This window comes from Argopecten irradians, chromosome 9 (assembly GCF_041381155.1).
Source record: "Argopecten irradians isolate NY chromosome 9, Ai_NY, whole genome shotgun sequence".
NCBI classification, from domain to species: domain Eukaryota; kingdom Metazoa; phylum Mollusca; class Bivalvia; order Pectinida; family Pectinidae; genus Argopecten; species Argopecten irradians.
In genome coordinates, this window is record NC_091142.1 from 8,350,339 (window position 1) to 8,494,517 (window position 144,179).

Here is a 144,179-nt window from a genome sequence, read left to right on the forward strand (position 1 = left end):
ATTTTTTTTAAATTGGCATATTTCATAAACAAATGTTATTTCAAGTTAGGAATGTAAAGTTAGTTGATGCAGTGTTAATTAAATGAGCCTTTTTCTTTTTTGTCAGATTTAAAATGCATAATGGGTCTAGAATAATGTTTGCTAATAAATACTCTAGGTATGTCACAGTGTCAAGGGACCCCTTGTGTCCTTCGATCTTTTGATCATATTTTCTTTTCTTTTTTAATTATTTTTGCTAATGAAAGGTACGTGTACTTCATTATTTATCTAATATCCATTTATAATGGTATTTACTCATTAGTTTGACTACAAATTATTATTTTTCGAGAAAAACAAATAGCAGGTTTTCTCCAAATATTTGGCATGTTATCGATTAAATTCTGTCGACAAAAGATTTTTAAAATATGCCATAGGTATAATCTTTAGGTAGATGCTTTGAAAAATGAATTCGGTGAAAAACGAATTCAAGAGCTAAACTTTAGCCGGTGAGAATTTAAAAAAAATCAACATTTGCCCTCTAGGTAAATTTGAATTTTATCATAGACATAATACAACAACAGTTATACCAAACTCAATGAACAAACGACCTTCTGAACGTGACCCCACAGGATACCCAACTCCAAGGACAAATGACCTACTGAAAGTGACCGCATGATACCCAACGACAAATGACCTTCTGAACGTGACCACAGGATACCCAAATCCAAGGACAAATGACCTTCTGAACATGACCGCAGGAAACCCAACGGCATATGACCTTCTGATCGTGACCGCAGGATACCCAACTCTAAAAACAAATGACCTTCTGAAGTTGATCACACGACAGCCAATTCCATGGACAAATGGCTCTTTATGATCTGAATGTGACCAAAGGAAACCCAACTTCAAGGACAAATCACCTTCTGAACGTGACCGCAGGATACCCAACTCCAAGGGCAAATTACCTTCTGAACATGACCACAGGACACCCCAACGGCATATGACCTTCTGAACGTGACCGCAGGATACCCATCTCTAAAAACAAATGACCTTCTGAAGTTGATCACAGGACAGCCAACTCCACGGACAAATGGCTCTTTATAATCTGAATGTGACTAAAGGAAACCCAACTTCAAGGACAAATCACCTTCTGAACGTGACCGCAGAATACCCAACTCCAAGGGCAAATGACCTTCTGAACATGACCACAGGACACCGAAATCCAAGGTCAAATGACCTTCTGAACGTGACCACAGGGCACCCAATATCAAGGACAAATGACCTTCTGAACACGATTGCAGGATACCCAACGACAAACGACCTTCTGAACGTGACCCCAAAGGGACACCCAACTCCAAGGACAAATGACCTTCTGAACATGATTCCAGGATACCCAACTCCAAGGACAAATGACCTCTTCTGAAAATGACCGCAGGATACCCCACTCCAAGGACAAATGACCTTCTGAACATGACTGCAGGATACCCAACGACAAATGGCCTTCTGAACCGCAACGTCATCTCAGGATACCCAACTCCAAGGACAAATGACCTTCTGAACGTGATCGCATGATACCCAACGACAAATGACCTTCTGAAAGTGACCGCAGGATAGAACCCAAAACGTACAAATGACATCTGACTACTGTGACCCACAGGAACCATACCCAATTATATCATAAGACAAAATGACCTTTCAGAAACATGATGCACCCGGGTTACGGAACTTAAATTTATTTTCAGTGTTGTATGAAATCATGAACGCAAAAATCTGTGTGTACATCTAATAACAAAACGCGAAAGTGAAAACACAAAACTACAATAAACGAAGGACACCGTCTCTCCAAATGAGCTGCTACTAGGACAGGCATCGACCCAGATACGCAATACGATCCTGCAGTGTGTAATGATTTTCAATCACAAGCCTCGTCATCGTTTCCACTCGATCCCTTACACTGTATTGCCAGCTTCATTCGCATCTACAAGACGCTTGGACAATTAGAGACTTAAATTAACGTATAGTGACTGATCTTCGTCTTGGTAACCAGCTATTATCTGGTAGAAAAAAATGCTTCACGGAACATTCACGCATCATGCCATAAACAGCCAAGACTGTACCGACTGTTAACAGCACTGCCAACATGTCCTCAATACTGCGCTTACTTTCCCCACTGTCTGTTAATACGGCCTTTACGATATTAATGAATTTTCAAAGTACGGCCTCCTTTGTCCCCCTCATTTGGTCTCTTTGTCCAGATGATCTATCGTGGCACGTCTTATGTAACTCTGTCGAAACAAAATGTGTAGACATCGTTTCTTCTATTTGGGGGCTTATCGCATATAGAGAATGCATGGTAAAGTGGATGCGGTCTGTATCAGTCAAAGTACATTGTGTCGAAGAAGTCATGCTCACACTTGATATCAATTCCTTAGTTAGATCGGACAGTCGGCGATTATGTAGTATGACTGATCTGCTGTTGTATTTGATGCTCTCTGAGGATATCCTAATTGTCATACGCATCGAGCTTCTGATGACGAGGACGTTCTACAAATTCCAGGCTAAATTTCATAGCTTTCTTAGCTGGACATGGTAGTTTGTCACATTTTGTAACACCATTCGTACATGTTTTTCCATTGTCCAACGCAAAACTTCCATCAAGACGTTGATTCTCTCAGGAACGAACTGTCATGAATTTCGTGTAGGCGCCTTTTGATGAGCATTTGCGTTCCTAATGTCATCCAACTACTTCCTCTGGACGTATGATCAAGAATCCACATGTTCCACAAAGCTACCCAATCCTTATTAGGATAAGCTTTGTAAGTACATACAGCTACATGTGTAGTGTAGTACCTTATACGCCTTCTCTTCTCTTAGTCGCTTCCAAGTACCTTTGTTTACGCCCAGATGTGATGTAAAGTGGGAGCCGGTGGCCATGCTGATTCAGTTATTTACACCACTGTTTTCAGTTGGGTTGCTTTCTTTATAAAGCTTTTCTTTAGACATTTCTCGGTGATGTTTCAGCGCCAGGTTCAGGACAACCCACAGGTGTTTTCTTTCTGTCAGAAGGGACAGTGTTCATTATATTGCGAGACATGTATCAGATTTGGACTCGAGCACAGTTATTCTCCCATGTTGTTGTTATACATTACTTGGTCTTTATATTCTACTTTGCACGCCTCAATCTGCTCGACTATTTTAGGATTTTGTAATTAGTTTTTTTGTTTGCACTAAAGATGCACCCACGGGCCTTCGTTCATGCGACTACAAAGTCAGAAGTTTGGGTCATGGATACAGTTCGCGTTGATGATGTTAAGTTTACACTTACGATCTGCCGGCCAGAAGATTTTCTATAACTGAGAATACGATTTAAGGATGTAACAACTTGATAGACCCTCTTTCCCCTCCATTGGACCCGGACCCTTCTGCCCCATGAGGCCTGAGTTAAATGTACAAAACTCGTTGCCTCTCCTTCCCAGTAATTTTCTGGCCTTGGGTTACGTTACAGTCCAGTCAAAACTTCATGACTAGTAGCAATTAAAGGAATAAATTGTCTCACCAAATTACTCTATTTCATTCACAGGGAGGTCAGAGCCAAGAATTGTACAATCTCTCCTTTTCCTGTTTTCTCAAGGGTGTTTCTGGCTGGAGTAGATATGATAGGACCCAGTTATTTGGCCTTAATCTTTTAGGCCGAAAAATATTAACTCTGATCCACATCAATAAAAACTCTCATACTTGCCAGATTCATCAAACATAATTTTTTGTAAAATATGTTGTTCTTTACTGGAGAATTAATTTTGCGGCCATATTCGAGTCTCAATGTACATTCTCCTTTGATATTTTTCGGAAACAAACCAGTTTTAATAGAAATTAGATTTAGTTAGTTTTACTGTGATATGCCAGAAAAGCACACTGTAGTGAAATGTATGTGAAATGTTGAAACTCGTTGTGTCGAATGTCTTGTATGCCGAACCCTAACCCTTGCCAGTGTAGTAAAGACTTCTTTGTCTAAGACTACTCAAATCGCCCTTTACAGTAGTGTGTTTACCTTATTAGATGCATGTTCTTCTCTAGAAATAATTTCATCAACTCCTCAGTGGTTATGTATTGAATTTGTTTAACGTGCGTTACTTTGGCTCGGGTATGGGTACAGCGTACATGTATGTTGTACCTGCTTAATCGTATATTGATCAACGATTTGGAATTTCAACGGTATCAAACAAAATCCTTAAGAATGTCGTGAAATTTGTCAATATTTCTTGTTATATGTTTCATAAGGAATATAGAACAAAACATTTATGTCAATTTGCTTTGTGGTTATGTAGCAGTTATAATTAGCCTCACTGAATTGTTCTTTTAAGGAATTACTAAAGTAACCCTATTTCTCCTATCTGGCTCCATCCCTCCTGCCCCACGGAAGTCGGTCAGAGTCAAGATTTATACAATATCCATTCTTAAACATCTTATCTTAATCGTCATAAAGCAATGGGGATGGGTTGTAATTCTCAAGAATTACAAAACCTTCATAAACAAACTTTCAATATTTTTTCATCATACAAAAAAGCAATAAATTGCATTTTTGAAACTTTTATTAATCTCACCCTCATAAAAGAACTTGTGAATCTTTTAATTATCTTACCCTCATAAAAGAAAATGTTAAGAAGAATTTGAACAATTTTGTTAAAAGTTCACAACATACAAAATGCATTTAACAACACTAGTTAAAATTCTTTGACATGGCCAGTTTTTAATTGCAATGTAAATTGTATAACACCCTGTTAACCTACATTAATACCAGGTAGTTAATATCCACTAAAGATTTGCTATAACAAGTGATAACAGACAGATTTTGACATGCGCCAAAGAACATTCTATATCAGTAAATATTGTAAGAGGGATCCTCTCTCCTTATTCTTTATGAAAAATATAAAGCTTTCCACAGATCAATTATGTTTTCATTCTTATCAATCACAAACTAAAAATTGCCGACCTACAATTAAAATTGAAGCCAAATAACGGTAACAAAGTTTAGATTTGCAAAATGTACATCCTTTATAAGAATTAATGGCAACAAACTTAATCTTATATTAATATTCACTTGGTCCCAAAATGCAATATGCATGACAATGGTATAAGGCCCTAGGTAGTCCACGCAAGAAATTTGAGACAGATCCTATCAATGCTTGAGAAATAAATGTACAAAATTTCAACATCAGAATTCAAAATGGCTGCTTGTCATGGGCAAAAGCCAAACTGAGTGATGAGGTGTTAAAATGATATGCAATAAAAATAGGAAATTTGTTTTTTTGAACTAAAAACATGCCTCTTGTAGATACAATTGTACATAAAAATTAATTATGATCTTTTTTACATTAAACATGTCTTGAAACATTTTAACATTGACCTGTAACAAGTCTAATAATACTATTCAAACTAATATATGTAAGCTGTCTTGAACAATGTTAACACATACTGATAAATATCTGTAAATACAACTAGAAAAAGTTGTTTGAGATAAAAATGCGAAAGTAAACGGGACGGGACTGAAGAGAATTGCCTTCCTCCATATTCTTGTCCGAAACATATGTTGGCAGAGTGGGAAAATAATCTTTGATCTTATTTCAGGTAAAAGTGATTTTGACATCTTGCATAGTTATACACGAGTATCTATTGTTCATATTAAGTAGACACACTATGTGAGTAAGAATGATGCAAAAGATTATTAAATATTCAACATAAGACTATCATTATTTAGACATGACATATCTGAAAAAATTGAAGATGCTCCACCGCCGACAGAGCATAAATAATGTTCATCATTTGAACAATAATTGGTGTTTAATTGTGTATTCATATGCCTAATTAACACAAAAGTAGTATAAAATAATTTATTTCATCTTTGGTGCATGCGCAATCAGTACTTCATTCCATATAGGATATAGTGCCACAGAATTTTTTCGGGATGCAATTAATTATTTTTAATATTTTTAACTTGAAGTAAAATTAGAAGCTCAAACTTTTCAATTGTGGTAATGGTGTTAAGTAAGTAAATTTTGTAACTGAAGAAAAATACCAAATTGTCTGCTCCTGTTTTTGTTAGTGAAAAAATACCATTTGTCAGTGGTGGAGCATCTTTAAATAAAATTAGGTGCTTATTGAAAATATAGTTAATGCTGAAGTCATCAAATTGCTTTAAGCTAAAAATTTTAATAATTACCATAAAAATGTAATTAATAAATATAATTATTAATAGATATCAATGAAGTTAGGTATGTCATTTTCTTCAGACATAAACAAGACATATCCTTATAGTGTATAAATCAGAGAGAAAGTACATGGGTACTTATTTGATTGAATATACTGTAATCATACTTATTTTAGTGGTAGTTTTATTTCAGCACTTTTCGTGCTGTCTTTGAAGTACTGATTCATGTATATGCTAAATTTTGTAAAAGAATTATTCTGGTAAAGAACCACAGAATCACACTAAATTATGTCTCTGCTAGTAAATCATAATTTTAGTTTTCTGCAAGCATGCTAAAATAAGTATTTTTATAGTAATAATTCATTATTGTATAATGCTGTTATAGTAATACATATACATTCATAAATACAAATACTTATGTACATAACTTTAAGGAATGTAGTCAATACTGATTGTATATTTGGTTATCGTCACAACACATGATAGAGTTATCTGCACTTGAAGAAAGCTTCTGATTATTATGTCACTACTTTCTCCTAGGAATATTACATTGCCCTAACAAAAACAAGATCACCATCGACCCACAGGGGAAGATAACTCTGTATAAATACAAAACACAAAAATACATCACAGTTTGACATCATAGACATTATTTGTGGATTTATAAACATATAACATTCATATGTATTTCACAGGACACTTATGAGTTCAAAAATATTTATAAATATCCATGATGAAACAAGAAGTTTGTAAATCATATTTACTCTGAATACCACATCACTAAATTTTCACTAATTGCATATTTACTTCACAGGTAAATATTAAAGTCAAAATTGCAAAATTGATTTACCTTTTAAATAATCAGCTATATAGTACATATTATAGAGCCAAAGGAAAAATACACCCTGCTAAAAAACAAGATTACAAATAGGTAGCCAATCAGAAGATTTGTTCAATTGTCTTCGGTATTTCTGTAGCTTCTGTAGTTAGCCAATCAGTGTTCAGTGTTCATTAGCCTATCAGAAGCTCTGATTTCACAGTCTTTAGAATCCTTGTAGCTCCTGTAAGTTGTAGTAGGCCTGTAAACAGTCTGGATTTGATAGCGCCCCCTGTTGAGGTACAGCCTGACCATGTATGGCTCTTCGTACTGCTACTTCAACCTTCTTACCACTGATAGTGTACTGTGAATACAAAGGGAGATAACTCAATACCACTGATAGTGTGCTGTGGTTACAAAGGGGGATAATTCATTACCACTACTAGTGTACTGTGAAAGCGAAGGGGGATAACTCATTACCACTGATGGTGTACTGTGAAAACAAAAGGGGATAATTCATTACACCTGATCTGATGGTGTATTGTGAAAACAAAGAGGGACAACTCATTTAACCTTAAACTCATTATATCAAAGTCTAGAGGACTGGAAAGAGCTTTATCCACGATATCATTAATAAATTTTGTGATTTCAGTTTCAAAGGTTTTTCGGGGAGATTAGATTTCATGGATTTAAAACTGAATGGAAATATCTTTCATTTCAATTGTGCAAGAATTAAAGATGTTGTTAATTTGCAGAAATAAACTTTCGAGCATTTCTTTTCACCACTATATTAGCGAGAACAAATTGTAAAAGTTGGTTTAAAGCATTTTAAACATGTTAATTGAGTGCCACATACCGGTATTGCAAGCGTTTCCAGGACAACAGACGGCACATGTCTCGCTGATAGTTCTGCTCGTATTCTGGTTTTTATGCTTTTCACAAGTTCCTGGTTGAAGACACCTTCCTTGGCCATCTTGACAAACAAAACCACCCTTTCCTCTGACAAGTCTGACTTCCTCTGTGCCACACATACACTGTCATCTATCTCCTTGAAGGACTCAACTATAACAAGACAACAATAGAATGTATTTTGGAGACTGTACAATTGATAATTTTGAAGATGTAAATTTTCATGATTTACGGGTTGGAACTTATTCACAGGGGTTTATTTTCACTAAACAACCTGTAGAAGTGTTAATTCCATATGACTTTTAAAAAATTCTGTAAGAAATTCCTGAATTTGGTGGAATTAAAGTAACTAAAATATCAATCAAATATAGCAGGTTTAATGCAGTTCTGTATGTTTGCGCTTAATGCAAATGTTGATAAACTAGATACAGTACCCGAAGGGTGATTTGGGAGTAAATAGCTCCGCGGGCGAAAAATCGCTCGAGCTTTCGCTTGGAATTTGAGCGGGATCGCGGCGAGGTTGGAGCGGGATCGCGGCGGGACGGGAGGATGATCCATCGCTCACAGAGCGGATCCGCCCGCTGTCCTCCCCGCTCTACGAGCGGGTTCGCCCGCTCGTAGAGCGAGTTCGGCTGCTCGTTCCTAGAGCGGATTCGCCCGCTCATGGAGCGAGACCGCTCGCCCTCAGAGCGGATTCGCCCGCCGATCATATCTGTCTCGGGAGCGGGAACAGTTACTAGTACGACATTTAAGCAGTTTCGAAAAGTCATGGCATGGTAAGTCTTATACAATGTATATCATTTTCTTTTTTCATATTCATAATCTATTTTAACAAAATGGAAAAGAATCGACAACAAGACTATATGTGCACATAAATGAATTGTTTACAGGAAGATGTTAGAATTACGCTGAATGTTCACGGTAAGTACCAATTCCTTTTGTAGTATCTTGTAGTTGAAAATGGTCATTGTGACATTTATTTGGAACAGACATATACAAGTACAGAGTGAAATATCGGGAAATCATATTATCTATTATACAAAATAACGATTCCGGAAGAATGAAAGAGCCTTTACTCTTACATCCATACCATGTACGTTTCAATTACGTAAGTGTAATTTAACAACGTGAAGTTAACGCGGAGACTTTCATGTACTTTGTATAGTTGCATTGCCAACCGTATACCGGGATCAAGGATTATGTTGTTTTAATTAAACATGTCCCTGTTGATAATGACATTTTTAAAAACAAGCTATAATTTTCAAATATATAGCAGAACAAAATACTCGGAAAACATATATAAATAGTCTTAAATCTGACATGGATTCCAAACGTACGTTGGTGAAATTACTCAATGATCAATAATCATGTGTACTACTTGGTACGCTTTATATTTTCTAATAAAACTAAATAGATCTAAGCACAACTATCTGCATCTAGATTTTAACCCTTTAACAATTTTGTCCCAAAATTTAGCAGATAAATACATGTGTCATTATGACATTCACACGCTGATGGTCTTGCTTTTTATATCTTTATAATGACACAAACACGAATAAGCAGTGATTCCATGATCAGAATTAATAAACTGACCTCGTTGACATCATTTGGTTACTTCTGTCTGGCTTACGAGGTCTAAATGATAAAACAAATATCTAGTTTCATTTGTATTTTAAATCTTTTGATAGTCTATCTATACCGGAAGACACGGGGTATATAGGATTGAACCAGAAATATATATTTCGAACGCAGTTATATTGAAATCATCGGGAAAGGAAGACATTGTGACCGACATTATTATCCAGATATACATTTATGTACATGACGTATACACAATATCGCATAGTTAATTGATATTGCGTCATTAGTTTTAACTGATGATATTTTCAGCGATCTACATGTAATTTCAAAGTTTCTCAGAAGCTCTTACCCTCTTTTGTCGTATAATTACTAACAGTTCTCCTATAGACGCAAGTATCACATTGTTCCAAACCTCTTACGATCGTGTTTCAGTGTTAGAATAAATAAACCATTTTGAGAATGTCGATATATGTTTATGGTCAGAAGAATAGAAGTTTTGACATTAGTTTGACAGCTGACAGAAACTGAGTTCAATAGGCCTTTGAACATATCATGTGTAGAAGTTTCTGAACATACATAAAATTTAAATATTCAAACGATTTTATTACAGCTTTATTACAAACCAGATTGGATGGATTATTAGGCAAATTTGTTTGAATTGTCTACGGTGTAGATATAGGTAAGTCATCACCAATATGTTGATGGTATCATAATGATAGGAAAGGACTTTTTCAGTAAATCACGAAAACATGCTTTTAAATTTAAAATATACGTATCATCTAAAGCCCACGGCGGCGTATTAGGGCCACTATGTCATTTTATTTATCTTATACATATAAGGTGTTATCTTGTACGTACATGTACAAGCCATAGATACTGAGTTGTACGTTCATGATACATGTACTTTCTTGTACGTATAATATATATATATATTAAGTTGTACGTACAAGATAAATAAAATGATATAATGGCCCTAATACAGATAGTATATATTTATACTATGCAAAAAGTATGCACAGAGCGGGCAATAAATTGATACTTTGATAATAAGGAAACAGACTATTCATGAATACGGGTTACTTTAATAATAACCGATACAAATCAATTCTAAGCAGAAATCAGTTTGGATTAAACAAAACAATGAGAAGTAGAAATGTTTCCTTACTATTGATTTCGCATGTTGTTCATAATACAAGCTTACTAAGCACCTTACGGTGTTCCAAGCGCACGGCAGCCATATGCATCATACAGTGTCTAAATCTCGAATTTCGTCCAGTTTTCAGAGTCAAAAAGTTAGTATTTTGAATATTTTTTTCGTCAGATGTTTTGAGATTCACTTTATGATATGCAAAATAGTCAATTGATAGTTACATTTCATCATATTTTAAGCAACACTTTTAAGTATTTTAGGATTCTCGATACCATATGTAATGTGTTCTGGTTGGCATTTTCAACGATAAATAACTATTCAAACATAACTTACATATGTATTCAGGCTCTTTAGAACGACATGCAAATATAAATGTTGAACAAGGAACTTGAGATATATGTTGTAACTATTAATATGTGGTCTGCACTAGCCTGCATACATATGTACGTATACGATTTTAAGTGCTTGGTTCATGTGAGGTCTCGAAATTGAATACGAAACTTACTATTCTAGTTTTATTCTAGCTTTGCTTTTTGCGTACAATAACCAAATAACTGGCCGCGTGCACGTGGTAGTCCTACCGCTCCAATGTTGCACTTTAAATTGTTCATCATTCACATCATATTCTCAGGTGTCCGGTGTAATTATGTAACATAGCCTTCACACCTGTACTACGCCCCAGGACAAGGCATGGGACAACCATTGACACGGGTGTGTATTTCACGGTTGGTTGATCAGACCTACCTGTGACATCCCTGTATGGACTCCCTTGTATACCTGTAGGTTGGTATCCCAGTGGAATTGATATCAATCAATCGACTCAATCAAATTGTTTTATTTCATATAGAGATTTAGATAGCTATTTATACCATTTATGTCTCAAGAAATAATATATGTTTCTTATGTCTCGGATATAAGTGACCTACCTTACCTGGCAGAAAACAGCGAGTGTTCACAGTTCTTATCATGTAATCATGAGTAAATAATCAATGGTCTATCCTTTCGCAGAGATTTAGATAGTATACTATGTATGTCTCTGTCGTGGTGTAATATACCGAATGTAAAATGTGATTAACCTTGATTAATAATAGAACTCGGCTTATCTGCTTATGGAATTAAGTTTCCATCACCAACTTCATTTGATTGAAAACATAGCTTTTTTAACGTAGACCGTGTGTGTGCACAGTGGTCACTGTCGTTACTAGCAGTACTTAAAACTAAACCTGGTACTCATTCTTGAAAATTATTTTCTTCGTGCGTGTTGACATATAAAACTGGATAATAGTCAAGGCCATGACAACAGAGTCACCGACTGATGAGCGGGCATTGTTTTGATTGGTCGTAGTATCAGTTTGAGTGACACTTTCCAGGTACTTTGTTTTCCAGGTACAACCAGAGGATCAGCTCGCGTGTCACTCTTACCTGTATGGATGGAGATGGACCCCCTGTGGTCAGCGAAAGCTACAGGATGTTTCCCACGACTTCCAATTACCCATAATTATGTTGTTAATAAGTCGGTTAAGTGTTGTGACACCTGCGGATTGTAGTGGTCTATACAGTAGGCTAAAATACACATGTATAAGCAGTCTAAAGGCATCACCTTGTGCAGAGATTTTAATAATGAAATTATCATTATCTCTGCCTTGCGTAAACTTTTAAACATGCACGGCTCGGTATCTTTTTACTAGAAATCTAATCTCTGTTTTAACAAATTACTTAATTATCAAACTTCGAGAATATTCAATTTTCACTATGTAATTTAAAAGGAGAAGAATTCGGAAAAAAATGGTCATATTTAATCATCCATTTGAACATGTTTCTGTATAATCAAGAACCAATTCAACATAACGAAAAGAAACAAAATATGTATATAATGTATTTCGTTGTTCAATACACGCAGATCATAGACAAAATTAGGGCGGGGGGGTTAAAAAAAACCTTGCGAGTTTGAATTATATAATACACAATTCATTTATAGTTGTAAACGTGTTTCTCTTCTTTTTAAACAATCTTCAACTGTTACAGTACATTTATTGGTCATATAGATTATCATTATTGGTTAAAGAATTGGATATCCGAAATCTAGCAACTATCAGAAATGTTAAATTCCTGACATTGTGCATTACATTTGCATTGTTCTTTCTCGACATGCCATTTGTAAATAATTTTGCAGTTTCTGGTATAAAAATACATATACATGTAACCAGAAACATATATCTTCATGTACAAATGCATACATGGGTGTTTCTAAAGTGCATACATGGGTGTTTCTGAAGTAAATTCATGTAGTGCTTTATACACTTGTTACATTTGTATATGTTATGTACGAACGGTATATATTTTACTGTAAACCAAGGACTTATAATTGTTTACGAATATAACATTATACGGCAATTACATGATGGTCCATCTATAACTTACCTGTGGACTGATATTTTGACACGTGACGTGTGCTAATCAACAAAGCGTGACAGGTCACTAAACACCCTTCTTACATAATCTGATTAGCCCCCTAATTAGCCAGGGTTGACCACGCGTTTTAGTTACAGCAGTATACAGGTATAGAGATTAACGCAGCACGACATTGGCTATATTCGGAAGTATTCTGATTTCAATACTTGATATCTGCTATTGGTATAAGACATTGACATTTTCAGCCTCATTTTTTTCGTCTGATCCGTGTATGTTTTATTTTCAAGTAAAGACATTAATGAATGAACTTGAGCGAAATATCAACAAGTCGTCGGATGTACTGTATTATATGAAAGCTGAATTTATTTCATCAAAACCAAATTGGTCGAAAAATACCACTCCTGATAAATTATAAATATTTGTGATATGACGGTTCTCAAAAAACTTGTTATATAGAATTAGAACCGCCAAATTACAGTAGAATTAAATGACAAAGATATATACTGGTGATTAGCAATATAATAATCGTGTACATGTATATGTAGTTCTAAACACCGCGGATATACTTATTATGTACATTTTTATTGTGTATAATTATGCAGAGATGGCAATTCATCTACGATAGGTACATCAATATATGTATGGTATAAATCCCTATTTCCAAGTGTATTCCGAACTATATCTGTGATTGAGAATATATTAAACATGTATCGGACATGTACACAGGTATTTGTGCCTTAGAAATCGATGTTCAGATTCAGATTCTTTATTTTGTTTAAGTGTTACAACTTATCGCAACATAATGCATAAGGTTCACACTTAGCCAACATTCTGAATATTTAGGTATACTGGTAAGGTATTTTGTTGGCCAATGGAGACTACGTGTGAAAGACAGAACAATAGGAGATAATTACAGGTGAGGCTATAGGCTGTTACATGAAACTTTCAAGTTTGATAGGTATGTACTTTATGTGATACCCCACTTTATGTAAAGGGAAAAAACCGCTTGATATTTTGTATTATATGTATTTTAAATAATAAACACACGTTGTATATCAGAATGCATACATCCAGTAGTAGATTTTGAATAGAGCTACTACTTTCAAATAATTTCATTTTTAATGAATATATATCATAATGGACACAAAAAGTTATTACATTTTGAACATAGCTACTACTTTACAGTCTGTAGAGTCCTCATGACGTCACAGGTCAGGGTTCAAAGCTTGGGGCTTCAGGTGTGTTCTAAGAAAAGTCGCATTATCTCTAATACCGTAATGGAAATCGTACTTTGTCCATTCTAAATTTTATCCAATGGTGCGTTTTGCAAGTTTTATACATCAAACCATTCCGTGTACACTAAAACGGAGAGAGAGAAGTACAGAAGTGAAAAAAAAAATTAAAAATCAGTAAGATGATTATAACAATTATGTGTTACTTATTCCAGCTGTCTTTAGAAATTGCAAAAGTAAGAAATCTAAACGAAAGTTGTATCCCCATTAAATATATATAATCCTCTATCTTCAGCCAGCCTCCGTATCCAGGTAAAATTGTACAGGTTTAGGTCGTTCATCGCAGTTGGTCCCTCATTGATTGACATTTTTAACTGAAAAGCATATAAGAAAACAGTAGTTCAAGACAAATTTATTTATAAGAAAAAAAACCGTTCCAGATAACAAATCGGCAAAACAACCATTGTTCTCCCTTAAATAATTTTTCCTGCTGGTCCTAAGGACCGGCTGACCCTAAAAGTTACTGGTCCTTACAAAGTTACAATTCATCTCTATAGCTTACATAATTACTAGCAAAGTAATAGTTTTACTAACAAAATATATCTGCATATCCGGATTAGTATCGTAGGCTCTTAACAAAATTGGCCGAAAACCAGAATATTACCAAAATTTGTTTTGTACAGTTTGACCTTCAACCTTTCTTCAATTCTACTGCCATTTATGTTTTTTATATCTTCTATCTGGACCAAAAGTTGCCTGTCAAAGGACCAGCTACATTATACAAATTGTCTACCTGACTATAAAATTGCCGGTCAAGGGCAGATGGACAGGCGTTAATTTTGAACGCTGAAAATAACGATCCCCGATGGCGTCTCCTCCGGCGTATCTGGATCCGTATCTGTACAAGGACATAAATGAGTAAAGTATCACCTTTTAATAATGAGAATTACAGAAAGAATGGTAATCGCATAACATGTAAAAAATTGAAATTATTTAATATTAAACGTTGCTACTCATCCTATATTTCCAAGGGGATATATATACATGTATATTTTAATCATCCTCATGATTAATTCTTATTATCTTACTTAGAACGACGAATTTCGTCGAACAAGTAGTTAAAACACCTTAAGATAAATGAACAAATAAATAAACAGTAATGATATTTTTTCTGGGTTTTGTCTTTTTCTTGCATAATGCATCCGAATGCGACATACATGTAGTGTGTATATCATGATATGTATATGAGTGTAAGTTGACCAATAATGGTTATGAAACGGGTTTTGAAAATCACAGGTAGGCGTGTCGGGCGCTGTATGCAAATATTGATAGTGATGAGCTGCGGGTCGATTACGTCACGCACCAAATAAGTCTCGTTACCACAATATATATTCTGATACCAAGAGGCGGATATCTTAGGAGTCCGACAACTGTTAACTAATAACTGATATTTTAGAAGCGATCTTTATAATTGTGCTTTTAATTTTAATCCCCATTTCTTTGAACTTGATGATAATCATAACTTACAGTCCGCCCATACAAAACATGCTAGGTAAATATTACATGTACCTTATAAAATATGTGTTTTAACTTCATATAATTGACAGATCGCCAGCTGTCAGTCAAGTCGCACATGACTTTGCATTTTGTATTGTGTGTGCTACGATGTATGCTCCGACATTGAAAAGAAACACGTGCGTTTGCGAGCACGAGACGTGTTTATATTACACATGGCGATCGGTCAATTCATTTTCAGTTTTACTTCTTTTACCCGTTTCGGTGTGACATAATTGTGTATGTGTGTGTTTTTTCCTTTTTTACTTCAAATTAGTGTCTCATAAGTCAGTTTGTGTGAATATCATTATCATAATATTTTCATATGTACTAGTACTCTGATGGAAACTCGGTTGTTTTTATGTGATTTTGATATGTGACACTCAAATAAAATAAAATGTACTGATACTCCAAGTGATCGCGTCTAGATCTTGAAAGGAGTACTCACTTCATTTTAGCGTGAACAATTGCAAAGTGAAAAATCGTTGCACTATTCTTTTGATAATTGAGAATATTTTTCCTTTACATGACATATCACTATGCCATTCTCCAATAAACAGGGTTCATGGTACATCGTTTTAGCTAGTGACAGCAAAGATGGCGGTCCTACACTCTGAAAAATGATTATCAGCACTAGTAAAGAAGGGATCGAAAAAAATGAATATAATGACAGGCACTTACCGTTTTGGCTGGAATATGCAAAGTTGGTATTTTTACATTGAACAGGCATATTCATCGTATTTTGTTTCCCCGCTGGTCGATTTCAGGTCTTTCCAGATAAATATATATTGCACAGTGAAGATATCGAGGACAAGTAACAACATCCAGTCAATTGTTTTATTTTTATCTTAGTGTCAAACAATTTGCATCGTATAAAACACTTCATACAAATAATATTTTCATCAAACGTTAGGTATGTCCAGCTAATGATGGCGTACTTAGACAATTTACATAATAAATAAACTACATACATATACATGTAATTACATGAAGCAAAGCATTCTATAACGTTGCATGGTAAAAGTAAATAAGGATTTTGAGAGGAATTATCTGACATTAATTTGAATTGGTTAAAAATATCTACTGTATATATTCTGAGTATAAACTAAAAGAGGCAATATCGTAAAAACATCATTCAGATGGTAAAAAAATACCAGTTAGTTAAAGACATTTGAATTATGCATATAATATGCATATTGTTTGAATTTGTCTTCACAACCATTTGTATGTCATCATGCCAAAAACGGGGTATTTTGATAAAAACGACGAAACTACACGACACATTCTAATAATAGATCAGTATATATCAAATCTTGAATTAGTGTCAAATTTTGGAAAGACAACACATGGACATATACTGTATATATTATCAATAGTATATTTTATTAAATACTGAATAGGATTGATTCACAAAGCACGTGTTAACACATCATTCTATTTTAAAACAATTTCTTCATAGTTTCCGATGAGCAAGTTGAAGAAGGTTAGTTCGTTAGCTAACTATACTCGTCCCTTTAGTTTTAGATTGTGTCATGCTAAGTAATCATCGCGGCATGTTTGTCAAAGCTGAAACGATGTCAATATCTACCAACAGATCGCTTGGTGACAAATCGATGCCGAAGTGTATCATATCGCTACCGAAGCAGATCATATCGCTGTCGGAGCGGGATCGCTGCCGGAGCGGATGATCTCGCTGCCGGAGCGGGATCGCTACCGGAGCGGATGATCTCGCTGCCAGCGGGATCGCTGCTGGAGCGAGCATTAAATCGCTTGCGGAGCGGGACCGCCGCGGGAGCGATCTCGCTTGCGCGGATCCGCAGCGAGTTCCGGGCGAGTTCGCTCGATTGTCGCTCGTCGCTCGCGGCGCGATTTAGTCCCGAATCACCCTTCGGGTAGTGTATATCTGTATTAAAGCTGAAAATAGCACAGGGACAGGGTAACACTTTATTCCCCTCTTCCTTCAAATTTCATGTAGGGGACATAACTATCGTCCCATTACACAACTATACTACAGTAGGAGAATGTAGTATAAAATTCATGTGAAAACCGATTAACTTTGAAAAAATATATAATCTTACCAACATTGTAGATTTCAGCACTACCAAATCGAACTCCATTAGGATTCAGCACACCATCACTAAAACAAAAACAATTCCAGTTTTAATAAACCTTTGTCATTCACTTTTTCATTTTTTTAGTCTCCATCTATAAGAAATATTATTGATATGTATGTTCAGATTGTGATTATTTGTATATTTCTTTTATAATTTTCTGAAAATTTATGAAATGACCAATTAAATTCCTTCCTTTTCTGGTTTACTTACCTCCGTCCCAGCATGATGATGCCACCAGTTTCTTTGTTTACACAACAGAAGTCTCCATGTGCCCAGGTATCTAGAATATTAAATGACAATTATTAAACAACACTTATCTTTCCAAAGTATAGCTACTAAGTCATGGTTTCAGTCAAACCTGCTGTAAAGGACAACTCTATATAAAGGACACCTATTTATAAAGGTCAGACCCATGCATCAACCCCATTCAGTGCACTTATCTTTCTAAAGTATAGATACTAAGCCACAGTTTCAGCCAAACCTGCTATAAAGGACACCATTATTTAAATGACACCTCTGTATAAAGGACACCTTTCTTTAGAGGACAGACTCGTCAACCCCATTAAGTGCAATTAACTAATTGACCTCTGTATAAAGGACACCTTTTTTTTTTAAATGACACCTCTATTTTTTAAATGACACCTCTATAACAAGGACACCTTTCTTTAGAGGACAGACTCGTCAACCCCATTAAGTGCAATTAACTATATAATTGACCTCTATAGAAAGGACACCTGTCTAAAGAGGACAGACTCATCAACCCCATTTAGTGCAATTAACTATATACTTGAACTCTGTATAAAGGACACCTGTCTATAAAGAATATCTTTGCTAGTCTGTTTGGTGTCCTTTATAAGACACATTTGACTGTAATTAAGTTATGACAAATAAAAGTGCATTTGAATTCCTACCATGTTTTGCTAAAACCAACGAAGTTACAAGATACTTTGGCTCAAAGTTACAAAAGTTTGAGATGATGTAGAAGCAAATGCATACAGACAAAGACGTACCTTTGTACATGCTGAAGTAGGCTTTCTGGTACTTTGTCCCATCAGGATCATTCCAAAAGAAAACAGGCATGGAAGGGAAGGGTGTACGGCACACTAACTCTCCACTCTCGTTGTACACAGGCTTACCTGGGGAATAACACATAATATATCATAATATATGCTTTATAAAAGTTAGTTGTGTTTACAATGTATAAAGTAATTAATATCTGCTGAAAAATCAAGAAGAACTTTTAATATTTTATTCAACACCAAATGTTATCAACATCTTGAGAATTACAATACTTACAATGCATAGGTTTTGATGTTACACAGATAAATACCGGTATTAAACCTGAATGATAATCTTAATTTTTTTTTCCAATCTAATTTAGTTAGTACAACATATAACTTACATATAAAGTCTGGATATGATATTATGTGACTGGTAAGGTTAGGTATTTAGCACTACATGAACTCTGGATACTGATAAAATGTTTACAGATACATAAACTCTCACTTCTGGAAGAGTATGTAATACTATGTGGAAATCCAGCATACAAACTGTTGATATATACTGTCAAAAAACGTGGTAACTACCCCATGTACACAAGGCTGTTTCAGCTCACTATAAACTAGCTCCTCAAGTTGACTTGATTTCGCATTTTCATACCTTATGACATTTTCAAGGAGATTTAATTTCACAATCTGAACTTCTTGAAGTATACTTTACCTGGAGTTTAAACATATTTCGAGGCAATTTATTTGCGCTTTCTTTCTGGCTGTGAAATCAAATCGCATGTTAAAATAAGCTAGTTTACAGAAATGGTAGCCAGACATCTTAACTAATCTGATACTATACAATGGCTCCTATCTATCAAACACTCACCCGAGTCGTCCCATGCCTCCATATCACAACCAAGTACGAATCCCTGGACCTCGCCACGATACACGGGTACGGTCCAATTCTGACCCATGAAGCAGGCGATGATGTCCGTACCTCCGGAGATGGAGGCCAGGAGAAGGTCCTCCTTGATCTTACTGTACACGTAGTCGTAGCTCTGAGGCTTCAGGGGAGAGCCTGTCGACAAGATAGCCTTCAAAGAGGTCAACTTGTGTGTGGAACCTATAAAATGATAAACAGGCAACTTAACCATACATCATTGTTTATCCCCTTTTGGCTAACCAACATTTTTCATTGACCCAATACAATATTTTTCATGGACCCAATATATTTCCATATTACCCCATCCATCAAAGCTTCAAGTAGTGCACTGCTTCAAGTAGTGCACTGTTTATATATGTTGATTTTATTAATACAACTTTTATTAAGATTTCTTAACAGTTGAGAAGAACGAGAGCAAAGAATGCTTATATGATAATTACCTCCCTTTATCGGAAGGGGACTTACCTGGTGTGAGACCCTTATCCTCCATAACAGACAACCACTTAGCACTGCTGCCAAGAAATGTTACCCTGTACAACACAAGATGTCAGAATTATTCCCTAAAGAAAGCCTTGAGATGAGAACTAGCCAGTGTTTGAACTACATGTACATGTAGGTATTAACCACTTCATCCTTGGTACTTTTGTTAAAAAAAATCACCTCGCACAATTTGTCATTATCTAGGAATTGACTGACAAATCTCTTACAGCTAAAACCGGTTATAAATCAATGAATGATAGGGGATATAAGAATAAATGTTAACCAGCTGTGACAAAAACCTACCCGAGTTTGTCGACAATATCCCAGAGAATGTTATCGTGAGGTACAAGTGGTGATCCATCGTACAGCACGATAGCGGCTCCTACCGCAAGGACAGACACCAGCCAGTTCCACATCATCCACCCCACCTGTACCAAATGTAAGTATAATCTTTAATAGGTAAAAGTAATGAGTCTGGTAATACATAGATAGGTATATCACAGGTAAATATAATAAATACTAATAACTATTTTAAGAAATCCAAAACCACTTCCCCCAAAAGATTTGACATGTTTTTTTATTAATAACAAAGAAAGATGCTAGATGTACAATTATAGACCTTTTTTCAGGTGGATATAGTGATTTATCAACCTAATGATATATAACTTTTGAGGGTTCACTGCATGATTACGCCTCTGGAAATAGACATGTCTAGGGAAACCAAAAACTTCTATATCCATCAACCCTAGACCATTTTTCAGGTGGATATAGTGATTTTTTACCCAAAGATATATAACTTGACGGTTCACTGCGATCACTGCATGATTACGCCTCAGGAAATAGACAAGTCTTGGGAAACCAGAAATTTGCTATATTGCTCCACCCCATACTCTAAATGTATAAAATAAACAAAGTAAGACAATATGATAACATAAATTAACACACATACCGTGGAGTAGTAGAGCATGACATCGTCGCGGGTCATATCACTTTGTATGACATGTTCCTCCATATGTTTTAGTAAAGTTCCCTGAAATGATAAAAAGAAACACACATTAATTTATTTTATATGTAATAAATGTTTTACCTGTATATATAAGCAGTGAACAAATCTATCATAAGTTATGCAATTCATATAACACATGTAATTTTTTAGAACTGAGAAAAAATTTCTGCACAATTAGAAACCAATCAGTCGGACTTCAGTTAAGGGACATGAAAAGTGGGTCAGGATGTTAAATAACTGCAAATACGTATTAAAGACAATTATAAAGCTGTTCAGAAAGTTTTAAGTCATATATCTTTATAGATAGATTACAGTAAGTATTAGCCATGGCTTATATTCCGATGCAGCACATACCTGTACAAAATCTTAAAAAATTGTAAAAAAAAAACACCTCTGCAACTTATACGGTGTGTGACTTATAGTCCCAAAAATAATCTACTTGAAAACTTTCCTTACCCCAACCGAGTGCACCATACACTTGGGAACTCCAGTGGTGCCGGATGAATACATGATGAATAATGGATGATTAAATGGGACTTGTTCAAAGGTGAGCTCTGGTACCTGGTCATCAGGCAAGTTAAGGAACTCGGACAAGACACAACTACAACAAAATCAGAAGTTTAGGGACCTGGATAAAACACAACAAAAACAAGAATTCAATATCAATAGCTAGTGTCTAATACATCAACCTTTAAAAGTAGGTGTCTAAACCAAAATGGCTTTCAATTTTTTCAAGCAAATTCATTTAATTCATATCCCCTGCTTTTAGGATCTGGGGACCGGAGTATCATTTGATCTGTTGTACCCGACAGGTATAATTATGCATACTGCTCATCTTAGACACTTTCAAATATGATTGGCCAATTTCTTCAGAAATCTGCATGCTTTAACCAATAATTGTTCAACGTATGTTATTGATTACTCGAGGTCAAGTTAGCTTACCATCATATTATACACTCACCCTTTAGAGAATTCAGAGATATCACAGTCAGCGTCGGGTACAAACGGAATGACGACCACTTTCTCCAGGTCCGGTAAACCCTGTACAACCTGATGTAGTTTGTCTATGTGCCGATGTACCTTTCCATTGTACCAGACGGCATTCACACTGAAAATGATCTTTGGACGGATCTGTGAAAATCTGTCGAGTACCCCCTATCACAGAGAGAAATAAAATGATCAGATATACATGTCCGTCATTATACCGACGGTGCAAATTCTAGGAGATAATTTCATGAATAAACCATGATTGCACAACATTTTTTTTTAATTCATGTCACAAAAATCTCCTTTCTCAAATTTTAATGAATTTTAGAGACTGTTTTCATATGGTCGTTTATATAATGGCTATGTGTGTGAGGACAGAATTGCTACTGTGACTCAGCTGTTGTCGGGAACTCTTTTCCGTATTTACACATTATAGAGTTATCTACCTTAGGGGGCAAGTATTGATTCTGACATTAACATCCTCTGAGAAAACCCAGAGTGTCTGGAGAAAAACTACCGACATACAGTCAGGACCTGGTAAGTACTCCACATCAAACTCATAACCTAGATGTGGAGGACAAGCGGTAATATCTTGGAACATCTAATTAACCCTCATGTATTAATTACTACTAGAGGAGTATCCTTAGTTAATTTAACAGTACATTAAACCTGTCTATAAAGACCATCCATGGTTCAAGGGAAAAGTAGTCTGTATAGGCAGATGGTCTTTATACACAGGTCATAATGTGTTATAAATGGACATTTTCTAAGATAGTGGTCTTTATAAGCAGGTGGTCTTTATACAGAGATGGTCATTAAGGAAGGTTTTACTGTAGTTACCTGGACACCGAAGTCTGGTGAAGTGGAGCTCCACACTGCTCCTATACTGGCCGTGGCTAACATGGCTTCCACAGCTTCTGTACAGTTAGGGATGTAACCTGGTAAAACAACACAGGTCATAGATCTGAGATCACAGGTCTTAATAGCAAGGTCATCTGGGTAAAAGTTCATCAACATGGAAACTCCTTATCTTAAAAATTACCCACATGAAAGGATTAAGTTAAATTAAGGAAAAATCCTTAAACTGTAATATTGCTTTCAAAACCAGCATATAAATGAAGAATTTTTTTTTTCCCCCAATAAATTTTACCATTATATAGACATATATTAACATGTACATTCACTCACTATTATTCGCCATTATTTTCATTGTCAGATGGTTTCATTTATCCATTTTTTACTAGACAATAAAAATATTCTGAAAACTTGTTATATGTTCATGTTGAATCACCATTAAAAAGAAGCATTACATGTACATGTATATATATATACAACAAGTATATCAGACTGACACAGAGGATAAAGAGAAATAAACCAATGTGCTATGTAATCATGACAATATGGCACGTAACATGTTGTTATATTTTATCAAATACAAAAACACCAGATCAGATATTACAACACAAACTCACATAGATATGATCTGTGATCATGTGCTGACGGACTACACACTTACCAACTACTCTGTCCCCCTTCTCTACACCAAGTCTCCTCAAAGCAGCAGCATAAACTGCTACAGAGTCCCTTAGTTCACGGAATGATTTCTTCTTCTCGGTTATCGACATTCCTTCCCCTGTACATTTAAAATGTCACCATGTTACATCTTACTTAGTATACAGTCAAACTTGTACATATGAAGACCGCTGGCACCATGATCAGTGTTATATGAAATTTAAAACACAATTGATATAAAGAAACAAGAGGCCCAGAGGGCCTGTATCGCTCACCTGGTTTTTTGTTAGTAATTATCACAAGACTCAGACAATTAGAAAAATAAGCAAAATTGACTCCCAAAGTTTAATTTTGAATCACAACCATACAATGATGCTATTGATACCATACAAATATGCTATCCAATACATAGGTTCAGAGACAAAAGTAATTTATATGAAAATAGTAGCCTAATTGACCTTTTGACCTCGCATCTATTGCCGTCTAAGGCCCCGGGGGTCAGCCCTATCATTTGTACAATTTCAAATCCCAACCCTATAAGGATGCTACCATTGCATTATAAGTGCTCTTCCATTCTTAGTTGCAGAGAAGAAGTCGTTTATATGGAAATAGCTAAATTGACCCCTTTTGACCCCACCCTTCAGGCCCCCGGGGGGTCAGCCCCATCATTTGCAAAATTTTGAATTCAAACCCTATAAGGATGTAACCATTGCATTATGAGCGTAATCCCATGTTAAGTTGCAGAGAAAAAGTTATTTATATGGAAATTGACCACTTTTGACCCCGCCCCTCAGGCCCCCGGGGGGTCAGCCCTATCATTTGCACAATTTTGAATTCCCACACTATAAGGATACTACCATTGTATTATGGGTGCTATAACGTGCTTAGTTTCAGAGAAGAAGTCGTTTATATGGAAATAGCCAAATTGGCCCCTTTTGACCCCGCCCCTCAGGCCCCCTGGGGGTCAGCCCCATCATTTGTACAATTTTGAATCCCCATCCTATAAGGATGCTACCATTGCATTATGGGTGCTATCCCATGCTTGGTTTCAGAGAAGAAGTCGTTTATATGGAAATAGCCAAATTGAACCCTTTTGACCCCGCCCCTCAGGCCCCCCGGGGGTCAGCCACATCATTTGTACAATTTTGAATCCCCAACCTATAAAGATACTACCATTGCATTATGAGTGCTATCTCATGCTTAGTTTCAGAGAAGAAGTCGTTTATATGGAAATAGCCAAATTGACCCCATTTGACCCCGCCCCTCAGGCCCCCGGGGGTCTGCCCCATCATTTGTACAATTTTGAATCCCCACCCTATAAGGATGCTACCATTGCATTATGGGTGCTATCCCATGCTTGGTTTCAGAGAAGAAGTCGTTTATATGGAAATAGCCAAATTGAACCCTTTTGACCCCGCCCCTCAGGCCCCCGGGGGGTCAGCCACATCATTTGTACAATTTTTAATCCCTACCCTATAACGATACTACCATTGCATTATGAGTGCTATCTCATGCTTAGTTTCAGAGAAGAAGTCGTTTATATGGAAATAGCCAAATTGACCCCATTTGACCCCGCCCCTCAGGCCCCCGGGGGGTCAGCCCCATCATTTGTACAATTTTGAATCCCCACCCTATAAGGATGCTACCATTGCATTATGGGTGATATCCCATGCTTGGTTTCAGAGAAGAAGTCGTTTATATGGAAATAGCCAAATTGACCCCTTTTGACCCCGCCCCTCAGGCCCCCGGGGGGTCAGCCCCATCATTTGTACAATTTTGAATCCCCACCCTATAAGGATGCTACCATTGCATTATGGGTGCTATCCCATGCTTGGTTTCAGAGAAGAAGTCGTTTATATGGAAATAGCCAAATGGACCCCATTTGACCCCGCCCCTCAGGCCCCCGGGGGGTCAGCCCCATCATTTGTACAATTTTGAATCCCCACCCTATAAGGATGCTACCATTGCATTATGGGTGCTATCCCATGCTTGGTTTCAGAGAAGAAGTCGTTTATATGGAAATAGCCAAATTGACCCCTTTTGGCCCCGCCCCTCAGGCCCCTGGGGGGTCAGCCCCATCATTTGTACAATTTTCAGTTAGTAGCCCATAAGGATGCTACCAGCCAAATTTTGTTGAAATCCGACCAGCGGTTATGGAGAAGAAGTCGATTGTTGACGGACGGACGGACGGACGGACGACGGACGACGGACGCCACGGTATGGCATAAGCTCACCTTGGTCCTTCGGACCAGGTGAGCTAAAAATGGTTTAAATTTCCAATGTCAGTACTCAATTCCCAGTGTATTAGTTTAAAATGCATTTGTTAAATGCTACATGAATCATGTTCATACATGCCATACCTCCTGGCGTGAGACAAAACCTCCCGTATTTTAAAGCCTTTTATTGTCTCCCGGCAGGAGAGTCTAAATTCCCCGATTTCTATAAACCCCTCCGTTTTATTTTCGTTGCCACATTTGTGTACATGCTAGGTTCGTTTTTAGCACGAGAGTAACCACTCCCTGACCCCCTGACCAACACCCAAGTGGCCCTAATTAGCAGCCTTGGGCTATTTCCACCTTGGCTTGTGGTGTCACTTTCACTCACGTCTGTGTATTACGTAAACTGAAGTCAAGCAGCCGATCGGCTGCCTAGAAAACAAGTAGCTGGCCTTTCAATAAATTTTATGACTACAGCTAGTGAGCATTACAACAAAACAAATACTGCTTACAACTGTGAATGCTTTACTCACGTTTTTAATGTTAAATAGGCCTATCTGTATTTGATGGATGTCACAAACTTTGCAATCGTAATGGCCGCCATTTTGGGTAATTGTAATAGATGATCCGGATTTTATAGAATTTCCGGATTTCCTAATAAGCACGTTTTTAAAAATGGAAAAAGTATTATTTTTTTAGAATTTCTGTGTGAATTTATTTTTAAAAAAAAATATATATATTAATTATAAAAAATTATCAGTAGTAACTGAATTTAAATGAATAAAATTAAAAAGAAATTTACTTTTTTTTCTCTCTCAGATTAAATTACATTTTGAATACTACTGTAACGATTCTGTTTTTTTTTTTAATTTAGTGCTTGTAAATGTAAGAACTTTATCTAAGTTAATTATCCGTTATTGTGAAAGATTATTAAAAAGCCCAGTCTAATATTTCGAACAATAAAAACTGCTCCAGAACTGGGTGTATATAGGGATGTGACTACTTTTGCAAAACCACACATTCCTTTATTTCATTAAAATTCAATATGAATGCAGAATTTCATCATAAAAAAGCAAATATTTAATTTATTCATTTATGTCGAGCGTATACCTCCCTCTTTTGAGACCAAAATCCCTCAAAATGGTTATCAATCTCCCTCACCACCCCTAGAAAAATATGGCATGTATGCATGTTGAAATACCTGTCCAACAAATGCAGTTTACACATCATTCCTTATATTTACAATTCCGAAGGACAATTTCTTAAAATTTAATGATCTGATAAATTAAAAATTTTGTCTTTACAACTTTATACATTTGATGTAACAGCCGGTCAATTGATGTAATACTGGAGCAGCTAGCTCCAATTTGGCGTGAAATGATGTCAAGTTCAGAAAGTACACAAAATATAGTTCCACAAAAACATTATCTTTTTCATTCCATTGATGCAATATTTCTCAAATATTATATTTTCTGAATTATAATTTAAGATACACATTACATTCAATTTTTTAAGTTGGAAAATTAAAAATACAGAAACAATATAGGCTAAATCTGATGCACATTAACACTACTGGCAGAAGTCAGTGTGTCAGTGTATGTATTTTTTGCGCGACAACCAACTGCGTTTACACAAGTGTGAATGATTTCCCAGTTGGTAAGGTTATATATCAAAGAAAAAATGTAAATGTAAATATATACATATATAATAATCAGACCTATCATTACCTGTACAATAAATTGCAGTTCTGTCATCATTGTAACGCAGCAGGTTTTCAGCAAAGTTTAACCGTGCTCCTTCAAACCATTCCGGATTTTCAGCAATGCCTTTATTGGTATCTACAACCTACAGCAAAATATCACCAATAGAAACCAGGAACTTGTTCATGCTACAGGCATTAACTCATTCACCCCTGAAAATACATTTAGGATCTACTAAATCAAAGACTAGACCAGTCCATTGTAACATTTTATGGAAGAATGATCATGAGTTATTCCATGATGGTCAAGATCATTCTTTTGATAAATATTGTATACTAATTATATACTAAAAAAATTGGTCCAATTTAAAACTGTTTAAAATAATGTCTTTAATTTGTTCCAATTGATCTTGAACATATCTATATGCCTTGCATGTGTTTAAACAAAAATCGTAAAACATCATTAGTTTCGTAGTTCATTAAAAGTATGGTTTAAATATTAAACAAATATTTTTCAAATACATGTACTGCTTCACGTAACATACCATATTGTATTATATAGTACAATATTTGAAAAAATTCCTGTATACCTGTACGTCCAACACAGACGTATACAGTCACAAATTCATAAACATATATATATATATATCACTTTCAGCTTTGTTATTATGTATACAGTTGACACCATTGTGTATACAGTCGGTAACCCATTAGTGTTTATCAGTCGGTATACAGTTCGTATTTTTTTTTTTATTTTTTTTTTGATTTTGTTTTTGTTTTACAGTCGCGACACCATTGATTATACAGTCGGTACAATTGGTTAACAAGTCGATACAATTGAGTATAGAGTCAGTACAAATCGAGTTATACAGTCGGTACCATAGGTATACAGTCGGTTACCATTGGTATACAGTCGGTACCATTGTGTATACAGTTGGTACCATTTGGTATATAAAGTAGCAAAACCAAAGATATACAGTCGGTACCATTGTATACAGTCGGTACCATTGGTTATTCAGTCGGTACCATTTGATTATACAGTCAGGTTACCATTGATGTATACAGGTCGGTACCCATTGTGTGCTTACCCAGTCACTACCAATGTGTATACAGTCGTGTAACTACCATTGTTTATACAGTCGGTACCATTGTGTTATACAGTCGGTACTCCCATTGGTATACAGTCACTACCATTGTGTATACAGTCGATACCATTGGTATACAGTCGGTACCATTGGTATACAGGTCAGGGTACCATTGGTATGCAGTTGGTACCATTGGTATAAAGTCGATACCATTGATATACAGTCGGTACCATTGGTATACAGTCGGTACCATTGGTATATAGTCGGTACCATTAGACATACAGTAGATACCATTGTGTATACAGTCGGCACCATTGGTATAAAGTCGATACCATTGAGTATACAGTCGATACCATTGAGTACAGTCGGTACCATTGCGGTATACAGTCGGTACCATTGTGTATAACAGTCGGTACCATTGGTAATATAGTCGGTACCATTAGGACATACAGTCGGTACCATTGGTTTTACGTCACATTCTGCTTCAAAAGCTCCACAATCCATATAGACTTTGTGTAACTGAGTTGTATCTCATTAAAGCTGATACTCAATTTGATTACTTAATATTAGAAAAACTTTATGCTGAGATGTGCGTATACATATTGGCACATTACCATCAATATGGCATAAATACTAATAAAATAAAGATCGTTACGAAGATAATGCAGGATATTGCGGCTGTAAATGCATGTTTACAGTACAAAGTTCACTGGCATACAAGCATAAAATAAATTTGGAACAAAGAAGGTTTTTCTTTGCTGTGCTAAATCACATGTGTTGTAAACACAATACTTGTCATGTATATATATAGCTGGCAATAGCCTGTTTCCAAATCTATCGTTCAGATACTATATATATAGGTTATTTAGAATGCCTCCTGCTTCAGCACAGGTGTCTGCGACTTGAAGTTAAGACATACATATAGTGGATGTGGGGAGGGTTCTTCGCCTTAGTTTTAGTCTAAACAATTCAAACGTCCAAATACAAACAGTAAACAGTTTTGAATAGTCGACACGAGATAAACAATGTCTTACAGAAGAAATTTGACTTCCGTAGACAAACTCTTGAGTTCAAACGAGTAAGAACATCGGTTGATAGTTTTATTCATTTATTTTTAATTTTCAATTATTAATTTATATAGCATTATAATGATATCGGATTTTGATTTTAAAAATCATCATGTCTTGTTGTTATATTAAAATGACTTTAAAAATCCATTTACGCTATTCTACGAAGCAAAATGTTCATAGACCCCAATGTTTATGAGGGGGGGGGGGGGGGTATATGATTATCTCTTAACTGACGCACAGGCGCCTGTCACATATCTGGACCTTGGTGAAATACAAGCATCATGCAAACCTTCTACTACTCAGATTGTCGTAGATTTAGTAGCTTATTTGTAATCTATATTGTAGAATTACCAGTCATCACATGTTGGAAGTTGCTGATTAAGCCGATTTCCTATATACGTTAACAATTTCCCTGACGTTAAGAATATATGTTGATCCATTTTCTAAGATGGTGCATACACATATATTACCGTATTTAACTATACGGTCATTTTGGACACAGGGACTTGGCACGAATTCCAACCAACTATGTATGTGACATGTATTATAGTACATAGTGTATTGACTTTTGGTTGGAAAGTCTTACCACGTCCCTGTCATTTCGGATACAAATTATAACTGGATCCCTTTAACGACGTACCATGTTTATGAGTGGAGAAGCCCGGAGTACTCAGAGAAAATTCCCAGCAACCAGTACTGGCAATAAATTTAACGTACGTATACCTCAAGTGATTCGAACTCGCGAACGAGAGGCGGTTGGAGAGATTGTGAACTTGACAACCGCGGAAGACCACAGATCTTAGGTTTATAACTTTTAAATTCCATCTGTATTTATTCAAATATAAAACAGCATCTATGATTTTATAATTGAAATAATACTTTTATCTATTTTCAAAACTGAATTTATAGCCATTTTCGGTACCAGATAACGACATCATATACATGTATGCAGGCACATGCACAGTAGAGCACTTTTTAAATTGTGAAGAAAATTACATCTCCATAAAAGGGTTACTGAGATCCTTGAAAACATTACTGGCAAAAAGTGTAAATTGGTGATTAAAGGGGACTGTGTTGAAAAATAATGCAATATATCAACAGAACTCAAATCTTTAATGAGACTTATTCTAATTAACCAATTAGCCTCTATTGATAGAGTCGACTCAATATTATAGGATCTACCTACATGCTCATCGTACAGGACTAAAATGCACATTTGCCGCAATGCGCAGTGTAACGCGAGGCATATTAGGACGATAGCGGAAACATAAGACGACCCGCGTTATTAAAATAAGCATTTCAATTATCTAAATTAAATGAACAATTTATATGTGCATTTTTTTTTATATGAGACACATATGTATAAATCATTTTGCATATATTTTAAAGTAAATGTTTAACATGCTTTAGTGGCAATTGATATTTTAGTTTATGATTCGAAAATGAATTTTTTCGGCAGAGCGAAACTAAAAAAAAATAGTCACGAATAAGGCGTACATATTCCAATGGTTGAAACAACGATAACAAAATGTTAGTCATACACGGCAAAATGATTTATTTCTGTCAATTACCAAATTTAACAAAAAAAGATTTTTGAAACACATACGATTTCACTTGACTATTCGGGTGTATGAAGGGGGATAACTCTGAAAACCTTGGCTCGGTTGTGTAGTACACACCTCCAGAATCAACCAATCATAATCGCCGTTACAAAAATATCGTCGTAACACATGGATTGAACCTTTGGCATGACTGCCAGGTAGGCAACATTGACAGGTGAACCGGCGAGATCATTCCTAATTACAGGTACACCTCACTCACCTGGGAAATTGACAACAACGTAATATAAGTAATTATAAGGTGAGCTGTCCGCACGATACATACATCTTAGCTTGAGGAAAACTGGCCATAAAAGTTAATTTACATATGACAGTACAACTTTTCACATTTTGATACAGCAATTGTCACGCACTATGTCATATATATATACATTAATGTACACCTGATGTTATTGTCATGCACATTGTTCTGTTACTAAATCGAAAGTAAATTTTCAAATTCAACATGCATTAAAGTGCTATGTCAACATGTACTGTATACAATGTAAATGCATTATATGTATGTTCTGTGAGTCGGACATGTATGTACAGTGTAACTAGCATCATTTTTGTCTGTTCTTTGTAGAGGCCAAGACATGTATATTGAAGTCATATAATCCACCACTGGCACATGTCAGAAACTCCAAATGTGACAATATAGATTTAACCGCACAAGTCTAGTGTTTTTCTTATGTAGGTCAAGGGTCAAAGTATAGGTTACAGTGACCTAATTTTGGTACAGGACACTGCTCATCCATGAATACATGTGACCCATGAAATGTATGTGTATACATCATCTACATATCAGCAGTACTGTATAAAATTCCATTAACAATTTTAGAAGTCTCAAGGAAAATATAAAAGCTTTGATGTAGGTCAAAGGTCGAAATGTAGGTCAGATTTAAGTTTTGAAATGGGATACACAACTATGCCTACATGTTCCAATGTAATGTAAGGAGACTAGCCTGATTAAGCCTTATATTGATTAATGTCAAAGGTCATATTGCAGGTCACAGTGACCTAATTTTTGTGTGAAACATACAGATCCTCTCAGGTATGTCTATAACTCCAATATTTAAGACTGCGTGAACAAAACAAACTATAAATGGATGAGCAGTTTGACTTAATTTTCTTGTTTTACATCATATATGTACAGCCAATGTCATTTAAGGATATGCAAGGAGGTGGAGAAAAGCTGGAATGCCCAGAGAAAAACCACCAACCTACTGGTGACTATCTTGTATGGCTTTTTGAACTAATGTAACATAGGTGGAGAGCTACGTAGTGATAATATGCTGGAACACCTTAACTACTTGGCCACCACAGCTCCGTATGTTGATGTATAGACAAAAAACATACACAGTACTCTGATCTCTCAAAGTTATACTTCCCTTCATTTCATCCATGAGACGGAGTAAAAGGAAGGGAAGTAACTCTAATACTTCTAGTTGAAGGACAGACTAAATGCAAAAATTAAGTTCCTCCTCACTCCACTGTTACTGAGGAATATTGCAATAAATAACTTGTTCACCCCTGAAATTTGATAATGGACTGGTCTAGTCTTTAATTTAGAAGAGTCTAAATGTGTCTCCAGGGGTGAATGAGTTAATTAGTAAAGATTAAATGTACATGAAGTTGACCATGTTCTCATTCTGTTTGTATTTTTTTAAGTTCTGAAACGTTTAGTACTTCTTCAACGTCATTGACAATTATTTCAGCAGAATTTCCAGTTGACCGAAAAACAAAATGGCAGACTCTGGAGATGGCAGCCCTGACCTTGTCATAAGGACACCCTGTATACACAGTATACCCATGTCCAAGGGACGCTACTCTGTTTATCTTAAACTTGAGAACCTTCAGATACCAGGATCTTTCAAACAGAGGGGAATCAGCCATTTCTGTAAAAAGGTAATAAAATACCATATTCCATAATTTTACCCAATAAGGGTCCTTTTCCTATTTGAGTACTGCCTCCAATTGGAGGCCAATAAGTTCACTAAGTAATGGTTTAATTTCAATATTTATTGAATTCACACTGAAAATATGAATACTATAATGTTGTTTTGTTTTATTCTTTTTCATATTCATTTTTGCTTTACTTTGTGCAGTAAACCTGTCTGGTCTGAATTGGTCCCGTTAACACCAAAATCAGAAAAATGTTTTTTAACACACAATTAAGATCCTATAAATGTAAAATTGTCATTTTCACGATTTTCTCTGTGATACAGGCAGTAAAGAATGGCGCCACCCGATTCGTTTGTGCCTCCGGAGGAAATGCAGGACTGGCCGTGGCATACTCTGCCCATTGTCTTAATGTACCAGCAACCATAGTACTACCAACAACAACTCCGGACTTAGTCGCTGATAAAGTCAGAGACATGGTAACCATTGTTTACAATTTCTGTTGTCATGGAAACTACCGCCATCATGTTTAATTGTTATAGAATGTTTTGTTATGAAATTGTTTTTTATGGTTTAGGAAATTATCGTTTTTTGGTTGATTGGAAGACAAGATGGACAACATATGTGACCATCTTGGATTTGTGGCCTTCTTGGATTTTGACACTTCGAGGAAAAAACAGAAAAGCAGAAAAAGGCCCCTATTTCCTTTGACCTAGATAGATAATACAGGAGTTTCGAGATCCCAAAACAATATGGGTAAAGTATTATTTCCCATCGATAAGTCCCGCCTTCCTATGATTTTGACGTCACGAAACTCACATCAAATAATGACGTCATAATCACCGGATGGTGGGACTAATCGATGGTAAATTATACTTTACCCACCCCATTTTGGGATCTCGAGACCCCCCTTCTATGGTGGCACTAAGATCCCTCGGAGGTGGCAAAGAAAATTTGGTCATTGTATTGAAGAGATAAAAATAAGAATAAAAAAAAATCACAAGTCATTCAATGCAGCTTAAGGGTAACTTATCTATAGCAGGGGTGTGGCCATTTCTGATGGATTTCAGTTTTCTATTTTCTTTTTTTTCCACTTCAGGGGGCGATTGTGGAAGTATATGGGAGTGTATGGAATGAAAGTAATGAATATGCCCAGAAACTGGCTACAGACCCTGGTAAGTAAGAGTTACCTCCCCTTGATAAATATTTATGAATTTAACTGGAGATAACTTCTTGTCAAGAGTATAATGCTAGCTGGCATACTGGTACATTTGGAGAAAATGAAACTAAATAATGAATCCAGTAATAAGGTCAGAATGATAAGAAGCAATACATTAAAAATTTAACATGCATCTATGAAGGCATTTACATAACAATTACATTTTTCACTATTCAGAAAACAAATATATTTCCATTTTTTTTCATTTTGTCATCATGATACTGCTTCAAATGAAGGAGTTTCTTTTTTTTATTCAGTGGTTTGGATTTAAAACATATTTCATTAATTTACAGGCTGTGTGTATGTACACCCGTTTGACCATCCAGATGTTTGGTGAGAATCCTGATTCCCTTACAAAAGTGCAAGTAGAAATAAAATCAACCATATCTTGGCTCATTCTTTGCTCATTAAACATTAATTCACAGTAAACATACCGTATTTCCTATGAGACACATTATCACGTCGTGATTCACATGTGAAAGACTGGCAAGTTCATGTCATATGGAATACAATACCAATGTTGTAAGCTTCAAAAAATTGCAAAAGTTTTTAACATTCAATTTAAATGGTTAAGTCCATTGAATGGGAGGAAATTTACATAACTTCAACTCCTTCTCGAGACAAGGGAAAGAGTGCTTATAGGGGGAGGGGTGCTTTTTAGGGGGAGGGGTGCTTTTAGGGGGAGAGGTGCTAATACACTACCAGCAAGGACTGATAACTCTTAAAATGCAAATACAGCGTATGGAGGTAGGGACATTCATTTCTTAGAGATTTCTATTTTTAATTTCAGGGAAGGACACAGCCCAATGATAACGGAAGCCAAAGAGCAGATGCCTTGCTGTCCTGATGTCGTGGTGACGTCGGTCGTCGGGGGCGGTGGACTGTTAACAGGAGTCGTACAGGGCATGTGGAGTGCAGGCTGGAAGGACATACCTGTGATTGCCATGGAAACCGAGGGGGCTGAAAGCTACAAAAAGGCGGTAGAAGCAGGAAAGCTAGTAACTTTACCTGCAATTACCAGGTACCTTCATACTAACTTTACATCTGAGGTGATTTGGTCTTCTTTGAAGATCTTTCTATTTGAAGTTTGTTTATAAAAGAAGATACATATTCTAGCTCTCTTGGCAACTTCTTCCTATTTGAAGGAAATTTATGTGAGAATATGTTTAAGTATTTTTTACTACTATTTTCAGTGTTGCTAAAAGTCTAGGATCGTTAACTGTATGTGCTGCATCCCTTGAAAAATCCACACAACATAAAATCTACCCGGCGTTAGTTACAGATGAACAGGCTGTTGGTGCATGTATTAAATTCTCAGGTGAGTAGAGAAGTGGTCAAATTCAGGCAAGGTATACAGTCAAAAGCTTTATCTCTGGGTCACATATACCAAACAGTTTAGGTGTCTGACATTCTACCACTAGCCTTCCACCCCTGGTTTACAGTGGCTGAGTGGTTAAGTTGTCTGACATTCCACCACTAGCTGTCTACCCCTGGTTCACAGTGGCTGAGTGGTTAAGGTGTCTGACATTCTACCAATAAACCTCCACCTCTGGGTCACAATTGCTGATTGGTTAAGGTGTCTGACATTCTACCACTAGCCGTCCACCCCTGGTTCACAGTGGCTGTGTGGTTAAGGTGTCTGACATTCTACCACTAGCCTTCCACCCCTGGTTTACAGTGGCTGAGTGGTTAAGTTGTCTGACATTCCACCACTAGTTGTCTACCCCTGGTTCACAGTGGCTGAGTGGTTAAGGTGTCTGACATTCTACCACTAGTCCTCCACCTGTTGGTCTTAGTGGCTGGAGTGTCTAAGGTAACAGATATTCTATGACTTGCCCCCCACCTCACAATATCAGAGATTTATAGAATTTTGATTGTCTATTTCATATCTGAGATATTGATATAATCTTTCAAGATTTAAATGATATTGATTTTTGCATTCTGAGGAAATGCATTACAGTTATTTTAATAGCAGTAAAATCTCATTTGCTCTTGAATTATTCATCTGAAGTCCTATTTCATTTGTGATCTTCTCAGAAGATCCAGAATAAGAAGGGCTACAAATTGAGGAATTGACAAAGGTCTTGTAGAAATAGAAGAGGGCATATAAAGTTAGGCTCGGGATATCCGTAAACATGTTGATGAGTGATAAATGATAAACAATTTATGATTTTAGAGGACCACAGGATGTTGGTGGAGCCCGCATGTGGTGCCAGTCTAGCGGCGGTGTACAGTGATGTCATTCCCCGCCTACAGAAGGAGGGTAAACTCGGCAACGTAGACTCGATCCTCGTTATAGTATGTGGTGGGAGTGCCGTCACCATTGATAAACTCCAAGAACGATACGGACTACAATCATAGTGTGATCATAGTGTGAAAAACTTTTAGCACTATTGAATGTTATATACATTTCTTCCTATATACATGTATATTTTTAATTGTTTGATTTTAAAATATCTTTACCATTTATCGTAACAATAGAATTGAATATACAGTTTTAGTCCCTCTAGACTATATATGACCAATCTTGTACACGACCACTCCTTTCAAATGACTGATTTTTTAGGCATGGACGTTATTCAACCGTAAACTATCTCCTGTCAACGACCACCCTTCATAAACAATAAAAATAAAATTTCATGAAATGTACATAAGAGAAAATTTCACTAATGACGCCAAGGTCACTTGATCACAAAAATTTCCCCCGCAAAAATATTTTGTGATTATACGAACTGTGTATGAAGAAATATCAATCATGAAAATAACTCCACCATGAAAGTTTAATGCTTGTAATTGGCACTCACAAAGATATCCACTTTTATATTACATGTAACTGTTTCTATGTACAAGTATATTGTTTGATTTCACGAACATAATCATCTTTATTGTTAATTTTAACAACAAGGATACTGTGTAGTAGCTAGTTTTTATTTCTGGGGATCAAATTTCGATATATTCAACTAGTCAAGTTCATTTCCATAAATATATTAAATACTCGCAAATCAATTAAAAGAATGAAAAGTACAATAATCTATTTAGATGATTAATTTTAGAAATTAAAAAAACAGATGAATATATCTCCCTGGGTGTAAGTATGAAAAGTAACTTGTGAAATTGTCTTCCCACAAAGTTGAATAAGTATACAGTATGTCCATATAATGTATCACAGCTAAGTAACAAACGCTGCTTGAAAAATATTGATACAACAACCATTCACTTTGTTCCAAGACCGATGAAGATTGTGTTATGTAATTTGATTGTAATTTAATTTTGTATTCGATATATTTTGATGTTTCGTTTGGAATTTGTTTTGAGAATTATTACAATGTTTGTATCATCACACAGTGTATTATTTATAATTTTGCTTGTTGTATTTACTGGATGGAAGAATGAAGAAGGCTGGAGTCATGGATAGAAGTTACAATGTACTACTGCCATGACATTTGTGTGTGTGCGTGTTCGCAGATAACCAATTATGCTGTCAAGCATTTTTGTGTTAATAGACATTAACTGCAGGATAAAATTAATCCCGCCCTATATCTGGTTGTATGTAGACAATTTCTGTGATGAATCACTAATATCAGTCCCAGATAATATCATTTGTGTTAAATTATCGCTAATTCAAATAGTTTAATATAAGGTATGAATTAATGTAACAAAATTCAATGATGTATTTTAATATATTTTAAAACTACCTCTTTAACTCGACCTGCAGGAGACCAGTTAAAAGTTGAAGGAATACGGAATATATTTGAGTGATTCGCAGTGGCATGGTCTTCCAGTCAAAAACTATAATCTCGATCGAATTATGATTGGTTTGTTTAGTATGTCCTATTAATAGCCAGGGTCATGTAAGGACGTGCCAGGCTTGATTATGGAGGAAAACCGGAGTACCCGGAGTAAAACCACCGACCAGTGATCAATACCTGGCAACTGTCCCACATGGGATTCAACACTAGACATTATTTGTCTATGATATTTGATAGTAATATACACATACTGTTTAAGTGAATTATGTATTACTACATGTATGTATACACACATCACGTTTCTATCTGAATTGTACTTTTCACCAAATGATGACAATGTACATTTAATTTTTAAATAATTTTAAACTTATTGTAAACTCTGCTTATAAATTACATTATTGATATTGATTTTATTTCAACTTGTGTTTCTATTTTATATTAACATATCCGGTGTTAAAAATACCGAAAAAGAAAGTATCCTAAATAAATGATTTATAAAATATTTTGTTTCTTTTTAGCTTACCTGGTTTTACTGTGACGTCTGTCAATAATCAGGAATCATGACCGCTGGTCAGAATTTAACCCAATTTGACTACACAATTGATTTCTAACCAACAGTATATATTTAAACATTATAAACTAAAATGTATATGTTTTGTAGGTTAGAAATTCGTGCCAGGTCCCAGAGAATTTGACTGGTAGCTAGAATCCTTGTGAGGTATGAAATTGTAACAAGGGCCCAATGGGCCCGAATCGCTCAACTGCTATCTGGTAATCATGCATGGTTCATAATAGGAGAGTGAAAAAGAATTTATATCATGGCCAAGCACGTTAGAGGCCCCTTTGCCTTTTGGTTATTAAGAAGAAGTCGTTTAAAGATTTTAGCCTATTTGACTCCTGTGACTTGAATAAAAGTCAAGGTCATTCATTTGAACAAACTTTGTAGCCCTTGATCCCAGCATGTCACAGGCCCAATATCAGGTCTCTAGGCCTCTTGGTTATTAAGAAGTCATTCAAATATTTTAGCCTATTTGACCCCAGTGACATTGAACGCAAGTCAAGGTCATTCATTTGAACAAACTTTGTAGACCTTCATTCCAACATGCCATATGCCCAATATCAGGTCAGTTGTTTTAAAATTGAAGCCTATTTAACCCCTGTGACCTTGAATCAAGGTCAAAGTCATTCATTTGAACAAACTTTGTAGCCCTTCATCCCAGCATGCCACAGGCCTAATATCGGGTCCCTAGGCCTCTTGGTTATGAAGCAGAAATCTTATCAAAATATTTCAGCCTAGTTGACCCCTGTGACCTTGAATGAAGGTCAAGGTCATTCATTTGTACAAACTTAGTAGCTCTTCATCCCAGCATGTCACAGGCCCAATTTCAGGTCTCTAGGACTTTTTTATCAAGAAGAAGTCTGTTTAAGACCTATTTGACTCCTGTGACCTTGAATGAAGGTCAAGGTCATTCATTTGAACAAACTTTGTTGCCCTTTATCCCAGCATGTCACATGCCAAATTTCAGGACTCTAGGTCTCCAGGTTTTTGTTTAAATGGAAAAGTTGACGCCGGATGGCTCACATTATTGAGCATCCACACAACTGTAAACCTGATTATTTTAGCGGTACTTTTATTTTAGAGCTGTCTTTAAAGCACTTATTCATGTACAATGCTGTAAAATGGTATTTCTGGTATGAAACCACCGAATTGCATTAAATTATATCCACACTAATTAATACTAATTTATAGTATTTTTTTTTTGTGCATTAGCACTAAAATAAGTATGTTTACAGCATTTGGATTTGACTTTGAGCATCATGATATTAAACCTTGAGCACCATATTGTGTATTTGACCTTGAGCACCATGATACTTGGATTTGACCTTCAGCATCATATTTGGATTTAATCTAGAGCATAATGGTATTTAACCTTGAGCACCATATTTGTATTTGATCTTGAGCATCATGATATTTGGATTTGACCTTGATCACCATATTTGGAGTTGACCTTGAGCACCATATTTGTGTTTGACCTTGAGCACCATATTTGTATTTGACCTTCAGCTTCATATTTGGATTTGACCTTGATCACCATATTTGGAGTTGACCTTGAGTTTCATATTTAGATTTAACCTTGACACCATTTTATTTGGATTTGGCTTTGAGCATCACAATATTTGGAGTTGACCTTAAGCACCATGATACATGTATCTTGATTTGACCTTGAGCACCATATTTAGATTTGACCTCGAGTACCATATTATTTTGATATTTGTATTTAATATGAAATTGATATTTTGACTTTCACCACACACATCACCAATATTTGGATTTTGAGGAAAAAACTTTCAAGAACATTTAGCTTTTTAAATTAATATACATTTGATCTTACTTTAATATCAATATTTCATCTTTACATTTAACACATCATTTGTATATAATTTTCATGAGTTAATGACCCTGAACACAACATTGATAAAGTGTTGACGAGACCTTCAAACAAACAACCTAGGTACTGGCATTCTGTTGGTAGTAGCACATGATATAGGAAAGTCGGACACAAAATTATGAGATTTGCTTAGAACTCTTTTTAGATACGTTGATTAGATATCTACAATTGTGTAAAAAAAACCACAACAGACATTTTAGATAGTCACACAAACAACACATTGCCAAATGATAATGGTTTATTATTTTTTCATAAATAGATGTGACATGAACCGTATCAATCCCTAGCTTATATTGTGTAGCATGCACACAAATGATCATTTAAAATTCCCAATGTTTATTTCACACCAGCACTTATTCCAAGTTAGCACATTAAGTCAAATGCGTCAAGGACACATATTAATCAATCGTTATCTTGAGAAGACCATTTATTTTAGTCCAGCAATCTCCTCTAAGTTATCAAAACTAATTCCATGTTATTTCTACATGATCACTTCACTTAAATAGGAATACACAGTCCATTCCTAACAATCTGATGCAAACTTATATTTGCAATATATACACTATCAATTCCCAATCCAAATGCTTCAATTTGAACTGACAAGGTACAAATCATGAGTTTGCTGAAAATTTTTGAGAATAACAAAAATTCTTCAAGAAAAGCACTCTCCTTGAAATTAGACAGGATGTCAAATATAGAAAAATGTTGACGATTTCTCACAAAATATCTTGGAATTCCAACAGTTACTTAAACAATCTTTGAACACTTGACGAGGCAGATCTAATACCTTTGTTGTTGTCGCTGATTTCGACGACCTGAAAATAGCAAAACAAGAAATAAATAAGACATATGACTATTTGTATCTTGTAGAACATATGAAAAGTTACATTTATTTAATAGTAGGTATTACTGTATTCAGCCCAATGAGGGGCCCTAGTCTTTAAAGGCCCACTACCTTTCCGGAGAAAAAAATTAAAGGTTTCTTAAAAACATTAATATCATGAGAAAATACATATCGATGGCCTTAGATGAGGTAACAACACCAAACATATGCTAGATTTCCTGCGTAATATAAGATAACTGTGGAGATTCATGTCGCTGTTTTGCCGTCTGGTGCAGTGACAGTCAACTACCGCGCGGTATTTGGGTCAACGGCGGGAATCATAAGACGACCCGCATTAAAAAAAATTAACATACTATTTACTTTAATTAAATTGTTCAGAAGATGATGATAAGTGTAGTATTAACGGTAAGTTTATAATAACTTTTGCGACTCTACAAAATTATCAATCTCGTTTTACATTCCCATTTTAAAAATTAAAAGCCGTTTCGGAAAGGAAGTGGGCCTTTAAGTTCATATAGAGTTAAAACTGTCTATAAAGACCAACCAATGGGGAAAATGATCACTAATTATAAAAGACAAAATGTCTTAATACACAAGTCAAATTGTGATATTAATGGTCTTCATAAGCAGGTGGTCTTTATACAGAGGTTTGGTCTCAAGAAGCCCTCTCAATATTCTTACAATTTCAAGGCATTCAAACATATTAACATGTTTGTAATGAATTACCGTTTTGTAACTTTTATAAAAAAAATTTATATGATAATCTGTTAGGATCAAGATGACTACAAACCTTCCCAGCTATTCTGGTTCTGATTATTGTAGCCTCCATATTGTTTCCAGCCCGGCTTGTTATCGTTATTACGGTTGTCGTTATAACGGTTTTTGTTTTGCCATCCCCCCTTATCGCCGTCGTTGTAACGGTTCTTGTTTTGCCATCCTTTGTTATCTCCGCCGCCGTCGTAGCGTTTCTGATTTCCTTTTCCCTGCCAGCCACCTTGGTTCTGGTTGTTATTTTGATAGTTGAACTGTTGGTCTGAAACACAAATGCATCAAAGTAAGGAACTGTGTAAATTCTACAATAGTTGTTTTCCGAATTTTACAAATATTTCAGATATTTAAAAAAAATCTTTCTTACGAATTACAAAAAAATAAACCACAAAAAGTTTTAATATCAGATACTAATATAAAATCAATTCTGAAGTAACTGAGAGGTTAATTTGTTGGCATATGTACAAGCTTTGTTTGAATTTAGATCTATTGAAATGTAAAATTTGACATTTTACCCTTTTAAGATTTCCACTGAATTAAGATATTGTTCACAAACTTGGAAGTCAATATTCCTTAATTAGAAGCCAAAATTAACATGTTTAATTATTTCAATCTTCATAACCTTGAGAATAATAAGGTCATTTGATTTAATTAACTGAGTATCATGTGATTCATGCAGACCTGAAATACAAAACTTTTGACCTGGTTTGACCCCTGTGACTAATCAAATCAGGTCAAGGTCATTCATTTAAACCAACATGAGAGCTCCTCCTCCCAGAATGTCACTGGCTCTACTATAGGACCCCTATATTACGGAACTGTAATAATTAATGGAATATTTGGATACAGAGAAATAAATTTAATATCATATTTACATTTAATAAATTATTTATCAAGTGATACTATCCAGAGGAAAGAAAGGAAAAAAACATTTCTTGAATACGGAAACCGAAACTCAATTATAGATTATTATATATCTTTAATTTTGTGACATCACAATACATGATGCACATCTTTATAGTGACATCATATCATTATTCGAGAATATGCTGTTACTAGGTATGTAGTTTAAAAGCATTTAATGATTGATATGTGAAAGGTGCTAAATGAAGAATGTGTTTTCCGATTTTAATTTTAAAAATGATTTAATCTAATTATGTTTGTGCATACATGTATTATCAGTATTTATCAACAAAACACTTGATAAAAACCAAGCCACATCAAAGTTCAGTGGAAGTTTATAATCTGGACACTTGATTTATTCTACAACACATTATTGTACCAAGGTATTCATTCTGAAACATTACAATTTGTCATTTCAATTTTTCCGTTTTAAAAGTGTTCCCACTTACTAGGGTCCACTGTGCATATACTAGCAATAAAAGGGTTTCCCAAACCAAAACCAGGGTGAAAATAAAGGGAGACAACCCGCAATCTCGCACACCAATAACCTCCCAACATCCACGCAGCTGTTGGAATAGCCTTGGACATAACCAATCAAACGACAGAGGAACGGGAAAGGGCAGATAACTCACACCGAGTGAAGGAACTCACCACTCCAAGTGATATTGCGAGTCAAATCATCACTGTATTGAGAGAGTGTCAAACGTTATACTGCTTAAATAAAAGACTAATGAGGCTCATCACCTGAGTTGTTTTTCTTCCATCTTTCTGATGTTCCTTTTACTCATTTATCCCTGAAAATTTGTAATGGACTAGTCTAGTCTTTGGTTTAGAAGAGTCTAAATGTGTCTTCTGGGGTGAATAAGTTAAGAAATCTTATTCATATAACAGAAATTAATTAATTCATTCCCAATAGACAACAGATGAAAGGCAATCAAATAATATGTCAAACAAGACGACATCTCAGTGGACCTAAAAAGCTCATTAAAGCACTGTATCTAGTTAAAGAAAGTTTAAATATTAATAGATACACACTTCAGGATCCAATGGAAATACAAAGTCTTGTTAAACATGCAGTAGAGGAAAGAAAAGGGGAATTTCTAGAAAACTCGCCTGTATCAGAAGCTACATTGCCGGTTTTGACTGCTGCAATATCGAGAGGCACATACACTGTACTGTAGCTGTGTGAGCACAACTTTGAAGTAATCTAATTTATAAGACTGTTAATATGAAGTTATTAAGGTAAAAGAATATTTTACCCTCAAAGTCACTTTGTTAGGTAACCAAGGTGTTACTAAAGATTTCACCTAGTTTAGTGAGGTCGGAGGTCGGAACATCTATCTTTCATACCAAGCATATGAAAGAGTATTTTTCTCTCATATCACATCATTTATGAGAACTTATTTGCTGAAAAGTGAAAATATTACAATTTTTGCTCCAATGTTTGGCATTTCAGTGCAGTGTTTTGATGACTCTATAATGCATAACATATAAATTTTAGCAATTATCATATTTTCTTTTCCTAATTTCCAGACTTTGATAGAACAATTATTGAGAATTTATCAATTCATCATTGCATTTTTTCCTCTAATCAATTTTGATTTTTTTAAATGGTGCTGAAATAAGTATGATATTTATAGTATATCCTTCCTTGTCACTTGCTTCTAAGTTATGCAACATTGTGCATACTTATGCAACCTAGACGCCAACAGGATGTTACCACAAAGTACATAGGAATACTATCCTTTATATGAAAACTAGTAGATCAATAGATTGTTAAAGTTTCTTCTGTATTTATATATTTCATGTTTTCAAAAACATTTTCATTTACACGGTTAAAGGAAATTCATGAAAACTATTTTTTGCTATTCAATACTCTTTACCCCTTTGTAAAATCCTGTTTACTCTTTTCTACTGAATATCAAAATCTGATCGCAAACAATATAACAAATATTTTCACAAAAAGGTATGAAGATTTCAGCACCTTTCCCAATTTTGAAAGGCAACCATTTGATTCCAGTTACTGATAATGTTAAAGTGAAATCAACAGATGCAACCTATGGGGCACTTAAAATGAGTCAAATGATAAACCGACTTCAGAAAAAGTTTAGTTATTAAGTTCTTAGTACAATAACCACCGCTTTTTGTGAATTAGTAAATAATGGTTAATATGGTTATTTAGTGAATTAGTTTTTCCCCCCAAATTCACAATAACTTTGTGATTTATTAATACTAAGTCTACAAAAGAGCTACTACTAAGGGAAGTAGTTCATCTGCTTCTAAATTCTCTCTTACTTTGTTTGCCGAAGAAAAGGTTTCCTTGCTTGAGGTCCATAATCCTTTCATTATTGTCCACAAGGGAGGAGACTTTCTCGGAGAGTTGGAGGGCGAGAGACTGGAGACGAGTCGGTTCAGTACGATGCATCACCACTGTTTGTGTTGGCTCATCCAGAGACGCCTGTCAAAGGAAACAATGAATATTGAATACTATAAAAAAAATGACGCCTGTCAAAAGAAACATAATCGTGTTGGTTCGTCCAGGAACGTCTGTCAAAGGAAACTATGAATATTGAATACTATTAAAAAAAAGACACCTGTCAAAAGAATCATTGAATTCATCACATAATCGTGTTGGTTAATCCAGGGACGCCTGTCAAAGGAAACAATGAATATTGAATACTGTAAAAAAAGACACCTGTCAAAGGAAATATTGAATACATCACATAATTGTGTTGGTTAATCCAGGGACGCCTGTCAAAGGAAACATCGAATATTGAATACTGTAAAAAAATGAGGCCTGTTAAAAAAACCATTGAATATATCACATAATTGTGTTGGTTCGTCAAGGGACGTTTGTCAAAGGAAACAATGAATATTGAATACTGTAAAAAAATGACGCCTGTCAAAGGAAATATTGAATACATCACATAATCGTGTTAGTTCAATCAGAGATGCCTGTCAAAGGAAACAATGAATATTGAATACTGTAAAAAAAAAAAAACGCCTGTCAAAGGAAATATTGAATACATCACATAATCGTGTTGGTTCATCTGGGGATGCCTGTCAAAAGAAACATCGAATAATAATCGTGTTGCCTCATTCGAGGATGTCGGTCAAAGGAAACATTGAATACATCATTTCATCGTGTTGGCTCATCCAGGGATGCCTGTCACTCAACTACTTATATATCCTCCCAATTTTATTGATAGGAATCTCCATTCAATTTTCAAATCGGCAAATATTATTCTTTGAACATTTTTTTCTTCTTTTTTCTTTGTAAACTTATTTTGGAATGGAAAGGGCGAAATTCAGTTAAGATGGTTTACTGTGATTGTGATAGAGACCATTAAAACATTACATATTTCAAAACAGTCTTTGAGTTTAAAATTAAAACAAGCTTTGCGATTTCTGTTTGATCTATTCATAGATATTTTTTCAGTGTATTTGTAATTAATGAAAACCAAACTCTAAACTTTAATTAATTAAGCCAAATGGTTGGAGTGCCTTACCATGAGCTCCTCATTCAGAATCATTTTACTGATGATGGAGTGTACGATGGACCTCTCCAGCTCGAACATGTTGGCCAGGGTAACGAGACTGAGTGAATCGTACACACTACTGTAGGTAAATAAGTAGGTACGTAGACTCTCCTCCTGGATCTTTGTCGTGATCATATCCTGTACTTTTTCTGGCTTAAAGAACAGATCCCAAACCTGAAACAAACACATATACTGTATTACAGGCGGCCATTTTTTCAGTGGTAATTATTTTTACGTTTAACCAGACATTGCTTTAATCAATGAGAAAATTTGATCTGTGAAATATTGAAAAATGATTGAATCATTATATATGCTGAAAGCCAGATCATGAAAATTAAAATGGCTTAAAATGGAATTTCTCAAGTAAAGTTAAAATATTCGTGTCAAAAAATTGATGTGCATTTAAGGAATTGATCTCCAACAAGAGCTGTTGGAAAACCACATAACTTGTCAAATAGCAAGAGTCATAAATAAGAATGATCAACTCTGGTGTAACCTCCCTTACAGAGGTAAAACAGTTTTTTTGCTGCTAGTCATATGGACTATATAATCATTAGTCCAAATTAAATATACACCCGTACTTCAGTCATGATCAGCAAAGGATTTTAGACTACCACTCTTATAAAATATAGAATTAGTAGTCGTGGGCATCAGACTAGTGCTTAAAAGTTGTAGACTGGTAAAATAATCTGTTTACTTATTATATTACTGTACTTCCTATGTCTTTGAATAGCCTTTGAGATATCATAAATAATGATAATTCATTATCTTGGACACCACAAAGATTTCAATTTCTTCACAGTAGTTCATACCTTTGTGCTCATCTTTTCATTGATGATATAATTCTTGCACTCTTTCCAGTTTCCAGTCTTCATTGCCTTTGAAGCTGCTACAACATGTTCTCTCATACTTTCTGGTGGGCCTGTCAGAGTCTGTCGCTCGCTCATCCGTAACACGTGATGGAAGTTCTTACTGATCATACGCCGACGGGCGTCCATCTCGTGAGCTGTGTATAAAAAAAATCACAGCTTCTAACTTTTCTTATGAATGGGAATGCATATGAATAAGTAAGTAAAGTTCTTTTGATGAGGGCTACATGTGTCAATCTTGATGCAATTCAAGTTGACATCGTACTGAAGCAATCTCTCTCACATTAAAGGACCTACAATTTGATGTAAGTTCAAATTACCTATGGAAAAGAAAGCCAGAGTACTTGATGAAATAACATCAACCTATGGCCAGTTCCTTGTGGTAGTCAGATTCCTGTAAGTGATCGACCTGCCTTGTATAAGGAATTAAATCAGATTTTGCTAGTGGAGGAGAAAGCCTGAGTATTAGGTGAAAAACCATCACCCACAGATGCCCCCTGTAATTGATACCTACCTGCCATGTAGGGTATCTCCATCAGCATGGCAGACACTAGATAAACACACTCCAGCTGCTCCAGGTTAATGTGCATGTGGTACGGCAGCAGACGTCGCTTCTCTATCTTCTCCTGTTCTGGTGTCCTCTCATGTTGTCTTTGTAGCAAAAGTCCCTGGTAACAAAAATAACCAAATATGAACTAACTTGTTGGTTTGAATACAGACACATACGATGAATTTGTCATTATTCCCATGGCAAAATGAAAATGTCTTAAGTTCATCAATTGGAAATATCAACATTTCCATTGCTATCAATGATTTCTTACTAGAACATATCTATATTGTTATTAATGATATTGCACTATCTAAAATAATGTTGCAATCAAAGAAATATTTGTTCATAATGGCAATTTTCAGGAATGGTTATACATGAATTGAGAATATTTGGAATACAATATTAATATCATTAATAACAATAAAGATATGTTCCAATAAAATGTCATTAAAGCAATATAGATAAGTTCCAGTGGATATAATTTACACACTGAGGCATAGTTATTTTTGGAAAGTATTGCACAAATAAAGATCTCTTTTGACATAGAAATTGCACAGCTAAAAGGGCCCACATCAGCTTCAGAGTGAAGGGCGACTTACCTGGGCCAGGAGTTCCTTAGCACGACCTCCACTCTGTATATCGACCAGAGCGTTGTGGGCGTCACGTGTCATACCCTGACGGAAGGCACACAGACCAAGCTGTACCATTGTCCTGTTGTAGAGGATCTAGAGGAGGGAAGTCAAACAGGTGCTCTTTATCAACACATTTCAAATTAATGGATACAGTCAAAATTGTTTTAAGAAACTAATGGATTAATGGAGAAAAGTTCCACAAGTGCTCTAAATTTACAGAAAAAATTTTTTACAGTAGTAAACTTCAGTGAGGGGCTGTATATGCAATCCTCTAAAAAAAAAAACAAAGAATTAAACCCCCATAGATGTTCAACAGTACCTTTGATTGAAATTTTTTGCAAAAAGATTATTTTCATGAGTCATCCGTTACCCACTAAATATGCGAAATTTTATCACACACGAAAATATTTACGCAAACAGTACATCAACAGCATGGACATTTGAAATGAATGACATTGAATTTGACCTATGACATCAATGACCTATAAACATTGACACACAATGACCTCTGACCTGTGTGGGGACATCAGAGTGGTGTATGTTGTCCTGGAGATGAGACATGAGCATGAGGTCTCGGGCTTGGTACCAACGGTCGTGCAGGGCATGGTGGTAAATTTGGCACAGCATCGCCCGTGTCCTCAGACGATCGGTGTTATCCTTAGCATAGATGTATTTACACAGGTCTGCCATTAGGACCTTACTGGTATCCACTCCCTGTCAATTAAAAGGTCAAGGTAAATGATAGTAAAGTAGTGTGACAGTAATGTAAGTCAAAGGTCAAGGTAATGTACTCATAGTGTGACCTCAATCAAGTCAAAGGTCAAGGTTAGTGTGACCTATCAAGTCAGTAGTGTGCTCTAGAAAGGTCAAGGTTAATATGATCTATCAAGTAAAAGGTCAAGGTAATTGTGACCTATATAAAATCAAAGGTCAAGGTAGCTATAATCAATAAGGAAAGTAAAATTCTGGAAAGTTTAAAGTAGATAATGAAATGTTTCCTTTTTTTATGCAGACAGTATTTTGAATCACAAAGTTTGAAATCTTACACTTATTCAATATTGAAAACTAGGAAAAAAGTAAAAACAATATGGCAATTAATCAAATTTATATTTCTTTTTTTCTAGCTACTTTATGTTAACGATCATAACATTAACTATGAAATCAATTTTCAATCACCTTAATCTATTTTTTTTCACAGATGTGAATTCAATACTTACATCAAATCCTTCGTCAAATATTGTACGATCAAACTGAAAAATGAATTTGGATGAAGTAAAATAGTATTCAATATAGTCTTCAAATTGCCATTTATATATTCAATAATGTATATACCATTAATAATGAGATCATCCATGGCAGACATCACACTTTTCAATACTGGACAATAAACATTAGAACAGGAAGCGAGATTTTTTCAAAGTTACAGAATTACCTCCCATGCTGGTTGGAATTCATTAGAACGTCATCATTTTGTGATTAAATTACACATCTTTTTTTTTAAAAAAAAACCATAGTGTCACAATCAATACCTCCCTGCATGGGCAGATGACTGTAATATTATGCAAATACGTAATTTAAAATGGTTATCCAACAACCAGTTAAACATCTTCTTTCCAACAGAAATTATTCTGTATCTATGTAAATACCTTGTAGTATGTGTGTTCCACCCTACGGAGGTAAATACGACACAGCTCAGAAGATGTCGCCCGACATGGCTCTCCTGGTGATGATCGGTACTCCAAATACTGCTGAAGCTGTTCCAGGATTTCGCACATCACTGACTCGTCCTTCAATCTAAACATAGCATGGAACTCTTTAATGCTCACTAATTTACAGACTTGATTTCATTTCTTCTTTTTTCTTTTAACAATATCATTTGGCAAAAATATGGTGAGGTGTAAAGTAAAATATGGATTATATTGTATAGCTATTAAGATGACAATGCAAGTTAAAAAGCAGGAAAAAATATGAAGTATCAATTTCAACTACACTCCCCAGTCAGTCAGTTTAGTTCATTTTACTTGGATACTAACAGTTTATGTAAAGCACATGAATAACACCAAATCCAAGCCTGAACTCTGACCCCTACCTGTCTACGTATTCTGTACTGTGAGCGTCACAGGCCTGTAACATCTTTGTGAATTCCTCGTCCAGTCTCTCCACTAGAGTTAGGATACAGCCTCTCACTCTGTAGGGCGATGCCTGTCAAATATATACAACTCTATCAACATATTTACTCATTTAACTCAAATACTTACTCAAATATAGCACACATTATAGCTCTATCTGCGCTCTTTTAACTAAAATACAACATACTCTACAGCTCTGAGCTCTTTTATCTCAAATATCTACTTACATGTAATGAAGCACAGTAGATACACACACTTCTTATCCTATTCATTCACACATTTTTAATAGATACAAAATATCATTTTTAGAGTCCCATTCACAACTTTGCTCTAAAAACTATGTTTCTGGTCTCATCGTACAATTATGAAATAAGTATGACACACATTTTAAGGATGCAATAAAAATAATGTATTTTTCTCTGCTTATTGTTCCTTTGTCATTTCACAATACAATTTCTAATATTTGTTTTCATGTCTTGGAACTGTAACACAAAAAATAAGTGTACTCTATCTATAATAAAAAGTTTTATTTTTCATTCAGAATGCACTCTCAATAGACCAGTTTTTTACAGCATACAGTGAAGCCACTTAATGTCATGTTGGTTAATGTCACATTCTGCTTAATATCACATTCCTCTTAATATCACATTTACTTTGTGTAGCAATATTTTCTCTTCTATATCTCCATAACACTGACATAATTTGATAAAGATACTTACATCAAGGACCTCACTCTCCTCCAAGATGTTGTCACCTATTGTTATATCTCTATTTTCTTTGAGGACACCTAGTAATTTCTTGATGAAGGTAAGACACCTTTAAAACAAAGAAATGCAGAGATACTAAAATAGTGTCCAGGTATGGTTAATCCCAAAAACCAAAGATGTGATTTTAGATGTCAAAAAATCCTGCCGCCACTCTATACAACTCTCCCACATCAGATTCACACAGCCCAGAGGGTTGAAAGCATGTGGCAAAATGTCTGACATCTTAACCTCTTTAAATACTAAATATATGCTTATATTTGGGGGGACTTTTAATTTCACTAAATTCTTTAATTCATCTAAATTGGTGAAAAATAGTATCTGGCAAAATTTATCAAAATTAAGGATTTACATATCGAAGCCGGTCATGTAAATGATGATTTCAAAGGATTTGAATATAATTCGCGAAAACAAGTCCCCTGAGAAAAAGTTTAACAGTATCTCAAAATTTTACAATCACAAAATTTAACTATATATTGGCTAATGTGATACCTTACAGACATTTACTCATTCACCCCTGAAATTTTTAATGGACTGTCTAGTCCTTGATTTAGAATAGACTAAATTTATTTCAGGGGTGAACAGATTCACAGAAATACGTACACTTCCCACATCTCGGTCCTCATACAGGTAGCAATGTTTGGATTGTAATCGTAAATGGCGGCCAGGATGTGAAACATGATCTTTACGCTGATAGCTGGTCCGAGACCTTTTCCGTCAGCAATGGTCATTAATTCCTTGAGCAACTCTATCTGTTCACTTCGGTCTGTTCCTTTCTTTCCTCGGGCAGCAATAATCTCAGCTAATTTCTTCACAACAGCCTCGTGTGTGATATCAGCCTCCTTAGCAAACATCACGGTCTTTTCCTGAATTAAACAGAACGGAAATTACAAGACATAATTTCTTCAAATTCAAAAATTTTCAACATAACTCCTTTTAAATTTTGACATTCGAAAAATATTTATTCTCAAAAATATTTTTAATTTAATCAGCTGTCTCAAACACAGGACAAAACTTGAATTAGAAATAAGCATTAGAACAATTTGAGACAATCAACTGTTCTAAGCAATGTCCTAGCAATGCGACACCTTCTAATACACATAGTATTTATATAGTAAAGTTGACATATAAAGAAACATTCTTTAAAAAGACAAAAACCTTGACAGCAGAGTAGGCTGGTTTCTTCACAGGCTGCCATTTGGGTCGAGACTCTTTCTTGGCTCTGTCTTTCTTTCCCTCTTTCTTTGGGCCTTCCTCACCCGGTTTCCTACAATCCAATCAAATCTCTTATCGTAATTTCATCACAATTAAAGTGAATAAGCGGGAAAAGAAAGGCAAAAATGGCGTAAATATATCAAGTATAATTTCTTATATTATGATATAGAAAAATAAAATTTCCCATGAAAATTGCTCTGCATGTAACGAAATCAATTCATAATATAGGAATCCTAAAATGTCCTCCCGGCTGGCTATGTCCATGATGAAATTTCCATGCACTGCAGCCTCGCTTTCAAAGAATATGTTTTTTAAAACTGTTCTAAATTAACACGGGGCTATTCCATAATTTCAATGGTTAAATATGGACATCGCCAGTAGAACTTGACTATCATTTTGATATGCAAGGACTTTTGGAAGGCCAATGAAATCATTTATTAAACTTCATTGCCCAACAATTCACTTAAGTGAATTCTTTAATATTTTTTTTTTCAAACCTTTGTCATCCTAGGTAAATATTTCTAATTCATTTAACCATAACTCATTCATCCGTGAAATTCTAAAATTAACTATTCTAGCCTTTGAACTAGAAGGGTCTAAATATGTATAATTAAACACACAACATAAGGTTTTTTTTCTTCTATATCTTACTTTTTTAAGAACATAGACAGTGTGTAACCTCCAGGTCCGACTTCCATTTCACTGTCTGAGGACGAGGAGTCTGTTTCCGAGGAACTCCAGTCACTGAGATCATCATCATCAAGATTATCACCCTTTAATTTAAAAGCCAGGACATTTACTGAAAACATTTTTAATACAGCATATTTCCTGCGGTCAAAACTTTGGTGATATTGACTAAAACCAAGAAAACCAAATTTGAAAGTATTCAAATGATGTTATCTTGCTTTCATTAAATACCTTGTACATGTATATGCAATTTAACCATTGCTGATTATTCTGTTGATCAAATTTTCGTGATCAATAGCATCAGAACTGTACATTAATGTCATGAAACACATATGAAATACACATGAAATACAATGAAATTACCAAATCCCATGAATCTGGCCATGAAATTCTGTTGAAAGTTGTTTTCATGTGTACTCCTGAATTGTTATAAATCTCATGTAAATTCAATATCAAGGCTAAGAATTAATTAAATGAGTCTATGATCGTTTCAATTTCTTATTCAATAAAGGTAGTTTGGAAGCCTGTCGGAAGGGGACTGACTACAAGTGGTAAGGACCAGTGTAGCTAATTATCCTTCTGATTAATGTCGGCACAAATCTACAACCCTTTATCACAGAATGAGAAAGGATATTTTATATGAGTGCCAGTTATTCTACAGCAACCAAAACCTCAGAAAAACGAGTCCTTGGAATTCTTCAATACTGCACTACAAATTTTAACACTTTAACCCCTTACCCTTGAAATTTCAAGGATTTTTTTAAAGAGATTAATTTAGTGCAAACCACACAACAGTAGGTATTACAAAATTCAGTTGTTTTTTTAATATATTGAAGAGATTTTCAGAATGGAGGCTTAGACTATAAACAATTGGTTTCTAACTTATTTGATAGAAATACTGTAAGGTTGATATCTTCATCATGGAAGATGTAGTAGTTTATGTACCTCCTGTTTCTGGAAGACAGGTGCAGATTCGGGTACGACAGGTGCTGGAGCTATTTCTTCTGTATCAACCTCCTTCTCTTCCACTACAACACAACATTTACATTTATTGACCTGATCTGAGGGAGATATGATGGTTTGTTTACCTACATTATGCTGTATATGCCCAGTGTAAAAATCAGATGTAAAGATACATTTATTGACCTGGTTTACAGAGATATTTTGATTTATTTCCTAAGGCATGTTGTATATCTCTAGATTGAAAAGAGATAAAGATGGCTTACTGTATACAAAACTACAAGTCCGTATCATACCTGTTTATAGCATAAAAAATAGTTGGAATGGTTTGAAATTATACAAGAAGCACACTGGTTTCTTTATCATGTTATTTCATATTTTATCTTTCATCTGAATAAATTCATTACCTTTTTCCTCTTCATCCTCATCACCTTCATCAGGATGCTGAAATAGACATTCAGTTTTTTATTTTTATAAATGAATAAAAAAAAATTCAAAATGAAGTAGGTAACCAAAATTTTTTCATACTGGAAATGTTGTCATTAAAGCAATTTCCTCAAACTCTGAACAAACTTAAAAAGACATGATGGGAAAGACATGGATAAAACTATGTATCCTTCTTTCATGATGGAACGGGACAGGATAGACATTGGTAATAATCAAATGGTGGGGGTATAAGAAGAAATCTCAGCTTATACAGCAAAGGTCATAAGAATTTATCGATTTTCTGAAGTCAGATACAGCTGTTATTAAAAGAAACAAGATCTTTTTATTTCTATAATGTTCTAAACTATTCTTACATATAATTCTATGGCTAACAATTGATTAACTACTTTTATATATCAAATTACAGACAGTTACAATTCAGCTACAAATTTACCTCTCTATAACTGCTGATTTGCTCCTCAAAATCGCGATTGTACTTTCGAAGCTTCTGTCGAAGAGTTGTCAAACCTTTGGCATTGTTCTTGCTCATCTGTTTTCTAGCCTCTCTATCCTCCCAGCACTGAAAACAACAGACAATGAGTCAGGTACAGTAGTAAACTGCAAACCAGAAGGGGTAACTATTGCCAAAAGACCTTTCTACGAGGGAAATTTTGTCGACCTGTGGGTCCATTTTTCATTACTTATGGTGACAACTTCAAAATTTACTGAAACATTTTTCATTTTGTAGTTTTATTTGCAGTTTTGATAAAAGGTTTTTATATTATTGATCCAGGATCTTTTGGTCATATATATCAATTTATTTCACTGACAAAAGATATTGGACAATATTCCAAGACATTTTCTGGCATTCCCACTGCATGAGACATGTTTTTGTGAGAGGCAGACACAGATGAAAAACAAAGGTCAAGGTCAATCACAAAGGACAATTTCCAAAGTTCAAGGTCAATTACAAAGGAATAATTAAAAGCAGTACATGGAAATATATGACACCATATGATTGTATAGTCTAGCCTTTTAAGTCAGAAGCAAATAACTCAAGAAAATCCTTCAAAATATCAAACATATTCAAGATCTGTTGATTTGTTTTGCATTAATATTTTTTGTCAATAACGAATGTTTATTTACCAGAGTTGAAGACAACAAAATCTGAGGGTATGTCTCAGTGAAAGTAAACAGTTAATAACTTATCGCGTGTATTTTACCTCATTAACAAATTCTTCCAACTCTGACAGACATCGTATGTAGAACCGTGGGGTGCCACCTTCTTTATCTACCACCTTCTTAGCTTTGTCGTAAGCACGGCCTAAATCCTCAAAACCTGGAATACAATTGAACACTAGTAATTTCCTTTCATAAGGTTGTATTGTATACAAATATACCAGGTTTTCATGTTATATACTGATAACTATAATTATTAAATATCTCATAAATATACTAGGTTTTCATTATACCAACTGATAAATATAACTTATATATATTTATCTCATAAAGACAACATGACAAGGCATGTCTTAGCAACTTGTTGTATTTCATAATTTTTTTTTTTTTTTTTTTTTTTTTTTTTTTAAATTCCTAACACTCATCAGTTATTAACTGATATGTTACAGAAATTGCACCCACCTGACAAGACCTTTGACATATCCTTAATCTTCTTGTGGTTTCCTATTAACTTTATGATTTTTCGCAGTTCTTCATACCTGTCAAATTAATTAACATAAATGCACTAATCCCAAACTAAAGCCTCCATCATTAGTATACGTAGTTACAAGTATGCTTTTTGTAATAACAGGCGACTAAAATCACTTTCTTTTCAAACATGTATCTTCAGATAGTTGTAATTATTTTTTCTCGTCTGTGTCAGATACAATATACTCTATGCTTCTTATGTTTCAATTTTTACTTTCATTATAATTATTTTCCTGTTGTATTTTGTCAGCATTTTCCAGCTATATAGAGCTTTGTTTTTTATTGATTTATTAACACTCTATAATGTATTTAAACTTCATTTCTCTGATGTCAGTAATAGTTTCACACATTTTTAATTTGTTGACATTTTATCTTTCTACAATTACTCATCTCTGTTACAAATAAATGTAACAGAATTTCAAAATACCTTATTCGACCCAAAAAGCGCCCATGTTCCTATAAACGCCCCTCCCCCTTTTTGAGGCCTCGATTTTAATTGCCCTGGCATAAACAAATACCATAACTATACAAAATTGTATAGATTTGCAATAATTTCGTCTTAAAAGCACCTTTTCATTTTTCAAACGCCCTGGGCGCTTATTGTGTCGAATACGGTATATCAAATGGTGAATCAAAGTTATACAATTAACTATCAATAATATTACCTTTTGTCTTTAGCACTGCGTACAACTCGAGTTTGTTCCTCTTCATCGTCACTCAACTGGAAAGCCCTGAAATCAGAAAATTTATTCATCTAAATATGATTTTAATGGTAATACTTACTTCAACCAAAACCATTTTAGTTTGTAAAATTAGACCAAAACAACGAGCTATAATACACTTTTAACAGATTTTGTTATTAATTTATTGGTAGGTTTCAGAAAATGCATTAAAATAATGTTTTCATTGCATGGATGCAGAACTTGTCATTCTCAAATTAAACTTCCAAAACATGCTTATTAACGATAGAACTATTGATTATCAATCGGTTTGTGTTTGCAATTACTGGTAATAAATTGAAATTTTTCTAGCTAACACTAGTCTATAATTGGTCCTCAACAATGATCCAGAGGAAATCGTGAACTATTGTGAAGGTTAAAAGTAATACTTACGCAGGCCTCATAGGCCTATCTTTCTGTGGTGCGAATGTTGGTTCATCACTATCACTTGAGCTGTCAGACTCAGAGTCTGATCCTCGGAAGAAACGTCCCGCCATAATTATTTAGAATTCTGCAATACAATGATTACAAGAATATTTGTATCATGAATCTGTAGACACAAGTCTCCATCTTTTTATTATGCATTATGCATTAAGCTATTAATGTTGAAGTAGGTCGCGATGCAGCGTACACGTATACAGGGTGCATATACATGCATGTTTACAATGAAGTCGGTTACCCAATATCCGAGATAATCAGGACTAGCTGACAACAGACTTAGACATTGTACAGATAGATGTCCTATCCCAGACATCTATCTGTTAAAATGCCCAAGTCTGGTGTCAGGGCTAGCTAGAGTATCCCGGGCTAGTCATCCAAGACCCTAACAAATATAACTGAAAACTCTATTCTGGAAATCATGTACAGATTATTAAGGAGCCTGGACCATAACACAAATAATCCTCTCTTCCTTACTTATTCTTGTTGTATGCACAATGCTGTTAGAAGTTTTGTCCAATCAACAGCATAATGGAAGCATGTTTACTCAAATGCAGGATTAATATTGTTACACCCATATGCGTGGTTTTGCACAACCTGGCAAATACAAGATGGAGTTGAGGGAAATGTGTTTTCATCTGAGTGGGCATTAATAGTAATACCATTCTATAATCGAGACCGATGGAATGCCTTGATCACTAGCAATGGATACACTTGCTCTTATTGCACTTACATTCAACATATTGCACTAGAATTCGCCCCCCCCCCCCCTCTTTTCTTCTCTTTATTCTGTTACCGGCATTCCTATTTGCAACGGTTGAACGATATTAATGATCAGATTTAAACACACTTACCCGTACTTATGTATAAGTGTCAATGTTTATCTCAATTTGATCCAATAATGTTATCAAAAAGCAGTTCATGAAGATGAAAATAGACAGCTGCTATCAAATTATGTCCGATTTGGTCGTGAGAAATGGCGCATGCCGAAACCACATGGATTGCGTACTACGTCATCAAAATGTGAGTTGGATATCTAAAGTGAAAGTAGGACGTTGCGCTATATCCGGAACAGGGCGGAAACATGTAAGTAAGACAAGTATTTTTTAAATCTTGAAAAGCAACATTAAAACATATATGTATTTAAAAAATAGAATTAAAAAATCTTAATCAAACGCTAAATAATATAGACTTTATAATAATACATGTATTTTTTTTAAATTGGCATATTTCATAAACAAATGTTATTTTCAAAAGTTGGGAATGTAAATTCCATCAACTCTTTTTATTATTCTTTTGCAGTGTTAATTAAATGGACCTTTAATCTTTTTTGTCAGATTTAAAATGGCATAATGGGTCTAGAATAATGTTTGCTAATAAATACTCTAGGTATGTCACAGTGTCAAGGGACCCCTTGTGTCCTTCGATCGTTTGATCATATTTTCTTTTCTTTTTTAATAATTTTTGCTAATGAAAGGTACGTGTACTTCATTATTTATCTGATATCCATTTATAATGGTATTTACTCATTAGTTTGACTACAAATTATTATTTTTCGAGAAAAACAAATAGCAGGTGTTCGGTTTTCTCCAAATATTTGGCATGTTATCGATTAAATTCTGTCGACATTTCTCAAGATGAAATGATTTTTAAAATATGCCATAGGTATAATCTTTAGGTAGATGCTTTGAAAAATGAATTCGGTGAAAAACGAATTCAAGAGCTAAACTTTAGCCGGTGAGAATTAAAAAAAAAAATCAACATTTGCCCTCTAGGTAAATTTGAATTTTATCATAGACATAATACAACAACAGTTATACCAAACTCAATGAACAAACGACCTTCTGAACGTGACCCCACAGGATACCCAACTCCAAGGACAAATGACCTTCTGAACTAACTCCAAGGACAAATGACCTTCTGAACATGATTGCAGGATACCCAACGACAAATGACCTTCTGAACGTGACCCAAAGGACACCCAACTCCAAGGACAAATGACCTTCTGAACATGATTCCAGGATACCCAACTCCAAGGACAAATGACCTTCTGAACGTGACCGCAGGATACCCAACTCCAAGGACAAATGACCTTCTGAACATGACTGCAGGATACCCAACCCAACGACAAATGACCTTCTGAACGTGACCTCAGATACCCAACTCCAAGGACAAATGACCTTCTGAACGTGATCGCATGATACCCAACGACAAATGACCTTCTGAAAGTGACCGCAGGATACCCAACGACAAATGACCTTCTGAAGGTGACCACAGGATACCCATCTCCAAGGACAAATGACCTTCTGAACGTGACAACAGGATACCCAAATCCAAGGACAAATGACCTTCTGAACATGACCGCAGGAAACCCAACGGCATATGACCTTCTGAACGTGACCGCAGGATACCCAACTCTAAAAACAAATGACCTTCTGAAGTTGATCACAGGACAGCCAACTCCTGGACAAATGGCTCTTTATAATCTGAATATGACCAAAGGAAACCCAACTCCAAAGACAAATGACCTTCTGAACGTGATCGCATGAACCCAACGACAAATGACCTTCTGAAAGTGACCGCAGGAATACCCCAACTCCAAGGACAAATGACCTTCTGAACGTGACCACAGGATATCCATCTCCAAGGACAAATGACCTTCTGAACCGTCCAAGGACAAATGACTTCTGATACCCCAAATCCAAGGACAAATGACCTTCTGAACATGACCGCAGGAAACCCAACGACATATGACCTTCTGAACGTGACCGCAGGATACCCAACTCTAAAAACAAATGACCTTCGGAAGTTGATCACAGGACAGCCAATTCCATGGACAAATGGCTCTTTAGGAACCCAAGACAAATGATCTGAAATGTGACCAAAGGAAACCCAACTTCAAGGACAAATCACCTTCTGAACGTGACCGCAGGATACCCAACTCCAAGGGCAAATGACCTTCTGAACATGACCGCAGGAAACCCAACGGCATATGACCTTCTGAACGTGACCGCAGGATACCCAAATCTAAAAACAAATGACCTTCTGAAGTTGATCACAGGACAGCCAATTCCATGGACAAATGGCTCTTTATGATCTGAATGTGACCAAAGGAAACCCAACTTCAAGGACAAATCACCTTCTGAACGTGACCGCAGGATACCCAACTCCAAGGGCAAATGACCTTCTGAACATGACCACAGGACACCCAACGGCATATGACCTTCTGAACGTGACCGCAGGATACCCAACTCTAAAAACAAATGACCTTCTGAAGTTGATCACAGGACAGCCAACTCCATGGACAAATGGCTCTTTATAATCTGAATGTGACCAAAGGAAACCCAACTTCAAGGACAAATCACCTTCTGAACGTGACCGCAGAATACCCAACTCCAAGGGCAAATGACCTTCTGAACATGACCACAGGACACCGAAATCCAAGGTCAAATGACCTTCTGAACGTGACCACAGGACACCCAATATCAAGGACAAATGACCTTCAGAACATGATCACACGGTACTTAACTTAAATATCTTTTCATGTTATGGAAATATAACGCAAAAATCTGAGTGTACTCTGGAAATATAACGCAAAAATCTGAGTGTACTCTAAATAAAACGCGAAGTGAACCCATCTCCAAAAAGAAGACACCGTCTCTCCACCTGAGCTGCACTGGCAGCCTGCCATCAATTACGACTGCATGGCATGTTTTCACTCACAGCCGTCATCGATACCCTCGATCCTTCCACTGTATTGCCAGCTCATCCAACACAACTTGCTTGGACAATAGAGACTAAATAACTATATGCCTGAACTTTGATTGGTAACCGCTATATCTGGTAGAAACTACACACGACCATTCAGATCTGTCATAAACAGCCAAACTCCTGCTGTACCCAGCACTCCACTGTCCTCCATACTGCCTTTCCCACTCTTTTCATCGGCCTTTACGATATTGATGAATTTCAAACCGCCTTTGTCCCTCTTTGGTCTCTTTCTGCTGCTCTACGTGGCGTCTTAAGTACTGTCGAGGACACCAGGCTATCGTGAACTTTGCATCTTCATACTTTTGGGGCTATCGCATATATGGAAAGCAGGAAAATTGGTGCTACGGTCATGCCACACAGTACAGGGCGAGTCAGCCTCCATTGATCACATTTCCTAGTTAGATGGCGTCGGCAATATGTAGTAGACTGACTGCAGTTGGAACTGTGTCTCTGAGACTCCAATTGTCATACCATGAGCTTCTTCTGACGAGGACGTTCTCAATTCCAGCTAACTTCATAGTTTCTTAGTTCTGTAGTTGTACATTTGTAACACCATTCGTACATGTTCTTCCATTGCACTAACTCCATCAAGACGTATTCTCTCAGACGACTGTCATGAATTCGTGTAGGCGCTTGTGATGACATTGTTCTTGCGTTCCTGATGACATCCAATACTTCCTTCGACTATGATCAAGAATCACATGTTCCCCAGCTCCCAATCCTTCTTAGGATCGCTTTGCAAGTCATACACACATGTATACTTATCCCTTCTCTTCTCTTAGTGCTCCAGACCTTTTACTGCCCGGATGTGATGTAAAGTGGGAGCGGTTGGCTGCAAATATTACACACTGTTTCATTGTCTGCTTCTTTAAGCTTTCTTTAACATTTCTCGGGATGTTTCTGCGCAGTTCAGACAACACAGGCCTTCTTTCTTCAGATGGAAGTGTATTATTTTGCGAGCTGTATCAGATTTGACCTCAAGCCAGTTATTCCCCGTTGTCTTCTCTTCCTTGGTTGTATTTTCTCTTTTGCACCAAATCTGTCGAATTAAGGATTTTATTGGGTTTTTTTGTTTGCACTAAATAACCCCGGGCCTTGATCTGCTACCAGTCAAGTTTGGTCCATGTAAACAGTTCAGTTGATGATGATAAGTTTACAACTTACAATCTGCGCAGAATTTTTTAACTAGTAACGATTTAAGGATTAACACATGTACCTCTTTCCCCCCATTGGACCCGGACCCTTCTGCCCCATGAGGCCAGAGTCAAGATGTACAAACTCTTGCTCTCCTTCCCAGTAATTTTCTGGCCTTGGGTTACGTTACAATCCAGACAAAACTTCATGACCTGTAGCAATTAAAGGAATAGTCTCCAATTCCTCTATTTGACCCCATCATTTCATTCACAGGGAGGTCAGAGCCAAGAATTGTACAAACTCTCTTTCCTTTTCTCAAGGGGTGTTTCTGGCTAAATTTGATAACAATCGGTACAGATCTTTATCACTAGTAATATTCTTAAAGGAACAATCAGTCAAGAGTACAGTAGTAATATAAAGTTTGCACATTTTTCGGAAACAGTTTTAGTTAGAAAAGTTTTACTGTGGATATGCCAGAAAATACCACACTGTAGTGAAATTTATCTTTGTGTACCTGTGAAATGTGAAACTCTTCTTACTATCCCCGCCATTACACAGTGGTCGGATGTCTTGTATGCCGAAACCCTAACCCTTGCCATGTGTAGTAAAGACTTCTTTGTCTAGGACTACTCAAATAGCCCTTACAGTAGTGTGTTTACCTTATTAGATGTATGTTCTTCTCTAGAAATAATTTCATCAACTCCTCAGTAGTTATGTATTGAATTTGTTTCACATGCGTTACTTTGGCTCGGGTATGGGTACAGCGTACATGTATGTTGTACCTGCTTAATAGTATTGATCAACGATTTGGAATTTCAACGGTATCAAACAAAATCATTAAGAATGTCATGAAATTTGTCAATATTTCTTGTTATATGTTTCATAAGGAATAAAGAACAACACATTTATGTCAATTTGCTTTGTGGTTATTTAACAGCTAGAATTAGCCTCACGGAATTGTTCCTTTAAGGAATTACTAAAGTACCCCTGTTTCTCCTATCTGGCTCCATCCCTCCTGCCCCACGGAAGTCGGTCAGAGTCAAGATTTATACAATATCGATTCTTAAACATCTTATCTTAAACGTCATAAAGATGGGGATGGGTTGTAATTCTCAAGAATTACAAAACCTTCATAAAAAAACTTTCAATATTTTTTCATCATACAAAAAAAGCAATAAATCGTATTTTTGAAACTTTTATTAATCTCACCCTCATAAAAGAACTTGTGAATTTTTTAATAATCTTACCCTCATAAAAGAAAATGTTACGAAGAATTTGAACAATTTTGTTAAAAGTTCACAGCATACAAAATGCATTTAACAACACTAGTTAAAAAGCACATGTTATATTCAGTTAGATATTCTTTGACATGGCCAGTTTTTAATTGCAATGTAAATTGTATAACACCCTGTTAACCTACATTAATACCAGGTAGTTAATATCCACTAAAGATTTGCTATAACAAGTGATAGCAGACGGATTTTAACATGCACCAAAGAACATTCTATATCAGTAAATATTGTAAGAGGGATCCTCTCTCCTTATTCTTTATGAAAAATATAAAGCTTTCCACAAATCATTTATGTTTTCATTCTTATCAATCACAAACTAAAATTGCCAACCTACAATTAAAATTAAAGCCAAATAACGATAACAAAGTTTAGATTTGCAAAATGTACATCGTTTGAAAGAAGTAATGGCGACAAACTTAATCTTACTAATATTCACTTGGTCCCAAAATGCAATATGCATGACAATGGTATAAGGCCCTAGGTAGTCCACGCAAGAAATTTGAGACAGATCCTATCAATGCTTGAGAAATAAATGTACAAAATTTCAACATCCGAATTCAAAATGGCTGCTTGTCATAGGCAAAAGGCAATCTTGAGTGATGATGTGTTCAAATGATATGCAATGAAAATAGGAAATTTGTTTTTGTGAACTAAAAACATGCCTCTTGTAGATACAATTGTACATAAAAATTAATTATGATCTTTTTTACATTAAACATGTCTTGAAACATTTTAACATTGACCTGTAACAAGTCTAATAATACTATTCAAACTAATATATGTAAGCTGTCTTGAACAATGTTAACACATACTGATAAATATCTGTAAATACAACTAGAAAAAGTTGTTTGAGATAAAAATGCGAAAGTAAACGGGACGGGACTGAAGAGAATTGCCTTCCTCCATATTCTTGTCCGAAACATATGTTGGCAGAGTGGGAAAATAATCTTTGATCTTATTTCAGGTAAAAGTGATTTTGACATCTTGCATAGTTATACACGAGTATCTATTGTTCATATTAAGTAGACACACTATGTGAGTAAGAATGATGCGAAAGATTATTAAATATTCAACATAAGACTATCATTATTTAGACATGACATATCTGAAAAAATTGAAGATGCTCCACCGCCGGCAGAGCATAAATGATATTCATCATTTGAACATTAATTGGTGTTTAATTGTGTATTCATATGCCTAATTAACACAAAAATAGTATAAAATAATTTATTTCATCTTTGGTGCATGCGCAATCAGTACTTCATTCCATATAGGATATAGTGCCACAGAATTTTTTCTGGGTGCAATTAATTATTTTTCATATTTTTAACTTGAAGTAAAATTAGAAGCTCAAACTTTTCAATTGTGGTAATGGTGTTAAGTAAGTAACTTTTGTAACTGAAGAAAAATACCAAATCGTCTGCTCCTGTTTTTGTTAGTGAAAAAATACCATTTGTCAGCGGTGGAGCATCTTTAAATAAAATTAGGTGCTTATTGAAAATATAGTTAATGCTTAAGTCATCAAATTGCTTTAAGCTAAAAATTTTAATAATTACCATAAAAATGTAATTAATAAATATAATTATTAATAGATATCAATGAAGATAGGTATGTCATTTTCTTCAGACATAAACAAGACATATCCTTATAGTGTATAAATCAGAGAGAAAGTACATGATTTGATTGAATATACTGTAATCATACTTATTTTAGTGGTAGTTTTATTTCAGCACTTTTCGTGCTGTCTTTGAAGTACTAATTCATGTACATGCTAAATTTTGTAAAAGAATTATTCTGGTAAAGAACCACAGAATCACACTAAATTATGTCTCTGCTAGTAAATCATAATTTACAGTTTTCTGCAAGCGCGCTAAAATAAGTATTTTTATAGTAATAATTCATTTTGTATAATGCTGTTACAGTAATACATGTACAGTTATAAATACAAATACATATGTACATAACTTTAAGGAATGTAGTCACTACTGATTGTATATTTGGTTATCGTCACAACACATGATAGAGTTATCTGCACTTGAGGAAAGCTTTTGATTGTTATGTCACTCTCCAAGGAATATTACATTGCCTTAACAAAAACGAGATGACCATCGACCCACAGGAAAGATAACTCCGTATAAATACAAAACACAAAAATACATCACAGTTTCACATCATAGATATTATTTGTGGATTTATAAACATATAACATTCATATGTATTTCACAGGACACTTTTGAGTTAAAAAAAATTTTTTATAAATATCCATGATGAAACAAGAAGTTTGTAAATCATATTTACTCTGAATACCACATCACTAAATTTTCACTAATTGAATATTTACTTCACAGGTAAATATTAAAGTCAAAATTGCAAAATTGATTTACCTTTTAAATAACTTTTTAAATATAATAGTACATATTATAGAGCCAAAGGAAAAATACACCCTGCTAAAAAAGAAGATTACAAATAGGTAGCCAATCAGAAGATTTGTTCAATTGTCTTCGGTATTTCTGTAGCTTCTGTAGTTAGCCAATCAGTGTTCAGTGTTCATTAGCCTATCAGAAGCTCTGATTTCACAGTCTTTAGAATCCTTGTAGCTCCTGTAAGTTGTAGTAGGCCTGTAAACAGTCTGGATTTGATAGCGCCCCCTGTTGAGGTACAGCCTGACCATGTATGGCTCTTCGTACTGCTACTTCAACCTTCTTACCACTGATAGTGTACTGCAAATACAAAGGGAGATTACTCAATACCACCGATAGTGTGCTGTGAATACAAAGGGGGATAACTCATTACCACTGTTGGTGTACTGTGAAAACTAAGGGGGAGTAACTCATTACCACGGATGGTGTACTGTGAAAACAAAGGGGGGATAACTCATTACCATTGATGATGTATATACTTTACTATCTATATCTATGCTATGTATACAAAATCTTGCGATTTCCATTTCAAAGGTTTTAACAGAGATTAAACTTCGATAATTTAAAATTGAATGGAAATACCTTTCATTTCAATTGTGCAAGAATTTAAGATGTTGTTAATTCCCTGAAATAAATTTTCGAGTATTTCTTTTTTCCACTAAATTCGCGAAAACAATTGAGAAATTTGGTTTAAAGCATTTTAAACATTTTGGGTGAGCGCCACCTACCGGTATTGCAAGTGTTTCCAGGACAACAGACGGCACATGTCTCGCTGATAGTTCAGCTCGTATTCTGGTTTTGATGCTTTTCACAAGTTCCTGGTTGAAGACACCTTCCTTGGCCATCTTGACAAACAAAACAACCCTTTCCTCTGATAAGTCTGACTTTCTCTGTGCCACACATACACTGTCATCTATCTCCTTGAAGGACTCAACTATAACAAGACAACAATATAATGTATTTTGGAGACTGTACAATTGATAATTTTGAAGATGTAAATTTCATGATTTACGGGTTGGAACTTATTCACAGGGGTTTATTTTCACTAAACACCCTGTAGAAGTGTTATTTATCATCATACACATCATACACTATGTAAATCCATACGACTTTTCAACAATTCTGTAAGGAATTCCCGAATTCGGTGGGATTAAAAGTAACTCTAAATTGAGGAGATGGACAGAGCACAGGGACAGGGTAACACTTTATTCCCCTCTTGCTCCAAAATTTCATATAGAGGACATAACTATCATCCCATTACACAACTATACCACAGTAGGAGAATGTAGTATAAAATTCATGTGAAAACCGATTAACTTTGAAAGAAATAAAATCTTACCAACATTGTAGATTTCAGCACTACCAAACCTAACTCCATTAGGATTCAGCACACCATCACTAAAACAAAAACAATTCCAGTTTTAATAAACCTTGTCATTCACTTTTTCATTTTTTTAGTCTCCATGAAATATTATTGATATGTATGTTCAGATTGTGATTATTTGTATATTTCTTTTATAATTTTCTGAAAATTTATGAAATGACCAATTTGTGTTGTCCTTTCCTTCCCTTCTGGTTTACTTACCTCCGTCCCAGCATGATGATGCCACCAGTTTCTTTGTTTACACAACAGAAGTCTCCATGTGCCCAGGTATCTAGAATATTAAATGACAATTATTAAACAACACTTATCTTTCCAAAGTATAGCTACTAAGCCATGGTTTCACCCAAACCTGCTGTAAAGGACAACTCTATATAAAGGACACCTATTTATAAAGGTCAGACCCATGCATCAACCCCATTCAGTGCACTTATCTTTCTAAAGTATAGATACTAAGCCACAGTTTCAGCCAAACCTGCTATAAAGGACACCATTATTTAAATGACACCTCTGTATAAAGGACACCTTTCTTTAGAGGACAGACTCGTCAACCCCATTTAGTGCAATTAACTATATAATTGACCTAAGACACCTCTATAAAAGGACACCTGTCTAAGAGGACAGACTCATCAACCCCATTTAGTGCAATTTGAACTATATATAAAGGACACCTGTCTGGACAAACTCATCAACCCCATTTGTCATAACTTTATAAAGGACACACTGTCTATAAAGGATATCTTTGCTATTCCGTTTGGTGTCCTTTATAAGACACATTTGAATGTAATTAAGTTATGACAAATAAAAGTGCATTTGAATTCCTATTTTGTTTTGCTAAAACCAACGAAGTTACAAGATACTTTGGCTCAAAGTTACAAAAGTTTGAGTTGATGTAGAAGCAAATGCATACAGACAAGGACTTACCTTTGTACATGCTGAAGTAGGCTTTCTGGTACTTTGTCCCATCAGGATCATTCCAAAAGAAAACAGGCATGGAAGGGAAGGGTGTACGGCACACTAACTCTCCACTCTCATTGTACACAGGCTTACCTGGGGAATAACACTAATATAATATATACTTAAGTTTGTTGTGTTTACAATGTATAAAGTAATCAATATCTGCTAAAAAATCAAGAAGAACTTTTAATATTTTATTCACACCAAATGTTACCAACATCTTGACAATAACAATACTTAGGATGTATAGGTTTTATTGTTACACAGATAAATACTGGTAATCTGAATGATTATCTTCATTTTTTTCTCGATCTAATTTAGTTAGTACAACATATAACTTACATATAAAGTCTAGTAAGGTTAGGTATTTAGCACTACATGAACTCTGGATACTGATAAAATGCTTATAGATACATAAACTCTCACTTCTGGATGAGGATGTAATAGTATGTGGAAATCCAGCATACAAACTGTTGATATATACTGTCAAAAAACATGGTAACTACCCCATGTACACAAGGCTGTTTCAGCTCACTATAAACTAGCTCCTCAAGTTGACTTGATTTCGCATTTTCATGGCCATACCTTATGACATTTTCAAGGAGATTTAATTTCACAATCTGGGACTTGAAGTATACTGAAACCTGGAGTTTAAAACACTTTTCGAGGCAATTTATTTGCGCTTTCTTTCTGGCTGTGAAATCAGGAAATCGCATGTTAAAATAAGCTAGTTACCGGAGGTACAGAAATGCGGTTTTAACTTAATGCTATGATTGGGACAGAATAGTGACTGAATTTGGGAAAATACAGTGCTATTTTTCAATTGGGAATGGGTCCGTTTACCGGACCCTATAAAGGCCTGGCAAAAACCCTGTAACTATATAATTGAACTTTGTATAAAGGACACCTGTCTAAAGAGGACAAACTCATCAACCCCATTTAGTGCAATTAACTATATAATTGACCTCTGTATAAAGGACACCTGTCTATAAAGGATATCTTTGCTATTCCGTTTTGTGTCCTTTATAAGACACATTTGAATGTAATTAAGTTATGACAAATAAAAGTGCATTTGAATTCCTATTTTGTTTTGCTAAAACCAACGAAGTTACAAGATACTTTGGCTCAAAGATACAAAAGTTTGAGATGATGTAGAAGCAAATGCACACAGACAAGGACTTACCTTTGTACATGCTGAAGTAGGCTTTCTGGTACTTTGTCCCATCAGAATCATTCCAAAAGAAAACAGGCATGGAAGGGAAGGGTGTACGGCACACTAACTCTCCACTCTCGTTGTATACAGGCTTACCTGGGGAATAACACATAATATATGCTTAAGTTTGTAGTGTTCACAATGTATAGAGTAATTAATATGTGCTGAAAAATCAAGAAGAACTTTTGATATTTTATTCACCACCAAATGTTACCAACATCTTGAGAATTACAATACTTGCAATGCATAGGTTTTGATGTTACACAGATAAATACCGGTATTAAACCTGAATGATAATCTGAATTTTTTTTCCAATCTAATTTAGTTAGTACAACATATAACTTACAAATAAAGTCTGGATATGATATTATGTGACTGGTAAAGGTTAGGTATTTAGCACTACATGAACTCTGGATACTGATGAATTGTTTACAGATACATAAACTCTCACTTCTGGATGAGTATGTAATACTATGTGCAAAACCAGCACAAAAATTGTTGATATATATACTGTCAAAAAAACGTGGTAACTGCCCCATGTACACAGGGTTGTTTCAGCTCACTGTAAACTAGCTCTTCACAGTAACCTGATTTCCCATTTTCATACATAATGACATTTTCAAGGAGATTTAATTTCACAATATGAACTTGTTGAAGTATACTTAACCTGGCGTTTAAACATTTTCGAGACAATTTATTTATAAATGGTGGCCAGACATCTTAGCTAATCTGATACTATACAATGGCTCCTATCTATCAAACGCTCACCCGAGTCGTCCCACGCCTCCATATCACAACCAAGTACGAATCCCTGGACCTCGCCACGATACACTGGTACGGTCCAATTCTGACCCATGAAGCAGGCGATGATGTCCGTACCTCCGGAGATGGAGGCCAGGAGAAGGTCCTCCTTGATCTTACTGTAAACGTAGTCGTAGCTCTGAGGCTTCAGGGGAGAGCCTGTCGACAAGATAGCCTTCAAAGAGGTCAACTTGTGTGTGGAACCTATAAAATGATAAACAGGCAACTTAACCATACATCATTATTTATCCCCTTTTGGCTAACCAACATTTTTCATTGACCCAATACAATATTTTTCATGGACCCAATATAATTTCCATATTACCCCATCCATCAAAGCTTCAAGTAGTGCACTGTTTATATATGTTGATTTTATTAATACAACTTTTATTAAGATTTCTTAACAGTTTAGAAGAAGAACGAGACCAAAGAATGCTTATGTGATAATTACCTCCCTTTATCGGAAGGGGACTTACCTGGTGTGAGACCCTTATCCTCCATAACAGACAACCACTTAGCACTGCTGCCAAGAAATGTTACCCTGTACAAACACAACATGTCAGAATTATCCCCTAAAGAAAGCCTTGAGATGAGAACTAGCCAGTGTTTGAACTACATGTACATGTAGGTATTAACCACTTCATCCTTGGTACTTTTGTTAAAAAAATTACCTCGCACAATCTGTCATTATCTAGGAATTGACTGACAAATCTCTTACATCTAAAACTGGTTATAAATCAATGAATGATAGGGGATTTAAGAATAATGTTAACCAGCCGTGACAAAAACCTACCCGAGTTTGTCGACAATATCCCAGAGAATGTTATCGTGAGGTACAAGTGGTGATCCATCGTACAGCACGATAGCGGCTCCTACCGCAAGGACAGACACCAGCCAGTTCCACATCATCCACCCCACCTGTACCAAAGGTAAGTATAACTTATTAACAAGTAATTTAAATATAATCTTAATTAATTAATAGGTAAAAAAAGTGGTAATACATAGATAGGTATATCACAGGAAAATATTATAAATACTAATAACTATTTTAAGAAATCTAAAACCACTACCCCCAAAAGATTTGACATGTTTTTTTATTAATAACAAAGAAAGATGCTAGATGTACAATTATAGACCTTTTTTCAGGTGGATATAGTGATTTATCAACCTAATGACATATAACTTTTGAGGGTTCACTGCATGATTACGCCTCTGGAAATAGACATGTCTAGGGAAACCAAAAACTTCTATATTTCCATCAACCCTAGACCATTTTTCAGGTGGATATAGTGATTTTTTACCCAAAGATATATAGCTTACTGGGTTCACTGCGATCACTGCATGATTACGCCTCAGGAAATAGACAAGTCTTGGGAAACCAGAAATTTGCTATTAATATTACTCCACCCCATACTTTAAACAGTAAGAAATAAACAAAGTAAGACAATATGATAACAAAGATTAACACACATACCGTGGAGTAGTAGAGCATGACATCGTCGCGGGTCATATCACTTTGTATGACATGTTCCTCCATATGTTTTAGTAAAGTTCCCTGAAATGATAAAAAAAACACACACATCATTTTTACCTGTAACAAATGTTTTACCTGTATATATAAACAGTAAACAAATCTATCATAAGTTATGCAATTCACATAACACATGTAATTTTTTAGAACGGTGAAAAAATGTCTGCGCAATAAGAGACTTGGTTGGTTGAGGGACATGAAAAGTCTGATAGGAAGTTCAATATCTGCGTATATGTATTAAAGACAATTATAAAATGGTTTGGAAAGTTTTTAAAGTCCCATATCTTTATAGACACACAGATTACAGTTAGTATTAGCCATGGCTTATATTCCGATGCAGCTCAAACCTGTACAAAAACCAAAAAAAAAAAAAACACCTCTGCAACTTATACGGTGTGTGACTTATAGTCCCAAAAATAATCTACTTGAAAACTTTCCTTACCCCAACCGAGTGCACCATACACTTGGGAACTCCAGTGGTGCCGGATGAATACATGATGAATAATGGATGATTAAATGGCACTTGTTCAAAGGTGAGCTCTGGTACCTGGTCATCAGGCAAGTTAAGGAACTCGGATAATACACAACTACAACAAAATCAGAAGTTAATACACAACTACAACAAAATTAGAAGTTAATACACAACTACAACAAAATCAGAAGTTTAGGGACTCAGATAAAACACAACAAAAACAAAATCAAGAATTCAACATCAATAGCTAGTATCTAATACATCAACCTTTAAAAGTAGGTGTCTAAACCAAAATGACTTTCAATTTTTTTCAAGCAAATTCATTTAATTCATATCCCCTGCTTTTAGAATCTGGATACATTATAATTGATTATAATTTGATCTGTTGTACCCAACAGGTATAATTACAGCATACTATGCATCATGCTCCTAGAACACTTTCAAATATGATTGGCAAATTTCTTCAGAAATCTGCACGCTTTAACCAATAATTGTTCAACATATGTTACTGAATACTCGAGGCCAAGCTAGCTTACCATCCTGCTAGACTCACCCCTTAGAGAATTCAGAGATATCACAGTCAGCGTCGGGTACAAACGGAATGACGACCACTTTCTCCAGGTCCGGTAAACCCTGTACAACCTGATGTAGTTTGTCTATGTGCCTATGTACCTTTCCATTGTACCAGACGGCATTCACACTGAAAATGATCTTTGGACGGATCTGTGAAAATCTGTCGAGAACCCCCTATCACAGAGAGAAATAAAATGATCAGATATACATGTATGTCATTATACCGACGGTGCAAATTCTAGGAGATAATTTCATGAATAAACCATGATTGCATAACATTTTTTTTAATTCATCTCACAAAAATCTCCTTTCTCAAATGTTAATGAATTTTAGAGACTGTTTTTCATATTGTTGTTTATATATGGCTATGTATGTGAGGACAGAATTGCTACTGTGACTCAGCTGTTGTCGGAAACTCTATTCCGTATTTACATATTATAGAGTTACCTACCCTTGGGGGTAAGTATTGATTCTGACATTAACGTCCTCTGAGGAAACCCAGAGTGTCTGGAGAAAAACTACCGATCTATAGTCAGGACCTGGTAAGTACTCCACATCAAACTCATAACCTAGATGTGGAGGACAAGCGGTAATATCTTGGAACATCTAATTAACCCTCATGTATTAATTACTACTAGAGGAGTATCCTTCAGTTAATTTAACAGTACATTAAACCTGTCTATAAAGACCACCCATGGTTCAAGGGAAAAGTAGTCTGTATAGGCAGATGGTCTTTATACACAGGTCATAATGTGTTATAAATGGACATATTCTAAGATAGTGGTCTTTATAAGCAGGTGGTCTTTATACAGAGGTGGTCATTAAGGTTTTACTGTAGTTACCTGGACACCGAAGTCTGGCGAGGTGGAGCTCCACACTGCTCCTATACTGGCCGTGGCTAACATAGCCTCCACAGCTTCTGTACAGTTAGGGATGTAACCTGGTAAAACAACACAGGTCATAGATCTGAGATCACAGGTCATCATAGCAAGGTCATCTGGGTAAAAGTTCATCAATATGGAAACTCCTTATCTTAAAAATTACCCACACGAAAGGATTAAGTTAAATTAAGGAAAAATCCTTAAACTGTAATATTGCTTTCAAAACCAGCATATAAATGAAGAAATTTGTTTTTTTTTTTTCCAATAAATTTTACCATTATATAGACATATATTAACATAAACATTCACTCACTATTATTCGCCGTTATTTTCATTGTCAGATGGTTTAATTTATCCATTTTTAACTTGACAATAAAATTATTCTGAAAACTTGTTATATATTCATGTTGAATCACCATTAAAAAGAAGCATTACATGTACATGTATATATATATACAACAAGTATATCAGACTGACACAGAGGATAAAGAGAAATAAACCAATGTGCTATGTAATCATGACAATATGGCATGTAACATGTTGTTATATTTTATCAAATACAAAAACACCAGATCAGATATTACAACACAAACTCACATAAATCTGATCTATGATCATGTGCTGACGGACTACACACTTACCAACTACTCTGTCCCCCTTCTCTACACCAAGTCTCCTCAAAGCAGCAGCATAAACTGCTACAGAGTCCCTTAGTTCACGGAATGATTTTTTCTTCTCGGTTATCGACATTCCTTCCCCTGTACATTTAAAATGTCACCATGTTACATCTTACTTAGTATACAGTCAAACTTGTACATATGAAGACCGCTGGCACACCATACCTTTAGACTGTCATTTTAATCTGAAATCTCACAACTAGATAATGATCAGTTCAAATGTAAATTTAAAAAAATAAAACACTGACTGATAAGAAAAAATGGTTTCCGATGCCAGTACTCAATTCCCAGTGTGTTAGTTTAAAATGCATTTGTTGGACAGATATCTTAAATGCTACATGAATCATGTTGAAATACCTGTCCAACAAATGCAGTTTACACATCATTCCTTATATTTACAATTCCGAAGGACAATTTCTTAAAATTTAATGATCTGATAAATTAAAAATTTTGTCTTTACAACTTTATACATTTGATGTAACAGCCGGTCAATTGATGTAATACCGGAGCAGCTAGCTCCAATTTGGCGTGAAATGTTGTCAAGTTCAGAAAGTACCAAACCTGTCTATAACGACCACTGAAGGGGAGACAGCGGTCACTATAGACAGGTTTGCCTTTATAGACAGGTTGGGTCTTTCGTGCCAACCAACGAGCCAGTAAATAAAACAGAATTGTATTAATACAAAAACAGACCTGTACTGGATGTTTATATATTTTATTGCCATGCATTATTTAAGAAATAATTGTGTCAATATATTTCGTGATTTGTGTTCGTTTTATTTTAATGCAATCGGGAAATTTCGATCATAACAAAATCAACTCGTTTTCATATATAGATTTTTTCAGTGAACATAATCATTACCTAATTACTGACTTCACATGGCCTGGAATTATCTGTGAACGATTATTTTCAGACAATGTAAGCGTGTAATATTTTTTTACAAAACATTCTCGCTGGCAAGTCGTATGTAATGTTGCCGTGTAACCAGTTTTGACGGATTAATCTCGGAACATGAAAGATCGATTTGGAGGCGTTTTCTCACAATATACAGTCTCAAAACTATTAAAATCACAATGCAGGTACACATATTAACTTTCAGTAACATTTCTACCAAGAAATGGGACCGTATTTTATTCATAAACACGCCGAGAATATACCCGGGTCACAACGGGCGATAATCCGACTGACTCTAATCGTAAAGAAGAAGAACGTAAATTTATTGGCCTAATTTGAAATAGCTAAAGTACAGGCCAGTTCTTAGTAATAAAACAATGCTAAATATCGACAATGAATAACGGAACACATTAAATAAACCGGCATGTTTTATTTTGCCTTACCGTATCATCCGAGTTTGTGGCTTCAAAATCACGCTTTACGAGTGTGATCTTTTCGTGCACATGGCGTTCGCGACCAAACATAATTTCAGTCTTTGATAGGCATAAACGGTCGTTAAAACTTCCATCCTTAAGTTGGCAACCATATTTGTACCTCAAATCTTACGACCGCTAGGTTATATAAACCAAACAGTACTGTATAAACAATTCAATAGCTTGGGCTTCAGTAATGGCTGCCATTTGCTTACAAAGGGAGTTAATTACCGGAAGTAGGTCAAAGGGACGCTACTACACACATACACTGTACTCGGTACTCGAAAAGTCGATCTCAGCGACCGGTCGTTATACAACTTTGACGGGGCTAAAACGACCGGTCGTTAGCCACATTAGACAGGTGGTCGTTATGCAGAGTGCCATTATATAGTAAAAACGCACGGGGAGTCTAAAAACCGGTCGTTATAGACAGGCGGTCGTTATATACAGGCGGTCGTTAGAGCAGGTTTGACTGTACACAAAATATTGTTCCACAATAACCTTATCTTTTTCATTCCATTGATGCAATATTTCTCAAATATTATATTTTCTGAATTATAATTTAAGATACACATTACATTCAAATTGCTTAATTGGAAAATTAAAAATACAGAAACAATATAGGCTAAATCTGATGCACATTAATACTACCGGCAGAAGTCAGTGTGTCAGTGTATGTATTCTTGCGCAACAACCAACTGTGTTTACACAAGATTGAATGATTTCCCAGTTGGTAAGGTTATATATCAAAGAAAAATGTAAATGTAAATATATACATAGATAATAATCATTACCTGTACAATAAATCGCTGTTCTGTCATCGTTGTAACGCAGCAGGTTTTCAGCAAAGTTTAACCGTGCTCCTTCAAACCATTCCGGATTTTCAGCAATGCCTTTATTGGTATCTACAACCTACAGCAAAATATCACCAATAGAAACCAGGAACTTGTTCATACTACAGGATTATCTGCAGACATTAACTCATTCACCCCTGAAAATACATTTAGGATCTACTAAATCAAAGACTAGACCAGTCCATTATAACATTTTAGGGATGAATAATCATGAGTTATTCCAAGATGGTCAAGATCATTCTTTTGATAAATATTGTATACTAATTATATACTAAAAAAATTGGTCCAATTTAAAACTGTTTAAAATAATGTCTTTAATTTGTTCCAATTGATCTTGAACATATCTATATGCCTTGCATGTGTTTAAACAAAAATCGTAAAACATCATTAGTTTCGTAGTTCATTAAAAGTATGGTTTAAATATTAAACAAATATTTTTCCAATACATGTACTGCTTCACGTTACATACCATATTGTATTATATAGTACAATATTTGAAAGAATTCCTGCATACCTGTACGTCCAACACAGACTCACAAATTCATAAACATATATATATTATATCACTTTCAGCTTTGTTGATCTTTTTTTCAAATTCTAAATAATAACACATTTAGTTATAGATCTAAGAATTCTCTTCTAATTAAGTCAGAAGTGTGTTTGATGACTGCAATCTTGTACAATAACTTAACTGACCTTGTTATGGGGCTTGGAATGGATGATATCTGTGAAGCTCCAAACCTCTTCCCAGAATTCAGCATAATGGTCACATGACCATCTATGAAAAGCACTGTATGTCTCTGTAACATAAAACACCTGTTACATAGTTATCAGCCCCTGTGGGTACGTAGTGATTGTGACCTGTGACATCATACTTTTCAGTGAAAATGACGTGAATTTCAGTCACAAAATAATGATGTCACAATGGATACCTACCATCAAGGGAGGTAACTCTGCAATAAGCAAAGACGGAATAAAATTTTTAAAAGGCAGCTTATATTATTGATAATAAGGGCAAATTCAGAATTGGTCATTAGATTTTTGACAAGCACTGGTGAGGTTCAAACGCTTGCAGATCATATATATATAAAGTAGCTGTAAAAGCACAACTGAATAGGGCTATTGGTTAACAATATAATGGAGAGCATTACGTACCAGTAGCCCTATTCCGTTTTAGTACATCACATGATAATTACTAGAAATATGATGCGATAACAGCCATGGTCTATTTTGTGACAGTTCATGGTTCTTCTTGGAGACTTTACCTGACTACGGGAACTATACCAAATTATATTCCCCCGGGAATGAGCATGCGACCAAATATATGACGTCATAATGAATGTCATGTGACGTACTAAATCTATTATGGCCCTTTCCCTCCAGAACAGTTCTTCGACTCGGGGACTATACGTCGCCAGACAACACTATAGGAGAACAGTTCCCTCTGGAAAGGGCCATAATAGAATATTTTTACAGCACCTTTATATGATCTGCAAGTGCCTGTGGTCTAATTATAACACACTGTATGTTGAATATGAAGGTACATTTATATAATTACACTTAAGGGATATAATCAGTATTTGTCACTGCTATTATTTCCCTATGAATTATATATTTAGTATTTTTTCACTTACATCCAGCTGGCTTTTTTATACACGTGTCAGATCAAAAATGTAAGAGACTTTTAAGGTAATGATAAAAAGGGAAAAGGTGACGTACCTAAGTACTACTTGTGAATATAAACAATAATTTAGGTACGTGTTATTATGAAAATGATGTCCTAGATATTTATACTTAATTAAATTTACTAATAAACTCTGAAGTATTTTTTCAGGAGCCTATACATTTTTAAAGATACTTCACCGCTGACAGGGCATAAATGATATTGATCATTTGAACAATAATTGGTGTTTAATCATGTATGTATGTGTCTAATTAACACAAAAAATAATATAAAACAATTAATTTTGCTTTTGTTGCATGCGCAATCAGTACTTCATTCAATATAGGATATATATAGTGCCACGGAATTTTTTCGGGATGTAATTAATTATTTTTCATACTTTTAACTTGAATTAAAATTAGAAGCTCAAACTTTTCAATTGTGGTAATGGTGTAAATTAAGTAACTTTTGTAACTGAAGAAGAACACTAAATCGTCTACTCCTGTTTTAGATAGTGAAAAAATACCATTTGTCAGCGGTGGAGCATCTTTAACATTCCTCGTTACATTGTCATTGATCTTCATTGAAATCTGTTTATTTTAAAGATATTTTTGTATTCTTCACATAACACTGGAAAATTACAAATGTTTTTTTTTAATTTCTGTTTGTTTTTCGTTGTTTTCTTATTTTTCAATGGGAAAGGGGCTTTATATGCACACTAATTTTTTTTTTTTTTTAATATTCTTTCATTTTTTTTTTTTTTGTCATGATTAAATATCAAAATAACAATCCTTTTAACGTGAATGTCAATGCCGAAATAGAAACACAATGCATGAATCACTTCCATGTTAAAAATAGGAATGGTTCACTTCTAAACGTTTACATGTTTTTCAAGGCAACACAACACAACTTTACTGTATAAAGGGAGGTAATTCAATACAATCGACTGCCAATGTCAATAAATTACAGCGTTGACGTGGCATGACTTACGTAAATCAACATTGTATTTTTCATTTATCCGTTTACGAAGTTTGTCCATTTTAGTTTGCTTTGTCCGATCTGGCTGCCACATCACTTTGGGCTTGGATTCTTGGACGAAATCCATCGTAAGTCAGAGAGGTGTTTGCCTACGTCCAAACACAACGTGGTCTAGGCGTGTTTTGACTTTCCTTGACAGTAACCGGAAATTGGTGCGCAGGAAAACAGGCTCGTTTTTTATGCTAACATAATGTCATTATATTGTGGCAAATACTTAAATTATAACATTATTTTACACGTATTTATAAAAGTAATTTGAGGACTATATACTATGTATGTATTATTATGATTTTAATTGAGAACTATTTTTTCAATGTCTGCAGAAAGCGGATTAATATGAAACAATTGTTTTGATTGGTTATTTTATACCAGCCCATTTTTGGTTAGGCCTAGAGATTTGTAAACACTTTTATGTATCAAATTTATCAAAATCTCTGTTATTATGATTTGTAAACACTTTTATGTATCAAATTTATCAAAATCTCTTTTATTATTATTAAGAAAAACAACAGTATATATATGTTATATTTTTGTACATATATATATATATATACATATACCTATACATTAAAAAAACAAAAATTAAATAGGTCTGTAATCTCTAGCGGGAGATGTTTAATGATGGTGTTTATACATACAAGCAAGGATTTATAAGTGAGAAGGATTCGTCACTATCTCTTTACACTACTAAACACATATCATTTCTAAATGCAGGTAACCTTATATCGAACAATTACCGTGTTAAGAACGCGTTAAAATCACCAAAATGCATTGTAATTACTCATCTCAGCCATTTTAAATCGTAATTTTTGTTCCCGGGGGAGACCCCCGGACCCCCACCACCACCAAATACCAAAATCTCGCAACTTCGGCGCTCGCAAAATCACAAAATGAACCCGGACCCACCAAACACAAAAATCTCGTGCCTTCGGCTTTCGCAAATTCAACAAAAAACATCGTAAATTAACTCGTTTCTGGCATTCTAAATTGTACGGGGGAGACCCCCGTACCCTCCAAACACCAAAAATATTGAGGACCTTTGCCCCCCATTACGTTTCATCTTCCTATGCCACTGTACAGGGTCATTTATTTTTACATTGAAATAGGACAGCATAAACCTACCTTTATCATAAAACATATGTTTAATTTATATCATTATACAAGAAACATATACATATCCACAGGTTATGTACATATGTTTCTGGTTATAATACATTGCTACAAAGGAACGTATTCCAGCTACCATTGAATTTTGCACACGAACCAATTTTAACCAAACCCATGTGCATTTTGTAGTAGTACTATGACAGAGAACCTGTAAGATACCTTTAAAAATGAAAAGGCGTCAATTGCCTGTACCACTAATGATTTATTGTTTCTCATCCGAAGTGTACACCAGGGTTTCGTTTTTGGTCCAAAACTATATCAAAATGTTCAATTTTGTAAAACGATATCAAATTTTCAAACGTACGTATTTCTGCAAATTTTGACTGAATTTGTGTGGTCTAGAAATTTTAAATATTTTTTTAAGAGAGTCTTCAAACCCAAAAATGTTCAAATTTGGAACCTTTTTTAGCAATATCAAATCAGAAACATACATAAACGGAGTGGTACACCCACTTCCGGTTCTTTATTATGTACACCAAAAATATTTCGTAATTATTTTAACCATATTGTCAACAAACGACAGTACAATTTATCAAAAATATGAAATCGGTAAAGTTGTCATCTACACATAAAACTGTTGGGAGGGCTGCTTTTAAAAACTTCAAGCAAATACTACAATTTTGCTCGTAATTTATAATCAATGAGAAAAACAATATTATTTTAAACATATTCATGATAACATCACTGAAGTTTCATCTTATGTTCAAAACAATTTGTATTTAAGCAATAAACAGTTACTAATATGTAGTATATCCAGTTAACAAATTCGTTTTTCTTCGGTAAATCTGCCAAGTCGTTCCCAGTGTGAATTGTCCATATCTTTAGTCCGCAAAATCTGCCTATATTATTAGTTGTTTTTTTTTCTGGGTTTTTTTTTTGGCGTTATATATGTTAGGCTAAAAAAAACTAATAATAAAGGCAGGTTTAGCGAACTGTTATTTTAGGTCTGTTGTAAGGGTTATTCCCCTTTAATAAATCCACACTTCTTCGATTTAATTTCAATTCAATTCAAAATATTTTACAGGTAGTGCCTATATTGATCCTTTCCTGAAATTTAATTCGATTTAAAGATGCTCCACCGCCGACAGAGCATAAATGATATTAATCATTTGAACAATAATTGGTGTGTATATATGTCTAATTAACGCAAATATAATATAAAATAATGTATTTTGCTTTTGATGCACGCGCAATCAGAACTTCTTTCCATATAGCATATAGTGCCACGGAATTTTTTCGGGATGCAATTAATTATTTTTCATATTTTGAACTTGAAGTAAAATTAGAAGCTCAAACTTTTCAATGGTGGTAATGGTGTAAAAGTAAGTAACTTTTGTAACTGTAGAAAAATACTAAATCGTCTGCTCATGTTTTTGATAGTAAAAAAATACCATTTGTCAGCGGTGGAGCATCTTTAATCTCTATTCTCTGAAGATATAGAGTATTACAGTCGCTCCGTATTGCTGAGTACATTTTTATGCTGTGTAAAGCTCAAACGATGTGATTGTGATACGTAAATTAAGTTGAACTTTTCATTAGTTTGGGCTGAGTTTATCTCGAAATTACACGTTGTAATTCTACTTCAAAACCTTACCTTCAGAAACTTCAAACTCCATACATGCTGTATTGTTTCATTGAATTTAAAATTTAATCATTTCAAATACAAATCCTATGTGATGATAATAAGCTTTGATTATTGTTTACAGGCGGACATGTTTGTTTACAATGTTTGTATTCCTACACAGAGACTTCATCACTATAAATTGCAGACATACTCTCAAGCAAAAGAAAAAAAAATTGTTTAGGGTTACCCGACCGACCCTATTTTATTTTTTTTTTTTTCCCGACCCTATTTTTTTCCATTTTTCTACGTAAATAATAATAAAAGTCGGAATTTCGATCTCAGATTCCTGTTCCGGTCATTACTTTAGCGTGAAAGACGATTAAATTAAGCATTGAAGTCACTATTTTTTAATTTCATTGGGGTATGAAAGAAATTTTGTTTGCAAACTGTGTGAATTCGCGTAGCGGGATTCTCACAAAATTTTGTTTGCAAACTTTTCATACCCCGATGAAATTAAAAAATAGTGACTTCAATCCTTATAATTAGTTTTCCATGCTACTTTATGAAATGAAATACTTTTACACGTACGATTCCATTGATTTTTTCCAAGGGATTATTTTTTTCCCAAATCGAAACGCAATTAATCTCCACTCTTTTCATATATTACGTAGGAAATCTTGCATATGTATGGTATTGTAAACCCATAAATTTTGCTCAAAAGGTAGTGGGCATTTACATGGACAATTCAGTGAGGCTAATTCTGTTACATAACTACGAAGCAAAATATGACAAATGTATTGTTCTACATTCCTTATGACACATATAACAAGAGGTAATGACAAATTAGCTTCACTGAATTGTCCCTTTAATATTCTAAATGGGCTTTTGAATGACAGCCATATTTTGAAATATAGTATAGAATTAAACAATTTAGACATCAAACATCATCGAAATGTTAATAATTGTACATGTCTACTTGTACAAAATCAGCTTAGTTCGCTTATAGAATTCAGCGAAACATAAATGTTTCAAATTTGGCGGCTATTTTGAAATACAACGCCACGATCCATCTGCATTAAATTTGACACTAACATAGTGTTTTCAAACTATAGGTGTGTTTCAAATTGTGCGGCACATTTTGAAATGCAACGTCACGATCCATCTGCATTAAATTTGACACTAACATAGTATTTTCAAACTATAGGTGTAGTATGGTGTCACGTTAGTGCCATAGAGTAATATCGCAATATCTCGCACTGTCAACTCAGGTCGACAACGAGACAAAGCGATATTATCGCCGTCAAGTTGTCGAGCGTCGCCGTCAAGTTGTCGAGCGTTGCCGTCAAGTTGTCGAGCGTCGCCGTCAAGTTATCGAGCGTCGCCGTCAAGTTGTCGAGCGTCGCCGTCAAGTTATCGAGCGTCGCCGTCAAGTTGTCGAGCGTCGCCGTTAAGCTGTCGAGCGTCGCCGTCAAGTTGTCGAGTTATTGTCGACCTAATGGGTCACCACAGTATAGGCGTTTATTTTTCGATTTAGCTGCTATAGAATGCAAGATATAAAAGTGATTTTTTGGCAGTCATTTTGAAAACCAATACGGCGGCCGCCATGGGTCGCAAAGTTTCGAGGGTTTTTCGCACTTTGAACGATTTTGCCTGAAAACCGACATTAGCCGCGTCACTACTAATTTATTAATTGAATGCAAAAACATAACATTACATTGAGATGAACCTTGAAAGGCTACATGGTATTGCACACACGTTGTCTATTTGCAATTCGTATAATTTGACCAAAAACTTTTATAGGTGTAATATCATTGAATTAATACCAATTCGATGTTTATAACAATGTTCCTTCTCTAGATGTAAGATTACTTGATACTTGATATCCTGCTATACACGAAATTAAATAGAAACGTCTATGCTATTAATTAGATTTAAAAACAGCGAACATTAGCGACATCACATTGTCATAAAATATCAGAATCATTATCGAGCTCTCTGTTTGCGCAGCGCTTTCGATTCCGTATTTGCACCGGAAGAGAGATTTAATTAATTTGTTAACTCGAAAACAGTGCGATGGTTGATTTGTGCTATTTCGTCTTTTCGTCTTTTCACCTGAAAAGTGGTGGTATTTTATCACTTTCTCTCAAAATCATCTATGGAAACTAGTTTCATTAAAAAAAAAATGAAAAAGTGGAAAAAAAGAAGAAAGAAAAGTAGAAAAAAATATAAATGTAGACCATAACTAAGCTATTACTTAATTGTTTCAAAGTGCAAGAATATTTTAAAATGGTGTACAGGTTCTAATATGTCCTCGGAAAACTTGTTTCTTGTTCTTTTTGGGAGGTAGTCACGTTGTTAGACGAAAAAATCCTCGATACTTTAGGAGACTTTCTATGATCTAAGTCAAAATAATTGAATTACGTTACACTTTAGTTTGTGCCTTTGGAATCTCTGGAGGCCCATGGTCATTTTTTTTCTACTGAACAGTCATCAGTTTTACTGTGAGATTTTCCAGGTGTGGATAGAACGACAGTGAAAGTAACCCCTGGAGTATTGAGGCTGATCCAGGGGTAGATATAATGACAGTGATAGTAACCCCTGGAGTACTGAGAATGGCCAATGGGTGGATATAACGACAGTGACAGTAATCCCGGAGTATCGTAGATGGTCCAGGGGTGGATATAACGGCAGTGATAGTAACCCCTGGAATATCGAGGATGGTTCAGGGTTTGGATATGAAGACAGTAATGGTAACTCCTAGGCCTGGAGTATTGACGAACTCCTTGAGCCCGGACACGCTCATTTTGACATCCATATCGTTAATATAGCTTTATTAGAAAGGGGATATGAAATCTCGGCGATTGATGGAATCCCGGAACAGCTAGCTTCAATTCGGCGGGAAATGCTGTCAAATTCAAAGAGTACACAAACTATATTTCCACATTAACTTTATCTTTTTTCATCCCATTTATAAAATGTTTGTTAGATAATTGATTTTTAGATATATAATTTAAGATTTACATAACATTCATGCATGCATTATATTGAAGATTTGCCAATACAGATACAATAGGCCTAATCTGATTGTTTTTAATTTCATAGGGCTATTAAAGAAATTTTGTTTCAAAACTGTGTGAATTGGGTAGCGGATTCTCACAAAAATTTGAAAACAAAATTTCTTTAATTAGGATCCAGCTCAATTCAGTATGCAGTGTAACACGTGCGTTATGTATTGCCCAACATTAATTGGCATTCTTTCTGAAAAGTCAATTATCAACCGCAGGCCAGTTGTAAACTTTGGATTTCAAAAGAATGCGGAGACGAACCCCGAATTACATAGCCATATGACCTCTCTATCCTGCATGCTAATAGGTTTCTGGACACCAACTCGCAGTAGTTTGAGAAATCGACTGAATTTGACGATGCTTTCTTTCGGATTACTCCGTGTGGAAATTGTTAGTAATGAGTGTTACAGGAGGTGAAAGATAAACATTTTCTTAGTTCATTTTTGTGTATTTTGTAAAATGTTATATAGAATAGATATGGTTTTTAAGCGATGGTGTGGGTGTTTATTTTCTGGTGGCGAAGCTGCCAGTCTTCCCTATAGAGTTGGCCCTGAATGTAGGGCGTAAAAATGGTACCTGCTGCCCAAATGATACCTGCTGCCCATATTATATTGTCTTTTCTTTCTTCCTTCTTTGCTTTCTTCTTCGTAACGTTTCCATTGACACCACATGACTTTTGGCCTTTTGCTGTTGAGTGCTTTACACCAACTCACTTTTGGCTTTCTGGTGTTGAGTGCTCACCCCTGTGAAGAAGGCTTTGAGTCATATCCAACCGGCCGGGACACACCATAGTCTATGAAAGTGATATTTAAAGGGAGTGGGACGACTGGTTCGCCCGTTGTCAGTAAAATGTGACCGGGTGAGGTGTGTTGCTCGGTGTCATACATAACATAATGATCATACATGAAATTGTATAACTACTTTTTATTTATTGTAATAACGTCAGCCTCCGTATTAAGAGCGAGACATATTCATGTATAAGTTCCGTTTGCGGTGAAATGTGGTACAATAAATGATTTGACAAAATGTATGAAGTTCCAACCTTTATTAATACTATATTCACAATATAGCACAATATTCAGTATCAATCAATCCACATTGTACTTTTACACTGAATCGTGCAATATAATTGAGAACAACCAAAAGCTGTAAGAGTACAGATAAAGCGTTACTGCGTCTTGTGAGAAATGACCAAGCTTGGTCGAATGAGTTTCAGTATAAACTGCCATTTTTTTCATGAGATAAGAGACATACCTTTCCCGGTATTCACGACCATAAATCTATTGGAAAGAAATATGGAGCAAAATGTTCTATGAACAACATTTCCGACGCAATCGCCATCTTGAAATTATTAAGACAGTAGTACAGCTGTCTCAAATAATTTGGGGAAAAATCTCAAAGTTGAGATGAGATTTTCAGAGTAAGTACTTAGTGAAAGCCAATTTGAGGGGAAACAACAACTCAATTTTGAGATAGATCTCAGTTTGAGAAGTTTTGTGCAACCAGGGCAAGACTCTTTCACAGTACTTTCACCCAAGTCTAGTGTACACCCTCACAAAGTAAAGGCACTTCCGCAAAAGTTCAAAACTACTGAAAAACTCTGATATGTAAAGCGCGCACCTCGATCTTTTTATACGGCTTCAATAATTATTGATATTCATTAACCTTTTCTTATGCACGTACCCAACACCACGCCTACTATGGACCAAGGACATGTCCGCAATACGACACTGTGTTATAAAATGGTATATAGTATTTAATACCATAAATAGAATATCGGGAATTTGCTGTTTTATATAATATTGAATTCCGTCTCCGCATATTGTTTTCTATGTTTAGTTGTCAACTTCCGTTTTCCGGGACAAAAAATAAAAAGTTGAAGAAAGAAGTTGTTTGGATTGTCTATATATATCCCCTCGCATCCTTTCCAAGTCAGAACAACTGACCAATATTTTCAACCTAGGTCCCCACATATTGTTAACAACTGACTTTCATTGTGTCCTTATATCGTAGCAATTAAAAGGCAAGGGAGTATCTACAAGCATGAACGAGAAGCGTAAACATGCAGTACTCTTAAAGGGAAGCAACTCGAGTAGAACAGATTGACTTGACTATCTCAATCGCAACGTCTCGGAGATATTTCCGGCAATCTTTGATTTTGACTATGACAACATGTTCCCTACTTTACAAATATATACACTAAAAAGGTATATCTATTCGATGCGGACAAGACCAATACCGATGGCAAATGCTTCTTAAGAGAAATAGATTCACCATCGTCATTCTGTTACTCAAGTAAACACCAACCAGTTATCACAACCTACATTTTTATTTCACTGTGCTTGCATGCAAAGCAAATTGTTATAAATATTCCTTGCAGACTTAATGCATTTCGAAAAACAATGAGAAACCATTCAGATCTACCTAATACCGACATAATTTCCAGAGTCCACATACCCGCCATGACTGTTGTAATCATCATATATACCATCAGTTTTATGTTCCGCTGTGTGTTGGATGGAGTGGGTAAAGTCGATATATAGGACACAATACGCCCCAATGTGACTCTGGTTCCGTATAAAGGAAAAGCTATTGGTATAATGAAAGCAAGAAATAGAACGGAAGCGTTTGAAATCAGACATCTTTCCCCGTCATAAAAACTTTCTGTTGATGTTAGGAGTAAGTTCACAAGCTTTGTACACGATACAATCACAACACTAATGCTAAAGCCGACACAAAGATATTTCATTGTAGTCCAAATGTTTTCCGATCTGCCACATATCTTCGGATTTCTAGCATTTGTATGAAAGCGAAAAGAACAAAGGAACAGGAATACAAATGAACCAAGCCTCGTAAAATGATAAAGCATGCCAAACCACTCACAGTTATCTACTTCTCTGTAGTGAGTAAGAAGTAAGAAACTAATTTGAGAAAGAAGCAGAAAGAAAATCAGTAAAATCTTAAGATCAGAATTTCTATTCCTCGCAAATGGAAGGATGCAATACTGTATCAGGCTGTAGAACAAACCTAGCACTGACAAACAGTTGGACACGAATACAAAGTTTATCTCTTTCGTGGGGATTTGGTATTTCGATAAATATGTTTCAACAGAAACATAAAAGTTGCCATCAGAATATATAACGTCTGATGAATCTATATCATTTCCATCTAAATCAAAGTACACGTTCTCGTGTGAAGTAATATTTAGGAGAATTGTGTAAATATTTGGAAAGTCAGAGTTGTTTTTTTCGAGAAGGTTAACTTTTAAAGATGGACAAGGTAAATGATTTCCACTCCAATATTGATCCATAATGTAAACGGGGTTACTAAGAGAGATGTTTGTCTGACACGATGACCTCGTGACGTCATGAACCAATGTAACGTTGATTCCATTAGCATACAAATGTCTGTAAGTAAATTTAGAGACTATTTGTCTTTTGTGTTCCGTACTACAGTTATTACCGGTTTTCATTTTAAGTGGGTATCTTAATCTTACCATAGCACACGGTTTGTCAGAAACGATTTCTTTGCCTAAACTATCTTTGTAGCTCCATCCATTGAATTTGCGAACCCCGGGAAACCTATGCATTCACCCAATAGCGGAAACAAATAACTTAATACACGATTAAATTCGAATCGTAGGCTCCAAATGTCCCCTTCAAAGTCACCGCTCACTTCAAATAACAGGTCCAGGATTTTCCCATCAGTTGAGGATATCACATTCTGACATCTGCCACCAAACGGCTCCATGTTGATTGGACAGTACAACCGTTTACACAAATTCTGTAGAAGAAGTGGCATAATAATAAGTTCGTTAAGATTACTAACAAATACTGTTATCCCTTTACCAGAGGGTCGAACGTGTCTTAGTATGCGAAACTAAAGATAACGTCAAAAAATCCGCTTCGAGTATCAACCGTGACTGGGAAATCACTCATGGGCCTTCTGTACTTCCTGCGACACTCTTATGGATATTGCGTTTCGGTGACAAAATGATTTCAGTTGATAAAAAGTCCAAGAGATGATTACTGTCCTCGTTTAATTAAAAATCTATTAAAAAAACAAGATTTTCAGGCAAAAAACAACACCTGGGCACGGTACGGGATTTTTTTGACTGAATGTAACATTGTAGTTCGTTGAAACAGTCTTATGATAGACAAAATCCTGTTAAAGATGCTCCACCGCTGACAAATGGTATTTTTTCACTATCAAAAACAGGAGCAGACGATTTAGTATTTTTCTTCAGTTACAAAAGTTACTTACTTAACACCATTACCACCATTGAAAAGTTAGAGCTTCTAATTTACTTAAAGTTTAAAATATGGAAAACAATTAATTGCATCCCGAAAAAAATTCCATGGCACTATATCCTATATGGAATGAAGAACTGATTGCGTATGCACCAAAGGCGAAATAAACTATTTCATATTATATTTTGTGTTAATAAGGCATATACATATACACGATTTGAACACCAATTATTTTTCAAATGATGAATATCATTTATGCTCTGTCGGCGGTGGAGCATCTTTAAATAACCTATCAAATAATGTTTTTTTTTTCCACTGTGGGAAACGGCTGAATTTACAGTAACCGATCCTATTATGTTTGTGTACTCAATCATTGGTATGCGTAGTCGAGGGCACCACCGGATTTGATTACTTTTTATAACTTGTGTTTGACTACTATACTTGTATTTCAAAATACATTTGTACATTTTTATTGCTACGAACATCCTTTTTACCAAGAACTAATGCTGTTTTACAAGATATGTGAGAATAAACCCATTCTGTCAACATTGTACTCGTACCAAGCTGTATCAGATATCTAGTATGTTCTATTATTGGTATAATCCATCAAATTGAATCTAGTGTATTGGTTAGGTCAATGTTTTTTATTTCTCGGTTTATATGTAGCCAATAATGATATAAGATGTAATTTTAAGTTTGTAAATAACAGAAAGCGGAGCAATGTCGCAGCCACGAGAGTCCTACACTGATACGTCAACCTATCATTTGCATGATTTGCGGTAACAACTTACGAGGGGACGACGTTGTCTTAGATAAAAACTCTCGCAACCTTAACAGTATCTGTTCTGGACATAGTGGCAGACAGACATGAAAAACCGACAATTTTGCACGCTTTCTCTGGTCTTTAATCGGGCAAATTACAATGTATTAGACTGATACAATTTTAACTATCATGGGCTCAAAAGCGCAATTTTCCAATTTTCTATGTGGCTCTGAGGCTCTGCGATGTCCAATAAAACTTACTCGTGTGCGCCATATTGCTTGGTTATATGCTGATGTTAATGACTACGAATTGGACTCTATGACTCGGTTGTTGAATAACGCTCTTCAATGTCTTCGAAAAGAACTACAATGAAACTGACAGCTTCATTGATCAGTTTGTAATTCATTGATCAATTTGTAATTCATTGATCAATTTGTAATAATAATTTCCACATTAGGTCACTTAATTAAATTTATTAAACGGACTATACATTTATACAATGTAACCCCCCCCCCATCCCAACGAAATGATGTGTGCGTGTGTGTGGTGCAACACCCCGTTCTACCCCATTTGATCTCGTTCCGTTCTTAGTCATTTACGTTGTGTGTCTTAGACGTTTCATTTTTATTTCCACACTAAATGTGTGCACATAGCTCAGTGCTCATATTTCAAAATTCAAAAATCAAAATTGCATTTCCCTTGTTTTTAAATTAAATGTTTAATTCAGCTTCGGCTATCATGGAGCCATGTAAACGGAAAATCAAAAGTAATGGTGTGACTGACGGCAAAGTGAATATTTATACGGTTTTTTTTTCTGTGTTTCGAGGAATTTTACATTGAATTGTAGTTTTTTCTGTAGTATGCATGACAAAAATGGTTATTTTAAATTTGATGTTAATTCCATTATAGAAAGTTTTACACAAAAACAATATAACACTCTAAAATACCAACATCACATATAAACATTGATACCACTTCCAAATATCTTATTATTCACATGTAAACAGTTAGACAACATCACACCAAAACAAGTGGTGTCCTCGACTACGCATAACAATGATTGAGTAAACCAACATTATATGATCGGTACTGTAAATTAAGCACTTTCCCACAGTGGAAAAAGGGTAAACATTACTTGATAGATTATTTTACATGATTCTGTTTATCATAAGGCTGTCCTAACGAACTACAATTTCACATTCAGCCAAAAAAATCCCCGTACCGTGTCAAGGTGCTGGTTTTTCCCCCTGAAAATTGTGTGTTTTTTCTTAAATAGATTTTTAAATACATGAGGACAGTAATCATCTCTTGGACTTTTTATCAATAGCAATCATTTTGTCATCGAAACGCAACATCTATAAGAGTGTTGAACGAAGAATAGAAGAGACATGAGTGATTTCCAAGTCACGGTTGATACTCGACGCCATATTTGCTTCGCATACCAAATTACACCCTTGCATACCAATCTATTAAAACATGTAATGTTAATTAGGTTGATGTCGAACATGCATCTCCTCAATAGGGCCGCTTTCACATGCATTATGACGAGATTTCCCGTAAAGAACATAAGTTTCATTTTCGGTCAGCCAATGGTAATGCAGCGAAAGGCTCACTCATGTATAATGCATGAGAATGTGGCACCATGGATTTCTACTGTCCGATTGAGGACATTTCTGAGTCATTGTTTTTGTTGAAACGGAACTATTTTCGTCTTGTTGACGTCACTTTGTACAGTTGTGTAGGATGCTTTTGAAAGACACAAAAACGGTTTGACGACTACATTTTCTTGCATGTAACTAGAAAGATGATTTTAGTCGCCAAAGCTAGAGGGGGTAGGTTTTCACCATTTTGGTGTATATTAATATGCAAAATATGATTTTTACCGATTTTTTAACTTGACCCTTTTATGCCCAAAAATGGTTTATGAACACTCTGGTGGGTCAATATTGATGTAAATTTATCTTATTCTCAATATTGCAAAATCATATCCATCTCAAGTTGTGATATTAACGAGGGTGTAATGACGACAAAGAAATCTCAAATGACATAATAAAAAGCTCCGAACAAACCTAGCTACATATTGTAAAAGGGAAAGGAGACTCCCCATTCTTATAAATCTACCTGTAACCTATATACTATTTCTACATCAATACTCAAAAATGCATTCGAATAACTATTTAAGTGAGACATGTAAACATATGTTGATAATGCTGGAATGTTACAATCGAGAAATGGAAAGTAGTAATTGGGTACAAATGTAACTATGATAACTCTTCTTATATATTTCAGTTCTAGAGTCTCTTTTGGTTTCTTTGTAAGTACGTAGAAGCCGGGGTTAAATGTATAAACTACTTATAAGTCATACCTGATATTTCATGTCATCGATTTCTGTTTAATTCATAGAAATTAAATTTTCGAAATGATGAAAATTATATTAATTTTGGATTGTAATTTTTCGTTGACTAATATCCCGTCTTTCATTTCGTACATGTTAAAACTAGTACATATATAGACCGCAACAATTGGGTAAATGTGACTCCTCCCGTATAGCTCAGTTCTAAGCTGTTTCTTTTGGTTTCTTTGTAAGTATGTAGAAGCCGGGGTAAAATGTATAAACTACTTACGGTCATAACTTATATTTCATGTCATTTTCATAGAAATTAAACTTTCGATATGATGAAAACTATATTAATTTTGTATAATCGTTTTTCGTTGACTCATATCCCGTCTTTCATTCCGTACATGTTAAAACTTGTAATTAAATCAAGAAACAAATTCGGTATATTTGTAAATGCCCAAAGCAGATCTAACGAGTCATACTTATAGAGAGTGTTATTTTGATACGGAATATGCTATTCCGTCTTTGCATATTACAGAGTTAGCTCCCTTGCGGGTAGTATCGATTTTTACGTCAATATTTTGTGAGCGCAATTCACGTCGTTTTCTCCGAAATGCATGACGTTACGCTAGGAAACACGTGACGTCACAACCGATACCTACCCGCAAGGGTAGATAACTCTGTAATATGCAAATACAGAATTGCCTTGCGGTGTTTCATTCTTAACAATAGATTTGTCTTACCTGATCAGAGAGGTATATTTCATTTTGACCACATGCCCCCCTGTTTAAATCCAGTAACGATGACGACATGTAAATCAGACTGATAATTGTCCGTAGATTTATCCTTAAGAGGATACTGTTGGTTCCTTTCTCCAGGAAACACAATATGGGTAGTGATGGAGTTGTGAAGCTGTCATTTAACGTCGTGTAAAAGCATTCTCTAGACCTATGCACATTTCCTTTATATGTAATTGGTGCTAAGACTCGGTTGTCACATGTTGTACCGGTTCTTGTCAATTGAGATAATGTGTTCAGTAAATCATATTTAAAGTGATGGAAGCAATACCTAATGTTGTTTTGTTTTGGCGGTACGAAGCCGAATCCGCAGGCTTCATCGCGGATGGACACGGTCCACAGATTCCGACAGAGAGAACGTCTTTTCGAATCCGTGGAACAAGAAGGATTTGCTTTTGCAATGTATCTCCATCATCCATGGGACCCAGTTTTGGACCTGATGACAGAGCGCACAGTGTCTGTTTTTGAAGTTTATATGGGTATAGATGTCAGTTACTGGTACAAGGTCCTTAACATCACTGGTAGACATATTGTTTTCACATCTCTGTCTCAAGTCAATATTCGTGTTATCGGGACATGACGTAACCATGAACACTCCCTTATCTTTGTTTACATATACCATTCTCCCATGTTTTACAATCACGCATGCGGTCTTATTTATATATAACAGTTGCTTATTTTCCTGTTCTGATGTTCCTTTTGTCGTATTGCCAGAATCGTAGCAGCAATCATCATAATATTCACATAGCGAGTCGCACTGACAAAACATAGCTTTCTTTTCGCCAAAGCAGGAATGAAATGTACTATGACATGTTTCAATACGGTCAATGCTATCATCCATTTGAGATTGATTGTAAAATGCCATAAATAAGCAAATGCAATAAAGACATTCTCTTAATTTCATATTGATTGCGTCAGAAGAGCACAATAGAAAGGCGATTCCTCATATGTAGACCTTCTAGAACTACAGGATTTCTCATACAGACATCATATTTATACTTTTGATAATTAGTGTATGAATTAATTAATGTAAGAAAATCACAATGATTGTTCATCATTGATTGCGACAACAGATGTTGCGACACCAGGAATGATTCCAAATCAATCAGGTCTATGTCCGAGTTTAAAATTAAATTCTTATTCTAATTAGGTACTTTTGTGCCAATAATTTGATGATGCTGCCAATTTCCTTGTTTTACGAGCGTTTTAACTTTTTGATCTGTAGTCGGATGCAATTATCATTATTATTTTTTTGGAGCAGGGCTATTGTGAGTGATAACATCAGGTTTCATTTTTGGAGCAGGGCTATTGTGAGTGATAACATCAGGTTTTATTTTTGGAGCAGGGCTATTGTGAGTGATAACATCAGGTTTTATTCATGGCATGTATTTGAAACCATGTTAAAAAAATTTGTAATTTTGTGTATTTTCGCATTTCCAAATTGTTCACATACATAATCTTATTTTAAAGCCAGTATAAAACGTGTCGATAAAGATGCTTCTATAATTGTCATTAATGTCTACTTGAGAGCACAACAGTTAATGTTTGTTGTTGTGTTTAAAGGGACAATGAGACTAATTCACGTACCACGCGATGATCTTCTTTTCGAATATAGAAATATGTATCATACATGTGTACTAGTTTATAGATCATTAAATCATCTGGAACCGTAATAATTGAAAACTTGTCTTGTTTTTAGTTTAGTTTAAACGTATTTTATTGCAAACAAATTTATGAAAGGATCGGCGGGCACAAGTTATTACTTATTAAAGCCCTCTCCCAACGACAATGACAAATAAATAAAGTTAGGTAATGAATAAATATATAAATATATTTTTAGAGAGAGAGAGAGAGAGAGAGAGAGAGAGAGAGAGAGAGAGAGAGAGAGAGAGAGAGAGAGAGAGAGCGCATTACATTTTTATTATGGATGGGCAAAAAATAAATATACATTATGTGCAAAATAATACAAGCAACAATGGTATATAATCAATAAAGCATATACTGTGTAACAAACAAAGGTAAATATTCTATTTGGCAAGTCACAATAGTTACAATATTGATTTCTCAAAACCTTTTGCTGTCCTTTATAAAATGTTGAACACATATGAATAGTTCCGAATTGGTATTGAAGATAGTTCTTGACTACCAAATAGCAGTAATTCAAGATCTAATGGAACTTTCAAATATGAATGATTAATTTCTGAACTAATATTTTTCTTTCTATATCAAAAGGGACACACTCAAAGAAAAATGATAAGCATTCTCACATAAATGTCCACACAAACAGCTCGGAGTTTCACAAGGTTCAAGGTTCACTCGATATAAATCATAATTTAAGGAAATACACTGGTGCCTGAGCTTAGTATGAATAATATTAATTTTGCGGACGCCGATGCCGAAGAAAGGAGGAGGAGAGATATGGTTAATAGGTTTTAGAGAATTTTTGAAAATGGTAATTGAAGCTGACGATCTGACAGAATTGTCTAGGAAGTTCTAACAACGAAGTGTTGACGGTTAAAATGAAGATGACGTTGACGATAATCTATAATATGGGATTCTATAATTATTTACATTTCTCAATGGATATCTAACATTATCTTGAACAGTAGAAGGAAGTAGGGAAGAAAGATATTCTGGAGTTTGATCGTTATGCATTTTATAACAAAAGTTGAAGTTTTTCTTCTCTTTCTTCTATCCGATAAAGTTTCAGAACCAGTTTCAAATTGTAAGGCATGAACACTTGCATAAGATGGAAAACCCCCGTGGCAATTCTTGCAGCTTCGCGTTGAGCTTTTTCTAACTTTTCATCTTTTAAAATAGTACAACCATCCCACAATTCACAAGCATGGGTAAAATAAAAGTTAAGTAAATTCTCAAGAGAGCATCTCTTCTCAAAATAAATTTTAATTTTCTCATAGCATTTATTTTCTTCATAAGCTGAAGAGTATATAGCTTCGACATGGTCCCCCCATTTTACACTAGAGTTCAAAGTTAAACCCAAATGTTTATGACTATCATTAAAGTCTAAAATATTTCCGTCAAACAAATGTTCTAACATTTCATCTATTTCATTTCTATTCGAGATAAAAAGTACGTCGGTTTTATCATGGTTAAAAGTGAACAACCAGTTATGGCACACGCATTAAGAGCTTCAAGATCTCTATTTAGGATAGTTTGAATTTCAAAATTTCAAATGAGGAACATTGAAGAGAGGTATCATCAGCGAACAGACGAGATGCCGAATAAAAAATATCGGCTATATCGTTTATTTATATAAAAAATAAAAGAGGTCCTAAGATAGAACCTTGCGGAACTCCGGCATCAATAGAGCTCAATTTTGATACAAACCATTTGCTGTCTTTGATTTAAGTAGTCCTTTAACCAAACGATCAGTTCACCACCAATTCCATATGACTTTAATTTTACTAATAGACCTTTATGCCAGACACAGTCAAAGGCTTTGGAAATATCACAAAATACAATACAGGTATGATTTTTTTTCTTCAAGCGATAAACAAATATTATGATACATTTCTATTAATTGATATACAGTGGAGTGACCTGGCAAAAAACCTGACTGGTATATATGAAACAAGGAGTTATCGTGAAAATAGTTATACATATGCTTACAAATGACACGTTCAAAAACTTTACCCACATTTGATAATAGAGAAATTGGACGATAGTTCGATGAGAGTGCTTATCACCCTTTTTAAATAATGGTATAACTTTTGCTAGTTTTCCATGACCTGGGGTATACACAAGTGGTTATTGACATATTAAATAATATTTCAAGTGGTTTACAAATAGTGTTACAAAATTTTTTTAACATATGGTGACTGATTGCATCATGACCCGAGGCCTTGCCGCGATTCAAAGTTTTAAGAAATCTTCAATTTCACTATGAATTAATCTAATAGCATTAAGACAGGGGTTCGAACGTGTCTTGGTATGCGAAGGTGTAATTTGGTATGCGAAGGCCGCTTCGAGTGTCAACCGTGATTGGGAAATCACCCATGTCGCTTCTATGCTTCATGCAACACTTTTGTAGATATGACGTTTCGATGACAAAATAATTGCAGTTTCTAAAAATGTAAAGAGATAATTACTGTTCTTAACTAAATAAAAATCAATTGAAGAAAAAGCACGCGATTTGCACGCTAAAAACAGCACCTGGACATGGTACAGGACTTTGTTTGGCTGAATGTGAAAACTGTAGTTCGTAAGAACAGCCGTATGATAGACAGAATCCTGTAAAATAACATATTAAACAATGTTTACCCTGTTTCCACTGTGAAAAATCGCTGAATTTGCAGTACCGATCATTGTATTTCGGTGTACGTAATCATTGGTATGCGTAATCGTGGACACCACCAGGTTTGGTATGATGAATTTTAGTGTTTGACGACTAAACTCGTATTTTCTATTATTTTACTAACATGTTATTCACAAAGAACTAATGCTCTTATAATCCTTCTTATAACAGATGGGTAAGATAAACTAGTTTTGGTCCAACAAACAATTAACCTAGCTGTAGCAGATACTTAGTATGTTTCATTTTTGGGATCATCACCCCCCCTCTGCACTTCATACACGCTACACACCCCATACATGACTCTGGCTTTTACATTAATAAGCTATCAATTTAATCAAACAAACAAACAAATGCAATCATCCATAAAATCGATGCTGTGTTTATATCGTTCTGGTTAGTTTAACGTTCTGGTAATTCGATCATTCACCTTACTGAATATATTTTGATGATTTCTGTTTTATTAAATCATAAACGACATTTGCGTGTGATGCATTAAGATAGAGTTCCATACGCTGAATTCTTGAGTTACTGAGTTTGTTTATTATTCATGTTTCTCAGCTCAAAATAGTCGTCTGCTACAGCACTGTCCCGTCTCTGTGCACGTGAAATATGACTTATCCTGACCACAGGGCCTCGTTCCTTATTGAGGACATATATATATAAGATAGGTGGCGTCTATTTACATAACATTACATATATTATGTTATGAGGCCCTGTCTCGACCGAGATTGTATAGTTTTTTTGTTGGATTCACTTACACAAGGGTGCCGATAACTTGAACTTACACGCATAGCTCCTTTGTTTGATTGGGGTTATTATTGAATATATTACCCGTTCCTATGCACGAGCACAGATAATTATAAGTATTTGAATACTAACCTGTTTTCGAGCACGTGCGCGAGTTAATATTTGGTTATCAACATGCGTCCGTGCATAGCTGTAGGGTATGGAACATGGCTAAGACCACAGGGGTTTGTTACATCAAAGGCTGTGTGGGGCCTTGATCACAGGGGCACATAAAATCAAAAAAATAAAAACAAATCAATATTACTATTCAAAATTGCGTCTTTAAAGTCGTCAGAATGGAGTATTTAATTCATGCTCCCCTCTCACCTCTAGAACGAATATACATACCCGGCCTACTATATCGGCTAAAGACGACACAATTTCCTGTCTAGTGTACAACATTGCAGGTACCCCCCCCCCCCCCCCACCACCCCCACGTGCTTGTATGTTCTTTCCTTCCCGTCCGATCCTGTTCCACCTCGAGTCAAACATTTACGTTGTGTCTTTGACATTTCTATTTTCACACTGAACGGATGTAATTGACCGATCGCCAGGTGTAATATAGCCCACGCCTCGTGCACACAAACGCACGTGTTTCTATTCGATGTCGGAGCAAACATCGTAGCACACACAATGCAAAATACAAAGTCACATGCAGTTTGATTGACAGCTGGCGATCCGTCAATGGTCTAAGTGCGCATATTTAAAAAAAAAATAATTGAAATATCTAATTCAGTTTCGGTGATCATGGAGCAATATGATGTGAAACGGACTATATTTATTTATGGTGTTACAGTTGGCAAAGAACATATGTGTAATTTTTTTGGGTTTCAAGCAATTTTACCTTTTATTATAGATTTTTTCTTGAGTATGCCTGACAAAAAGGGCTCACTAAATAAATTTGATGTTTAGTCCATTATAGAATGTTTTACACAAAAACATTGTTGTTGCACGCTCTAAAATACCTACATCACATTTTGAAGCAGTTATACCACTTTCCAAATATCTACATCACTTGTATGTAAACAGAACCACATCATACCAAAACCGGTGGTGTCCACGACTGCGCATACCAATGATTGCGTACACCGAAATAAAACGCTCAGTACTGAGAATTCAGTCATTTCTCACAGAGGAAACAGGGCAAAAGATTGTTTGATCAGGTTTATTTTAGAGATGTCTGTCCTATTAAACGGCTTCTCTCTAAGCAAACAAACTGGCAATTTCACATATCCCATCATTGTACCATTCTCAGGGTGCTGATTTTTATATAGCGTGAAAATCGCGTGTTTTTTTGTTTTTTTTAAATCAGGACAGTTATTATATATGTTGCAATTTTAGAAACTTGCAATCATTTAGTGACCGAAACGCGATCATCTATACCATAGTGTTGCATGTAAGCATAAAAGAGGCAAGAGTGATTGCCCAGTCATTGTGTGACACTCGAAAGGCGGTGCTTTCGACGCCATATTTGCTTCGCATACCAAATTACAACCTTCGCCTACCAAGACAGTGTTTCGAACCCCACTGTAAGAGTTTAATTGGTTTTTAGAGTGCTACATCGGGGGAGACGGAGGTAGTGTGCTATCATCAATACGGGTTATACTACAAAAATTATCTTGTCTTGTCTTCAAAGGAGTGTTAGAAAAAAAATCATTTTTAAAAACGATTTATCTAAGAAATAGAATTTTCTTTGCATTATCAAGTAACAAGTATTTATAAATTATCAACACCACACTGGCTACTGTCCCCTTTGTAGATGACTATATATGTTATTTTTTTTGTTCATGATTGATAAATTATTGTTATGTATATGTCCATTAACTAAGTTTATTTGTTCTTAAAGAATTTCAGGGTTTGGATGAATGCGTTTTTGAGTGAAACATTGAAAAAATAATATATTTAATGTTTATTTTCTGTCAAAATAAATGTACTATTTGTTTTCTTCGTATTGTATGTGAGGGCCATGTGTAAAATTAGTACTGTATTAAATACGTATCCTTCGTGAAATAGTGTTTTATCATTATAATTATACCCGATAATTTTTGTTCGGGACTAGTATCTCCAGTGGTGATGAAAGGCAACTTTTTGTAATCTTCCCGCTGAAATACGTTAGCACGCGATATCATCTTTTGATATTTGCAAATAACAACTTGCTGCAGATATTATGATTTTTGAAATCGCAAAACGTCTCGATCTAGGTCGAAACGAAATTGCAACGATACTGAAACCTAAGAGATGCAGATCCTTTATGAAATATTTTAATAGGTAGGTATGAATGTCCTGTTTAATACACCTTTAAATTTAGATTTTGGAAATTTTCTTGTGTACTGTATATATATATATACTTTGATAAAGCAAACTTTTTAAAATACTCTTTACCACATCGATGTTTAAAATCAACGAAAGAAAGGAATTATTATCATGATCTAATATCATATAAATACTACCTGCATTAGAGGGTGACAGTGCCTAGTGTCCCTCCGATGATATCACTGTCACCCGAAAGTCTAGAAATAAAACTATTTTTCAAGTATTTGCAAACTATTGAAATATTTGACTTATTTTAGCAAAAAATCGAAAACTCAGCGTCGCCAGTAAATATCAGCTTCCATACTGTACTCAGTAGCGCTTATAACCATTGCATTGTAAAAATAATACTCACAACAAGCATTCAGTGAAATATTCTTGTTGTCTTGTCTCCTGCGTTTGTTAAAATCTTTACGTTTTTGTAAATCTCAATAAATTTTGGTTTCGTCCCGTCGTCTGTTTACAACATTAGCAACGTCACGAAGACGCATGTCTTCCGTTCACCTAATAATAAAATCCAACATATAGCGCTTGGACGGTAAGCGAATATTTGTAAACGGAAAGCTCCGTACTTTATTTGAAAAAAAGATATTGATAGACTAATTTGGCAAAACTTTAGTTACTGAATAGCTCCTGATAAATTTCGAAGCGTCGTTTCAAAAGATGACGATGTACATCTTTTTTTTGGGCGGTTGCTATTTTGCACTGTAACAAATACACTATCACCGGTTGCTAGGGGGTTGCTACGAACGTGTCTATTGTCTCATATTGTAATAATGCTAACTGCCATGTGATAGTGTAAAATACCAAATATCTCTCGGCCAATCAGAATGCAAGATTCCCATTTGAGGTATAATATAACATTATATCAAATAACTGGCCCTTCCAGCGATGTCATACGGTCATGTCATAAAAACGTAAGACACTATTGTGACGTCACATGTAGTTTTGACGTCATAATCTATATATGACGTCGCACGATTGTCCCAGTAGACGGAAACTTGACATTCGAGTCGGATTTCTAATGTTTTAAATAAAGACGAAATCTAAAATTGTACTCGCCTAAAGACTCGTGGCATACCAAATTATTGAACTCGTTTGATAAATTTTTGATCACATTGCTATTCATGTAAGATCCTCTACTTTAACAACCACATCAACCTTATCAAATATTTTTGTTTCAAAAAGATTTGTTATCAATGCAAACAATTCCTGTCTAGAGTTATGTCTAAGAATCGAACCCTGGTCTCGGTTTAGAAACATACGGCTTTACTGACTGAGCCAAAGAAGCATGCTCTGTAGCTGAGTGACAGAGACAATATTTGATACTATGTATAAGCCACACTGACCCGCTATTTAACACCATGTACAAACAACACCGACCCGCTCCGTCAGCTGAGTGACAGAGACTGTATTTAACACTATGTACAACCTTACCAACCGCTCCGTCAGCTGAGTGACAGAGACTTATTTAACACTATGTACAAACCACACCGACCCGCTACATCAGCTGAGTGACATAGACCGTATTTAACACTCTGTGCAAACCTTGCAAACCCGCTCCGTCAGCTGAGTGACAGAGACTGCATTTAACACTATGAACAAGCCTTGCAAACCCGTTCCGTCAGCTGAGTGACAGAGACTGTATTTAACACTATGTACAAGCCTTACCAACCCGCTCCGTCAGCTAAGTGCCGGAGACCATATTTAACACTATGCACAAACAAACACACACTCCGTCAGCTGAGTGACAGAGACTGTATTTAACTCTATGTACAAACCACACCGACCCGCTCCGTCAGCTGAGCGGCAGAGACTGTATTTAACACTATGTACAAGCCTTACCAACCCGCTCCGTCAACTGAGTGACTGAGACTGTATTTAATACTATGTACAAGCCACACCGATACGCTCCGTCAGCTGAGCGGCAGAGACTGTATTTAACACTATGTACAAACCACACCGACCTGCTCCGTCAGCTGAGCGACAGAGACTGTATTTAACACTATGTACAAACCACACCGACCTGCTCCGTCAGCTGAGCGACAGAGACTGTATTTAATACTATGTACAAGCCACACCGATACGCTCCGTCAGCTGAGCGGCAGAGACTGTATTTAACACTATGTACAAACCACACCGACCTGCTCCGTCAGCTGAGCGACAGAGACTGTATTTAGCACACTATGTACAAATCACCACAGATCTGCTAGCCATCAGCCTGATGTGACAGATGACTGTATTTTAACATTATGTACAAACCACACCAGATTCTGCTCCGGTCAGCAGGAGTGACAGAGAGTATTATTTAACACTATGTACACAGAATACACCGACCCCCGCTGTCCGTTCACACTACCAAAAATGTGTTACTTTGACAATGCCGAATCTCACATATGTTGTTCATTGTGACTTTTTTCGTCAATTGTTTCATCTGTTTTCCCTGAACTAGAAATCCACTCTAACCGATCATTCCATAGACAGAAACTTTAATAATCTTTACTGTCTACTCTTTGGATCTAACGCTTTATAGAACTTCAAATTCACAATGCAAAATATCGGACATAATTTCTCACACGTTTTACACGTTTAACATAATGGAAACACATCTGCTATCCCACTAAGAAAAAAAATAATGTTGTGAATATCACACAACATAAAGCCTTCCCTGGGAAAATCTGAGAGTGACCCCAAATTAATACCACCCTCAAAAGCTTTGCTAACAATTATTAAACGGTTGTACTACATGCCTGAATTTAAACCATTATATTATTGATATATAATGCTCTTTTTTTCCAAAAAACAAAATGACTTTATTACCCCAGACATGATAAACGTAGAATGACTGCCAGGGTTGGGACCCTGGATTCCGCATCGTCCGTACATAATTGGTCTCCGTTGCAAGTAGGGCTCTTCATTCAACATTCATTTCCCTATATTCTCTACTAACCTTCCAATCATTCACTTACTCCTTCCCTTTGTTCTTTCTTTATATTATTCATTGATACTTTCGTTCTGTGAATCTTTCATACTCATTTATTTACTTTTCTTTCATTCTTAATTCATCCTCGCATTCTATAGCTAATTCCTAAATTTATCTAAAATATTCTGAACATACTTTATTTGATACAATTTTCTTTTTCTTTGATTTTATAAACATTTCTAAATTACTTAGAAATAGGTATTGGACTTTCCTAAATATATGATCAACAGCAATTTCTATTTTGTTATACTTAATTTCATTTTTACATTTCCAAATGGACCATTTGAAGGACAATAATGCGGTATTGAGAAGAACTGACATATTATCTTTAGCTTGAAATCCCAAAATCACAACATCTGATGTCAGCATATCTTCATTAAATCCGGAATGGTTTTAAATATATGTACAGAACAAATGTTTAGAATATTTCTGACAATACCACATTCAAAAAATAAATGTACAATATCTTCAGTTTGCGTTTGGCAAAAATGACACTTGCCATTCGAATTACCAAATTTACTTATTTTTGATTCTGTATATATAATGTGTATACTCTTCCATTGAAATTCTTTTACTTGATTTGTTGTAACGGTATTTTGTACATTTTTTCCATATTAATTCCCAATTGAACTGTTTTTTGAAATTCGATTTCCCATTTTAATTTGCAGATAGGATCTGCAATCAGGATTTCTTTTACACGTTATCATTTTTGGTTTCAGACTTTTGTATCCTATCGGTTTTGTTATCTTTCCCTATAATATTAAGATTGGCGTCTATATTAGGATAAACAAAATCTGTCGCCCCAGCATCAATTCCTTTTAGAACATTCAACCGTTGTGTCAGAAAAGCGATCTTAAACTTTGCTAGTTCAGCGATACAATTTCTTTTGTCAGTTAACAATGTTATATATATTCGTAATCCTCTTTTAAAATTATTTCTGCGTTCATCCCATAAATCTTGTATTGTAAAAATATTGCTTTTGAGAAAAGAAGGAAAATATATGGCTGTTTTATTATACTGGATGAAATAATTTCCAAAAATGGCTGTTCTAGTATTTTGTTTTTGTTGAGAGTTGAGTGGCTAGATTTTTGAGGAAATTTGCCCCATGCTTCAAGAAGATTTCTGTTGAAAAGTGGAATTTTTGATGTGTCAATAGTGCGTATGTCTGATAATTTACATAGAAAATAGGTTACTCTAAATTTTCCATCCATATAGCCTAACCAGTATTTACCCCCCTATTGCTTTCCATGTCTCAATATCACTTTGCATAATATTTATACATTGTTTTTATTTGCCTTCTGAAAATGAATTCTCTGATATTAACAATTTCTATTCCCCGTCCTTTGAACCTTTTTGATGACATATTCCTGTTGACTAAATCCCTTTTCCCATTCCATACAAATTCCCATATCAATGAATCGATTTCTTTTTATATAACGTTCTGAGATACCACGTGCTTCAATTTCATAACCTATAAGTGATATAACTAAAGACTTAATAACTAAACTCTTACCATATAGTGTTAAATTTCTACTTTTCCAAACCTGCAAGCATGATTTAAATTTTTTGAATTTTTTCTTTCCATATGGAATTGTCATCGATGACGTATCCATGATGGACTCCTAATGTTTTCACACAAGTTTTCGACCAGGATATATTTGTATATATTGGATTTATTTCACTATGCTTGCATGCAAAGCAAATTGTTTCTTTTTATAAATATTAACAAATACCTTGCAGACTTAATGCATTTCGAAAAACAGTGAGAAACCATTCAGATCTACCTAAAACCGACATAATTTCCAGAGTCCACATACCCGCCATGACTGTTGTAATCATCATATATACCATCAGTTTATGTTCCGCTGTGTTGGGTGGAGTGGTGTAAAGTCGATATATCGGACACAATACGCCCCAATGTGACTCTGGTTCCGTATAAAGGAAAGAGCTATTGGTATAATGAAAGCAAGAAATAGAACGGAAGCGTTTGAAATCAGACATCTTTCCCCGTCATAAAAACTTTCTGTTGATGTTAGGAGTAAGTTCACAAGCTTTGTACACGATACAATCACAACACTAATGCTAAAGCCGACACAAAGATATTTCATTGTAGTCCAAATGTTTTCCGATCTGCCACATGTCTTCGGATTTCTAGCATTTGTATGAAAGCGAAAAGAACAAAGGAACAGGAACACAAATGAGCAAAGCCTCGTAAAATGATAAAGCATGCCAAACCACTCACAGTTATCTTCTTCTCTGTAGTGAGTTAGAAGTAAGAAACTGATTTGAGAAAGAAGCAGAAAGAAAATCAGTAAAATCATAAGATCAGAATTTCTATTCCTCGCAAATGGAAGGATGCAATACTGTACCAGGCTGTAGAACAAACCTAGCACTGACAAACAGTTGGACACGAATACAAAGTTTATCTCTTTCGTGGGGATTTGGTATTTCGATAAATATGTTTCAACACAAACATAAAAGTTGCCATCAGAATATATAACGTCTGATGAATCTATATCATTTCCATCTAAATCAAAGTACACGTTCTCGTGTGAAGTAATATTTAGGAGAGTTGTGTAAATATTTGGAAAGTCAGAGTTGTTTTTTTCGAGAAGGTTAACCTTTAAAGATGGACAAGGTAAATGATTTCCACTCCAATATTGATCCATGATGTAAACGGGGTTACTAAGAGAGATGTTTGTCTGACACGGTGACCTCGTGACGTCATGAACCTGTGTAACGTTGATTCTTTTAGCATACAAATGTCTGTAAGTAAATTTAGAAACTATTTGTCTTTTGTGTTCCGTACTACAGTTATTACCGGTTTTCATTTTAAGTGGGTATCTAAATCTTACCATAGCACACGGTTTGTCAGAAACGATTTCTTTGCCTAAAATTATCTTTGTTGCTCCATCCATTGAATTCGCGAACCCCGGGAAACCTATGCATTCACCCAATAGCGGAAACAAATAACTTAACACACGATTAAATTCGAATCGTAGGCTCCAAATATCCCCTTCAAAGTCACCGCTCACTTCAAATAACAGGTCCAGGATTTTCCCATCAGTTGAGGATATCACATTCTGACATCTGCCACCAAACGGCTCCATGTTGATTGGACAGTACAACCGTTTACACAAATTCTGTAGAAGAAGTGGCATAATGATACTAAGTTCGTTAAGATTACTAACAAATACTGTTATCATTTTACCAGAGGGTTGAACGTGTCTTAGTATGCGAAAATGTAAAGATAACGTCGAAAAATCCGCTTCGAGTATCAACCGTGACTGGGAAATATCACTCATTGGCCTTCTGTACTTCCTGCGACACTCTTATTGATATTGCGTTACGGTGACAAAATGATTTCAGTTGATAAAAAGTGCAAGAGATGATAACTGTCCTCGTTTAATTAAAAATCTATTAAAGAAAAACCACACGTTTTTCAGGCAAAAAACAACACCTGGGCACGGTAAGGGATTTTTTGACTGAATGTGACATTGTAGTTCGTTGGAACAGTCTTATGGTAGACAAAATCCTGTTAAAGATGCTCCACCGCTGACAAATGGTATTTCTTCACAATCAAAAACAGGAGCAGACGATTTAGTATTTTTCTTCAGATACAAAAGTTACTTAACACCATTACCACCATTGAAAAGTTAGAGCTTCTAATTTTACTTAAAGTTTAAAATATGGAAAATAATTAATTGCATCCCGAAAAAAAATTCCGTGGCACTATATCCTATATGGAATGAAGAACTGATTGCGTATGCACCAAAGGCGAAAAAAACTATTTCATATTATATTTTGTGTTAATAAGGCATATATATATACACGATTAAACACCAATTATTTTTCAAATGATGAATATCATTTATGCTCTGTCGGCGGTGGAGCATCTTTAAATAACCTATCAAATAATGTTTTTCCTTTTTCCACTGTGGGAAACGGCTGAATTTACAGTACCGATCCTATTATGTTTGTGTACTCAATCATTGGTATGCGTAGTCGAGGGCACCACCGGATTTGATTACTTTTATAACTTGTGTTTGACTACTATACTTGTATTTCAAATACATTTGTACATTATTATTCTACTAACATCTTAATTACCAAGAACTAATGCTGTTATAGAAGATATGTGAGATAAACCCAATCTGGTCAACAATGTACTCGTACCAAGCTGTATCAGATATCTAGTATGTTCTATTATTGGTATAATCCATCAAATTGAATCTAGTGTATTGGTTAGTTCAATGTTCCGGTTATATGTAGCCAATAATGATATAAGATGTAATTTTAAGTTAGTAAATAACAGAAAGCGGAGCAATGTCGCAGCCACGAGAGTCTACACTGACGTCACCTATCATATGCATGATTTGCGGTACAACTTACGGACGACGTTGTCTTAGATAAAACTCTCGCAACCTTAACAGTATCTGTTCTTGGACATAGTGGAAGACCATGAAAACCGATAATTTTGCACGCTTTCTCTGTCTTTAATCGGGCAAATACAATGTATTAGACTGATACAATTTAACTATTATGGGCTCAAAAGCGCGATTTTCCAATTTTCTATGTGGCTCTGAGGCTCTGCGATGTCCAATAAAACTTACTCGTGTGCGCCATATTGCTTGGTTATATGCTGCTGTTAATGGCTACGAATTGGACTCTATGACTCGGTTGTTGAATAACGCTCTTCAATATCTTCGAAAAGAACTACAATGAAACTGACAGCTTCATTGATCAGTTTGTAATTCATTGATTAATTTGTAATTCATTGATCAATTTGTAATTCATTGATCAATTGTAATAATAATTTCCACATTAGGTCACTTAATTAGATTTATTAAACGGACCATACATTTATACAATGTAAACCCCCAATCCCCACGAAATGGTGTGTGCGTGTGGTGCAACACCCCGTTCTACCCCATTTGATCTCGTTCCGTTCTTAGTCATTTACGTTGTGTGTCTTAGACGTTTCATTTTTATTTCCACACATTAAATGTGTGTACATAGCTCAGTGCTCATATTTCAAAATTCAAAAATCAAAATTGCATTTCCCTTGTTTTTAAATTAAATGTTTAATTCAGCTTCGGCTATCATGGAGCCATGTAAACGGAAAATCAAAAGTAATGGTGTGACTGATGGCAAAGTGAATATTTTTATACGGTTTTTTTTTCTGCGTTTCGAGGAATTTTACATTGAATTGTAGTTTTTTCTGTAGTATGCATGACAAAAAATGGTTATTTTAAATCTGATGTTAATTCCATTATAGAAAGTTTTACACAAAAACAATATAACACTCTAAAATACCAACATCACATATAAACATTGATACCACTTCCAAATATCTTATTATTCACATGTAAACAGTTAGACAACATCACACCAAAACAAGTGGTGTCCTCGACTACGCATAACAATGATTGAGTAAACCAACATTATAGATCGGTACTGTAAATTCAGCACTTTCCCACAGTGGAAAAAGGGTAAACATTACTTGATAGATTATTTACAGGATTCTGTCTATCATAAGGCTGTCCTAACGAATTACAATTTCACATTCAGCCAAAAAAATCCCCGTACCGTGTCAAGGTGCTGGTTTTTCCCCCTGAAAATTGTGTGTTTTTTCTTCAATAGATTTTTAAATACATGAGGACAGTAATCATCTCTTGGACTTTTTATCAATTGCAATCATTTTGTTATCGAAACGCAACATCTATAAGAGTGTTGAACGAAACATAGAAGAGACATGAGTGATTTCCAAGTCACGGTTGATACTCGACGCCATACTTGCTTCGCATACCAAATTACACCCTTGCATACCAATCTATTAAAACATGTAATGTTAATTAGGTTGATGTCGAACATGCATCTCCTCAATAGGGCCGCTTTCACATGCATTATGACGAGATTTCCCGTAAAGAACATAAGTTTCATTTTCGGTCAGCCAATGGTAATGCAGCGAAAGGCTCGCTCATGTATAATGCATGAGAATGTGGCACCATGGATTTCTACTGTCCGATTGAGGACATTTTTGAGTCATTTTTTGTTGTTGAAACGGAACTACTTTCGTCTTGTTGACGTCACTTTGTACAGTTGTGTAGGATGCTTTTGAAAGACACAAAAACGGTTTGACGACTACATTTTCTTGCATGTAACTAGAAAGATGATTTTTAGTCGCCAAAGCTAGAGGGGGTAGGTTTCCACCGTTTTGGTGTATAGTAATATGCAAGGTATGATTTTTACCGATTTTTTCAACTTGACCCCTATAATGCCCAAAAATGGTTGATGAACACTCTGGTGGGTCAATATTGATGTAAATTTATCTTATTCTCAATATTGCAAAATCATATCCATCTCAAGTTGTGATATTAACGAGGGTGTAATGACGACAAAGAAATCTCAAATGACATAATAAAAAGCTCCGAACAAACCTAGCTACATATTGTAAAAGGGAAAGGAGACTCCCCATTCTTATAAATCTACCTGTAACCTATATACTATTTCTACATCAATACTCAAAAATGCATTCGAATAACTATTTAAGTGAGACATGTAAACATATGTTGATAATGCTGGAATGTTACAATCGAGAAATGGAAAGTAGTAATTGGGTACAAATGTAACTATGATAACTCTTCTTATATATTTCAGTTCTAAGTCTCTTTTGGTTTCTTTGTAAGTACGTAGAAGCCGGGGTTAAATGTATAAACTACTTATAAGTCATACCTGATATTTCATGTCATCGATTTCTGTTTAATTCATAGAAATTAAATTTTCGAAATGATGAAAATTATATTAATTTTGGATTGTAATTTTTCGTTGACTAATATCCCGTCTTTCATTTCGTACATGTTAAAACTAGTACATATATAGACCGCAACAATTGGGTAAATGTGACTCCTCCCGTATAGCTCAGTTCTAAGCTGTTTCTTTTGGTTTCTTTGTAAGTATGTAGAAGCCGGGGTAAAATGTATAAACTACTTACGGTCATAACTTATATTTCATGTCATTTTCATAGAAATTAAACTTTCGATATGATGAAAACTATATTAATTTTGTATAATATAATCGTTTTTCGTTGACTCATATCCCGTCTTTCATTCCGTACATGTTAAAACTTGTAATTAAATCAAGAAACAAATTCGGTATATTTGTAAATGCCCAAAGCAGATCTAACGAGTCATACTTATAGAGAGTGTTATTTTGATACGGAATATGCTATTCCGTCTTTGCATATTACAGAGTTAGCTCCCTTGCGGGTAGTATCGATTTTTACGTCAATATTTTGTGAGCGCAATTCACGTCGTTTTCTCCGAAATGCATGACGTTACGCTAGGAAACACGTGACGTCACAACCGATACCTACCCGCAAGGGTAGATAACTCTGTAATATGCAAATACAGAATTGCCTTGCGGTGTTTCATTCTTAACAATAGATTTGTCTTACCTGATCAGAGAGGTATATTTCATTTTGACCACATGCTCCCCTGTTTAAATCCAGTAGCGATGACGACATGTAAAGCAGACTGATAATTGTCCGTAGATTTATCCTTAAGAGGATACTGTTGGTTCCTTTCTCCAGGAAACACAATATGGGTAGTGATGGAGTTGTGAAGCTGTCATTTAACGTCGTGTAAAAGCATTCTCTAGACCTATGCACATTTCCTTTATATGTAATTGGTGCTAAGACTCGGTTGTCACATGTTGTACCGGTTCTTGTCAATTGAGATAATGTGTTCAGTAAATCATATTTAAAGTGATGGAAGCAATACCTAATATTGTTTTGTTTTGGCGGTACGAAGCCGAATCCGCAGTCTTTATCGCGGATGACACGGTCCACAGATTCCGACAGAGAGAACGTCTTTTCGAATCCGTGGAACAAGAAGGATTTGCTTTTGCAATGTATCTCCATCATCCATGCGACCCAGTTTTGGACCTGATGACAGAGCGCACAGTATCTGTTTTTGAAGTTTATATGGGTATAGATGTCAGTTACTGGTACAAGGTCCTTAACATCACTGGTAGACATATTGTTTTCACATCTCTGTCTCAATTCAATATTCGTGTTATCGGGACATGATGACACCAAAAACACTCCCTTATCTTTGTTTACATATACCATTCTCCCATGTTTTACAGTCACGCATGCAGTCTTATTTATATATGTCAGTTGCTCATTTTCCTGTTCTGATGTTCCTTTTGTCATATTGCTCCTATCGTAGCAGCAATCATCATAATATTCACATAGCGAGTCGCACTGACAAAACATAGCTCTCTTTTCGCCAAAGCAGGAATGAAATGTACTATGACATGTTTCAATACGGTCAATGCTATCATCCATTTGAGATTGATTGTAAAATGCCATAAATAAGCAAATGCAAAAAAGACATTCTCTTAATTTCATCTTGATTGCGTCAGAAGAGCACAATAGAAAGGCGATTCCTCATATGTAGACCTTCTAGAACTACAGGATTTCTCATACAGCCATCATATTTATACCTTTGATAATTACTGTATCCCCACCAGGTATTTATTGTGACAGTTGATAGGTATACGGACGTTGGAATTTCAAACTATATTAAATTGCCGACTCTAATCCAATAAATGTAATAATTAATGTAAGAAAATCACCATGAGTGTTCATCATTGATTGTGACAACAGATGTTGCGACACCAGGTATGATTCCAAATTAATTAGGTCTATGTCCGAGTTTAAAATTGAATTCTTATTCTAATTACGTACTTTTATGCCAATAATTTGATGCTGCTGCCAATTTCCTTGTTTTACGAGCGTTTTAACTTTTTTATCTGTAGTCGGATGCAATTATCATTATCATTTTTGAAGCAGGGCTATTGTGAGTGATAACATCAGGTTTTATTTTTGGAACAGGGCTATTGTGAGTGATAACATCAGGTTTTATTTTTGGAACAGGGCTATTGTGAGTGATAACATCAGGTTTTATTTTTGGAGCAGGACTGTTGTGAGTGATAACATCAGGTTTTATTCATGGCATGTATTTGAAACCATGTTAAAATTTTGTGTATTTTCGTATTTCCTAATTGGTCACATACATAATCTTATTTTAAAGCCAGTATAAAAACGTGTCTATAAAGATATGCTTCTATAATTGTCATTAATGTCTACTTGAGAGCACAACAGTTAATGTTTGTTGTTGTGTTTAAAGGGACAATGAGACTAATTCACGTACCACGTGATGCCCTTCTTTTCGAATATAGAATTATGTATCATACATGTGTACTAGTTTATAGATCATTAAATCATCTGGCACCGGAATAATTGAAAACTTGTCTTGTCTTCAAAGGAATGTTAAAAAATTTATTTTTAACGATTTATCTAAGAAATAGAATTTTCTTTGCATTATCAAGTAACAAGTATTTATATATTATCAACACCACCATGGCTACTGTCCCCTTGTATATGACTATTCTGTTATCTTTTTGTTTATTGATAAATTATTGTTATGTATATGTCCACTTTGGAATATACCGTTTTTTATATAAACTACGTTTATTTGTTCTTAAAAAATGAGTTTGGATGAATGCGTTTTTGAGTGAAACATTGAAAGATTAATATATTTAATGTTTATTTCTGTCAAAATAAGTGTACTATTTGTTTTCTTCGTATTGTTGTGAGAGCCATATGTAAAATTAGTACTGTACTAAATACGTATACTTCGTGAAATAATGTTTTATCATTATAATTATACCCGATAATATTTGTGCGGGACTAGTATCTACAGTGGTGATGAAATGCAACTTTTTGTAATCTTCCCGCTGAAATGACGTTAGCAAGTGATATCATCTTTTGATATTTGCAAATAACAACTTGCTGCAGATATTGATTTTTGAAATCGCAAAACGTCTCGATCTAGGTCGAAACGAAATTGCAACGATACTGACACCTAAGGGATGCGGATCCTTTATGAAATATTATAATAGGTAGGTATGAATGTCCTGTCTAATACACCTTTAAATTTAGATTTTGGAAATTTTCTTGTGTACTGTATATATATATATACTTTGATAAAGCAAACTTTTTAAATACTCTTTACCACATCGCTGTTTAAAATCAACGAAAGAAAGGAATTATTATCATGATGTAATATTATATAAATACTACCTGGATAGAGGGTGACAGTGCCTAGTGTCCCTCCGATGATATCACTGTCACCCGAAAGTCTAGAAATAAAACTAGTTTTCAAGTATTTGCAAACTATTGAAACATTTTACTTATTTTAGCAAAAAGTCGAAAACTCAGCGTCGCCAGTAAATATCAACTTCCATACTGTATTCAGTAGCGCTTATAACCATTGCATTGTAAAAATAATACTCACAACAAGCATTCAGTGAAATATTCTTGTTGTCTTGTCTCCTGTGTTTGTTAAAATCTTAACGTTTTTGTAAATCTCAATAAATTTTGGTTTCGTCCCGTCGTTTGTTTACAACATTAGCAACGTCACGAAGACGCTTGCAATCGCATGTCTTCCGTTCACCTAATAATAAAATCCAACATATAGCGCTTGGACGGTAAGCGAATATTTGTAAACGGAAAGCTCCGTACTTTATTTGAAAAAAAAATATTGATAGACAGACTAATTTGGCAAAACTATTACTGAATAGCCCCAGATAAATTTCGAAGCGTAGCTTCAAAAGATGACGTCGAAAAAAGAAACGATGCACATCTTTTTTTGGGCGGTTGCTATTTTGCACTGTCAAAAATACACTATCACCGGTTGCTAGGGGGTTGCTACGAACGTGTTTATTGTCTCCTATTGTAATAATGCTAACTGCCATGTGATAGTGTAAAATACCAAATATCTCTCGGCCAATCAGAATGCAAGATTCCCATTTGAGGTATAATATAACATTATATCAAATAACTGGCCCTTCCAGCCATGTCATACGGTCATGTCATAAAAACGTAAGACACTATTGTGACGTCACATGTAGTTTTGACGTCATAATCTATATATGACGTCGCACGATTGTCTCAGTAGACGGAAATTTGACATCCGAGTCGGATTTCTAATGTTTTATATAAAGACGAAATCTAAAATTGTACTCGCCTAAAGACTCGTGGCATACCAAATTATTGAACTCGTTTGATAAATTTCTTATCACATTGCTACTCATGTAAGATCCTCTACTTTAACAACCTCACCAACCTTATCAAATATTTTTGTATCAAAAAGATTTGTTATCAATGCAAACAATTCCTGTCTAGAGTTATATCTAAGAATCGAACCCTGGTCTCGGTGTAGAAACATACGGCCTTTACTGACTGAGCCAAAGAAGCATGCTCTGGTAGCTGAGTGAGAGAGACAATATTTGATACTATGTATAAGCCACACCGACCCGCTCAATCGACTGAGTGACAGAGACCGTATTTAACACCATGTACAAACAACACCGACCCGCTCCGTCAGCTGAGTGACAGAGACCGCCGACCTGCTCTGTCAGCTGAGTGACAGAGACTTATTTAACACTGTGTATAAGACACAGCGACCCGCTACATCAGCTGAGTGACAGAGACCGTATTTAACACTCTGTGCAAACCTTGCAAACCCGCTCCGTCAGCTGAGTGACAGAGACTGCATTTAACACTATGTACAAGCCTTACCAACCCGCTCCGTCAGCTAAGTGCCGGAGACCATATTTAACACTATGCACAAACAACACACACTCCGTCAGCTGAGTGACAGAGACTGTATTTAACTCTATGTACAAACCACACCGACCCGCTCCGTCAGCTGAGCGGCAGAGACTGTTTTTAACGCTATGTACAAGCCTTACCAACCCGCTTCGTCAACTGAGTGACTGAGACTGTATTTAATACTATGTACAAGCCACACCGACCCGCTACACCAGCTGAGTGACAGAGACTGTATTTAACACTATGTACAAACCACACAGATCTGCTCCGTCAGCTGAGTGACAGAGACTTATTTAACACTATGTACAAGGTACACCGACCCGCTACATCAGCTGAGTGACAAAGACTGTATTTAACTCTATGTACAAACCACACTGACCCACTCCGTCAGCTGAGTGACAGAGACTGCATTTAACACTATGTACAAACCACACAGATCTGCTCCATCAGCTGAGTGACAGAGACTTATTTAACACTATGTACAAGGTACACCGACCCGCTACATCAGCTAAGTGACAAAGACTGTATTTAACTCTATGTACAAACCACACAGATCTGCTCCGTCAGCTGTGTGACAGAGACTGATTTAACACTATGTACAAGACACACCGACCCGCTCCTTTTACACTAACAAAAGCTTTACTTTTGACAAATGCCGATTCAATAAGTGGGTCATTGTGACCTAAATCTTCAATTGGTTCAGCTGTTATCTGAACTGAAATCCACAAACCCGATATTCATTGACAGAAACTAAATAATTTTACTCTTACTTTTGATCTGCTAATTAGAACTTAAACAATGGAAATAATGGAATAATTTTCACCGTTTAACCTTTAACATATAGAATCACATCTGCTATGCGCTAAGAGAAAAAACTTGATGTTGTGAATATCATACAACATAAAGCCTTCCCTGGGAAATCTGAGAGTGACCCAAATTAATACACCTCCTAAGCTTTGCTAACAATTCTTAAACGGTTGTACAACATCTGAATTAAACCATATATTATTGATATATAATGCTCCTTTTCATTAACAAATACCAATTGGTTGCTAAAACCTATATTTTCATTTCACCATGTTTACATGCAAAGCAAATTGTGACGAATATTCCTTGCAGACTGAATGCATATCGAAAAACAGTGAGAAACCATTCAGATTTACTTAAAACTGACATAATTTCCAGAGTCCATATACCCGCCATGACTGTTGTAATCATCATATTTACCATCAGTTTATGTTCTGCTGTGTTGGGTGGAGTGGGTAAAGTCGATATATAGGATACAATACGCCCCAATGTGACTCTGGTTCCGTATAAAGGAAAAGCTATTGGTATAATGAAAGCAAGAAATAGAACGGAAGCGTTTGAAATCAGACATCTTTCCCCGTCATAAAAACTTTCTGTTGATGTTAGGAGTAAGTTCACAAGCTTTGTACACGATACAATCACAACACTAATGCTAAAGCCGACACAAAGATATTTCATTGTAGTCCAAATGTTTTCCGATCTGCCACATATCTTCGGATTTCTAGCATTTGTATGAAAGCGAAAAGAACAAAGGAACAGGAACACAAATGAGCAAAGCCTCGTAAAATGATAAAGCATGCCAAACCACTCACAGTTATCTACTTCTCTGTAGTGAATTAGAAGTAAGAAACTGATTTGAGAAAGAAGCAGAAAGAAAATCAGTAAAATCTTAAGATCAGAATTTCTATTCCTCGCAAATGGAAGGATGCAATACTGTACCAGGCTGTAGAACAAACCTAGCACTGACAAACAGTTGGACACGAATACAAAGTTTATCTCTTTCGTGGGGATTTGGTATTTCGATAAATATGTTTCAACACAAACATAAAACTTGCCATCAGAATATATAACGTCTGATGAATCTATATCATTTCCATCTAAATCAAAGTACACGTTCTCGTGTGAAGTAATATTTAGGAGAGTTGTGTAAATATTTGGAAAGTCAGAGTTGTTTTTTCCGAGAAGGTTAACTTTTAAAGATGGACAAGGTAAATGATTTCCACTCCAATATTGATCCATGATGTACACCGGGTTACTTAGAGAGATGTTTGTCTGACACGATGACCTCGTGACGTCATGAACCAGTGTAACGTTGATTCCATTAGCATACAAATGTCTGTAAGTAAATTTAGAAAGTATTTGTCTTTTGTGTTCCGTACTACAGTTATTACCGGTTTTCATCTTCAGAGGGTATCTTAATCTAACCATAGCACACGGTTTGTCAGAAACGATTTCTTTGCCTTCAACTATCTTTGTAGCTCCATCCATTGAATTTGCGAACCCCGGGGGACCTAAACATTCACCCAACAGCAACAACAAATCACTTAACAAACGGTTAAATTCGAATCGTAGGCTCCAAATGCCTCCTTCAAAGTCACCGCTCACTTCAAATAACAGGTCCAGGATTTTCCCATCAGTTGAGGATATCACATTCTGACATCTGCCACCAAACGGCTCCATGTTGATTGGACAGTACAACCGTTTACACAAATTCTGAAGTAGAAGTGGTATAATAATCGTGAAAGTTTGGTAAGATTACTTACAAATATGGTTATTCCTCTAAGAACAATCTATTAAAACATGTTATTATAATTACATAGGTGTCGAACATGCACATAATGAGAGTCGATTTAGTTGGTAACAAATTGATATGTGCCTGGAGACTGGAAATGATAATCATCCTACAAAACTATACAAAGTTCAAGACCCATTTCAAAAAAAATATCACAAAAAATGTCCTCAATCGGGCCGTGGAAATCCATGGTACCCCCGTGGAAATCCATGGTACCCCTTTCTCATGCATTATGCATGTGTTTTACCGGATACCTGGTGTGTGGGTTACGTCAAAGGTAAACGACGAGATCTCCCGTAAAGATCATACAAACTTTCATTTTTTCGCAGCCAATGGGATTGCAGCGAAGGACTAGGTCATATATAAAGCATGAGAAAGTTGCACAATGAATTTCCACAGCCCGATTGAGGACATTTTTGTGTCATTTTTGTTGAAAAGGCACTTCCTTCGTCTTATTGACGTCACTTTGTATAGTTGTGTAAGATGATTTTGAAAGTCACATTAACGGTTTGACGACTATGTTATATAGTATGTAACTAGAAATATGATTTTTAGCCGCTAATGCTAGATGGGTTTGATTTTTTTTTTGTCTCGGGGAGCTTTCCATTATTTTGGTGTATAGTAATTTGTATAATTATGATTATGATTTTTACCGATTTTTTTTATCTCGACCCCTAAAATGTCCAAAACTGGTTCATGGACACTGTTTGATTTGTTTGTTTGATTAATTTACGTCCTATCAACAGCCATGGCCATGTAAGGACGGCCTCCCATGTATGCGGTGTGTTGCGTGTATGTTGTGCGAGGTGCGTGTTTTGGGAGACTGCGGTATATTCATGTTATGTCTTCTTGTATAGTGGAACTATTGCCCGTTTTATAGTGCTATATCACTGAAGCATGCCGCCGAAGACACCAAGCAACACACCCCACCCGGTCACATTGTATTGACAACGGGCGAACCAGTCGTCCCACTCCCTGTTTGCTAAGCGCTAAGCAGGAGCAGACACTACTACTTTTATAGACTTTGGTGTGTCTTGGCCAGGGGACAGAACCCAGAGCCTTCCTCACAGGAGCGAACGCTTAACTCAAGGCCAAAAGTGAGGCGGTGGTCAAGGGAGGCATTAGGAAACATAAAGTCAAGAAGGAAGAAAAGAAAAGATAAGATTCTTAATTTAGTCGCCTTTTACGATCATGCAATAGGGGCAGCAGGTACAATTCTAACGCCCTACCTGTAGACTCTGGTGGGTCAATATTGATATAAATTGTAACTTATTCTCAAATCGCTATGACAAAATCACATCCATCTCAAGTTGTGATATTAACTCCGATGTAATGACGATAATGAAATATCAAGTGACATAAAAAAAAGCTCCGAAGAAACCTAGCTACATATTCTACAAAGGAAAAGGAGGCTATCCATCCTTATAAATCCACTTGTAATTCCTATATATAGAACGCAACAATTGGGTTAATGTGACTCCTCCAATATAGCTCAGTTCTAAGCTGTCTCTTGGTTTCTTTGTCAGTAAGTAGAAGCCGGGGTAAAATGTATAAAATACTTATCGGTCATACCTTACATTTTATGTCATTGAACTTGTTTTAATTCATAGAAATTAAACTTTCGATATGATGAAAAATTATATTAATTTTGGAATATCATTTTTCGTTGGCTTATATCTCGTCTTTCATTCCGTACATGTTAAAACTAGTAATTAAATCAAAAAATGAATTCGGTATATTTGTAAATGCCCAAAGCAGATCTTACGAGTCGTACTTCTAGAAAATGTTATTTTTGATAAGAATATGCTATGCCTTACGATGTTTAAATCTTAACAATAGATATGTCTTACCTTATCTGACAGGTATACTTCATTTTGATCACATGTTCCCTGTTTTAAATCCAGTAACAATGACGACACGTCAATCAGACTGATAACAGTCAGTAAATTTGACCTTAAGAACAAACTGTTGGTTCTCTTCTCCAGGAAACACATTATGGGTAGTGATGGAGTTGTGAAGCTGTCATTTAACGTCGTGTAAAAGCATTCTCTAGACCTATGCACATTTCCTTTATATGTAATTGGTGCTAAGACTCGGTTGTCACATGTTGTACCGGTTCTTGTCAATTGAGATAATGTGTTCATTAAATCATATTTAAAGTGATGGAAGCAATACCTAATATTGTTTTGTTTTGGCGGTACGAAGCCGAATCCGCAGTCTTTATCGCGGATGACACGGTCCATAGATTCCGACAGAGAAAACGTCTTTTGGAATCCGTGGAACAATAGGAATTTGCTTTTGCAATGGATCTCCATCATCCATGGGACCCAGTTTTGTACTTGATGACAAAGCGCACAGTGTCTGTTTTTGAAGTTTATATGGGTATAGATGTCAGTTACTGGTACAAGGTCCTTAACATCACTGGTAGACATATTGTTTTCACATCTCTGTCTCAAGTCAATATTCGTGTTATCGGGACATGACGTAACCATGAACACTCCCTTATCTTTGTTTACATATACCATCTTTCCATGTTTTACAATCACGCATGCAGTCTTATTTATATATAACAGTTGCTCATTTTCCTGTTCTGATGTTCCTTTTGTCGTATTGCTCTTATCGTAGCAGCAATCATCATAATATTCACATAGCGAGTCGCACTGACAAAACATAGCTCTCTTTTCGCCAAAGCAGGAATGGAATGTACTATGACATATTGCAATACGATCAATGCTATCATCCATTTGAGATTGATTGTAAAATGCCAGAAATAAGCAAATGCAATAAAGACATTCTCTTAATTTCATCTTGATTGCGTCAGAAGAGCACAATAGAAAGGCGATTCCTCATATGTAGACCTTCTAGAACTACAGGATTTCTCATACAGACATCATATTTATACCTTTCATAATTACTGTATCCCCACCAGGTATTTATTGTGACATTTGATAGGTATACGGATGTTGGAATTTTAATCTATATTAAAGAATGTCATAAAGAACCCTATTAATTGTAATCCCTGTTTTTGCCGACTCTTATCCAATAAATGTATTAATTAATGTAAGAAAATCACCATGAGTGTTCATCATTGATTGCGACAACAGATGTTGCGACACCAGGTATGATTCCAAATTAATTAGGCCCATGTCCGAGTTTAAAATTGAATTCTTATTCTAATTACGTACTTTTATGCCAACAATTTGATAATGCCGCCAATTACCTTCTTTTACGAGCGTTTTGATCTGTAGTCGGATGCAATTATCATTATTATTTTGGAGCAGGGTATTGTGAGTGATAACATCATGTTTTATTTTTGGAGCAGGGCTATTGTGAGTGATAACATCAGGTTTTATTCATGGCATTTATTTGAAACAATGTTAAAAATTTTGCGTATTTTCTCATTTCCAAATTGTTCACATATATCACCATATTTCAAAGCCAGTATAAAAACGTGGCAATAAAATTATGATTCTTTATTTGTCTAGGTTGTAATATATAATATACATTAATGTCTTCTTGAGAGCACAACATTTATTTTTTAAAGGGACAATGAGACTAATTCACGTACAACGTGACGAACTTCTTTTGGAATATAGAATTATGTATCATACATGTGTACTAGTTTATAGATCATTAAATCATCTGGCACCGGAATAATTGAAAACTTGTAATGAAATGTATTAATATGGATTAAGATTAATTACACAAAATACATTAAACTTACCTAGAGGACGTATTGAATTGTCAAAAGAATCCCTCCATTACAATGTAGTTAAGCTAAGGAGTAACTTACCAGCTAGTTTAAAAACTGTGCCATCCTGTTTTCAAAGGAATGTTAAAAATCATTTTTAACAAGGTATCTAAGAAACTAAATTTACTTTGCATCATCAAGTTACAAGTATATATATGTCATCAACACCACACTGGCTACTGTCCCCTTTGTAGATGACTATTCTGTTACATTTTTGTTAATAATTGTTATGTATATGTCCACTTTGGGATATACCGGATATGTTTTTTTTATATTAAGTTTATTTCTATTTAAAGAATTTCTGAGTTTGGATGAATGCGTTGTTGGGTGAAAAATTGAAAGATTAATATATTTAAAGTGAATAGTCGGGCAAAGAAAACCAGTCTAAATGCGTTCATTGGCCTTCCAAAAGTTCTCACATATTAATACGACGGCCAAGTTCTGCTTACGTTTCCCAGTTCTGACCATTAAAGTAAAGGAAAGTTGAAAGCATTGAAAGCGAGGCTGCGTGTAAATGTAACCACGGACATAGTCAGCCGGGAGGACGTTTTAGGATTCCTATACTTTAAATTAATTTCTTCGTACGCAGACAGTTTTTGGCGAGAGATTTTATTTTTCTATTTCATAAGAAATTAAACTGGATACAATCACACCATTTTTACCGACTTTAGCTATCCTTGCCCGACTGTTCACTTTAATATTTATTTCTGTCAAAATAAATGTACTATTTGTTTTCTTCGTATTGTTGTGAGAGCCATATGTAAAATTAGTACTGTACTAAATACGTATACTTCGTGAAATAATGTTTTATCATTATAATTATACCCGATAATATTTGTTCGGGACTAGTGTCTAATATTTGTTCGGGACTAGTGTCTCCAGTGGTGATGAAATGCAACTTTTTGTTATCTTCCCGCTGAAATAACGTTAGCACGAGATATCATCTTTTGATATTTGCAAATAACAACTTTCTGCAGATATTGATTTTTGAAATCGCAAAACGTCTCGATCTAGGTCGAAACGAAACTGCAACGATACTGACACCTAAGGGATGCGGACCCTTTATGAGATATTAGAATAGGTCGGTATGAATGTCCTGTTTAATACACCTTTAAATTTAGATTTTGAAAATGTTCTTGTGTACTGTATACAGTGTAATGAATGAACTCATGTGGCAATGGTTTCAACGAATTCGAGGTCAACAAATTCCAGTCTCTGGACCAATTATGCAGGAGAGAGCGTTAGTGTACTCTAATGAATTGGGTATTCCTGACAGTGACTTTTAGGCATCGAACGGTTGGCTTCAGAGATTTAGGGAGAGGCACAACATTTCGTTTTCTGCTGTGTGTGGCAAGAGTGCAAGTGTTTCCCAAGATGTAGTCAGACACTGGAAGGAGAAGTTACCAGACATTTTATGTGGATACGAAGCTCGTGATATGTACAACATGGACGAAACGGGTTTTTTTCGTATTGTGCATTCGCGGTGAGGATTGTAAGGGTGGAAAGAAATCCAAGGACCGTATTACACTTGTTCTTTGTTGTAACATGGAAGGACATTTTGAGAAACCGCTTGTGATCGGGAAGGCAGCCAAGCCTAGGTGTTTTCGGAACATTGAAGTAGGCAGCTTCCAGTGGTTTGGAGATCAAACAATAAGGCATGGATGACAGGGCAGCTATTCACAGACTGGGTTACAGATTTAGACAGCCGGATGAGACTGTCGCGTCGAAACATCTTACTCTTCTTAGACAATGCACCAGAGTGACTGAGACTGTATTTAACACTATGTACAAGCTACACCGACCCGCTCCTTTTACACTTCCAAAATTTTTACTTTTTACAAATGCTGATTTGATAAGTAGGTCACTATGATCTGTAATTTGTGAAGCCTTCATATAGTAAACAAATATTATTTGAGAACAAATTTGAGAATTATTTGAGAATAAATTATATGATAGTGGGATTGCGATTGTGAACGTTTCAAGGATGTAATGTAAGGGCGTATGTATTAAGTGTGATTATGTATGTATTTTGCATGACCGCTGATGAATTATTAGAATACCGTATTTGATTTTCGAATGTAATGTTTGAATATTGAGTGATATATATGTATTGATTTTATCCAATAAGTTTGATAACTTACGGAATAAGAATTTAACTGTAAATCAGTGACAACGACTGTGAGAAATTCTATAATACCTGTACCGTTCATTTGCAGATACAACTGGTACGAACCTGCTGTGTCTGCAATGGAACGCGCTGTACCAGCCGAACCGAACCGGTACAAGTGGTTTGTTTTCAGAAGCGTACCACTTGTATCCAAGATGGCGGACCCGAGATTCTTCATTTGTCACCGGAATGTTTTCTTTGTTGAAAACAAGGCAGAGCGTATCTATATCCGATAAAATTAAATGGATCGTTTATTTCAATGTGTACTGAAACTATTTAGGTATTATTTTATATCCATTTCATTATTAACACCGAAAATACGTAGCTTTTACATTCGAAGCGTATCTTTCATATGGGTGCCGCCATCATGGAAAAATCCAAAAGCGTTCCATTTAGCGGTGCCGTATCACTTTAGTGCAACTGGTACGAATCCGCAAATGGGACGCACGGTATGAGTCGGCCTTACTTTAACGGAAATGTATACTTCTTTTTCGCCACATTTTGTTCGCAAAGAATGCATCGGAAATAGAGGTGATAAATCGATGACGCTTTTAAGGATTAAAGATTCTGACCAACCGAATATTGTGTTTGTTTGTCTTTCCAGGAAACATAGTACGCTTGATGTCGTTGGTAACTCTAAATCCACTGCCTTCATAATATAGAGTATATTCCTATATGTAATCCCTTTAAATCTAACAGACGCTAACACGCGACTGCCACATGCTGCATTGGCCCTAGTGAAGCGTGACAATGTATTCTGTAAATTGTATTCAAAATGATGGAAGCAATGCCTCATTTTGCTTCGTTTCGCAAAGGACTCAGTTCACAGATTCAGCCAGGGCTAACGTCTTTTGGAATCCGTGGAACAAGAACGATTTGCTTTTGCAATGTATCTCCATCTTCCATGGCACCCAAATTTTTACCTGATGGCAAAGTGCACAGTGTCGAATCAGGACAAGACGACATCATGAAAAAACTCCGCGTTTTAACCATCCGCGTGTCGTTTGTAAAATGTTTTTTGTTGTTGTTGCATTTTTGAATAAATGTAGGATGGTTGTGCATCTCGACCAGACGGAGTTGCAAGCCTTGGTCAATAGCCCTATTCCATTTTACAACAACTATATGATAATCTGCAAGCGCCTGTGTTAGAAACCGGATGTAAATTGTTTTAAATAATTGCATTTAAAGCGATGATGAGACGCTGAATGTGTATTCTGCACTTTCATCAACCTAATAGAACTGATTATGTCAAATATGATATCGACAGCAAATATGAATCTAATTAAATTTCATAATAACAAGAAATTAAAACATTATAATTACATTAATATGGGATCCTGGTAGTTATTTGACACACGCAATGTCGTTAACCTAGTTTGCTTATAATTAATTAGCGTGCGTTGCAATCATAAACATTTCATCAAAATTGACATAGGAAGCAATATGATGTGAATTAATAAATCGAATCCCAGCTACTGATAAAGTCAGTTACAGTGTAGGAAGAAGAGAAAACATAATATCCTAAATTTAGTCGTCTTTTACGATCATGCAATAGGGGCAGCAGGTACAATCGCGTCATGTAATGTGATGTGTCAAGAGACGTACAAACGTCAAGACGATTTTATGAAAATACTTTCAAATGTTAAATGCCTACTACCTTTCCGAAACGGCTTTTCAGCAAATGTATCATCAAATTCTAATCAAATTGAATGTGAATTTCCATAACTCGGGTCGTCTTATGTTTCCCACCGTCGTCCTAATTACCGCGCCATAGTTGACTATCACTGCGCCAGACGGCAAAACAGCGAAATGAATCGCCACTTCTAACAAAGATCTGATATGGGAGGAAATTTAGCATTTATTTGGCGTTGTAACATCATCTTAGGCTAACAATATACATTTTTCTATGTTGTTTATAGGAATCTTTTATTTTTGGTTTCGGAAAGATAGTGGGCTCTTTAATGTTATCGAAAATCTCTTAAGCGTAAAGATGATTTTATCGAAATACTTTAAAACGTTAAGATGGCATGTACTTCCAAACGTGAAGGTGGTTTATCGAAATGCTTTCAATTGTAAAGATGATTTTATCGAAATACTTTAAAACGTTAAGATGGCATGTACTTCCAAACGTGAAGGTGGTTTATCGAAATGCTTTCAATTGTAAAGATGATTTTATCGAAATACTTTAAAACGTTAAGATGGCATGTACTTCCAAACGTGAAGGTGGTTTATCGAAATGCTTTCAATTGTAAAGATGATTTTATCGAAATACTTTAAAACGTTATGATGGCATGTACTTCTAAACGTGAAGGTGGTTTATCGAAATGCTTTCAATTGTAAAGATGATTTTATCGAAATACTTTAAAACGTTAAGATGGCATGTACTTCCAAACGTGAAGGTGGTTTATCGAAATGCTTTCAATTGTAAATATGATTTTATCGAAATACTTTAAAACGTTAAGATGGCATGTACTTCCAAACGTGAAGGTGGTTTATCGAAATGCTTTCAATTGTAAAGATATCTTTCTCAAAATACTTTCAAATGTCAAGATGGTTTTATCGGAATTCTTTCAAACATAAGACAAAATAATAGATTTTATAACAAATTAAAGGCACCGTCTTTATCAGATAAAATGACAAATTGATTGTTTTATCAAAATTCAAATTATTGGATTACATTTTTCAATTCCTTGAATATTCTTGAGGGAATTCAAGTTTTCACCAATACATCTTCACCAATACATAAATATTGCGACACTTCGGGACATTTTAATTATTTTTTACTTTTTTTTTTTTTTTTTTATTCAACGAACAAGTTTCCATAAATATTAATGAAACGTCGTGATAAAATTTAAGTAATACCATTTTTAAAAATCACTTTGAGATTTAAATACTAGAATTTCTTCTGGTTTTTTTTTCTTCTCTCATTTTTATATTTTTATACGAAATCATGAATTATAACAGCACTGTCGGTTTATGTTTGACTAATGCATTAAGGTATAACATTAAAAATGCTCCACCACCGACAGGTAACTCACCGTATCCACCTGAAAATAAGTCCATAATTGTATAATATCAAGATGCATATTTCTATTCAGTAATATAACAACTTTAGAATAAAAAGACTTAAAAACAAGTAGGTTTTAGTTCACAGTATGCTGTTTGGAGTTGAATATCTGATGTCATTTGGGGTTTTTTTTAATGTCGAGAATTCTGGGTACCATACATCAATTTGTCAAGGTCATCGTAGATCCGATGATACTTCGTATTATTACAAGAAATAATAACAGAAATGAGAAACCAGCAGCTAAATTCAAAACACAATTATACAGAGAATATTATACAGAGATGGTTTAGAATATCTTAGGTAATTGGTGGTGGTACAAGAGTAATACGATAGTTTAAAGTGTTACTTATCTGTATGCGAATGTCCTGATATAATCCTTGATCCTTCCAGGTTCCAAATTAACAATAATCACGAGGAAAATGAATGTCTACAGATAATTTTTTAAGTTCCGGGCAATATAATAATCCACACAAAGTGTTATAATATTCAACAGATAAAGTAACAATAGCTCTCCAAATAGAATCTAATATGGCGATGTACACTTCTTGATATGACTTATTACAGGTTGGACAGCTGGAGTATATATTGCTAAACCCTAATTCAAGAATATTGGAGAACCTTCTGTTTCTAGAAATATCTAAATAAAAACAGTAAACAAATAAACACACAGAACTTTCTGAAAATAGATCATTCTTGGTCCTTATTTATAATCAATATTTACAAACATGTATGTTTACACATGGCAATATCCTAGAAAGTTCTATAACCTAAATTAATGACATGACTTTATAGGATGTATTGATAATATAGCTTAGGAGTTATCTCCCTTATCTAATAACTACATGTTTTAGTGTCATACATAACAGTATTTCCTATAGGCTCATGCAGTCGATTGCACAGGTCGCACCAATAGTTTGGTGGGAACGAGCTGATAATTGTTTCTCCATTGAAAATATTGAAGGTATCTCGCACGATTTTTTTACCAAGGTCATTTACGAAGTGTCCTAGCTGTCCAATGCCTTTAAAACGATTCGCATCTATGTATGATCCCGGGGAAGGTATTGGGAAAGCCATGCGTGACAGAAATGACGTCAACTTTGTAAGCGTACAATCTAAAACTCGTATCAGTTATGTAGTCTTTGTACAAAGTATTTTCAAATGCCAAATAGAATTTATATTTTCACTTAACATTGCAAAACATTTGGCGTCTTTCATAGCACATATACGAGTACCACATTCTCCATATATATATCAGCAGCGTGTGTTTGGGTGAGTATATTGACGTAATCCTCGCGTTTTCCGTGAGTATGACATAGGACACAACCCAAACCGTTGGCGCAAATTTTCTACCTGTCTTTAAAGAACGTTTGGAATTAAGGTTGTATGGTCTATCACTTTCGCTCTTTTTGTCATAGTGAAAACTGTTTAAGTGTTATACACATTTTTCTCCGTCTATCCGAGGTTTAAACTTTCCAATTTTACTACTTTTTATAAAGTTGCAGCACTGTAAGCTTTTTAATTATATAAAAAAATATTTTTAACGTGTACAGGGCCGTTTTCGATTATGCGGTTTGACTGGTTGGACCTAGTTGTTTGCTTATGAATTAAAGACGGACCTGGTGATTTTATAATGTTTTCAGACGAGCTTTGACAAAGCACTCACAGGCCTGTATAGAAAAAACTACAGGTCCGACAGGATTTATACTTGAAATAATGACTTTAACAAGCGCTCGAACCGGTTGTTCTGAATAAACGAAAACGGCCCAGGTTAAAAAAGGCTCGAAAGATGCCGAATAATTCCTATCTCTTCCGAGCATCGTCGCGACAATCTCGAAGTAACACGAGAGTTGTGAAACCTAGAGAAAATCTCAACAACCTTTCGTATACAAAACATGTGGTCGATCTAAACAGACTGGATCTTAAAAGAAATTACTGCTCGGACATATTGAATTACGGCAATTTGTGAATAACATGTTTCAAATACTCGCTCGGTTGACATATATCAGCACGATATGCGCATATTAGCCACAAGGGAAAACCTAAACAAAGACATATGTGCTTACGATAAAACCTGGATCACCACGTTCAGGTCAAGTGGACATCAGTCATGTGATATGATTAGGATTTCCGACAAAACCCGAAGGTACTGAACATGGCGGTGATTTAAGGCGCTTTATATTAAACAAAGAATATATAATCCCTAAATTTCGACTCTCTTAAAGACAGACATATGTTTTTGGGAGCTAAATCATCAAGTTACATTTCCATGTTCAAATATCAAACGTTTAAGCGACATAGGGTTTCGTTTATAATGTTTTAAAAACGGGCTCGTCTTAATTTGGACCATCTATTGTAATAATTGTGTAATTCATATTTTTCAACTCAACTGAAATAACTAGAAGTTCCCTGTTATATCTTTTTTAATCTTATTTACCTGAAATTCAAAGTTGTTACTGAATAGTATTGCAACCCCTCTAGCATTTGATCTAAATGAATTGAAATAACAGTGATAGCCCCATTAATTACGTATAAAACTTTTCTTTCCTCTGTAAAGTGTGTATCCTTTAAACAATATATGTTACAATTTTTAGACCTTAGATAAGAAAACGTGTCCTTTCTCTTGATATAATCCCCCAGGCCGTGACAATCAGTTGAAAAAATGTTTAGATCACTCATTTGTTCTGCTCGTAAAGTAAACTATGAAATTGATACCTGTTTCATATGTGTTTGTCAATGCTGATCTTAAAATTTGAATATTGAGGTTTGAAAATTACGTACGGTTTTGAGCTACCTGAGCTTACAGCTAGACCAATTGGTCATTCATTCCAAGACAAAATTATCAATGAAGATGCATTCAAGAAATTGCTTTTTAGCTTAGATGCTAACAAATCACTCCGGTCCGATGGGATATTCCCGAAAGCACTAAAAGAACTTTGCGATGTTCTGTGTTTACCAATTCCAATCATCTTCAATAAATCATTCCCTGAAGGTAAACTATTCCAATCATGGAAAGATGCAAACATTACTAATATTTACAAAAAAAAAAAAAAAAAAAAGTTCGAAGACCGATCCAGGAAGTTATCGACCCCTTAGTCTTACTAGTATCATCGTTTAAACAATGGAAAAGCTTTACGCGATAGCATAATTACACATGAAATAGAACAATATATTCAGTAATAATCAATAAGGATTTCTCCCCGGAAGGTCAACAACTCTTGAAATGTCAATAGTTCTATATAAGTGGACACCTATGTTGGATACGGGAGAAGAAATTGATGTTATTTATATGGATTTTATTAGAGCTTTTGACAAAGTTCCTCATCGTCATATAATACGCAAGCTTTATAAATACGAAAACGGCACGAAAACTGTTAAATAGATTGAAAACTTTTTGAGTGATAGACATCAAAAAGTTGTGGTAAATGGAATCAAGATCTACGTCAAAATCGCAGAAAGTTTTAAGCGGAATTCCCCAGGGTAGCGTTTTAGGGCCTATACTTTTTATTCTAGATATTAATGACATGCCTGAACACAAATTTGGCGTGCCCTCTATTCGCCGACGATAGGAAATTACACCAAAAGATCAATAACGATGAGAATAAGAAAATTTTACAAACAGATTTGAATAATCTCCAAAAGTGGTTCGATGATTGGCTTCTGAAGTTTCATCCGAATAAATGCAAGGTTTTACAGGCAAAAGGATCACCTAATAATGATAAAAATTACCGTCTCGCAAGCCATGCTGATAAGTGGTACTGGAAAAATAGTTAACGAAAAAGATTTGGAGTAACGGTGGACGCGAACTTGGATTTTCGAACACACATTCAAAATTCAATAAATAAAGCCAATTCAGTACTTAGGATTATCAGAAGTTTGGTTACTTTCTTGGACGAATAGATGTTTAAACAGATTATGTAGCCAGTACTAGAGCTTGGAGTCCTTACACACTTAAGGATATTCAGATGTTAGAGAATGTACAGCAAAGAGCTACTAAGCTAGTACCTGGATTCAAATACCTCTTCTATAAGGAACGTCTTACAAAATTAAAACTACCAACAATTAAGCACAGAAGAACTAGAGGAGATTTACTAAATGTTTAAAATAGCGAAGAAAAAAAATTGACGAAAACGTCACCTCCAGCCTTTTTGTCTACGATACTAATGAAGGAACACAGGGACATAATTTCAAGTTATACAAACAACGGTGTAACCCAGAACTCAGGAAAAAACTAGATTACTTTTTGAGTAGTTGATATCTGGAACGGTTTGCCAGATTCGGTCGTGAACGCAGAAACAACGATAGGATTTCAAATTCTGCTGGACAACCACCTAAAGGACAACATGTATACTACTTCCTGATTACTTATTTTTTCAATCTCAATTTCACTTCACCATTGTCATTTTATAATCTGTGTTATATATCTTATGATATGGACATAGAGGCAATCAGCCTACGACAATCGTTTTTCAATTAAATTCAATTAAATTATATATTATGATCGTGAAAGGCGACTATATATAGGATCATGTATTTTCTTTCTCTTCCTAACGTCTCCCTTGCCGCCTCATTTTTAACCTTCATTTGAGTGCGCGTCCCTGTGAGGAAGGTTCTAGTTTCCCCTCACCAAGACACACAAACGGCTAACCTGGCTGTCCAAAATCTCCCTGGCGCCGACAGACGAAATGTCCCACAAAATCATTTGTGACGGCTGACACTGCACATATGAACAGTATGCATAACCTTGACATGTCATAAAATATGATGTAAGTCTACACTTGAAGGTATATTGGGTAATGTGATATTAAAATTCCCCATGCCGCCTGATATTGGCTAGGTATCGATGTTATAGGAGAAACATGTTTAAAATTGCTAAAAAACTAGACGAAAGTCGTATAATGTGTTATAATGGTTTATTGATGGCTTTATAACATATACAGCATGTTTTCTTAATGTTCTAAAAATGAGTGATATCTTTTGAACTTTAATAAAAAGAAAATAGAATGTTTCTACAGAAGTGTTTATTGTTTTTTCTCTCATACCAACAGGTGTAATAGTGGTCTATCTGATGCAATACATATGTCGTCTACTGGTCTGAGGCTGTAAATGCATGCGTATTGATTTAGAAAAAAATAATTCATTGGAAAATCAATGTAATCTTACGTTTAAACGTATTTTATGTTATCAAGTAAGCTTAAAAAATAGCAATAAGCATTGATGTGACTATTTTTTCCTAACTTTATCATGTTAAGAAATAAATTTTGTTAGCAAACTTTTGTGAGAATCCGCTACGCGGATCCGCACAGTTTGGAAACAAAATGTCTTTCATACCCCGATGAGGTTAACAAATAGTTACATCTATGCTAAAATGGTCGGTAATCATAGTAACAAAATTGCAATAAAACGTCGAAGTATGAAGAGAAAAATATTTTTTTCATACGTGGGTATAAATGATAGAAATATTCTATCCTCAGAATTATTAATAATGCTATAAAACTCCCGACAAGCCTCTTATGCACGTACCCAACAACACGCTTACTATGGACCAAGGACATGTCCGCAATGCGACAATGTGTTATATTATAAGACTCTTTCATATGTAGATATGAAGGATAGGGATATTCTACCCGATGGTCACACAATGTTGTAAAACCGAGGCTTGCCGAGGGTTTTGCAACATTTTGTGAACCCGAAGGTAGATTATCCCTATTCTTCATATCTACTTATGAAAGAGTATTTTTCTTTCATACCTCGACGTTTTATTACAATTTTACAACTATAATATTCCGCCATTTTGAAATAAATTCGAAGAAATCCACGGCTGAAAGTCAATTTTTCATGAAAAATTACGTGATATTTTCAACAAAAATTCCGTTGTTTGCATCTTTTATAGTAAAAACAGTCAAGATTGCGAAAAAAACAATGTTAAATTTTACAGAGAAAAATAGAAATTTCGTTGACGCCGTGACGTCACGAGGCTTTATTGCATGGGTAGCCATGCAGTACAGCCTCAGGCGGATGAGTGTATTGCCCTAGACCAGCCAGTATAACACCCGTAGGTATGAAAGAAAAATGCTTACAAACCGTGTGAATCTGCGTATTATCTGTACTATCTTAGCGAACCCGATGTCATTGTGTAAATCTTTAGTCCTTAGGAAGATGACCCATATGCTAAAGGATACGAGCTCATGGTTGTCATCTATCAACGATTTACGTACATATTGGCCTGGCGTAGTCTATTATAACGCACATCAACAGGAAATACATTCTCAGGAAGATGAAGTGGGAGACATGACTGAACCAGATAACTAACTAAAGTAGTATTTATATCCTTTCAGTCTATTGTTTTTGTTTTTATCTATTTATTATCTATTTGATTAGCATCACATCATTTTTGGAACGATTTTATTCCTGGAAACGTTAAGAGTAGAACGTTGTTGTACCTCAAAATGTCACAACAGAATGATACAGGACTACCGTGGGTAAACATTATCATCATCATTTCTGGGACGATTTCATGCCAAAAGTTTAGAGCAAAACACTATTTTGACCAAAATAAGTGAAAATAAGAACTGTAATTTGTAAACATTATCATCATTATTTCTGGAAAGATACCATGCAAACAGTTTAAAGCAAAACGCTGTTTTGACTAAAAAATCACAAGCGAAAATAAAGAACTGTAGTTTGTAAACATCATCATTTCTGGAAAGATACATTGCAAAAAGTTTAAAGAAAAACGCTGTTTTGACTAAAACATCACAACCTAATGATAAAGAACTGTTGTTTGTAAACATTATCATCTCATTTCTTAAAATTATGCAAAAATTTAAGCAAAACCTTTTTGCTAAAAAAATAAAGAAAAACGCTGTTTTGCAAAAATTTAAAGAAAAACGCTGTTTTGACTAAAACATCACAACCTAATGATAAAGAACTGTTGTTTGTAAACATTATCATCATCATTTCTTAAAAGATTGCATGCAAAAATTTAAAGCAAAACGCTGTTTTGACTAAAAAAAAGTCACAACAGAATGATAGAGAACTGTAGTTTGTAAACCTTATCACCATCATATCTGGAAAGGTTTCATGCCAAAAGTTTAAAGCAAAACGCTGTTTTGACTAAAAATGTCACAACAGAATAATAAAGAACTGTAGTTTGTAAACATTGATAAAAAAAAGAACATCAAGAAAATAACAAAATAATAAAGAACTGCGATTGTTAAACATTAATGGAAAGGCTATGGAATGATACCCATATTGTTCCACGAATACAGGAATACTGCCTTGTTTCAGGGTTTGGAGTATGTCTCGTTTAACATGCTGCCGTATCTAGCTTTGGATTGAGAAAAAGACAATTTGGTCGACAATTGAAACTGAAATGAAGAAAGTAAAAAAAATATCCTTAGTCAGCACAGAATTTAACCAAGTAATGCGATGAGTAAGATTAGCAATAGTCACTTGTTGGAGAATTGGTTTATGCCATAGATTTAACTTTATCTGCATACCATACATGATGATTTATTATTTCTCGTATCCATTGAGGGAAGCTTACCACCATGTATTGCGTGATACATATTTTTCTGTCATTTGTTCAAACGGGGCTACTATTGTCTTGTAAGTTCAGTTTTTATCGTATTCGACTTGATCAGTAGATTTGATCAAACGGCATAACGAGATTGCTACCGATCATTCATATTTTAATATAGACTTCTGAATATCCCACTAACATTCTAACTTTTACACTTTACATTTTGGGTTTAAGAAATCCTTTATCAATTTTAACTCATAATTGTTACGTTTCCAAAGTAATAAAATTCTAAAAGCATGCTTTTACATATGTATATATCACAACATATAAATATGCTATACCGCTGAGAAATGGTATTTTTTCTTCATCATCGAAAAGTTTGAACGTCTTATTTGACTTGAATATATATTAAAATATCAATAATTTAATTGACCCGAATAAAGGTCATGGCACTATGCCCTATATAAACAGAAGTACTGTTTGTGCATCCACCAAAAGCAAAATAAGTTAACTTATATTATTTAATTAGACACACATGAATCAACACCAATTATAGTTCAAATGATGAGTATCGTTTATGCTTTGTCGCGGGCATCGAGAAATTGACCTTAATATTTCCAACTTAAAATGAAGATAAAAACTCATAAGATTTTAAAATACCTTTTCAATTTAAACCTTTAGCAAAAATTAGACTTAAAATTTCAATTCAGAATATAATTTTAAAACTTCACATTTCAAGTTATTTGTGGCGACGATTCCTTTTCATATACAAATAATTAATTTTTGTTTTTTAACTTTCACACTAAATCTGGCTTTCTGACAAGCCAATTCTTTTTTGCATACAACTATGAAAATTATAATGTGACCTGGTGAGGTGTATTGCTTGGTGTCTTCGGCGGCATGCTTCAGTGATATAGCACTATAAAAAGGGCGGCAACGGTTCCCCTATACAAGAAGACAATAAGAATGTACCACAGTCTCCCAAAAGACGCACCTCGCACACACACGCGACACATAGCATACAGGGGGGGCGTCCTTACATGACCCTGGCTGTTAATAGGACGTTAATTAATCAAACAAACATATTCGAGAATGGTGTGAAAACCCGACGTTATCGTGACGTCACAATAGAAACATTAACGCAGAGACTTGGAAAAAACATCCCTTGGAAAATCAATGGAATCGTAGATGTAAACGTATTTCATTTTATTAAGGAGGCTGGAAAACTTGTTTTACGCGTTGGTGTCACTATTTTTTTAATTTCATCGGGTTATGAAATAAATTTTGTTTGCAAACTTTTGTGAGAATCCATACGCGTATTCACACAGCTTGCAAATATACCCCGATATGATAGTAATCCTTAATTTTAATTAACTTATCAAAAAATATACTTAAATACAAACGTACATGTAACATGGGTTCATATTAATGCAAAATAACAGGTTACAAAAAGAAACAAATAATTAAGATCAAACACACGAATACAAATACCTAAAAATCGCTAGAGTAGAAAGAGAATATATCCCTGTGATTTTTTGAAAGTCGCTGTTCTTCGCGGCCAAAATCATGAGCTTAAATTATAAACTCTCTTATTATAATTGAAGAATACAGTACATTTTGGGAGTTGCTTCCCTTCCCATACGTAATATCAAAGGAGGACCCACTTGTGGCCATGACCTTTACGCATTATTTGTTGTTTTCATGACAAATATCCGGGGCTTAGGAGATCATTATATGGTATATGATTAAGGTCGGGTCGGAGTCACTTTTTAGATGTGTGGGGTTAAACAGGAGGGTCAGTTTTCTGTTTTGTCCAGTTTTATTAATATCCAATGATATTTTTGAATGAATTTTCATGACTTATAATGCTTTTTTTTTTATGTTGAAAATTTAAAAATTTGAAAACATAACTTTGTTAGTGTCAAAAAATAGGTCACAGTGATCTAATTTTGAAAAATTCAATTATGCAAAAAAAGAAAAAGAAAAATCATAAGTTGCCATAATATACCAGAAAAATGTTACATATACTGTTCTTAGTGCATTTGACAATATATTTGCATATGATAAACAGACATATATTATTTATCATGATGGCATTATACTATAATCTTGCACATGTATGCTGTTTTCTCTCATACATTGTACCTCAGGTTTGGGCGATACACTCATGTCGTGAGGGGCTGTTTTACATGCTACCCATGCAATACAGCCATGTGATGTCATAGCGTCAACAAAACTACTATTTTCTCGGCCGGGTTTACTTTAAAGATGCTCCATCGCCGACAGAGCATAAATGATATTCATTATTTGAACAATAATTGGTGTTTTATCGTGTATATATATGTCTAATTAACACAAAAAAATAATATAAAATAATTTGTTTTGCCTTTAGTGCATGCACAATCAGTACTTCATTCCATATACGATATAGTGCCAAGGATTTTTTTTCGGGATGCAATTAATTATTTTTCATATTTTTAACTTGAAGTAAAATTAGAAGCTCAACTTTTCAATGTTGGTAATGGTGTAAAGTAAGTAACTTTTGTAACTGAAGAAAAATACTAAATCGTCTGCTCCTGTTTTTCATAGTGAAAAAAATACCATATGTCGGCGGTGGAGCATCTTTAAAAGATGCAAACAACGGGAACTCTGTTGAATATACCCCACACTTTTCATATATGGAGATAACCATAGTAGTAAAATTGCAATACATCATCAATGTTTCAGAGAAAAATAATCTTTCATATGTGAAAACGAAGAATAGGGATATTCAACCCTCGGGTTCACAAAATGTAAAACTCTCGGCAAGCTTCGGTTTTTACAACATTTTTTGACCCTCGGGTAGAATATCCCTATCTTCATATCCACATATGAAATAATATCATATTACAACCCCAGTAGACCCGAGCTCTATGTGGGCGAGCGTTATCATCCTTTAGAATGAATTCCGGACCAATAGCGCCAGCGTATGGTCTGATGTAGACATCAAGGACTTCATTGCAGTATCTCTTGGCCGTCAAATTGCCGTTCGGAAAGACATGGAGGTCAGTTTTACCTTGGACACTTATACCGCCCCAGACCACCATAGACCCGCCGCCATATCGGTTGTGTTCGGAGACGTTAGCCGATTGAAATCTTTCATTTGGTAGCCTCCACACCCTAGCACGCCTGTCTGTGAAGTCGAGACAGAATCTGGACTCGTCTGTGAACAAAAACAGGGGTCCAGTCTCTGACAGTCCATCTAGCATGATCGCGGGCCCATGAAAGTCTAGCCTGAGCATGCCTTTCAGTCAAGGGAATCCTCACTGCAGGTCCTCGGGACCTTAGACCTCCCTGATGAAGTCTATTATGTACAGTTTGCGTGGAAATTCGCGTTCCAGTGGCGTTTATGAAGGCATTTCGTACGGAAGTAGCGTTACTAAACCTGTGACGACGAGCTTTAATGGCGAGATACCGGTCTTGACGCTGTGATGTAGCCCGTTGCCGACCTCCTGCGTGTCGTCTAGCAACAATTCCAAAAGTTTGATGCCGATTCCACATGCGGGACACAACACTCTGGGACACACCAAGGTCATTAGCTACATCACATTGAGACCTACCAGACAGTAACATACCGATGCCCCTATCCATGTCAGAAGCATTCAAATGGTGTCCAGTGTATTGTCGGGGCATAATCTGTGTCAAAATGCCAAAAAAAATCTACTCTAAAAAGTCCTTTCACAAAAACGCAACAATGTAGTATTCACTATGTACGCTATTCACATGGTATACACACGTGTTCGCACGTGTCGCTGGCGTTACGGGTGACTGTTTGGACTGCCACTGATACACAGAGACGATTACATGCATGCGTACAACTATAGAGAAGAAAAAAAAATATTTTTCATTTTGTACCCATTTTTAGCTAAGGTTTAATATGTGATCCTTAGCAAATTTTGATTAGTATATGAAAGATCGGAAGCAATTTCGTTATGCCGTTTTATCAAATCTACTTATCAAACCTAATACGTTAAAAACTGAAGACAATGACAGCCCCCGTTTTAACAAATGACGGAAAGAATATGTATGAAGCAATATGTGGTGGTTAGCTTCCCTCAATGCATACGATCATTAACAAATCATCATGTATGGTATGCAGATAAAGTGAAATTTATGGCATAAACATATTCTCCAACAAGTGACTATTATTTATCTTATTCATCGGGTTACTTGGTTTAACCTCGTATTGACTAAGGATATTTTTTTAACTTTCCTCATTTCAGTTTCAATTGTCGACAAAATTGTCATTTTCTCAATCCAAAGCTAGACACGGTAATATATTTAACGAGACATCTCCAAGCCATGAAACAAGGAAGTAATCCTGTATTCGGGGAACAGTATGAGTGTCATTCCATAGCCCGCCACTTATGTTATCCAACCACATACCTTTATTATTCGGTTGTGACTTTTTTTAGTCAAAACAGCGTTTTGCTTTACACAATTGTCAGGAAATCGTACCAAAAATGACGATGATAATGTTTACAAGCTACTGTTCTGAAATATTATGTTGTGACTTTTTAAGTAAAAAAAGCGTTTTGCTTTAAATTTTTGGCATGAAATCGTTCCATAAATTATTATGAAAATGTTTGCAAACTACAGTTCTTTATTATTCGGTTGTGATTTTTTGAGTCAAAACAAAGTTTTGCTTTAACCTTTTGGCATGATATCTTTCCAGAAATGATGGTGATAAGGTTTACAAACTCCAGTTCTCTATTATTCTGTTTTTTTAGTCAAAACAGCGTTTTGCTTTAAATTTTTGCATACAATCTTTTAAGAAATGATGATGATAAAGTTTACAAACTACAGTTTTTTATTATTCTATTGTGCTTTTTTCAGTCAAAACAACGTTTTACTTTAAACTTTCTTTTGCATGGTATTTTTCCAGAAATGATGAAGATAATGTTTACAAACTACAGTTCTTATTTCAACTAACTTTAGTCAAAACAGTATTTTGCTCAAAACTTTTGGCATGAAATCGTCCCAGAAATGATGAAGATATTGTTTACCCACGGTAGTCCTGTATCATTCTGTTGTGACATTTTGAGCTACAACAACGTTCTACTCTTAACGTTTCCAGGAATGAAATCGTTCCAAAAATGATGTGATGCTAATCAAATAGATGATAAATAGATAAAAACAAAAACAATAGACTGAAAGGATATAAATACTACTTTAGTTAGTTATCTGGTTCAGTCATGTCTCCCACTTCATCTGCCTGAGAATGTATTTCCTGTTGATGTGCGTTATACTAGACAACACCAGGCCAATATGTACGTAAATCGTTGATACAATGTAGATGACAACCATGACCTCGTATCCTTTAGCATATGGTTCATCTTCCTAAGGACTAAAGATTTACAAAATGACATCGGGTTCGCCAAGATAGTATAGATAATACGCAGATTCACACGGTTTGTAAACATTTTTTCTATAACCGCATGAAATAAAAAACAAAACAAAGTGGCATTAATGGTTAAGTGAAGTGGTAACTGACAGTGTTTTCTATTGTATAACATTAGATATGCTCTGATTTTCCACTATTCTCATTTAAGGATTGATTGTCTATTTTGTTGCTTGCATTAACTGATGAAAATAGTTAATATCGTGCTAATGAAATAAACTGCGAAGCAACTGCGTCACGTGGGATTCGAACTCACGACCCAGTGGTGGAGGGCCTGTAGTAATATGTAGAGACATCTGAATCACTCGACCACCGCGACTCCTATATATATATATATATGGTTCCGAAATAGCTTTATTCTTTGGACGTTGTTACGATTAAAATCGGTGATTTCGATTTTTTTTTCATTTACAAGAATTAATGGTTTGCATTTTATTATAAAAGCATTATTATCTCGCTTCAAATATAAAACATCGATGCGCAGTACTGGTAGTGCAGTTAATATGTGATCCAGCTGCTTCATTTGTCCGGTTCGAAGAAATTGACGATTGGTGAAAATACCAGTCAATTGTTATCTATATACATAATCAAACGTTTCAAAACTCATTTTCAATGATTGTGTAATGTATTTGTATTGCCAACCCCTATGTCCATGGCATTCGATAAAGTCAAATAACATGATGCTTTTGGAGCTCAATAAAATGTATAAGATGTGAGATAAGTCGCAGATTACTGAGATAATTCTATTTTATTCATATCAGATAACTCCATTGTCAGCTGGAGTTCTGGGATTCAAATTATCAAAATAGTAAGAGAAACATCTATTTGAAATATTGGCGGTTTCCAACAACCCTCCACTGACATTCACGGAATAGTTTCGTTGATAATGGATGTTAAGCCTTATGTCAACGAATTTAGTCTGATTATAATTTGTATGTATGTCATCGTATGCCTATTGTACTGTCCATTACCGTAATGATTCTCGTTCGATTATGCCTACGTAGAGGTGTGGTGAACATCACTGCATTGGGTATTTTCTGCATTTTTCCGTGGAAGGGGAAGAGGGGGCTCGAGCCTAAGTCAGCATTTCATCAAAGTATGTGTATTCTTATAATTTATCTGCATGGTTCTGGCAATTTCTGATATCTTTTTTAAGCATTTCTGTCTCTGTTCATAAATGTACAATGATATTACCATAGTTCTCGTCGCAGAAAGTTCATTTAAAACTAAAGCGGCGTAAAACTAAGTCACATTGTAAAATATGTCAAAATGTATTCTCTCGCCGGTCAGAGGTCAGCGCGTGACCAAGCATGTTCAATGAGAAATTAAGTGATCGGATTTTACTTGTTTCATTGAGACGAAGCACTGTGAAAATGTAAATATTGCCTTATACATGGTCAAAGTGAAGTTCAATATATAGCGTATCAACTCGGTGTTTCCATTTTTAGAAACACAGAGTCAATAATTCTGTGAGTTTCATTGCCCCTACGTTGAGTTCTTCATGGTGGCGTCCTATGACCATCGTTTTTTTCCTTGTAATAAATATGCACACCAGATAATACTTTTAACCTTTGTCAAAGAAATTACATATCTAATATAGAAAATTCATGACCTTTGATTTGGTCCATATGGTTTAATACCTCCCTGGTAGAATTTAAAACAATGTCTTTGGATTACGCCGTCGGTCATTAAATAAATCTACCAAGGTGGTATAACATCATATGGACCTCAAAGCCCCACACTTGATATTAGGCCGAATACTGACTGTGATTTCTATTATAAAGTGTCTAAAGATAAAAGAACAAAAACCTGTATTCTATTGTATATTATCTGTTAACATAATCTGTTTGTTCTGCAACATTTACTTTAAGGATACGCTTGCAGGGAATGGGACATAGAGCTTTAAAAAAACAATCCATCACAATGGGAGGAGAGGAACTGCAGGTAAAAGTCAGTGACTGACCACGCCAAAATGCAGCAGGCACAATTACCATGACCCCTCTCTTTGCATTTCGCCCGAGACTGATCATTAGACTGCTCACAGGCAATCCTGAAAACCTGACTTATATATTCGGAGATGGACTGACAGGCGACATCATGCTGACCTGTGTGATAGGCAAAAATCGAATACCTCACCCTTTTTTGGTTTCAGAAACTGTTTAAACCTAAGCGCCCGACGGGAATAAGAAACAATGATCCTCCTTATACCCAATCGAGAATTTCAGGGAAGGAATCCTGATGGAAATTGGAGAGAAATGGCAGGATTGGAGCGGAGGAAAACAGCAGAGTCAAACAGATGTCAGAATTAACAAGGTATGGGTATCACTCCTCCTACGACATAAGGCAAGAGCAAACGGGAAGACAATCTTAAAAGTTAAAAAAAAAACGTTATGAAGACCTAAGCGCTAGGTTCCACTGTGCAGCTAATTGCATAATCCTAGGCCTAACGACAAAGAAGTGGAAGAACCTATCTCTAGTCCACCATGAAAAAACAGCAAATTGGCAATAGCTGTGTGATAGCCCGCAATAGTACCATAGGCAAGATTACGTTCCTTAAACAAAAAATGAAGAAAATCTGCTATCAGATGGACAGAGGCCTTGACCGAATCAATCTTCCTGACGATATACCTATCAAAGAAGATCATTCAGTGTGACTGGTAGACGACAGAAGACGGCTATCTTATTGATCGGGCAATGCTAGTTGACGCATTTGGAGAAAATCCTGCCTAAGCGAGGCTTCCAGAGATTGCTTCGACGTGAGGTGGAGGATTTCACATCTTGAATAAATCGTCTTGGACGAGGCTAGCGCAGAAAATTGGTTTTGGGTGAGATAACTACAGGAACATCCATCAGAAACGACAAGAGCGCTTTGGAAACAGGACTCTCTCGGCCACAGTGGTGCTATCAGAAGGAGGGAGCAATAGTACTTCCAAATTTTAAAGAACCCTGCAAACCAGGTCGAATGGGAGGAATGTATTAGCATGCATCCCCCTCCCAGTCCAGAGATAGGGCGCCTACATCCCAAGCCTTTGAATCTAATGCTTGTTCAGGGAAGTGGCGAAAAGGTCTATGTAAGACCTGTCCCACACTTGACAAATGCCATCGACGATAAAGAGATTAAACTGCGATTCTGTCAGAACCGACTGGTGACGCCTGGAGAGAATATCTGTCAGATACGCGACATCTGTAGAATTGACCAAAGCTACATCAGCCACCTTGGAATGCAGAACTTCCGGTAATGCTGCAGAGCCATCAGAAGCGATATCATCTCCAGCACATTAATGCGCTCGGAAATATGTTCCCTAGACTACTACTCCGACTCATTTCCACTCGAGCGAAAGATTTTGGCTGGTCAACCCGAGGCTTGCTGAGGGTGGAGATATCCCTCTCCGCTTGATAGACCCATGTTTTATTCTTTTTTTCTCCCATACTTTCACGAAACATTATGAAAATGCAGTTTTTAGAAACATTGCTAAAGCGCGTGTGAGCTGTCTTTTCCCTACCCCGATACAAGTGAGTTATCTTTTCCCAAGCAACCACGGGATAACCTTGTCAATAGGGGAGAGGAAGCTATGTTT

The 144,179-nt window shown here is 35.3% G+C and overlaps 4 protein-coding genes and 1 long non-coding RNA gene across 11 annotated transcripts; 2 read left to right on the top strand and 3 right to left on the bottom strand.

Annotated features, from left to right (window-relative positions):
* Positions 1 to 4,603: 4,603 nt before the first annotated feature.
* On the bottom strand, positions 4,604 to 29,374 carry LOC138331385 (acetoacetyl-CoA synthetase-like). The gene is made up of 15 exons (XM_069278962.1): positions 29,162 to 29,374; positions 27,814 to 27,931; positions 23,875 to 23,991; positions 23,199 to 23,296; positions 22,333 to 22,526; positions 21,828 to 21,972; positions 21,315 to 21,395; positions 20,669 to 20,793; positions 20,351 to 20,415; positions 19,829 to 20,065; positions 18,964 to 19,089; positions 18,164 to 18,233; positions 17,918 to 17,976; positions 7,858 to 8,063; positions 4,604 to 7,365 (listed from the first exon to the last, which is right to left on the bottom strand). The coding sequence occupies exons 1-15, from the start codon at positions 29,372 to 29,374 to the stop codon at positions 7,228 to 7,230; spliced, it is 1,992 nt and encodes a 663-aa protein (XP_069135063.1). The 3' UTR covers positions 4,604 to 7,227.
* On the top strand, positions 8,341 to 13,360 carry LOC138331316 (uncharacterized). Of its 3 annotated transcripts, none has more exons than XR_011209683.1 (3): positions 8,341 to 8,831; positions 10,102 to 10,170; positions 11,273 to 13,360. It is a non-coding gene; the product is annotated as an uncharacterized lncRNA (long non-coding RNA). The 3 variants fall into 3 exon arrangements; XR_011209684.1 differs by having other exon boundaries at positions 8,341 to 8,686; XR_011209682.1 differs by having other exon boundaries at positions 8,341 to 10,170.
* Positions 29,375 to 31,650: 2,276 nt separating the features above from the next.
* Positions 31,651 to 38,912, top strand: LOC138331317 (L-serine dehydratase/L-threonine deaminase-like). 3 transcript variants are annotated; one of them, XM_069278848.1, is made up of 8 exons: positions 31,651 to 31,746; positions 33,257 to 33,446; positions 33,767 to 33,919; positions 34,540 to 34,615; positions 34,953 to 34,992; positions 35,450 to 35,680; positions 35,853 to 35,977; positions 36,836 to 38,912. In XM_069278848.1, the coding sequence occupies exons 2-8, from the start codon at positions 33,285 to 33,287 to the stop codon at positions 37,018 to 37,020; spliced, it is 972 nt and encodes a 323-aa protein (XP_069134949.1). In that variant the 5' UTR covers positions 31,651 to 31,746; positions 33,257 to 33,284; the 3' UTR covers positions 37,021 to 38,912. The 3 variants fall into 3 exon arrangements, with proteins under 3 accessions (XP_069134949.1, XP_069134948.1, XP_069134946.1); XM_069278847.1 differs by having other exon boundaries at positions 31,657 to 31,800; XM_069278845.1 differs by having other exon boundaries at positions 31,657 to 31,800; positions 33,260 to 33,446.
* A 2,174-nt stretch (positions 38,913 to 41,086) lies between these two features.
* On the bottom strand, positions 41,087 to 59,030 carry LOC138331319 (eukaryotic translation initiation factor 3 subunit C-like). Of its 2 annotated transcripts, XM_069278851.1 has the most exons (24): positions 58,863 to 59,030; positions 57,964 to 58,081; positions 57,517 to 57,582; positions 56,786 to 56,862; positions 56,368 to 56,483; positions 55,599 to 55,724; positions 55,126 to 55,162; positions 54,704 to 54,786; positions 53,723 to 53,844; positions 53,015 to 53,123; positions 52,460 to 52,722; positions 51,812 to 51,908; positions 51,053 to 51,165; positions 50,610 to 50,757; positions 50,181 to 50,213; positions 49,477 to 49,677; positions 48,931 to 49,056; positions 48,296 to 48,449; positions 47,725 to 47,918; positions 46,883 to 47,086; positions 45,669 to 45,831; positions 44,487 to 44,519; positions 42,493 to 42,735; positions 41,087 to 41,673 (listed from the first exon to the last, which is right to left on the bottom strand). In XM_069278851.1, exons 2-24 carry the CDS (start codon positions 58,065 to 58,067, stop codon positions 41,639 to 41,641), a joined length of 2,847 nt encoding a protein of 948 aa, XP_069134952.1. In that variant the 5' UTR covers positions 58,068 to 58,081; positions 58,863 to 59,030; the 3' UTR covers positions 41,087 to 41,638. The 2 variants fall into 2 exon arrangements, with proteins under 2 accessions (XP_069134952.1, XP_069134953.1); XM_069278852.1 differs by lacking the exon at positions 44,487 to 44,519 and having other exon boundaries at positions 41,089 to 41,673; positions 58,863 to 59,029.
* Positions 59,031 to 64,095: 5,065 nt separating this feature from the next.
* On the bottom strand, positions 64,096 to 80,166 carry LOC138331318 (acetoacetyl-CoA synthetase-like). 2 transcript variants are annotated; one of them, XM_069278849.1, is made up of 16 exons: positions 79,987 to 80,166; positions 78,030 to 78,133; positions 77,274 to 77,391; positions 75,076 to 75,192; positions 74,396 to 74,493; positions 73,534 to 73,727; positions 72,951 to 73,095; positions 72,452 to 72,532; positions 71,771 to 71,895; positions 71,454 to 71,518; positions 70,945 to 71,181; positions 68,931 to 69,056; positions 68,211 to 68,280; positions 67,965 to 68,023; positions 67,354 to 67,559; positions 64,096 to 66,925 (listed from the first exon to the last, which is right to left on the bottom strand). In XM_069278849.1, the coding sequence occupies exons 1-16, from the start codon at positions 80,099 to 80,101 to the stop codon at positions 66,788 to 66,790; spliced, it is 1,998 nt and encodes a 665-aa protein (XP_069134950.1). In that variant the 5' UTR covers positions 80,102 to 80,166; the 3' UTR covers positions 64,096 to 66,787. The 2 variants fall into 2 exon arrangements, with proteins under 2 accessions (XP_069134950.1, XP_069134951.1); XM_069278850.1 differs by lacking the exon at positions 68,931 to 69,056 and adding an exon at positions 70,147 to 70,272.
* Between the last annotated feature and the right edge of the window lie 64,013 nt (positions 80,167 to 144,179).

What these genes read in the sequence shown, in the direction of transcription:
- LOC138331385 (XM_069278962.1), bottom strand. Translation starts at nt 29,374, where the DNA reads ATGGATTGTGGAGCTTTTGAAGCAGAATGTGACGTAAAACCAATGGTA. An exon ending in AACTGCAATTTATTGTACAG is followed by an intron (nt 23,992 to 27,813) that starts GTAATGATAGGT and finishes TTAAATGTACAG; the next exon opens with GGGAAGGAATGTCGATAACC. An exon ending in TGCTGAAATCTACAATGTTG is followed by an intron (nt 8,064 to 17,917) that starts GTAAGATTATAT and finishes GTCTTGTTATAG; the next exon opens with TTGAGTCCTTCAAGGAGATA.
- LOC138331317 (XM_069278848.1), top strand. Translation starts at nt 33,285, where the DNA reads ATGGCAGACTCTGGAGATGGCAGCCCTGACCTTGTCATAAGGACACCC. An exon ending in TTTGACCATCCAGATGTTTG is followed by an intron (nt 34,993 to 35,449) that starts GTGAGAATCCTG and finishes TTTTAATTTCAG; the next exon opens with GGAAGGACACAGCCCAATGA. An exon ending in ACTTTACCTGCAATTACCAG is followed by an intron (nt 35,681 to 35,852) that starts GTACCTTCATAC and finishes TACTATTTTCAG; the next exon opens with TGTTGCTAAAAGTCTAGGAT.
- LOC138331319 (XM_069278851.1), bottom strand. Translation starts at nt 58,067, where the DNA reads ATGGCGGGACGTTTCTTCCGAGGATCAGACTCTGAGTCTGACAGCTCA. An exon ending in AGGACCGAGATGTGGGAAGT is followed by an intron (nt 51,909 to 52,459) that starts GTACGTATTTCT and finishes TTTGTTTTAAAG; the next exon opens with GTGTCTTACCTTCATCAAGA. An exon ending in GGAGATACCCTACATGGCAG is followed by an intron (nt 47,919 to 48,295) that starts GTAGGTATCAAT and finishes TTTTATACACAG; the next exon opens with CTCACGAGATGGACGCCCGT.
- LOC138331318 (XM_069278849.1), bottom strand. Translation starts at nt 80,101, where the DNA reads ATGGATTTCGTCCAAGAATCCAAGCCCAAAGTGATGTGGCAGCCAGAT. An exon ending in CTACTTCAGCATGTACAAAG is followed by an intron (nt 68,281 to 68,930) that starts GTAAGTCCTTGT and finishes TTAATATTCTAG; the next exon opens with ATACCTGGGCACATGGAGAC. An exon ending in ATCATCATGCTGGGACGGAG is followed by an intron (nt 68,024 to 68,210) that starts GTAAGTAAACCA and finishes TTTTTGTTTTAG; the next exon opens with TGATGGTGTGCTGAATCCTA.